The 118,370-nt window shown below is 42.4% G+C and overlaps 4 protein-coding genes and 1 long non-coding RNA gene across 8 annotated transcripts; 1 reads left to right on the forward strand and 4 right to left on the reverse strand.

Annotated features, from left to right (window-relative positions):
- Positions 1 to 7,806: 7,806 nt before the first annotated feature.
- On the reverse strand, positions 7,807 to 10,314 carry rps21 (ribosomal protein S21). 4 transcript variants are annotated; one of them, XM_035382876.1, is made up of 6 exons: positions 10,212 to 10,314; positions 9,649 to 9,729; positions 9,127 to 9,190; positions 8,812 to 8,883; positions 8,332 to 8,387; positions 7,807 to 7,889 (listed from the first exon to the last, which is right to left on the reverse strand). In XM_035382876.1, exons 2-6 carry the CDS (start codon positions 9,696 to 9,698, stop codon positions 7,880 to 7,882), a joined length of 252 nt encoding a protein of 83 aa, XP_035238767.1. In that variant the 5' UTR covers positions 9,699 to 9,729; positions 10,212 to 10,314; the 3' UTR covers positions 7,807 to 7,879. The 4 variants fall into 4 exon arrangements, with proteins under 4 accessions (XP_035238767.1, XP_035238766.1, XP_035238768.1 ...); XM_035382875.1 differs by having other exon boundaries at positions 10,158 to 10,279; XM_035382877.1 differs by lacking the exon at positions 10,212 to 10,314 and adding an exon at positions 10,104 to 10,127.
- A 492-nt stretch (positions 10,315 to 10,806) lies between these two features.
- On the reverse strand, positions 10,807 to 28,713 carry cables2b (Cdk5 and Abl enzyme substrate 2b). The gene is made up of 9 exons (XM_035382873.1): positions 27,645 to 28,713; positions 23,269 to 23,361; positions 20,947 to 21,024; positions 19,063 to 19,165; positions 18,330 to 18,480; positions 17,150 to 17,247; positions 15,705 to 15,811; positions 14,737 to 14,941; positions 10,807 to 14,107 (listed from the first exon to the last, which is right to left on the reverse strand). The coding sequence occupies exons 1-9, from the start codon at positions 28,217 to 28,219 to the stop codon at positions 13,967 to 13,969; spliced, it is 1,551 nt and encodes a 516-aa protein (XP_035238764.1). The 5' UTR covers positions 28,220 to 28,713; the 3' UTR covers positions 10,807 to 13,966.
- Positions 28,714 to 28,880: 167 nt separating this feature from the next.
- Positions 28,881 to 37,292, reverse strand: ccm2l (CCM2 like scaffold protein). Its single transcript, XM_035382872.1, has 10 exons — positions 37,199 to 37,292; positions 35,065 to 35,232; positions 34,785 to 34,868; positions 33,904 to 34,087; positions 32,840 to 33,471; positions 32,010 to 32,139; positions 31,739 to 31,802; positions 31,317 to 31,476; positions 30,827 to 30,965; positions 28,881 to 29,238 (listed from the first exon to the last, which is right to left on the reverse strand). The coding sequence occupies exons 1-10, from the start codon at positions 37,226 to 37,228 to the stop codon at positions 28,958 to 28,960; spliced, it is 1,872 nt and encodes a 623-aa protein (XP_035238763.1). The 5' UTR covers positions 37,229 to 37,292; the 3' UTR covers positions 28,881 to 28,957.
- Positions 37,293 to 43,582: 6,290 nt separating this feature from the next.
- Positions 43,583 to 101,002, reverse strand: xkr7 (XK, Kell blood group complex subunit-related family, member 7). Its single transcript, XM_035383467.1, has 3 exons — positions 100,418 to 101,002; positions 53,750 to 53,949; positions 43,583 to 46,845 (listed from the first exon to the last, which is right to left on the reverse strand). The coding sequence occupies exons 1-3, from the start codon at positions 100,966 to 100,968 to the stop codon at positions 45,893 to 45,895; spliced, it is 1,704 nt and encodes a 567-aa protein (XP_035239358.1). The 5' UTR covers positions 100,969 to 101,002; the 3' UTR covers positions 43,583 to 45,892.
- On the forward strand, positions 100,795 to 111,332 carry LOC118208619. The gene is made up of 2 exons (XR_004761598.1): positions 100,795 to 100,916; positions 110,610 to 111,332. It is a non-coding gene; the product is annotated as an uncharacterized LOC118208619 (long non-coding RNA).
- Positions 111,333 to 118,370: the final 7,038 nt, after the last annotated feature.

The following is a 118,370-nucleotide window of genomic DNA, read 5'->3' on the forward strand; positions in this document are numbered from 1 at the left end:
ACACAAGCTCGAACAAGTTGCACGGTGATGGCACAGTAAATTAAAAATTATCTTACGCATTCAGGAACTTTGGATTGGGTGTTGGACCCCACCTTCCTCTGTTGCTAAAATTATGTCTCCCTGAGCCCATATGTCACTGTCATTTGAAATAAAACAGTGGCAATGATTGTGGGCATTGTCCAAAGACAACAGGAGAACGCCTTATTCAATGCATTTTACTGCCTGATAAATAATGAGCAGGCTTTCTAACAAAAAGAATACTCGTGTTGCACATTACTTTTCACAGTGGCCAACTCTCAGTATGCATCTGTACAGGAGAAAAAGTTGTTATATTTCTTGTTCTGCTGATATGTCTAGGCTTGAAATTGCTAATTTTAATTAAATTTCATTAAAATTAAATGTACAAGCAACATATCTTCCCCCTAGCTAGGTTAAATCTTTGGCTGGGCTCAACAAAAGGGTCTTCATCACAAATCACTGGCCATTGTGAAAATATCTGTGTGAATTGTATTTGTGATATTTGAAAAGAAAAGCAATTAACTACTATTACTGTCGGTCACTGAAACCACATAATCTTCTATGCTGCTTTTTATTCCTCAGTGCTCACAGATTACTTGTATCTTTTGTTTTGATTTGCTTACACACCTAAAAGGGAAGATAGAACAAATGAGAGATGATTCCTCTTAGTGGTTGAATCTTAAATTACCCTAAATTTCGTTACTCACTGGAGCAGATAGCAGAACAAAAGATTATTCAGGATCTGCTATGTCCACTTCACTCTTTCACTGTGGAGTTTTACATTACTGCATTAAGCTAAAGATCAAAGATGTAAAAGTGCTACTCAGTGTTTTACTATACATAGCACTGGTCACTGCTGATCTGTCTTGTTGTGTCAGATAATGAGGAAAGTATAAACAAGTAAAATAAACAAGCAACTAGCAATTCTGAAAGCTTTATTGTAATTTGTATTTATTTTAATTGCTGCTGGGATGCAATCTTTATCAAATATGTCATCTGTATAAAGCACATCATTTTACATTATGAAAAGATTTTCTCACATTCAGATTTTATATTTACTTATTAACTTATTTTTGGGACGGTTCATATAAGGGCCCAATAAAACATTGATAATACATGAAATATACAAATACATACATGTGTTCTATTATTTAATTTTTCTTTTTTGAAAACTCAAAAGCAGGCCCCTGGGAAACTTGCTTCTTTGTTGGAGGAAAAGATTCTAAAGATTGTAAAATGGGTTAGGGACAAATATCCATGTATTTTCTTAATTCACTTTCTAGTCTTTTCACCATTTTGTGTGTTGCTTAGTGCTTCATCAGCTTTTCATTGCCAGAGCCCCGATGTCATCCAGGCAGCGATGCACATTCCCGGTACCATAGAGTGCCCAGATTATTTCTTGTCTGAAGCAGTTGAATTATAATTAAATGGCAGTACTCCTGAGAACAAAGTCAGAGGGCAGATGTTTCTCACAGAGTACCTGCCCACCTGGCTGCCCTCCAGGTGGTGGTTTTACCCAAGCCCTGCCCCCTTTCATCAATGCATACAGTGACCTGCCCTTTAGAAACTACTGCCCAGTACCATGCTTGCATACCACATTAACCACTTCTTCTCAAGAAATAATACATTTAATATGTAATTTCATATATCTGAGCGTAGGTTTTCTTTTTGGGGGGGAAGGAAGGTCTGGGTTTGATTCATGTCAGAGTAATACATTCGCATCCACAAGCTTTAAAAAATATATTATTACTTACACTGATGTTGTACAAAATGTGAGTGAGCATGTATTGCACAGAACAACAAAAATACATTTTAACCATGAAGAGGAAAGCTCAGTAGTTCAAATGACCCTGTTTATTATTCCGCACAGTAAAATACTCACTAATGCTTGGGAGCAAATTCACCGTGCCATTATTGGTCTCCCGTCTCCAGAACATCTTGTAATGGCTTTGTCTCATCAGGGTGGGCTCCAGATGTGGAACGGCTTTAGGGCGAGCGCCCCTCTGAGACTGAGACGGAGACCGAAATGAGACAGAAGGGAGAAAGCGGGCCGACGCAGGGGGCTCTCCTGATGCGCACAGCTGGCGTGACAGACGGCGGAGGGGCCGGGCGGGCTCAGCGCAGCGCCTGTGCCTGTCTACACCGCGTACGCCACAGCCCTGGTCATCCTCCATGTGCTGACCTCCGTGCCCTCGGAGGGCTTTCACAGCAAACTGCCATAGATCAGCCCACTGTTTAAACGAGGAAGTCTCGAGTCAACCTGTGAATGCAACAAAGCTCTCATTAACCGATAAACAACAAAAATTCCTGGGCCTCAAACATGCAGCGTTACAAGAGACCTGTGAACAGTCAAGAACAAAAGATCTAACACAGCACATGTGGACGAGGGAAGTGGTGTCGGCCTGTCACGATTCACTTAAACCTTTAAAAGTAGACTCAACAAAGAGAAGCAAAAGAGGAAATGTTCTTAAGACTGCCCCTGTCACTTAATTAATCTACTTTGCTGAGTTTCTGGCCAGAGCGGCTTCCTGGTCACCAAGGAGTTCTTTTTGAGAGGTGAAGAATAAGCAAGGCATTTCCATGGCAACAGCTCAAATGCACTCGAGTCATAGTGTGACTAAACCTCATTGTCCCACACTCAGGATGGGTGTAGTACACTCAGTTGTGCACACACACACTGTGTGTGGAGGCATAAAGTTGCTCAAATACAGAAGGGTGCGCACATAGAAAAAATAAAACCCAGACAATAACGTAGTTTGTCTGACATGTACAATCCATACTTGAGGCATACATAGTTATACTTCCTACTTTTCTCTCCTTACACCATATGCTTTACACTTCACAACAACTCTGCTACAAAGCCGTAGCACAGTATGTTGCTATATATACAAATGGACATTCGGAAATAGAGTTGGGGAGATCACTTGATAAGACCGATGGATTAAAACTGACCTTGCTATGTCTCAAACAGTGCTAAGCCAGGCATTGCAATGTAATGTATACTGTAAGAAGCTGCAGGCATAAAACAAGCACAGGCAGGTATCACAAGAGCATCACAGAATGAAATAATATTTGACAGGATCCCATCCACATGGTCAGAAATATAGGCTGTAATAAGAAATGAGAGTAGAGGGCTCGTTTGGGACATGCAGCCAGTTAATCTCAGTCAACACCTGCCGGATATGACTTTTTTCCCACTCTTAAATAAAGCCGTTGTGATGTCACCTTATTCATTTCTGTTTACATTGATGGCAGAATCCTCTTTGAGAGGTTGTCATCGCCTACAGTAGGAAAGCTCTATTAGGCATCCAGCAGGGATGCTCAGTGGGAGTTTGTTGTGATGAGTTTTTTCCTTCTCAAGTGGCATAGTTTGCTTCAATGTGCCCTGTATACATACACTGAACACATTTGTCATCACACAGAACTCACACACTGTTCTGTAATGCATTAATAGCTGACAATTTAACAATCAGGTAGTTGGTTTAGCTAATGTACGAAATAAAAAATCAAAAATGAACAAATTATTACAGTTGGGCTATCACTATCTGAAATTAACAGTTTGATGTCAAAATGCTACCAGCATACTGGATCACCTAAATAACTTTAGCTTTGAGTTGGCTAGACAGATTTTTTAAAGACAAAACTATAGAAAATTACCATCAAGATAAAAGTAAAATAAATACAGTTGTTCAGCCTCGTACGTCTAAAATGATACCCTCTTTTCCAGACAGAATACAGAATCCCGCATGACCAGTATCAGATTGAATGCAGGATACACACTGCATTCTGGGATATCTTGTCTGAGGCAAGGAGAATCTGTGTGACACCGCTTTGATGTTTGTCTGAGGTGGCAGGTACCTACATGTTGTTTCTGGTCTCTGTGTGGCTCTTTCAAGACCTGCACAAATATCCCTGGTGGCCCCCTTTCTTTCTTCTATTTTTTTTGACTTTTCTTTTGTCAACCTCACCTGCTTTGATGTATAGTGCTTCAAAACGGAGACAAAGGAAAAACCACTGATGCACAGTTCACAGAAAATAACACTTGAGATGAGTAACACAGACAAGAGGATACACACAGCGTGCAGGCACTAGGCCAGCAAAGCAAGAACTTTCTAGAATTTCTCTCCATTAGAGGACCATATTAAGCACACATAAGCCACATATTCTCTATTTCTATGCAAAGAGATTGACCATTACTACCTCCCCAACACACATACAGACGTGTGCGTGCACAGACACGCGTGCGCGCATGCACGCACACACACACACCCAAGCAGGCAGTACACTAATACCTACTTTTTCTAGGGTGTAATGTCCTGACAAATTATAGGATTTTAGGAATATTAAATAGTTACAGTAGTTACTCGTTACAGTTTTATAATCCACTGAAAATGCAAAAAAAAAGTGTGAGGTCATCATTGAAGCAATTTTAGTTGCTATAAGAGTAAAAAGAGACCTTTTGTGTGGAACACAAAGTCTTCTCCTTCCCACAAAGCCACCCTCCAAATCCTTTAGTCACGAGTCAAGACCTCACTTCCTGTTGATGATGACATGCGTCTGACAGGTCAATGTTGCCACAAATGTTCAAGCTTTCTCATCTTTCGGCTGTTGTCTCCAAATCTGTTTGTGAATGTATGTGAAACCTCTCTAGATTGCGTTAGATTATCAAGATGAAACCCTTCTGCTATCATGTCTGCTAAGTTCATGAGCACAGACATGATATCTTCAGTCTTTTCACAGTATATCCCTGAGCATACAGCGACAGCCCTGCTGGTCTCGCCCATTGGCTGACATTACTTTCATATGCTTCAGCCTCTTTCGAGGGTCTGAACAGAGGTCCTCTTCATCCCTGACAAAAGCAGGCATAGAAGCTGAGCACGCTTCAAGCTGACTTTACTCTCACGTCATTCTCAAAGTCAACAGGGGATTAGCAGCTGACAGCTGGGAGTCAGCTTGGTGTGGCATGGGGCCAGATGAAATCACTCCTCTCCTCTTCCATCGAGGGCCAGCAGGTGAGCCGCTGGCCTTCCCCACCTCTTCATCTACACCTTTGAGATCCCATTACCGTGCCCGCCAGGACCCACAGCGCCACTGTAGCACTGAGCCAGTCACATGCTATTAAATGTGCTTCAGGGCTGGTTTCCAGCAAACAGAACCATGACATCGCACCTTTCCACAGCAGTGTCTGTGCTGAGCATGTGAACCCATTAAGAGTTTGGTCTCAGGAGCTCAGGCTATTGCTGTAATCAGTGCTTCCAGTAATGAGGGGGTGAGAGTCTGGCTCCAGGGAAGCATTTTCTGAGAATCTCTTAAGTGTGTCATTTCACCTGTGACACAACGTGGGAGAGAAGACCCATCCTTTCAGTCAGCTGCTATTGCAAAGAAAAAAGGGAATAGTCCTTCCCAAAAAGGTCTAGGGCCTATTTGTTTTCAAAAACCAATATTGATAATTGCATATGCTCCAAAACAACCCTATTTTAAATATAATCAGTTTTTTTTTTTTTTTTTTGCCAAAACCTTATTCATGTAACTTTTTTTGTAAATCTTAATCAGCACCAAACATTGCAGTAATTATGTACACAATCAATTGAACCTTGAAATAAAAAAGTGATAGTTAATAATACTAATGATTTATCACATCTTATTGTTTTAAAGAACAGAGCAACTACTGTACAAGTATTCAACTGCATGCATCAGTTTCTGTTGTCTTGCAAATAATGTGACTTTTACTGCCATCTGCTGGTGAACACACCACAACCCAGACACGTTTTAAGCAGTGACAATGCTACCGACTTCTCTGCTTCCCTGACAACGCTGACCTCTGACATCTTTGCATTGCAACAAGTTCTCACTTCCTGAGCACAGAGTAGGCATCTGGGGTGGAGAGAGGACTAGGGAGCAAGACGGTGGTTTGTCAGACATACTGCAGCTGCTGTATGACTGAGGACCATTACTGGTAGCAACTGCTCTTAACTTCTATTGTTTGCCTCACCTTTGTAACACTTGTAAACTTACAATGAAGTAACTATGATGAAAGAAAGGACAAAGTCAGCACTGCTTGATTTCATATTTTTCTTTTATGAAGAGATCCACTGACCATTTGAAGTCCTGATTTCTTTCGAGCAGGGTTGGAGTACAAGTCAGGCTCAGTACTTTTTCAGTCATTTTGGGCATAAATTACCCAAAGCTGTCATACTTTATTTGGGAACAATGCTTTTTAAGTAGTCAGTGGACAAGTGACATTATTATCTGGTGACCTGTCCAGGGTGTATTCCTGTCTCTCGCCCAATGCATGTTGGGATAGATTCCGCCACCTTCCATGACTCTGACCAGGAATAAGTGGGTATAGATAATGGATGGGTGAATAATAATAATAATAATAATAATAGTTATACAGTGTTTGGATTGGCTCTCAATAACATCCCTTTTAGAACAAAATCATGTCGCAGGGGCTATTACCAGCCAAAAACAAACCTTCCATTACAGAAGACCAAAAGAATGTTCTGCTTAAAAAGAACAGTGTACATATAGGCTTTCAGCTTGTCATTAAAATAGAACCAGTAGTACCTACTACAAGGGCCAGTTCAGTCATCTAAAGCTGTACATTTTACATAGATTTTAGTCTATAATCTCAGAGGAAGTTAAAAAAGGCCTGTTCCCATTGATTAAAACCGACAATTAGTCAGAAAGGAATTTTAAATGGTAGCCTGTATTTATCTGCACTAAAATCAGAGGAATGGTTTTGAAAAATGGAGTATTCTTTGTCAACAGAAGCAGTCTGACGCTGAGACATCTAACCATGAAATATGACCAGGGAAAGTGTGACAATTTCAGATTCAGAATTAACCAGGAAAATATACATTCTGTAGAAGAGACCTGGAGAGGTCATATTGCATTTAGAGTCCTCACTTCCACATAGTAATTAAGATGGCCCCTAAATATAGGTTGGGTAATTGAAAATACTTGACTGTTCAGAAGTGGCTTCATATATTAGCCAGTTAAAGTTCCTGTAAGAGAAGTAACAGACATACTTCTGTGTTGGCACAATAAAAAATCAAATTAATTATTGGAAATTCTTTTAAAAAATGTGAATACAGCTGGGAAAGAAGATAAAGATCTGAGGTCTGCTGAGACTGTGATCAAAGAGGAATTTTCCATCTCTGAGTAATATGACCATTTATGGACTGTGTTCAAAAGTAGAGGGCAGTGACATCACCACTTCTCCCACAGACTTTTAAAGATTTTTAGGTTGAAAGGTTTTATTTTATCACCCCCAATTCACCCATTCATGCTTCAGACCTCCCACTGCTCATGAACTATAAGACCAACACATTTTTAAAGACTGGCACAATACGAACAGAGATGGAAAGTCCAGGGAATTTTGTTTGAGTTTGAGAGTAAATCACATTTAACAGTGATGCATGTCACCATATGAGGACCAATGTAGTTCTTAAGAGTCATGTTTCTAGCTTGATTCCACGGATCTCTTGTACACCCCAGAAATCTGTTAATCTATAGATTATTATGTGAATTATTCTCACAGTACATTATCCACAATCAGTGCTAAATTGAATATACATTTTATTGAAACCAATTACACAATCCAATCTTGTGGGACATTGCTGCCATAGTCTTGAGCAAAAGCTTAACCTAAACCTCTCAACTAAAAACAATGCAACTGTAAAAACAAGTTAAAGTACTAAATTGCTGTGGATAAGGATGAAGGCTCAGTCTGCTTGTGAAGAAACAAGTTGAAAAGAACATTAAACTGCAACTGACACCCACAAAGTACTTGCTGTGCAAAATTTTATTTATAATACACTTTATTTTACAAAAAATCTCCAGAATGGCATCCTCCAAATTAGAAATTCCTAAAAGAGAACAGGTGGAAAGGTTTAATGGGTTACCCAAATATCGGGCATTATTATCAAGTTATTACACATTGGCAGTAAATATTCCTACTGTAAATTGATTGCAAACTTAAAGAAAAAACCATCAAGACTGAGGACAGTAAAGCTTAGATATCCTGGTTAAATTCCCTGGTAAGGCACAGCCACAGTATGCTTGAGCAATGTACCTAACCTGAATTGCTTCAGTATACACCCAGCTGTACAAATGGACGCTTATACAAATGTAAATTGTAAAGTCACCCTGATGCCAGTAATACAGTGCAATGTGAGTACCCCCCCCCACCCACATTCCTCCCGATGGCCATTGACTCATTGCTATGTAAAAAAAAAAAAAAAAGTTGTGTAAGTCGCTCTGGATAAGAGCATCTGCTAAATGCCTGTAATGTAATGTAATGACTCTTACTTTGACACAATGTTGTCGTTCTTTGCCAGCCTCACGAGAGAGTCATCAGCTTCACCCTGTGGACAAAATAAAATACTGCTGCACACTTCACTCATTCCCAGCCCTGATCGGTCGCAGAATAATTGGTTTAAGCAACTTCGTATGTAAAATGAAGCAATGCGATCTTCCTAGATTCCTATTTGGGCCAATTTAATAAAACAACCCAGGTGCATGTGCTCACTCCACCAGCAGGCATGGAAGAAACTACTCCGACTCTCCAGCAGATTGGACACCACACACACTTTTTATTAAGGCTTCAGAGAATAAAGAGATCAAAACTGCAGCCACTCCATGTGAACAGCCTAAGTCTGCTAATAACTCCCCATTCACAGAAGAAACATCAATAGCCTGCTGATGCATTTATGGACACGTGTAACAGCTCTGTGGGCTAACAGGCAGACAACTGCAGACAATGTCTGTCAAGGGAAGAGCTGAACTTACCATTCTTCGGATGGGGCCACAGATTGCATACGTCTTGAACTGGCCATTGAACCGACCCGTTACCTTGTCAACCTAGCAATAGCCCAACAATTTGACTTTGACATAGGACTGCGAGTTACAATACAACACATAATACTGGAGATGTAGCCATCACACACTTATGGTCATTAAACTGCCAACATATAAATGAACATGGTTGATGACAACTACCACCATCAGTTATGCTGTCTACTGACATCTGTCCTGTTGACACGATCAAAACATTTGCTCCTTCTCTGATATCAACAAATAATAAGTAATAAAATGGCAACTCACTTCAGCTATGTTGATCTGGATGGATGCATGGTCTTTCGCATCAATAATTCTGTTGCTTGCGGAACTGAAACACAGATTATTGGCTATTAACATTTATTGAATAACAAAGATAATTTAAAACAATAATATGGGAGGCCACCTGTAATGCATCAACAATTCTTTAGACAGTCTGCTACGAACAATAGCAAGCATTGTTATAAAAAGCAGCGGGTATATTTCCACATTTACTGACAGAGAAAAGCTATTTCCAAAAAGATATTCCCTGCTGTCTGCCAGTTTGAACAGATAGGCCCGGATTGTACTTTCGCTGTCATAGCTTTTATAGTTGACTGCTAGGCCTACTGATATACACTAGCTCGCCATTCGGCACCGTGCATCAGCAGTGCAGCTGGCTAGCAAACAAATCGCCCAGTTTATACATGCGGCCTAACTCCACGGTTCAGTGGAACACCAAAAAAATATGGAGTACAAAATCAAACCAGAACCTCCTGGAAAGCTAGCTAAATAGAAATGTGCACTTACCATTTGCGAGGGACGTACAAGTCCACGAATTCACCCGCATCGTTATGCATTTTGATTTGTTGACGTAAACTTTCGGTGGCCCTAAACAAATAATGCAATAAAAAATACGTGCCACTTAATACCAATAAGCAATAAACCCATTTGGTTTAGTAATATAACCGAAGCGGAGAACCTTGTCAGTGCAGTTTTGGAATACTTCATTTACATCCCCATTTCCCCAATCACGCCAGTGTTAAAAACAAAGTTAGGAACAGCACATTGAATATGCTTATAGTTACATTTGTTACAAGATAAACCAACAACTAGAACCACAACACTAGTGGCACTAGATGCCTCGTTAAAATGTTTCTAGAACTGGCCATCAACGTTACAATGAATGTTTGATGTTTGAGTATCCCACATGTGCCTACAAAGCCGCTTCAGAAAGCCACCTACATCGGGCTGGAAATACGTACTTTACGCATTTCCCAAATAACAATGCATGAACTAGTTTGAAAAGAGTTACAAACCCAGACAATAACTTTATACTAAGGTCTTTTCCGTAAAATGTTGGTTGAGCTCACTTTTCCAATTTGGCTGACACGGACAAGAAAGCTGTTCTTCAACCAGGAAACGATATCAATTGGCTACAGATAAACTAGTTCCGGTGTAAATTGGGCAGTGTTTTCGCAGTCTGACCCAATGAACAGTTCAGTGGTCTGACGTAAGGAGCGATCATTAGAACTGGAAAGGGTAGGAGGGTCCAGGCAGTGAAGCCAAGGAAGTAACTGGAACCAGCTCTACTGCGCATGGCAAAAGCGCTAACTGCCCATTGAATTCAATGTAGAAACCCAAGGTAATTTAACTACCTAACAAAACCTCATCGGTCAATTTTTTTGTGATCATAAATTTCATTATGTTCAGCAGTTTGAGAAACAATGGTTGTTTTTGTCCAGAAGTCTAGGGAAAGCATTTATTAAAATGTGCATATTTAACGTGTGTGTGTGTAAGAGAGTGTTCACTAAAACAGCATTTGATACAGCACTCTTGTTGCTTATTATTATTATTTTTTGTGGAGTGTAAAATTTCCATGTGGTGTTTATGTTTTCTGTGACCACAAAACAAGTCACAAGACTAGTACAGTCAGAAGAAAAAATATATTTCAATGCTTCTCCTCGGTGATGGAAAAAAAAACTATTTAAAATGAGTTTATTCACACAAATACAATATAAGAAGTCATAATTATAAATACATTATGCACCATTCAGGACATAATTAATGGGACCCCTAAGATACATGAGGATAAGACACTCCTAAGTTGCACATAGGATAGTGAAATGGTGCTTGTGATAATACAATTGCAAATGAAATACATGGGAAACCCCTTTTTGAAATAACAGTATCAACTACTCTTCTTAAGCCTTCTTAATTTAAGAAAGACAATATATTTCTCACCTGTGCATTTTGTAGAAGAGCAGCATCGCTACACCACTTCAATACCTAACATTTGTCAGACTATACTGAAAGTAACCTAGCGCTGAGGCAGAACTGTCAATATAATACCGAGGGGGGGGGGGTATTGACAAGGATTTAAGCCATGCTGGGGTGTCACCTAGCAGGATCAATCATATTTACCCTCTATTTAATCACTGCCATAGGAAGCACAACAAGTGCTGGGGTGTCAAAGCTTTGGTCAAACGAAAGTTACATAACAATGCAAACAGTAAAATATTGTATTTCCTGCCAAATCAGTTCTCAACCAATACCATAAATAAAGCAACACAAATTACAGAGAATTGGCACTGCGACCTGATTCAATTGCTAATTCGGAACACACAAATCAGTGCTTCTTTTTCAGGCACTTTGTAAAAATCAATACGAAACATCTCTCAGTCTCCATTTTAGGGCATCATACAAAATTCCCTATCATGAGTTATGTCAGTATACTTTTCTTTCCTATTGCTTTCAAATGCTCTCATAATTCAAGGAGATCTAGTAAGGGCCTTCCCAGCATGCAATTCAATCCACAGCCAAGTCCACTGATACATGTTCTCAGCCTTTTAGACTCTGCAGTTGACAAGAAATCTAAGCAGTTAAGAAAGAAACCTAACCACCACTGACTGAGGAAGACTGAGAAAGGTTAAAACATGTAATGATTGTCCTGTTCAGACATCTTTAAGAAAAATTATGCATCTATGCAGATTTCAGTGAAAAGAAAGCATGCTACAAAACAAGCCCCCTCATTGATTGTGGAAGTTTCTATTAGGTAGTTATAGAACAATACGTCCTGTTTAGGGTTACAACACCACTCAAATTACAATTCCCAAAGAACAGTTTCACTATGAATAAACACAGATAATACATATTAAAATGAAAAAAGGGAAAAATATAGTGAAAATATAAATCTGTATTACTCGTAAATAGTTCCTGAGAAAACAAAATATATTTGACGACAAATACAAGATTTGTCCTATGAATGCATTTACATGGTTATTGCAATTCTAACCACAAGGTGGCATATGTATCAATAGTACAAAATATAATGCAATGCTTTTCAACATTACTTTTCAAACAGCAATGTAACAGGCAGGGATTGAATTAACACACAGGACACCAAGTTGTTTATCTTCCGTATATACATACACTGTGACACTATGATGTACCAGCCTCACTGTAAATAAAGTGCAAGTGACCGAACGTGATTCTAGATTATAAGATTAAAAGTATATTTGGAGGGGAAATGCACACAATGATCATACACACACACACACACACACACATGCACACATTCATACATACACACACAAAAATACAGATTCAGTGTCTAATCCCTTTTCTCCAAATTCTATGATATATATATATATATATATATATATATATATAAACAAATAACAATAAACCTCTCATCATTGTAAAGGTTCACTAGGCTGTGCTTATTTAAACATAATCCCAAGAGGAAATGCATAAAGATTTGCGTCAAAGGAGAAGACAGTGGCACACATTTACTGACAATACTATAAAAACTGCAGATGCGTGGAAATCATTACAACACCGTTAACATGCTTCATAATGAAGCACTGACAATACAATAAAAACCGGGGACAGGTGAAAATGATAATGCAACAGCACTATTAATGTGCTTCATAATGAAATCTCTAATATAGAGTATTATGTTTGCCAGGAAGAACATCTTAATGCTATAATACCTCCCAGCAAGATTTGGAAGAGCAAACATATCATATAAAATAACAGTTAAGCTTGCAATTGATGGACAAGAATACTTATCATTTTTTAACATCAGTGCACTTAAACTTACTTACTTACTGTTCTATAACTATAATTTATAACACATAACAGAGAAGTTTGAATATATGACCAAAAAATAAAATAAAAATAATATACAAAGGAAGCCAAAAACCCAAAAAACAAACAAAAAAAGACTGTCTATGAAATAATATTGCATGGATAGTGCAAAAAGGTGTTGGTTATTGTGCATCCCTTCTTTGTCTAAATAAACTAATTACAAATAACAAAAAAAAAAGTGAAATATTTTTGACGAAATGTGAATTAATACTCCACATTCATACACATTGGAATCTGGGACACTTCCCTCTTGAATCTTTTGTTATTACAGAACATGTAGAGAAGGAAGATCTTGGAGAACAATCGTAGGAGAGCTGAATCTTTGAATTCAGAAAGGGAGCCAGATCACAATAAAAAAGCTACTGATAATGTAAAACCACATTGCTACATGTTTTTGGAGGACAGGGAAGACCTAGAACCAGCACCAGACATGATGCCCATATGATAACCCGACTGGACTTTAGAGAGCATCATTGTGCTTTTACATTGGGAAAACCAGGCCATCCAGGGGTGGCCACAGGATCAGACTCTTTTGCATAAGCTATAGCCTAGCACGCGGTTATATAAGACTAAAACACACAGCTGCGTCTGCTCAGCATCCCGAAGGATATGCTTCGTCAGCTATAACTATGATTGTGATACATATTATCTTACTGCTTAAACACAGATTGGAAGGAGACACTCTGGTAACAGAACAACAAACAAAAATAATCATATTTCATTCTTAAAATAAAAGAATTCATATGGTGACATCTCACTTCACTATGTGCCAACCGCTGACCTCGTAGGGCCCAAGTGAGCTGCACTGGGATTTGTTCCCTCACTCCTCCTCCTCCTCCTCCTCGTCTTCATCCCCTCATCCTCTCACTGTGAAGAATCCCCCCTGCTTGGTTTGACTCGCTGCTGGCCGTGTTGGTTGCTTGTCGTGTGCTTATACGTGTTTTTGCCGATATTCAGGCCATGCTGAAGTCCACAGTCAGGGCTGCTGCACCAGCTGCCGGTAATGAGGCATGACTTTGCTCTCCGGGAGGTACAGCGCCATCTCCAGGGCGACCAGGATGGTGAACTCGAATGGGATCAGCTCCCTGCGGTTGACGCGGAAACGCTCCTCCAATTTCTGCACTCAGAGGGAGACGCAAGAAACAAAAGAAGAGAGACAGATAAAAATAACATGAGAAAAGAGTCATAAAAAGCGCAATACATTAGGGAAAAGAAAAAACAGTAAAAACCAAAAAGTGGCAAGTAAAAAAATGGAGAGTGATGGAAAACAAAGTCAGAACATTTTAAAATGATAAAAGCTTCATCCCCTTGAGAAATGGTGTTCTAGAGAAAGAGGGGATAGCTTCCACATACACAAGTAGCTCGATCACACATAGATAACTAATTCATTTTGCAAGGGTCAACTCCTTTCCGATATAGACAATGACCCCAATATATTTCCAACATCTGCTCTCCCTTCCATAGCACACTGTAAACCTGTAGTTATTTTATAGGAGGTTACAGGGCGTGAAAGTAACACTTGCACTAGCTTCTGGCTTCTTTGGCATTTCAATGAGGCAAAGGAAAAATAAACCATGGACATTAGATGTACTAATGTTCATATTTTTACTGTTACTACCGTACGTGCCACCACATGCAGAACAATAATAATAATTAGAGCCGGGTAAATAATACTAAGAAACATAAATAATGATAAATAAAAACACGAAGCCTATTCAGTTGTGACTGAAAGAAAGTGACACTCACGTCGATGAGCACTTTGACCTCCTGCTTCTTCATGTCACTGCTGATCTTGGCAGCCAGCAGCACACAGGCTGCTGACACCAGCTTTCGGTTTTGCTTGTTTAGCCGCCCCTGCAGCACCAGCTTCTCAAAGTACACAAAGGCCATCGCCACGGTGACCGGCTGCAGGCCACACTCCTCGCTGACCACACGTATCTCCCTCTTCAGGCTGAGTGACAGACACACAGTTTAAATGCTATATGCACACAGATAGACACACAGTTTAAATGCTATATGCACACAGACAGACACACAGTTTAAATGTTATATGCACACAGACAGACACACAGTTTAAATGCTACATGCACACAGACAGACACACAGTTTAAATGCTATATGCACACAGACATTCAGATGAAAAGACAGAGGGATGTGCAGTCCTATGACAGACAGACGTTACATACAAGTGGACAGAAAAAGACGGAGATGGAAAAAGATGCGTACATACAGACCAAAAGCCACACAGGGTGTGCATATGTACTTTCACACAAATAGAGGCATGCAGTGCTGAGACACAGACAGGCTGACTACCAGCACAAGACAGGCAGATTCCACACTGGCAAATCGGAACAGTGAGTGAGTGAGTGACAGAAGGAGACACTGAATTTGCATGAATACACACGCAACATGCCTGGATGGCAGGAAGAAAGATATTTTATTTGAAAATTAAGACTTAGACAGAGTTTACATAGAGGTGGACAGACAGAGAGAGCGGTTGAGAGAGGGAAGAGTGAAAGATTCAACCTTCAGATAGAGACAGACAGGTGAGGAAATTAGGATGATGAGAGTTTAGGCACACTGACAGCCAAATGAAGAAGTAGAGATGGACAGAAATACGAACAGACAGGCTGAAGGTTTTTACCTGCTCCTACACTGTGACAAACACAGCATGCTGGAAACTGCAATAACTGAGATCTGTGCATTTATTATACCTTCTGATCTTGCTCAGTGTCAGCTTGATGTGCGGGAACTTTTCCTTGAATGCCTCGTTCATGTCCTTCTTCAGGTCCGAAGGCTTCACATACTCAATCACAGTTGTCTGGAAAACAGAACCACAGTAAACGGGTTTCAAGGGCATATTGGGTTCTCCTCTGCTAAGTCAAAACCTGCTTAGAGAGAGAAAAAACTGAATCGCACTTTATTTGCGTTATTTAACTTGAAGTGCTGACCCATGTAGGGGCATATTGTAGCGAGTAATATGTAACATTTTAGTTATAAACATAAGCACGTCCGCAGCAACTACCGCAATTACTGGGGGACAAATTCAGAAAAACAAAAGAAAAAAACTGGGGGATGCTAACATAAAATTGTCTAAATAAGTACTGTTAATGAATCCATCTTTAAAAAAATGGATATGACATACCATCTTGGATTTTCTGTGCAGGACAAATTGCTCTGTGTAATCTACATTCGGGCAGAAGTGCACTGGAGAAAAGCTTCGATCCAAATTTAGAAAGAAAAGATGTCCATTGTGTTTGAGTGGTCAAAAAGACCCTGCATATAATAAGCACTTGCAATTAAGCATGGATTACACTAAGACCACAGGGTAAATGCCTTTCGCCAAAAACCAGTTCAGCAAATGGAGATAAGGAAACAATGTAAATAAATAGCTCTCCCATAGTATGGTGGCACCCTGTGCTCTGTAATGAAATGAGCTGGTCTGTAATCTGCACTGCTAGCCCGGTGCGGGAGCACTGGACGCATGTAGGTCGATGGGCTCTATGTTTATATTTAGTGTGAGTGAGGTGGCATTAGGGATGCTTTGTCACTGAGCCTCTTTTCCAGGCGGGCAGCGTCTCAATGACAGAGCACACCGAGGTCCTTTGAAGTATTCCGTGAGAAGAGAGGAGAGAAGAATAGAGCAGAGGAGAGGAGAGGATAGGAGAGGAGAGGAGAGGATAGGAGGAAAATAAATAGCCTGGCTTTTGATTCCATCAGCAGAGGGATAAGTCTGGGTGGTGGCTAAATGCGGCACTTATGATGTGACATAACTGCCTCAATGTCTGTAGGTTATTCAAGAACCTCTATTGTCATTTTGACATTGACTAACAAGTAGAAATTGGGACCTTTTGCATAACTTGTACTGTACATGCTGAATTTTGTGCTGGGAGAAAAACAATTGAAACAATCCACAGAGCAGGAAAACCAAAAAATGTTAAGTAAAAATCTTGAAAGTAATGGATATTTTGATCACATATGAAAACAGCTTCATCTGTTTTGCTAGCGTGACATATTTCAGTTTGGCAGGTTATTCTCCTATGCACCACCATGATGTGTAATTACACTTGGACAGTGATGATGATGGAGGACTATGGAGGGTTAAGCATGATCAGGGCATGATCAGCCCACGGGACAAGGCGTCTGGAATCTCCCTCACCATGTAGGAGGAAAAGATCAGGACCCTCTTGTGCTTGCCGCAGGGCCACTGGGGGTCACTCAGCAGATTGGGGTCGTAGTCTGGCAGGTCATCCATACCTGGAGGGTGGACAATTTCCCCGTCAGAAACACACACACACACACACACAAACACACACGCGCACACACACACATACATATACGGCTCATTGTGGAAGTCTTAATTTGAGAGGATGCTGAACAGGGACGAGGACAAGGACGTAGAGAATTAGCGGGGTGAAAGGTCGTGGCGACAGTGAACATCTGCAGTCAGGCGATTAGAACGGCTCTCCTCTGATCAATCATGCCAGCTGGTGGGGTTTCATTTCCTGTTTCTCACCATGCGCTCAGAGTACAGAAAACAAGCTCCCTGGCGCGGGAAACAGGGCGGAGCCACAGGGTCTGTGGGTTTCAGACTGACGTGAGCATGGCGTGTCATCGCCTGTCTGTGTCACTGCAATCTGGCTCAAGTCAGAGTGACCACAGATAACAGTGAAGCCTTGCTTTGGGGGGGGGGGGGGGGGCTGGGCACTGGCTATGTGCATCACAAACTGCATGGGACAGAATCACTGACTGTGAGGGCCAGAGTTAGAGCATGCTCTATGAACAAGCTTTGCACGAGCTTAAGTGGGTAAATCACCATGCTCTTCAATGTCTTTGTGTTCAGCTGTTCCTGCAGGTCTGAGTGTCCTTTCACACATCATTCACCACAAGCCCAGAATATCCTGCCTTAGGAGCAACCTTGAGCTCCCTCCCAGTCTGAATCCAGTGAGCCGTCTAATGGGACAAAGCAGGTTCTAGGCAGAATGACCTCCCCCAATAATATATTCACCTAAAACGACCTAAATTTGGAACGCCACAGGACAGCCAACCACATGAATAATAAAGTGAAGCCTCAAACTGTTTGTCATAGCGTTCACAGTGCCTCCACCCACTCAGGACTGTAAACTGCTGGTGCAGCTTTCACAGTGCCTCCATCCACTCAGGACTGTAAACTGCTGCTACAGCTTTCACTGTGCCTCCATCCACTCAGGACTGTAAACTGCTGCTACAGCTTTCACTGTGCCTCCATCCACTCAGGACTGCAAACTGCTGGTGCAGCTTTCCCAGTGCCTCCACCCACTCAGGACTGTAAACTGCAGGTACAGTTTGCGTGAGCTCACCCAGGTCGAGGCCTACGGTGCTGTTCAGCCTTGAAGGGGCGTAGCTCCTGGAGATGCTGCCACGAGAGAGGGGCACCTGAATGGCGATGTCCATGGGCTTCTGCCTCACCAGGGCGTTGGTGGGGTAGAGGAACCTGGCGTAGGACACCGTCTGAGAGATGCCAAACAGGTCGGGAAGTCAGATCTCATTCAGGACTTCACCTTTTGCCATTAGATTTGAATTAACAAATCAAAAATCAAGAACATCTAGTCGAAAATCAGTGGGACGTTTTTGAAACCTATTTTTGAGCCAACATAAACAAAACAGAGCTTAGGTCAAACCTCTGTCCCCCAAAATAGGGGAGCAGTATACAGTGAGCATGGAGGCCAGTCAGTTTTATGTGTACAAAGTACACTATAGAAGGGAGGGGCTAGAGTGACACGCCCACATCTCTCCTTCCTCCTACATGTCTGACAATTTGATTTGAGAAGTCCTTACTAACTACAAAAATCAGATACTCAAATAACCGGATATTGTACATCAGCTAGTTAGACTGCAGCACGGGTGCAATCCAAAGCTTCTATGTGCAATGGAAGCCATGCAAAATGCTGCGGAACTTTACCCAGGACCGTTACAATTATAATTATAATTTATATAAACTCCCAGATGATGGGGGCCATCCTGAAATGATTCATATTTTTCCTTTGCGTAAGCTGTGGCTGCCTTTCCGAGCGTCCAAACGGACCACCTCACCCTGCCATAAGCCCCCAGCTCCACATCCTCCAGCCCAGGCAGCATCTCCAGCGCAGTGGCCCCAGAGGAGCGCCTGTGTCTGTGAGTCTCCAGCTTTGGTTCACTAGAGCGAGAGAGAGAGACAGAAAGAGAGAGATGGGGGAGGGGAGATAGAAAGAAAGAGAGAGAGAGAGATAGGGGAGGGTAGAGAGAGAGAGAGAGATGGGGAGGGGAGATAGAAAGGGGGGGGAGAGAGAGATGGGGCAGGGAGGGAGAGAGATAGAGAGATGGGGGTAGGGGGGAGAGAGAGAGAGAGAGAGAGAGAGAGAGATCAAGCGAAAAAAAAAAAAGGGGGGGGGGGGAGGGTCAGGGAAAATAAAGAAAGATGTGTTAAAAAAATTTCACAAACATAATTGCCCTTCACCACTAGAGAGCCGGTAATGGAGGAAGATTAAGGACGTATCAGGGGAAATGCAGAAATAGGATGACTTATTCTCAGAGCACATCTCGCCTCATTTGCATGGTTTATTTACATCTGTATTTCCACTGCTGGACATTCACTGCACGTAACCTAGTCATGCACCTTGCTCAAGGGTTACAGCACAGCTGCTCTTGGTCAACAACAAGAGATGCAAACTCTCAACAGTCAGTTTACAAGACTCGCAAACATTACACAAATAGTGAAGTGTTGGCCACTTTCTAGAGTTCTTAAATATTATTTCAGTTTTAGTGTATGTTTTTAGTCTATGTTGCTTTCGATTTTCCAAGAAAGTTTTCCTGAAATAACGTTTTTCGCTTTGGAGCAAGCTTGTGTATTTTCTTGCTTTAAACTATGAACCTCAGAATGGCCCAGTACCCATGACTGTAACGCCTGCAGGTCATCAGAAATGTCTGTATGTGTCTAAAACATCTTTCAATGCAACTGACAGAAAGAGACTACCGCACTGAAATCTGAGCCTGCACCAAGGAGCTGACGCCAAGATATACGCTTATAGCTGAAATCCTAATTAAATGTCCACAAATACAGCACTGGACATTCAGATAGGGCTACACAGAGGTTTATAGCAGTTTGCTCATTAGTCCTTTCTTGGACCTCTGAATGACATCTGTCCTGTCACAATAACTGCAGGCAAAGAGGCTTTGTGGTGACAGATGGCTTTGGGATTGACCTGATTGGCTGCAGTGCCCTCCTCCGTACAGTCCCCTGCTCTCAGCGTGATTTAGTCCAGAACCAGGGAAATCTCCTTATTTCCTCCAGGGCTACTTGCATTAACGCGCAATGCAATTTCCTCTTTATATTGTTATTATTATTTTCTTGCGCAGACTGAAGGCTGTAGCAGTCGAGATGAGTCTGGTCAGTAGCCAGGGTCATAGGCGCTGTGCGACACAATAGCTGGAGCCACACGTGGGAAACTTTCAGCTTTCCTGCACCCCCCCACCCACCCACCCACCCCCCCATAAAGCCCCGCCCTACTGTGTAAACACCGGAACCCTTCTAAACTGCACGTACATGCTGCGTTTTGTAAGCGCGCCGTGCTTATTTTTATCTGAAGAAAACAAGTCCGGGGTAGGCTACTGTAATTAAGAGGATTGGGGGCAGGGGGGGCTGCTGTTTACTGTACATTTGGGTTTGGACAGAATCTGGGAATTGGGAATACCCAGGGGAAACAGCTGGAATGCAGCCCGAGAAATAACCAGGAAATGGGACGGGAAATATCTGACCTTTGCAATTACAACAACCGCCCCCCCCCCCCCCCCCCCCCCCCCCCGCCCCCCCCATGAGAAGCATAATATGGGAAAAAAAGAAAGAAAAGCATTTCTCTCGTTTTGTTAACTTAAGAGCAGGGGAGACGGTAAGATGATGTGAAGCTGCTCAGTGTGGAGCAGGTGTGAGCTGTTCTGTACCTGATGTAGAAGCCCTCCCCATACGGCAGCACTGAGAAAGCAGCACACAGAGATCCTTTGGCACATATCAGTACGATTCTGCAACACAGAACAGAGCAACACAAACAGCAGTCAGTCTGATGCCATACCAGTATAGCAGCGTTCTAGGAGTCAAGTGCAGGGATTACAAAAAACATAAGCTCATGTGCATACAGACACACACGCACACACATGCACACACAAACATAAACAGACACACACACACATACACACTCACACACACAAACATAAACAGACACACACACACACTCGCACACACACACACACTGACGCACACACACACACACACACACACACACCTGCACACACACACACACACACACACACACACACACACACACACTCACGCACACACACACACACACACACACACACCCGCACACACACACACACACACACACACACACTCACACACGCGCATACACTCACATACATAAACAAACACACACACACACAGTGAAGGCTGGTCTTGCAGTATCGGTCATCTCGCTCTATAGGCTAAAACCTGAACACGCAATGTATCAGAATAGTCATGACAAGGGAGCATTATGAAGAGATAAGAGTTTGATACTTTTAGCCTTCAGAATAGTCTATAGAATTGGAAGCAGGGAAAATAGACCAAAAACAGACTACATTCTGTGCCGATCATTTCCACAGGAACTGCATACAGGCCTGTCACCAGTCACCAGAACAAATCAATGCAACATTGACTTTCTGTTTCCGCTCCTCTCTCACAGTGTTTATTCCGTCTATTCAACAGCAATATGTGCAATTCCCAAAAGCATTAAGCTTCGGGGAAAAAAAAAACCTTGGGAAACTTGCAGGAAGAAAACAAAAACTATGGCTGATGAGAAAATGCTTGTGCGACAGCACATGGCCCCTTCCCAATTCACATCTCGCCCTCCTCCTCTCCCCCGCACCCGTTCTGCTGCGGGGTGGGGCCGTCCAGACGAAGTATCTGCGATTTGAAAAAACAGATGGGGGGGGGGGGAATGAAGCCAAGTCCGGCAGATGGGTGGACGCTGAAGCCGTTCGTGTGTAAAGAGCAGAGAGAGAGAGAGGTTGATATTTCATTCACGTCCTCCCCCTGTGAGAGGAATCTCATCTCACACTTTGATGTGAGGCAGGCTGGGTCTGAGCTGTGTGTCACAGGCTGATCGAATTCCCCGCGCCGTAACGCCAGCGCCCCACAGGAGCCGCACGAGCCGGTTAAACGGGCGACGCACGCTGGCAGCGCCCGACGCCGTGCCCGTCACTTCTCTGAGAGTCTGCCGCGCGCGCACGTGCGCCAGCTGGGCCGGCGTGCCCTTCGCAAATAACCCCCCTGGCACGGGCTCCCGCTCGCCATACCGTCCGTTACGACAGCCTGCCCGGGCTATTTCAGCGCCGCTTCCCGCGAAGCCGCTTCCGCGAAAGGGACGCCGCAAAATTTCCACCCGCGTCCAAAAGCGTCACGGGAACACGGGGTGAGAAGGGACACCTGCGGCACGCGTCATCTGTCGCCCGCTCCTTTCTGCCTCTTTGCCGATGAGTGTTAGCGACTTGACCGCCTCCCTAAGACCTTGGCGGCCGGTCCGTTAAATGCACAGCGCCGCAAACGGCTTCTTTAGAGAGGAGAACACGGGCTCAGCGACTGATTTTCAGCAGACAAACTGGATCATCGCACAGCAGAGTCCCATAGTGATTGTGTAGCATCTAGAACTGCCTATGAAGCTGAGCAGTGGAAATAAGCAGGGCTATAAAGAAATTAACTGCTGTGAATTCACGTTTGATTTAAAACAAAAATACACATCATAAATCAGATCAGGCTTTCCCAAATACAGACGCAGTGGATACTGACACTTCATCGGTCTGGTGTTAATGAAATAACCCTTACTGAGTGCTTCAGTACTTCAGGTGCTGTTTTTGTGGCCTGGATTGGGACACTGCACATACGAGCCCTCAGTCTGCTTGCTAAAGCACTTCACAGAACAGTGGCGCTAAACCTTTGGGTCAACCAGCAGCGAGAAAACTGTAACTGTTCTGGTTTTTGGTGAGATATATACAACCTTGCATGGACTGGTAACTGTGATTTTAGGGTCGTAACTTCAGAGGTGTCACTACAGTCCATGTGAAGCACAATGCAATGAAGAAGGGGCAAAGAACCTCCAAACAGATTCAGTGAGAGCTGTGTGGGGCAGTTCTCTTAAGTGGGTGGGAGCTTGGAGATGGCCAGGCTAAGGGCCGGGGTTAACTGGGGTTAAGTGTGGTTCATGGTGGCGATGGAGACAGAGTGGGCCTCACCTGCTGCCGCGGGTGTCATACTGCCTCATGTTCTTGATGAAGTGGACCTTCTTCACCGGCCGGGGCCTGGGGGAGCCCGATGAGTTGCGTGACCTGTCTCAGAACACAAACAGGGGTACGGGGCGATGAAAAACGAGGCGACGGGCAGACCGATCCTGCCTGTACACGGTGAGCTGCAGTACCACATGGGGCCAACCGACCAATGAGCGGAAGCCAAATATTTCAAGGTGACAGTTAGAACGACAAAAACAGCCCTGATACATTGCTCCATTTAGCAGTGCGTTTTACCTGTGTGCCATAAGCCAACTGTAACTGTCTCTAGAAAGATGTGCCATCTTGGTAGAGCTCTCCCACCCCCAAACAATAAATTCCTAACAACAAAGAGAATAATATTCCTTAGGGAGCTAACCGGACGGGTCTGTGTGTTGGCAAGTCATGGGCCGGGAATTAACTTGATCATTCATTCACTCACTCATTCAATGATGCGTTATATAAAAATGGCCACTCTAACGATTTCCACAGGGACACACTCTGGGATCCAATTTACAGCCCTGTCTGTCCTGTAACATGCAGCACATCAGTTGTAAGGAGAAATGAAGCTGCCTCCTCATCTCCATTTCCATCCTTTTGCAGCTCAGACTATGTGCAACATGAGTGCAGTTTGCTTAAGTAGCCCACAGCACTTTCGTTCTTAATACGCAGATTTCGTGAGGCTAGAACACACAAGAAAGGCGCGCATTCATAGAACAGGTCCCAGTAATGCAGCTTAGGCCAACGGCATTCAAGCTCCATGCTATGATGGTGCAGCCCGCATAATAATGGCTGATATAACTGCCTAAGCTGAGGGCCAAACGAGAATGAAAAGGAAAACAATGATTACTGTTAGTCTGCTTCAGATTCTGGCTGTGAGGCAGGTTTACACACCTCCACTTGCAGCACTCAAGATCTGATAAGATGACATTCAAAAACACCTATGCTTATCTACGACAGACCCAGCAGGGTCACACGGACAGTGCTGGCAGAACAGAGTCCAGAGGGCGGGGGTATGGTTACTGCTGACATGTACTGACTCATCACCGACAGTTCACAACAAATCAAGGGCAAGCACACCTGCGACGCAGGGCCATCTGAAGCATGATACATTATGTGTTTGGTTCATTTGACCGCATGCTTAGCGACCGTTTCCAGTTCATCTCTGGGGCTGAGCCCAGTTAAATTTAGAACTATCCTAATTGAAATAGTCAGGTAAAGGCATGGCTTCCTTTGGTGGCATTTTGAAAGGACAACTTTGTGAAGCATCGGGTCAGAGAGAACACCCATTCACTGTCAGTTGGACATCACACCAAGCTTGGCCTCTGTTGTGTAAGAGGCTGTGGTAACTGTCCCAATAAGATGGCCTCAGCACCATGTGCCTGGCAAATACCTACAGCTTGGAAGTGTGTGGGACACAAACCTGCTACACAAGTGTCCCCCCCCCCCACCCGCACACACACACACACACACACACTGAAATTTAGTGCAACGCAATAAAAGTACTGGGGTACTACAGTTTAGATTACTCTAGAGATGGGGTGGGGGGGGGGTCTTTTTATTCAGAACAGATTTTTATTTCCCTGGTCTGATAGAGAGGCCGTCAGATCTGCTTTGACATTTGCTGTAAATGAGAATTTCAAAAACAAGCTCACAGGGTGAGATCACAACTGTGGTGTTGGTGGTATAGCAACCTTTTTGTTGTGTTTTGCAGCTATTTTCTAGAGTACAATTCTCTACAATTAGAAACAGCAAGAGGGTGGAGCAGTTATTTTTAATGGTTCTCATTTGAAGCGAAGCAATGCATTTATTGACAATACACAAAACTCTCTCACTCTCACTGTTAGGCGATGTAAGAAAAGCTGTTTAACCTTAAAGAATTAGTCATAGGACCTTATAGCTCATAGAATGCGCTACAACCCCGGTAGAGCTCTCTGGGCTCCATCACATTCCAGAAAGCCTTCCTTGGAATTATGCATAACTGTCCCCTTCTAGAAATGTCCATTTTTGGACAAAGGGAGAAATGGGTTTTTTTTCAGTTCATGTTTATCATCATTTATCCAGAAAATGTGGGCAGACAGAATGATGGCTTCTTTCCTTCCTCAAAATAGCCTAATGGTCAGAACCTTGCTACACTTTAAATAGCCTGCTCATTTTTTCTATTTCTGAAAGCTTTCACTTTCTCTCCAGACACCTATATTTTACATCATTTTATATCTAAATATTTTTATTCCGTACATTCTGTGAATGCCAAGATGGAAAAAAAAAACAGAATAAAAAAACCACAATGAAGCACCAAATTCTGAATAACAAACATTAACATATGCAAATTTTCAGCAAAGTTTCTCACCGTGTAATTGGATGCAGAGTTTTTGCTCGCATTTTGCTTAAAAAAAGAACACCAATCTCCAAAAAACCAAGAGCTTGTTAAGTTCTATTTTTATTGCAGAGTGTTACATTGTCACAATGTAAATAGGGGTCAAGAAGACACTTGAATTTAAGTCAGCATTCAGGAATTCTGAACTTAACACAATGGATTGTCATAGATACTTTTGTTTGCAATATTTGTATTCAAATTTTTTTCTGGGGGCTGGAATTTGTGGTGGACCTGGAACTTAATAAATATGCTAAAACAAAGCAGTAGTCGGCCAACTTTTTAACTTTTTGCATGCTGATTCTTGCATTGCACTAGGAAAGATTTAGCTTAAGCAAAGCAGGGAGAGAGAGTGAGTATCAGAAAAGGGGCCAGTTTGTGAGTGGGAGACAGATAATGTACCTTTCCACAAGAGCTATGAAATTTTCCATCAATCAACACATGGGGACTAAACCCCCAAATATGTGCCCAAGAGATCTTTATGTGCCCAGGAGATTTTTATCTCAAAAGTTTTGCTGCTGGTGGGTTTAAAAGTAACTAGAAACACACTACTAACTGGAGCTGACTGACAAATAGCTGGTCTCATTGGCATACTGTGCCAGCATAAACAGGGATAGACTAGATTTATCAAGTGCCTCCAGAATATGGGGGTCTTCTCTGTGTCAAACTTTCCCCTTAAAGAAACTAGCCTAAAAGGCTTCACTAAAATGCCGTTGTTTAGATCTGCACTAGATGTTGTAAAAGAGTGCTTGCCTTCCAGTGAGGATTGGTGAAGACAGGCAACTATACTCTCGTGTACTGAGATGAGCTGCGTAAGATTAATAGCAGCAAAGGAGATTTGTCCTAGGGAAAACATGTTTAATTAACTTTTTGCTTAAGTTAACTAAAATACGAAAACATATAAAAGTACACTTATCTGCAGATAGATATTTGATTATTTTAAAACACCAAAAATTATGCAGAAAACCTAAGAGACAAAAAAAAATAGTGCTGATGCTGACAAATCCTTTAAGTGGATGACGAGGGAAAATGCATTTTTTATTGCTTTAATATTTAAAAAAAAATTTTTTTTAAATGAAACTCCTGAAATGAAAGTTTAAGTTAACTCTAGGCATATCGTAACACTTAATAAAAATACATCCCGGGTTTATATACTTAAGGAAGTACTCTCTTTCACACCATTCTTCTGTTTCATTCAGTGCAGACATGCAAACTCAAACTGACAAATGAGTGCAATTTAGTCCCCTTAACACAGGCTCTTACGGCTGTATTGACAAAAGGAGTGGGCGCACTGAAACTTGCAAAGGGTGTGAGTGTTCATCAATAATAAAACAAATAGATTTGCTCTGATAACTATTTCTCGTGTACTGTAAGTTACAGTAAGGCTTCCTTCCAGTTTTAAATGAAATTTCTAGCTAGATGATTGCAGATGTTCCTGTATTAAGGACAGGACCAAACGATATTTTAGTGTCGCTAAATATTATTTGAACACTGATTTAAGGATAGCTTTAAGTGTGCCTGTTCTACCAAACAGTTCAGTAGCCTGACATTAGCTAACTCTTAGTTATAGCAAATTCTCGGAAGTAACATTACACTTTGGTAAGCGTTGGCAAGCTAAAAGAGGCTAGCTAGCTGCACTATTACTATTACAACTAGAGAATAGAGGGACCGTGAGTTAGCTAGCAAACAAAGAGATAACTAGCTAGCTAACATCACAAAACGACAACTGACGTGCTGCTTCAACAAAATAGGGCAGGTCAAACCGCGTTATAGATCTGAATTGACAGCTCGATGACAGAAACAAACATCTGGCAAGCTAACGTTAACTAACTCACTGAATCATGCCAATGCGATGTTTACACAGTAAGATGGTCACTGGACTTGTCAACTAGCCACGTATTTGCTAGTATAGCAGGCAGCTATTTGCAAAACAACTTGAATGACTATAAATGTATTGCAGTGCGAGACTTGCCTGCTCTGTCGAGAATCCAAAGTCATCGAGTTGCAACTGTCTACTGACAGCAGTGTCGGCGATTTCCTTGCTCCAAATGGAGTCTGGTGTCCAGTGGGGGAAAGCAGGTTTCCCTGGGAACAGAAAGAACCGACCCTTCCCCTCTCCAAAAATGTGTCATTATTACCAACATCATTGAACCCTGAGTCTGTTGGTAGGACAAGAATAGGTGGGACGTTGATAACCCCGATCCTTGGGATAGGAGTGGTTATGCCCCCGCTCACAGAGGGTGACAGATGGGTGACCGTTCCATAGCTGCTAGCTGTGGACAGCCTGGCCGCTGTCTCACCGGCGTTGACGCCTTGAAACTCATCGTCTGCGTGGCTGTTGGTCCCATTGCTTAGTTGGAATATGGGCCGTCCGTCAAGGGAAATGTTATTGAGGAACAAGAGAGCTGCCTGTCTCCTGCGTGAGTCTTTACTTTTCCGCAAGTGCTCTTTATTCGGTTTGGCTGCATCAATGCCTAAAGTGTCGTGCGTACCGCACGCAGCAGTCGCCATTCTCAAATGAAGAAAACAAATACAAATTGAAAACATCAACCCGGCGTGAGGACCTATCCACGCCCACTAGAATTTAATTGGCTCCCACTGAATGATTATGTAAATGAAATGGCATTTGGATAGAGCTGATTCGTTGCTGGGTGTCATAAAAACAATACTACATCTGAGAAAACCATACATACCAAATACAGTTTCATGCAGAATTGAAGTTGCTTGATATTCAATGACAGAACTGCAGCCAGATGTGAATGTATGCAAATCAGGAGATGCAAATTCCAGCTAAACTCTGTTTGTCATGAATATTAATAGACTCAAGTAACGTTGTACTCAGTTATATGTTGTTCTTATACCATAGGGCCAAGAAGCAAGACGTGTTTTTTTTAAAATTTAGGCATATTTTATACAGTGGAAAAATATGAGGATTTATCATAAACTGAGCCAAACCCGTATTTCATATGCCAAATTTAGCTGATAACTCATCCCCTAAAATCTCCAGGAGCCGTTATTATTTAAAAAAAAAAAGCAATTTCGTAAGTTTACAGTATTTTGATCTGAGTAAACTAAGTAATGTTTACTTTGCTCTTTTGGTTTCAATCTTCTCTTGGAACCGGTGTAAACTCTTAAAAATCAAATCCATACTCAATCACAACACTAATCATGTAAAAAGACACAGTAGTAAGGATGTTGCACCACTGAATAAGTTTTAGTGCAATTTAATTAGTCCCTGAAAAGAAAACCATCCATCTTTCATTGTGTCCATTGGCTTGGCCTCTCTCAGAGGTAGTAGTCTTCCTCCTCAATGTCCCCATCTCCCTCCTCAAAGCCCAGTGCTTCAATATCATGTGTGATGTTGGTGATCATTCTGTTGAAGTCCTGGGACCCTGAGGGCAAGGACCAGCTGTCGTAGCCCCGCACTGCAGTGGCTGAGGTGCTGCTCATGCTGCGTTTGATGCGGCCAAAGCTGTCTGTCAGGATGCCACCCTCCCGGATGCCGATGCCCTCCAGGAAACTCTCGAAGACGCCTACGTCCTTGTCTGGGATGAATGGTCTCATGCCTAAACATAAACAAGGCAGATGGTGGGAATGGAAAAAATGCAAGACCCCTGTCAAGTGATAGTGCTTTTAATCTTGTGCCCCAGTGGAACAGCTTGGCACAGATTCACATATTCACCATTACATCCGCCCACTATTTATGTCTGTGTGTGTGTGTCTGTATGTGTGTGTGTGTGGGTGCGTGGGTGCGTGCTTGCATATGTGTATATATGTACAGTATGTATGTATGCATCTACATACTACATTCATCTATCTATCCAGCATGCCAGCAGACTGTATATTTGGAGATAATTAATAAGAGCTTGTTAGAACATCATGACATGACTAAAATTAACAAGCTTAAATTCTGGGCCTTTCTATCATATAAACTCACATCTCTGTAAAACTGACACATTAACTTTAAGAATCTTTTCCAGTATAAACAGTCATTAACCAGATTTGTCAGCAGTTCATTTTTTTCCCATGTGAACGTGAGTGGATGCCTGTCACGGTTGTGGAGGGTGGGACGCAATTGCGGACCGAGGGGATCTAAAAGTTAACCCTGAGGGATAACCACCAAATCGCTGAGCGATAGAAAGGGAAGGGGAAAAACCAAATAATAAAGAGCGAAGTAATCGCTCTCTCCACCCACTGAAACTTCTGTCAGCGGGCTCAGAAAACGAAAAGAAATTAAACACCGCCGCAGCGTAGCTGCCCAAAAAGAAAACCCCCACTAGAAAAACAGAGTGGGGTCACTTACAAAAGAAAAAGGATATTCGCAGCCCGGCGGGTAGAAAACAAAAAGAAAACTAAAGAGACGAGGGCAAAATGTCCTCCACAGCGCAGAGAGATAACCAACTCGAGAAGAAACTAAACGATGATCAAATCAGGCAGATAGGATCAACACGGTAACTTCTGCCGATTCTCACACCCCTACACACTAAGAGTCTGACAAACAATGAGTCTGCGCTGAACCCCAGAAATCAGGGGCTACATATAGGCCTCCTACACCTGACCCTCATCAGGGACAATTAGCTCAGACAAATACCTGTGAGGTGCTATCACCTCACCATAGTACTCATACACCTGCCCCTCGTCAGGGTCAATTAACTCGCAGAAATCAGAGAGAGAGGTGCCACCACCTCACAGATGCCAGTTTTTTCCCCACACTGTAGCTGGCAGCAGAACAGTAGAGGGCATTGCTCATAGCTGCCGGCTATACCCTCGGTCCACAAGATGCCCCAGGCTTTGATGAATGAATGAGTGGACATTGAGCATAAAGGGCGTGGCTGAAACATCCCATTTACTTGCAAGACTACATCACTGCTTTATATTGATTTTACTGAATGTTCTGTCCTTGCCCCAGAATGTTCTGGACAGGACGGGTAATCACGGACAGTGAAGACTTATTTGCTTGTTTGAATTGTGATTCTAATCAGTTTTGGTCATCACATACAGCCAGTTATTCTGTGATGTGCCCCAGACTGAATATTAATAAGCAGAGTGAAAAGCATAACCCTTGCCAGAGCTCTTTGACAGAGTAAGATTTTAAAATGATAGGAGGAAACAGTGTGCCAGCAAAACAGAACATCTTTGGTTTAGTGGCCTTACCCAAGAGCAGGAACTTTCTAGTATCCCCGTAGAGCTGGAGCAGGTCAGCGCAGAAGTCCTCAATGTGGGAGCCCAGCCGGTACTCCCTTAGCAGCAGGGCAAACTGCTGGATCTCCTGGGGACTCAGTTTGCTCCTCAGCTGTGCGTCAGATGGAAAATTTCAACCAGGAGCACCCAGAGAGACCTTCTGCTCTCAGCATTGGGGAGTTTTATTGTCTACGTGTTTGATACCTCACAGAAACAAGGTCATAAATTCACAATGATGATGGGTTACCATTATACCCCCCACCTGGGTGATGCATGACAGCAGTATTGCTGGAATGTTCATAAGCTGGAATACAGCTAAATATCAGTTTGTTTTAAGTGAGTGTTTTTGTAAATTTCCATCCCACAGTCCTTGCATGCCCCTGTGCTTATTAGTGAATATACGTGTGGGTCAGTTTCATGTGTGGGGAGATGGCCAGACCAATGCTAGACGCTCCCGCCTCACCGTGATCATGTACTCCTGCATGAGCTGCAGGCCCACTGTGCTGGGGTCGCTGTCGCTGTGCAGGGAGGCCAGGCTACGGTGCGAGTCCTGCGGGGACAAGGACGAGCCCTCGCTGTAGTTCTCACTGTAGTAGGGGTCAAAGGCCTCTTGGGAGCCGTCGCTGTGGGAACAACGACAACAGCGGCGCCCCATGGAAATGTTCTGTTTTTAAAACAGTTTTACATATTTGCCATGACAGGCACAGTAGTTCCCTACAAATGTTTTGAGAAAAAATCTTGAATATAACATAGTATAAATCATTTCTCTCCAGGAAAAAGAGTCAGAGGGTAGAGAACAGGTAATGAAATAAAAGCAAATTAAATCATGTAGAAAGTGACACCTTTACCATAGAAAGTCTCCTCAGAATTCACAAACGTACTTACTAAGAGCTACAGCAACTGAAGTCTGCTTCATAACCATATGTCATATCTGTCAGACAGCTGTCACCTGGGAAACAAGTGGAAAGAATCCATATAGCCTCACCAAAAGCATAGAAGGTCAAATGCCTACATACAGTATTATGTTATTCATCAGTAACTCTGAAAGGAGTCATTGTTCTCTTCCAGAGTACTGGAAATGTGTGCTGAGATTGACTGAAAGAGTTCCCTCTGTATATTTGTTTGTGTTTGACCGCTTGCAGATAAACTGACTCACTTCTCTGAAGCCAATAGCGGTCAGGGGTGGTGTAGTGGTAGCCTGCTCGATCCACACACTCGATGGTCTGGTGACCATATATGATCTGGAACATCTGACAAATCAGGGCACAGTATTCTTCAGCAGCATCCTACGGGCAAATCAGGAGAATGCAAAACTTGTCAGGACTCCCTCCCATATTCCCGTACTCCACCCACAGATCAGCCTTACTGATTCAGTCTCCCTCTAATGTCAGTAATGTGCCGCTCCATTTCAGCATGCAGCATGCAGTACTGACATTTGGCTTGCAGCAAGGAGGACCGTAACTAGTCCCACCACCCTTCCAAAAAAGCAAAAACAAAATCAACGTGCATCACAAGGATTGTGTACTGCATTCATAGTACAGAGAATCACCCCCCCATCTAAACAGCATGCATTAGTGTGATCATGGTCATGGCATAGAAAAAGCTTTTCCCCATTGAATGGCTTACACCACAGAGATCAGTCCCACAGCTCAGGGAAACCAACCCCCCATCTAAGCAATGTGCGTCACAGGGATCAGGCTTAGAGCACAGGCCTAAGCCCTCACAGCAGGGACTAACTGAAGGTGGCTCACATAGCTATGGGCCTTACAAGCCCACATTACATAAGCTGGTTCTTATGTCACAATGGGTTTCCAGTGTGACATAATACGCTGCAGCAGGCGGGACGGCACGATTGGATTTCACTATGGATATATTCCTCCCAGGGTGAGATAAGCGGTCATGCTTGCAGGGGTTGCACTGCCATCATTGCAAACCAAGAGCAATAGTCCTGAGCCAACCGACTGGGGACCTGCTGCACAGCCTTACTCTGCTTTCCACCGCCAAGATCACCAGGTTGCAGTAGGCGTCGGGACAGGGGGTGGGCTCCAGGGGGTTGTGGTTCCGCCTCTCCCAGCTGCCGTAGGACTTGCCCCTCTCCCAGCTGCCCGTGCAGGCCTGCCTGCGCTCCCAGCTCCCACCCTGGGTCTGCTTCCTCTCCCAGCTGCCCCCCGGCTTCCCTGCGTGCCTCTTCTCCCAGCTGCCCCCGACTCCGCCGGTGTTGCGCCTCTCCCAGCTGCCCCCCACAGGCCTCCGGTCCCAGCTCCCGCTCATGGGCCTCTTCTCCCAGCTCCCGCCCGCCTTCCGGGTCTGCCGTCGCTCCCAGCTCCCACTCACCCTCTTCCGCTCCAGACTGTCACCGTTGCCGGTCCCTGCCCCAGCCCCTGCCCCTGCCCCTCCCCCTCCCTGTGCTCCGGCCTGGACCCCGCCCGTGGCCCCGGCCTGTTTGGGCTCGTGTCGGGACGAGGGCTTCCAGTCCACCCCACAGATGGTGTGCCTGCGCTCCATAGTGCCCCCGGCTGGTCGTGGGTCAGTGTTGCTGACTGTTTGCCGCCTGCTCTCAATGCCCCCGGGCTTCCTCTCCAAACTGCCATCCGCCAGCACAGTGTCCACATTTAGACCTGGGGGGGAGCACACACACACACACACATGCAATCGCACGCACACGCACAAACACACCACACACACAGGATCAGTACTCTTGTATTTCACTATAATTCACTGGGTAACGCTTTCGGCTGTACGTGGGTCTGGAGTTTGAATTTGGTTGTCTCTATTGCGTTAATGACTAAATGTCAATGCTTGGTTTTGCCGAGCTATTTCCAAATTCCTGACAATCTAAAGACACACTGCTGAAATCAATTGACATCTTATATTACATGTTGTCTGGCTTAAGCATGATGAACCAGTGTCCCATTCAGGGTGTGTTTCCACCCTGGGCCCATCTATCTGAAAATGGATAGATGTCCATTTTGTGAAAGACCCCTTTCCTCAATGGCCGGAACTCCCCAGGAGATCTTGTGGTACAACACCTCCCTCTACTCCTGCAATACCTGTTTTGAGCACCAGAAGGTGCAGTGCGTCGTCTCGCAGGTAGGAGGCAGCAGCTATCTCGTGCGTGGGGATGCGCAGTAGCAGTTTCTCATTGTCCCTCCAGGTGAGCAGCAGGCAGCGGGCGGACAGGCTGAGGATGCAGTCCTGCTCCGGGCTCGTCTTTAAAGGCAGCACCTTCAGAGTCTGTGGGCCGGGCACAGGGCCTAGTCAGGAAGCAGGTGCATCACACAGCCCAGGTATGCAATAGTCCATTGTTACACTCCCTCCACAACTTACATTTTTGGCTGCGCAATCTATTGCGTTGATACTATTCATTACTTGATGGACACCTTTCTCTGAGGGATCTGGCCTAGTAACTTTTGTTTAGGGAGGTGAGGGTGGCGGTGAGCACTTTAATCTGGGAATGATGGCCAGCAGTTTGGGGGTATTAACTTTTGTTCAGGGGATGGGATGCCAACAGCAGTTCAAAGCACATGCCATTGTAACGGATGCATGATTCAATTTTAGTTGATTCGTTTCTGTATTATTACTCTTGAGAAGCCAAAGCAGCATTGGGGCTTCCTACTGCCCACACTATATTTTTGGGAACATTTATGAGTCTATGTCATAGCTCAGATTTTACATGTCATCCACTTGTATAGCTGGATATTTTCGGATAGATACTGTATCAGATTATACAGCATACAGCATACAACATTCACAGCATTGTCTTGTCTATGACTTGGGACATTTCCTCTCCTGTGACTTCAGTTCCAGAGCTATTTTGTTTAATCAAATGTTTGACTCATGCTGTCAACTCCACCCAGCCAAAGACTTGGAGGTGATCCCTGCTCACACACTCTCCCATACCCATCCCCCAGGGCTGCAGTGCTCCACTCACCCTGGCTGTGTCCAGAAGCTGCAGCAGCTCATCACGGCTGGAGGGGTTCAGTGAGCATGACACCCAGGTCAGGTGACCCAAAAGCTGAGGAGGGCGACAACAATCTCAAACAATGGACATAGCCAGGAAGAATGCTGACCCATTTCTTTTGTTTATTCTTACACAAAGGAAAGAGCTTCTCTTTGATGAATTGCCTGAACCTGGCATGGACCTTCATTAACAGGGCGCAAAGTGGTTTCTGATCCACAGGGGTGTCCACCATGTGACCAGGGTCACCTACCTTCACTTCCTTCTCCACATAATCATAGATCAGCCTCTCTGGATGTATGAGGTAGTCTGGCGGGTACAGAGGGACGGTGTGGAGGGGTCGCCGGTACAGGCTGCCCTTGTCCACCTGCCTGCGCCCCGATTTGGGGAAGACCAGACGCTTGATGGGGGACACAAAGCCCTGGAAAGAGGAGTCCACACTGTCACTCATTTTCTGTCACGCTGCTACACTTCAGCTGTCATGTTGTCAGACTGTTGTGCTGTCACAATATTGCCCTATCACTATGTCATAGTGTCACGTCACGCTGCTGCCATGGTGTCACACTCTCTCGTTGTCACTGTCAATCACATTGTGTTCGATGAAAAGATGCAGGTATAAAATCCAGTGTTATTGTTCTAATTGCATTTGCTGCCACTCACATTACTGCAGTCACAATGAGCTATATGAGCATAAGGCGCATACAAATGAGGCATCAATGCACACGTCCCACAATGCCCCTTCGGCCTCTTGGTTTCCTGCCACTTTTCACATTTATGTAACCAGGTACTGTAGGTCACCTGAGAACTTTGGGGAATTGGAGGAGGTGCAAGGGATATTGCAGCCAGTTAGTCATAATTCAATGGGCAGCTTTGTGATCTCGTTTTAACATCTTATTTGTGTTGTCTTTTTGTGTGCATTTGATGTTCTTATATGTACTGTATTGTATCTCTCCGTGACCTATGCACCAGCGAAAGACAAATTTCCATTATTGCTTGGACAATAAAGTTTTTGAATCTTGAATCTTGAATCCCTATCTACAGCACAGTGCCCTTTGCCTACTGGGGCATTCTATTTGGTCAAGCAGTATGAGTGCCCTCTACAGCCCCAGTATCACCTTCCAGCAGCAACTCAGTTTTTAAACTAGGCCTCCCATCCAAGTGCAAACCAAACTTATGTTTACACAGCTTCAGCAATTGCATATGAGAAATGTACAGGATGGTATGGCTACTGACTTACTTTTCAAAGATGTTCAAGTAAAATTCAGACACACACACACACACACACAAGAATACACAATCAATGTTGTATGAACAGATCAATGACATGTCACAGACAATAACTACAATTATTAAATTATCTCTAAGCGTGTAGAATTATCTAGACCCAGGCCTTATTGACACTTATGATGCACGTATCAGATTGCAATCTCTTTTGTGTTAAAGTCATTCTGCCTCCTAGTTCATGGCATGGATGATTATTGTATGAATATTATATGAATATTGCAGTTGCAACCAGAAAAGACAATGACAATAAGTGCCACCTATGAAATTGCAATATACTCACTGGAGGGTGGTATGTCCATATTGTCCTTCAGAAAAAGTATTTTAATACATATTTTCTTAATATATTTTTTCACACATTTCACTTAAAAAATGTAATGATGGCACTACACGTAAGTAAGATCAAAGAATTACTTAAAAAAACAGCTGCTAATATTACTTTCATATTTCACATTTTTACCTTTAAAAGTATTATGCAACACTCCAGGCAAAACAAATCATATTTAATGCAGAACTATATCTTACACACATCTTACTAATGATAATTGTTCTCAATTAAATTGAATTGCATCCAAAGGAGGCTTCATTTAATTCATTTGAACATTTAATTATCTTTAGGCAGAATATTCCTAGGAGTTTCCATTCTGTTTATTTTGGAGGGATTTTAAAAATGTTTGTTTTCAAAAAATAAGAATAGCATCTAAATTAGCCCACAGAAAATCACACACAGTAACAATCTGTTAACAAAAGGAAGTTAAACAGAGAAAATATAAGGTACGCATTTTTTTTCTAAAGTTGTTTATCAGCATTTCATGTTTCATAAATTGCAGAAAGATTTTGACAGTTTTGACAGCACACAAAGACACCAAAGCCCCTGCGTAAAGGAACAATAAACACAGTGAGGTACTCGCTGACACTTTTTTATTTCCATGAACCAAAGCCTTCCATCGTACCAAAAAGTCAATGACTAGTAACGTTAAAGAGCAGCAGCGATAGCAGGCCTGGTTTACAGCTCACAGATCTGTGTAATGGCGTAGGAACAGGAACAGTTAGGAGCAGATAAGCAGAGCGGAGGGTGGGACAGGTGGGGATAGGAAAGACCCTACCTTTTTGGCTTTCTTGGGCTCGTACTCCATCTCCCCACCAACGGTCAGCAGTGTGGCAGGGGTGTCCTGGCTAGCTGTGGCCTGGTGCGTTGTCCTGAGCAGTACTGAGGCCCGCAGATCCACAGAGGAACAAAGGAAATCCACTTTTCCTGTTTCAGAGGAAACTCCACCAGAAATCCTGATATAAACTCAGTATAGCGTCCATTTTCCTTGCACTGATAAGACACACACAGACACACACACACACACACACACACAGAGAAAAACACATACAAGGGTGCAAACACACACACACACACAGACAGACAGAGAGAAAAATACATACAAGGGTGCACACAAACACGCACACACACACACACATACACAAAAACACATACACGGTTGGCACACACACACACACACACACACACACAAAGGTACAAATGCACACACAAACTCACAAATACAGGAGCATTCACATATAATACACAACATGACAATCAATGACCCCTACCATGTCTGTGGCTTTTAACAGCAATTGCTTATGTTGTGATATACTGTTATTTACATCGTCCAGTACTCATTCAGGGTGTCAACATGCCCCGCAATGTATATACTGCATGTGAATCTGTGCAGAGCTTAGTATTGCGCATTGTCAAAAAGCACAACACTTGTAATAAAGAAACAGGTAATATAGTTTCCGCTTTCATATTAAAAATACTTTCCAAGTAATCTTTCTTGATGCCTTGTTTACTGCTGTTGGAAAGATAGGGTAATTGCTGCTTGAATTATTGCTTAGTGCTCTGACCTTGCGGCTGCACTGTTGAAGGCCCTGGGTTTGAATCCCAGCACAGCTTTTCTGTGTAGAGCTTGCATGTTCTCCCCGTGTCTGCGTGGGTTTTGTCTGGGTACTCTGGTTTCCTCTCAAAGTCCAAAAACATGCAGGCTAGGTTAAGTGGAGAGTCTAAATTACCACTAGACGTGAATGTGTGCAAATGGTATGTGTGCCCTGCAATGGATTGGTGATCTGTCCAGTGTGTATTCCTGACTCTCGCTCAATGCATTCTGGGATAGGCTCCCAAGACCCTGACCAGGAATAAGCAGGTTAGATAATGGATGGATGGATGGATGCACTGACATTCATACCATTGGGCTGATGTAAAACTAATCACCATACCAGTGGGCTTCAGTATGAGTTTTTTGTGGTTCACAAAGAATTGCCACACAGCAGTTTTCCCAATTCTGTTTATTGTTTGATTGATAGAAATAAAGTTTTGATGATGTTGGATATTAAAACAATGTACTTGTTTCTCTTTAAACATTTCTAGCAAGACACAATGTGTAAAATAAATACAGAAATACTGAAACTGCTGGCTATACAACATGGCTACGCTGCTTTTGACATGTTATATCACTTTCCTAACACTAAAATGAAGACAGGGTAAAAACCTATGCATAACATAATTGCTGAGGTAGATAAAATAAATTGCCATTTAATAATTAATTCAAAACTGTACAGTGAAGTACAAAAATTAAGTTGATCAAAAGTCCAAAATAACAAGAAATACACATGGCACATTTACAATCAATGCTGAAAAATGTTCTCTCTTCAAAATGGGTCTGGATGCATGTAAACCTGCAAGAACACGCACACATACACACATGCATGCACGCATGCACACACACACACACACACACACACAAACACACAATGAGTCCATCACAGAAATGGAGCCCTCAAACCCAAGACATGGTCAAACATTGTTGCAAAACAGAAAAAAAAAGAATGAACAGGAAGTTTCTCCAGTCTACTACAAAACCGGGGGAAAGCCTGTTTCAGTTCCTCCTCCTTTCCTATTGAGAGTTGTAACTGCAGTTTTCAGATCTAAACTGAAAGTTATTTACCGTAGACAAGACAAGTCTGTACCAGGGCACCTTTGCCAGCTTCAGAATGACCAACTATGGTTGTACTGTGAATGCAAATGTAATGCAATGTGTTACATTATTTTTTACCTGACGTTTTCAGAAAAAAGGTGAGGATGCTAACTCAATTTGAAAGACTGTCTTATTAATGAGAAAATTAGCCACAGGAAAAAAATAGAAAAGTTTTAAAAGAAAACTTAAAAGAAGCAGGAACTAACCCTTGAGGTTCACAATTGTCAGGCGCACTGGAGCAAGTCAGCTGCAGTTCCTGGATCTATTCACAAGAGGGCAGTGTCTGACTTAAACTTCAGTGGTAGAAGGGCGTAGCATGCCAGTGCTTGGGCGTGGAGAAGGGGAAGCAGAGAGATGAACACCAGCTCAACTAGTGCAGATATTTGTTTACAACACTGCCCTTAATATATTATTCACAGTCTTCAAAATGAAGATATGTCATTGCTTTGTGTCATTCCCATTTGTATTCTGTTAAATGGTACATGCAGTAGTGCTAGCTCTGGAAATGAATAACATGAAGGCTAAGACTATTGTTTTTCATTATACTGACTGCAACTGACCACACAACTCTGGGGAATGGGGTGAGGGAGGTGCATCTGCTCTTTCTGGCAGATTCTGTCTTGCTTCTGCAAACACATACACACACACACACACACACACACACATTGTCTGCGTGGAAAATGCATGCCTGATGAATTCAGCATCAACAGTGATTCAGAAAGGCTCCAAAATCAAATAGCACGCTGTACAAAAACACACTGGTCAACAGAGAGTTCAGTTAGCCATGTGGACACCTGTCCATCTACCAGCAGCCTGCTCTGTCATCGCAGGCATGTTCTGTTCAGAATTTACACCCTGTCAAGGTTTTGTTTACACAACAAGGGGAGTCCCCCCATAGTTCAAGGACAGAGAAATGCCCCTCTATGAACACCTCTTCTCACCACATGTGCTGCTGACACTATTTGCAGAAGTGCTGTTAACCCCAGGTTGGTACAGAGAGTCTCCGACAAGTGGAACAAATTGCAGGTCATGCCCCTGGAGAGGTGTGCCACTCTACAGGAACTGCTCAAACCAGACTTATAATTCTTTGGTTTCCAAGGCAACCAGCGACATTGAGACATTTGTGTCTTTCCTTTAGGAGGTGTTCATTATTCTTACTCTCAGCCTGGCTGGAAGTTTCAAGGGAAATGTAATGAAGAGGGTGAATCTCAGAGCGTCCATAATGCAGGCTGGAACAGAAAGTGCAGTACTCTCAGCACAACAACATTTGAAGAAGCGGCTCAACACGGCAGGCAGACGCACTAATTCTGCTATTTTCCACGCTAACCGTGAAGAGCGGTTCTGAAGGTCAGCATTTTGCATGTTTGCGCACACAATTGTCAGTTTGCCCCAGTATAATGCTTTCGACGCAAGTCACGTTGCAGAAATCTGGCACCGTTCAACAGATGTGCAGTCTTGTCCACATCTCTTGTCATGACTCCTCTCTCGCCCCCTCTGTTCTGGAGAGGCCATTAGCAAAAGCACCTCATCCTTTATTTACAATGGGTGGGTGATTGTCGAAGCAGCCACAGGGCCAGCACACTCTCACCGTGAAATACTGTGGTGGGAGGGTGGCACCTGTCCACTAATGCTGCTGTCTGGGATTTCCTTCTAGTGTCCAATGTGCTTGCGGAGAGATAAACGCAAAAGTGTATTGACTCAAAATCACACACAAAAGTAAGACCCTCGTTATGAAGATAAATAGACTGATAATGCATATATCAGCGGAAAGAGACAAAAATAGAGATCCAGGGAGATATGAAACGTTTTTCCCTAGAAAGTCTGGCATTGCAAATGCATTTCATTGAGCCTGCATTAAAATGGGTCAAATGCAGACATACAGCAACTGCAGCCAATTAGAGATATTAATAGATTTATCAGGCATATCCAATGCATAGAAGTATAATAGCACGTGCACAAGTTATTTCTGAGGCCATACTGTTAAGCACAGCCCTTTGGGCTGAGCATTGAGCCCCGCATGTGTTAGTTCTCAGGCAGTGCAAGAATATGGGTGGAGAGGGCGCACAGCGAGGCAAAACCTAATCAATTAATTTATCAACCCACCGATCGCTGATGACAGTGCCAGTGCTAACAGCCAGCTATGCCATTATGAACTGTGCCTGGCACGGATGCCAGTGAGCTTCAGAAGCCGCTGTAATTGGCTGCATTTATGGAGCCATATACCAGGGTCTAATGCCTGGATTGCTCCCTTACCACACCGTGGATTTTTTCATGGTTGTTGATGCATAGTGTGCTGAGTGTATGGCAAGCAGTTGGATGATTCTGGGTAGAGAATGCCCTAACAAAGGCCAGAAAAACTGCATCACTCCACGGACAACATCCTGCAGTTTCCACAGTCACCTTTCAATTAAAATCGATCTCCCCTTGCAATTGCAAGTGACAACAATACCCAGCTCAACAATGAGTTCAATTTAACAATTAAGCTAAAAAGCAGCAGACGCCATTGGCCCTCCAGGCCCAAAGTTGTCCACTGCTGCTCTTTCAAGAACATGAACAGCACAGGCCTGGGACACAATGCCAGACCTTCCACTGAAAATAGTGAGAAAAGTGTCAGAACCAATTATCCCCAGTGTCTTTGAGTGTTGCTTTTATTGACTTTTTTCAGACTCTCAAATATCAAAGGAAAGTCCTTAAAGGACCTCTGGCATTAACAAAGAGCAATCCTGTGCTTGGAAAGAAAAAAAGAAAAGAAAAAAAAACAGATAAAAGCTAGTGTTTTGGCTTTCTGTTTGAGAAAAGTATGGTGGCCCAGAGCAAACAACTGAGAGTTTCTGGTTTGAGTTAAAAACAAATAAATCCAGCCATTCCCTCAGTTTGGACTTTTTTATGAAGTGATGAAAAACCGCCCTCCCCCATTTCCCAACTCCTGTCCCCCAGAGAGGGCTGGGGAGGCTTTGAGCAGGACTGGAATCACCGCCAATCTAACTGAATGGAGAGCCAGAACAGACCCTCGCCCACCCTGTAAGATTTGTCTCTGTAAGGACAGTGTTGCGGCACAGTGGTGAAGCATTATGAGAACGCACTGATCATCTGCTCTGCTAGGAAAGAGTAGGGCTTGGGTGATTGAACCTTTAATTTAAAACTTCAGTAATATTTCACAATTTACATTCACTTTTCATCGTGGCTACAGCTGAAACACATCAAAAATGCGTGAAGTCATTTTACATTAAATGTCAGAGCAAAAAGTGGTGACTCATCCAGTGACATTGTGAAGTCTTCCAGGAAATTTTAGAGAATCAGATCAAAGTTCAGCACCAGGATTTTATACTTCACGTTCATATTATGTTTATGCCCGGACAAACAGACGCGCACACACAAAGACATGCATACTCACAGGGGCACAAGTTGAAGTTGTATCAGGGTGGATTCCTTTGAGGTGTGGAGGTGTGGATGAATCAAATAAACGTGTTAACTCTTTGAGGTGTTCAGTCACTCAACAAAGCACCATATCCTGTTAATCTGAGATCAAAAGGGAAAAGGGTAAGAGGTCTTTTCCCTCACTCACATTTCAGTATCAAGGTAAATTTTTTATTATAATGCTGAATATTGCTGGAATGATGAGTTATTGTTTTAATTATAAATATTATGATCAAATTGTGGAGAATGCGGATGTTTTCATACAGTCAACTCTATTTTAGAAATACCAGTGTCTATAATTTTTTCTTGTTCATTCTGTCTTACTGGCAGGTAGCATGCATCATAGATCAGGATCTACCTCTGAAAAATATTTCACTGTAGAGAAATCTCCACACGAGAACAGAGAAGTAGATTTCCAATACTGTACAGTGTCATTAGCCCACAAGCATTCGAGGATTTGAGCTGTCCCCCGTACAATGTTTCATCTTTAACACTGAACTCCAAAGTGAGTTCACCACTCATCTGAGAGCAGCGAGATATAAGCAGTCAGGAAACGAGAAGCCTCATGAAAAACAGTATGTTCAAATACGAACAACAATGCATTGCACTGGCCAAATACTAATCATGTTGAAATATACATAAATACAATTTTGATTTGTGCACCTTAAAGAATAAGGTAACAGAGTGGCAACATTTCATTTAAAAGTAAAAAATGGCTTATTTTGTCTAGGAAGAATTATAATGTAATGGATGGGCAGCACTGTTTGAAAACAAAATTCTATTTAAATGTTTATATTTCATAGATAGATAAGCATACAGAACTTTTCATAAGGGTGGATTATGACTGTGCCAATATTCTGTCTGACAGGGGACAAAAATGTATATAAATTATGGACATTGTGGTTGACCAATTTTACACAGATTCTGTGGTGATGAAGCAAAATAAGCTGTACAGTTATTTATGTTACAGCTGCTACCATGGCTGATATACACACTCTAATTCCATCCATGCCCCCCCATACCCCCCACCCCCGCCCCCCAAAAAAACTCTTCTGCATTCAGACTGTGGCATCTGTGTACTACTGTTGCCTGGGATTTCTTTCAAGTGTCCAATATAATTGCGAAGAGATAAATGCACAGACTGAAAATCACACACAAAAATAAGGCCCTCATTATAAAGATAAATCGACTGATACTGCATATATTAGTATAAAGAGACAAAAAAGGAGGCGATATTAAGCTCTTTTCCCTAGAAAGTCTGGCATAATAAATGAAATGGAATTTTAAAAAAAAAAGAAAAAAACTGAATTCAGAATTATGGGGACACGATCCAAACCACAGATAAACTCTTTTACTTTTAAATCAGTTCCCAGTCTTGGTCTTGAACATGCACAGTCCCCAGGATTATTGTCACCATCTCAGTAAATGCACCCAATCCTGGCCTTGTTTGTGCACAGTGTCATATAGACAAACATAAATATGCAATGCTTCGGAGGTGATATTGGATTTGCACTGAAGTGGTGTAATTCTTGGCATTGGTCTCAGAAGCCACACTGATACAAACTCCATGCCAGCATTCCAACCGATGGGTTTCGAACACTGGGACACACAAAGCTTGAGCACTATGGCGTATTGCCTTGAGTTCCATGTAAAGGGCTATTGAGAATTCGGCAGTATCAGGTCATTTTAACGGAGGGTACAAAACAGTAACGTATACCCCTGGATCACATGGTATACCAGCACAATACTGTTATAGTATAGACCTTTTTGCAGCAAACAGCAGCAGACTGCCTATGGCCAGGAATGCAGAAAATAAGGCTTTGCTTCATGTGCCTTAACTGAACTCGAGAGTTCACTTCCAGGGAACAGTACAATCCAGGATGGATCGATACAAACACACACACTGATATGAACCTTGACCCATTGTTAGCACCGACATCACACTCATTGATAACGAGTACCATGAAATCATCTGCAGAGCACGTGTTATAAAACCATTCATTCATTCACCGTAAGTAAACTCCAATCTTGCGACACAACATCAAAAACATTAATCTTACACAAGAAAATTCCTGCTGTACATTCCCCTCCTCCCATGCCCAGTTTCTCCACTCCTATCGCATCCCTCTAAAAAAAAAAACTCAAACTCTTCTGGTTATGTCTCATGGCTTTTACATGTTTGAACTATTACAGGTTAAAAAAAAAGAAACAGCTGCTTAAGTCACACACACTTAAGACAACAGCGACCTAACTGGCATGTTTACAGCAAAAGCATGCCTAGACACCCACATAGCCAGTCTACATGGTAAAAGCTCACACTACGTGAGAGTGCCGAGCAGGAGGACAGGAGACTCTGCTCATCTGAGACTCCGGTGCAGGTAGAGGAGAGGGATGCTCAAGTACTTATGAGATGCTTAAGAAGATGTACAGATTCATTGCTAATGAATGAGAGAAATCACTGTAATGACCGAGATCAAGATTAAAAAGAACTGCTCACAAGCTATATAGTTTTTAAGGCTGTTCACTCAGCCATTTTTACTACGGTATTTGTCCAACTACATTTTTGATCACAGCTTGAATATTTTTTGAATATACCTGTAACTGCATACTCTTGCTTTTTATCATCAAGTGATGTAAGAAGCAGGTTGTCCAATATTCTAACAAACAGAAAACACTCAACTGGTCTGTTACACCATTCTAGTATATACATATAATAAATTATCATATGTATACATAATTATACCATATTAAGAATCATATCAAAGACATGGCCACTGTGTAAAAACATAATAAAAAAGTTAAATAAATTATAAATACATAAATAAATAACAGATAATAAAGTTTGCTACACCTCACCATACAGAAGCAAGTCAACACTGTACTCTTCACGGATGTCACCACATTGTTACCAAGTCACCTACTAAGCCCCTCCCCCACACTGCTGTCACCAATCTTTAGCCATCGTTACAGTTATCCTTATTTCCGCAGGCAGTCTTGTCAGTACTTGGCTCACAGCACTCATAGCTCCTCCCTTCAGCAGTTCCTATGGGCTGAGCTCCTCTGAGGCTGACCCCGCCCCTCTGAAACCTTCTGTTTCAAACAGGCCCTGCAGTATCCGCATACACAGCCCAGTGACAACCGCACAATAAATCCATATGCATGCAACAGTTGCAGGGGGTGGAATGGAGTGGGGGTCCAGGCCAGGTGAGGTCAAGGCAAGAAACCTCAGCCACCACCACCCCGCTTCTCTTCTCTTCCTCTCTCAGTGCACAGAACTCCTCTGCCCTTTCGTTTTCCCTTCAGGAGGACCCTGAAGCTCCATGCGGCAGCAGGAGGTGTGCCCCTGTGTGGAAGGTATGACCATTATACTGTGGTCTCATACTCCATCAGTTCCTTAGGGGAGCCCAGGCTGCGGTACTGCAGGCGGGGCGTGACGGGGGAGGTGCTCTCCAGCACCAGGATAGTCTTGCGCAGCCGGCGGTCGATAAAGTGGGCATCCCAGGCTGGGTACCTCTTCCTGGGCAAGTCAATGCGGATGACCGGCCCTTCTGTCCGAGGGGTGCGGGGCACCGGGGTGGGGGGCACGCTGGGCCGGACCTGGAACACGGGCAGACAGCTGTCCCGGTCCCCGGGCACCGGCTCCCGGTCCGCACCCGTAGTCCTCTGCAGGGTCCTGGGGGGGCTGGTGACCACGTCCGGGGGCGGGCCCGGAGTCATGCACGGTTCGACCACCCCGTCCTCCACGCACCTCCACTGCCCCCCGAAGATGGGTCCGTTGGGGTGGAGCAGGCAGTAGTACACAAACATGAAGAACATTCCCAGGGCGAAGCTGCACACCACCACGCAGACCACGATCAAGGCGCAGAAGTCGGAGGTGTTCTGGCTGCGGTACAGGTACCAGAGCGCGGTCAGCGCCGCGTTCTCCGCCAGCGTGATGAAGTAGTAGATGAACATGCGGTAGCGGGTCTGGCCCTCCTTCACATTGAACCAGCAGAAGATGTAGATGATGCCCACCACCATGTTGTAGATGATCTCCTCCCACTTGGACATGCAGAAGTCCGTCTCCCCCTGGATAATCCAGAAGGTCATGATGCACCAGTGGGTGACGATGAAGATGCCGAAGTAGAGCTGAAACACAGAGGCGAAGAGCGCGAAGGCTATGGTTCGGGCCCCGATGGTGAAGAGGTGCCACAGCATTTGGACGATCACCGCCTTGTAGGACATGGACATCTTGTCATCGCGGGAATCCCGGAGCACCTTCTGGTAGGATGCGATCATCCAGGCCAGAGAAACCAGTGAGGCAGAAGCAGACAGACCTGGAGACAACGAAATTTTCAAAATGGAGGAAAGTGAGGGAAAAAAGGAGAGAGCAGTATAAGGAAAGATAGAGAAAAGTAGAGAAGAGAGAAAAATAGTTGCATATTAGAGGACTTTAGTGAAGTGTATCAGCCAAACTGACCAGGTACTCTATTTCACTCAAAGACTTGCTGTCCCAAAAAAAGGTTCTCTTAGTTTCTGTGGACGATATTTATTGATTCATTGTCCACAGCTATCTTGGTGGTACTTGACAGGGGCTATAAGGTTAACAGTATGTTACGCAGATACTTCTGGGCTTCTTCCATATGCTTATGGCTATCCAAAGTCTAACTTTATCGATTTTATTGGAAATTGTAAAATACAAGTGTAATTATAAAAATGTTGAGCCTAAAGTAATTATAAAATCTTGCATATACAATACAAAATTATATTTAAAATATATATCACCATATTTACTGGGTTTTGGCATTCAATTTTTTAGTACCTATGCTGTGATTAATGACTAATTGGACATTAGTTTGAATTATTAACATTTTAAAATGAATAATTGATGCTCTAAATTATGACTCTTGCCGCTTGTGGCCAGCCTGCTATGAGCTTATTAATATTTCCTTCACTTCAGCAGTATGATATGAAATAGAGTCAGTCTTCATCTCCAGCTCTCTGTGTAGCTTTATGAGAAAACGTTATTTGAATTTGAAGCATTATGTTTGAAATGAACAAAGGACAGGTGAATCAGGTTCAGACATACATTAAGCTGCTTTTTAAATTAATTACAGAACCTCCTCAATTGCTACCTACCTGTAGAACCTTGAGAGGGTGATACTGTCAAAATAATAATAATAATAATAATAATAATAATAATAATAACAACAACTACAACAATAATAATAATAACACATCTATGCATATTATTATTCCACAAACAGAAGAATAACTAATAAGGCTGTCATGGAAAAATAAATATTAGGCACATCAGAGTATCAGTTCATTGAACACAACTGCGAAATACACAGAAAATGCGTCTTACTGCTAATGGGAACACACTGTCCCATCTATTCCATAAATATATTTACATCTTATTAAAAAAGACAAATGAATAACATTCAAGACATAATGAATAATAAACAAAAAAAGAAAGATATTTAATAAGTGGATTCCTGTGTCCAGAGCAACTTACTTAAAAACACAACACAGCCAGAGAAAAGTCATTTTTACTGAACATTGGCGTAAAACTAAAACATCTCTGCGAAAACAATTGTTAACTTAAGGGGCACCTTAAGAAGTGACACAGAAATGTAAAAATAAAGTAAAATAAAATAAAAGCAGGGAGCTGAAAGCTCCGTCGCATAGCACACAATGAAGCTACCGCTACTGCCATGGAGTACCTTTCTTCTTCTGTCACACCACACTGAAGCACAGGGAGGCATCTAATATCACTGTCACACCGTTACAGCTAACTCAGTGAAACCGATCCCTCAGCTCTAAAACTGCAAGCACAAGTGGGACTGCAATTATGCCACGTGCAGAAATGTATGGCAGAACCACATTCAGCCAATGAGGAAAATTTATTTACTGCAATATGATACAGAGTGTTGTGTGCACAACCTTGCACACAGACGCACACGCACGCATATAAACGCGACGCACACATACACACATACACGCAAACGCGCACATACAACCTCAGTGGCTCAAAGAACTGCTGATATCAGAAGGATCAGCTCTTTAATATATTTCCAGATTGCCTTTGTTCATGTGTGTATCCCACAGCCCCTCCAGGACCCTTTAAGGATTTAGAACAATGAACAGACTGTGGGAAAAAAAAATCTGAAAGTAAAACTTTGAGAGAAGTCAAATTCAGCCCAAAACCATTCTAGACTTAAAGTTGTATTTCACAAAGGTGTTGGAATCCCTTGTTTTTTTTATCAGACAGTTATACCCACAAGAGTAATGATCATAAATATGACTCCATACTGCTGATATCCATACCCAAAAAAGATCATTCATTTCATATGTATTAAATGAAATCCTAATGCAATGACAGACTATATCGACTAAAAAATATCAGGTAGATGGTCCTTAAATAAGAATTGCCTTTCAGGTCACCTTTTCAGATAGGGTAGAGTGACAAAAATCACACCTAATTTTGCCATTTATGCTGTACCTGTACTGTAAACACCCCTTCCTCTGCCTCAGCTCTTGATAATGAATACATGCTCTTACCCAGTTTACAGCTTCATCCTGTAAAACTTGAGAAAGCCTACCGGTCAACAGCCCTGTGTTGTTATACAGAGCAAATCTAACCTTATTCATTCATTCATTCATTCAAAATTGCATGCTGATTCATTACTATAGTGCATTCTACACAGTTTTCAAACCAGCAAAAATAAAAGGGAACTTTATGTAAAAGTAACTCATTTTGGTAAAAAGTGCTGAGCGTTTCATAGATTCCGAAGCGCTCATAAATATTTGATTCATTTCCTCTCTCTGTCTTTGCCCTTCCATTTGGAGGAGATAGCAGATTAAGAAACATCTTAATTAGCGGCTCGACTGAGAGCATTAGTCAACACTTTAAAGTCCTTGTCTGCTTCTGCTATCCACTTGGACAGGGACACACCTGACAATCTAAATTGAATCTCACATAACAAAGAGCATATCTCACTCTTTCATGAAGAACTGAAGATTAGAGACAAAACCGCCCTATCCCTGCCAAAAAAACGGATGGGAATAAATGAAAGGGAACCATTACATTGCAAACCCTGCCTAGAGAACAGGAAACTCGGTTGTCAATGGATGACTTTTAATATTTCGATTTATTTTGTCTCTGATGAATGCAGTCTATTCATTCTTGTCTTTGTTCTTAGTTCTATTAATATTATGTATGTATTTCTGTATTTATTTTCCATTCTCCACTGACTCACTCATGTATACAGATATCATCCTCCTAATGGCTGAATATTTACCTGTTCAAGATACCCTCAAACCCTTATGGCTATGAATTAGGTTCTTTAACTATAATACTTAAGGCTTAATATACAGAGGGGAGGTTAGGCTATTTTACCAATGAATGAAACATCAATAGCACTTCAGGCAAAACGGACTGTTGGCTCCCCTCTTTATCACGTAGTTACTTAGTGTATTCTCCAATTTGAAATGGGTGATGCTGCAGGCAGTGAGCTGGATAAGGGCTTCAGGGCCAGCCCTCGTCAGTGGTGCGCGTGGGTGGGGGTGGGCAGAGTGGACCCAGAGGGGTGCGGTTCTGGCCCTGCTCTGGCGTTGTCAGTGCCTGTCGCTAGTGACAACGGCCACTGACCTGCGGCTATTCCCGGGTCGGCTCGTACCAGGCTTCGGCTGCTTCACTCAGATGTTTCATCACAGGGTGCATCAATGCAACACCCTATGATTCATTTTCCAAACCCTGCCATCTGGTACTTAAGAGACACGCAGAAATACTCATTCAGGGACAGCATGTGGTGGAGCAGTTTGAGGAGCGGACTTTGAACCTATGGATTCTGGGTTTGAATCCATTAAACTGAAGCCTGCTGATGCTCTCCTGAGCGAGTTCTCTCGCCTCAGTGACTCCAGTAATAATATCGCTGTAAAAATGAGTAACCAGAGGTTAAACCCTCAGAATGACTTGTACGTCTTACAAGATAAGGGTTTCTCAGAGGGAACACATTATTGATACTGCACTGTATTCACACAGACTATGCGGCATTTCTGACCTTCAACTAAAATTGCCATGTAATCAATTATTGTTATTCCTTTTGTTTCAACAATAAAATGACTCAGTAGAGACTCATAAATCTGAAATTGGGAATGCTAAAAAAACATTTATACTGCTAATTGTCCTGAATCTGTTTTGACTGGGTATTTACTTAATTGCATTCATATTCTCTGTCATCGCCATTTTAATTCTGCCATGTGGATTATGTTAAATTGGTTAAAAAAAAAAATTAAAAAAATATTTCAGGAATGTGGTAATTACAAAAATATATTAGCCTCCCCTGTTTCAGCTCACAAAATTCCACTGGTACAAGAATACATTTCAGAATGCAATGGCATTTTCTGACAGTGTCTGCTGGCCTTGAAAACAAAAAGCAAAAACAGAAACAGATGAAACACGGAATTGTTCCGACCTACAGAATCTATTACACAGTTGTTTAAAGATATTGTTTTAAGGCCTGCTTCTCATGGCCCAGCCCTCAGGTCTGATATTTCTGAACTGATCACAGATGGACAGCACAGCTTCTCAGGGCCAAAGGCTGACGCAGGCCTTTCATTTCAAGGAGATCATTTCACGCTCAGAGACAGTGGAGGGCAGGAATCAAAAAGGCTGGAAATTAAACAGGCTGATTTGATTTGTTTCTTTTTTTCTATTTTCTGCAGGACACCGTTGGTGGTTTGACTGCTGTGGGGCCTTACTAAAACTGTGCAATAAGAAAAGCTACTGCAGAACATACACTTCATGAAAATAATTTTAATCGGTGTTGCTCTTGTTACTTAAAAATAGACTCTTCCCACAGTTGTTATACGAAGCTGTGTAGCACGATGCTTTTTTCCTTATGGTCTGATGGAACAGACCCCAGAGACCCCTGCTTAAGCATACAGGCAGCATAAGCAACTACAACAGATCACTGTACTCTTCATTTAGAAACGCAGGTGATAAATATTCACACAGAATAGAGAACTTAAAACACAAAAATTGCACTTGTTTTGTTCTCAAAGATTATGACAGACATTTAAAACGCAAATATGAGGTCTGGCAATAATACTTCATTAAGATGCTTTTTTTAGAACCTACAGCAGGGTAGAATATGTTTCTCAGTTTAGACTGAAAAGGGTGGCAAGGGTGGCATGCCAGTCTCCCTTAGTTATGAGCGAGGAACAGAATATCTCCTCTGCATGCCAGTGACAGAAGCTATAATCTGTCAAACACAAAACAAAAGGATCGGAGGAGAAGCTTGTCTTTCCCCCAGCAGGACTGCTATGTCTTGCTGTAACGGCATCAATATTCTTCTTCTGCAGTCACAAGAAGTACCTAGAGATGATGATGACGGCTTGTGCAGTAAAGCTTTTATTTTATTCATCACAGACAAATGTGATCTACAGTAAAAGTATAGGGTGCCAAATGTGAAAAACACAACTTACCGCATTTTCTACATTAAAAGTAAAATATGTTTTGCGTATGAAATGTAAAATGTGCTTTTCATTTAGTGGACAAAATGTTAAATGTGTTTTGCATTGCAAGCACAAAATGTATTCTGTTGCCATGAACCGCATGGTTGTGACACTCGGTGAGAATTTTGTGCACAAAATGGACTTTTGTGGCCACAAAAAACATGCTATGTATTATGACTGGCTGGTGTAGCCATGTGATATGGAAGCTAAGGAACACAATACAGGAGAGGACCATTACTTTCTGAACCTGGATTTTCCAGCCCTGTGTGTGACCCATATACAGCACCAGCTGAGTTATTCAAATTTTTAAAAACATCAAAATCCCTCAAGTATTGTTTACTTTAGACATGATTTCATAGTGTTTGAAATGACATTATTTTTGCAAAACGAGGGCCAGATAAATTATGGCATGCTTACACACCCAGCATATATTGCACAAGTAGAGAGGGAACGAGAAGAAAAAGAAAACTTAAATTTACAGATCAGGAAATATAGGTAATGGTCAATGATGTAAAACTTCCCAACGCTGTATTACAGCACTGGAATGCAACACCAATTGACCAAAAATTAGAGTAAAAAATTGAAGTGACATCACATAATAACAAATATTCATAAGGTACAATAAAACGAACAGTAGAGGATGTAAATGAAAAGATGGCATGATGTTAGTACAAAAGAAAAATGGGCAGTGGTGGTCCAACCAGGGAAGAATATTAACACCGATGGAACAACAGCAAAAGGTGGAAAAATCCCTGCAAAATGAACAAGTTGTGGGGGAGGAAGGAATAAACATGGATGAACACGTGATGTGATAGGGGAAGGCCGCAGAACGCCTGTAGGTAAACTGTGTTCACAGTTATTTATATACCCTACTGAATGCATACGCATAACAACTGTTTAAAATGTTTACATTCAGAACAACTGTTAGCTCATGACTTCAAGAAGTCTTGCATCCTTTCAATAAAAAGTATAATTTCACATTATATCTGAAAATAAGTGAGAAGTGATTAGTAGAAACATGTGTGAAACATATTTTAAATCCTGTCTCCTTTCAAGAGTGTTATGCATCAGAGGATGCATTCATTCATCTCTACCCCACGCAGCCCACAAGGGAAATTGAATTAGCTGAGGACGTGCATCGCTAAACCCCAACAGCCTTCTCCAGCATCCTGTGTCTGAGCTATATAGCCTATAAAATGGCGCTGTGTAGGCACAGAAATATTACGGCTTGCTTTCAGGAGTTCTAAAATTTCTCATTTAAATAGGGTAGTCAAAATTAGTGTATGCTTTAGTAAATTAGATGGAATAGTTAATTGGCCTAATTTGCATGATCTCAGGTATACATATGCGTAAACACATTTAACTACGCATTAAAAGAACAGTTGCAAAGTGGTGTAATCCTGGCAAATTACATCCTAATAGCGATTTTGACCCATTGCGGTCGTTTAGTAAATCCAACATCAATATTGTGACCTTGTAACAATCCTTTAGTAAATCTGGCCCACTGTCTCATTGGCAGTTTAAAAAAAAATCTTCAATGACAAAATAAGATCATATTATATGAATACTACTATAAATAATGTTATATAACATTACTGCCATTTTCTATCCAAATTATCTTCTCTTGTATCTGTATTAATATTTGATACCATTGTTATTAGAGAGAGAGAGAGAAAGAGAGAGAGAGAGAGAGAGAGAGAGAGAGAGAGAGTCCCTCACCTTGCAGTGGCAGGATCTTGTTGCCATGGATCATGATGCTGAGCTGGAGGACTAGCTGGGGGGCGCTCTTCAGGAAGGTCTCCAGCAGGCGGAGCATGTTGATGTCAGCGCTCTCGAACATCATGCGCCAGTAGAAGTGGCGGCGCTCGTGCTCTCCCTGCCAGCGACTCTGCACACCCAGGTAAAGAGCGTGGACATACCTGCAGCAGCACAGCACAGCACAGGAGGTTCATTGCAGGGTTATAGATCTGCACTTAGGGATCCAGTTATGCTTGCATTGTAGTTCTAGTACGTCCACTCCTATGACGCGCATGCTTACAAACCAGTCACTCTTCTACACACTACAGGCCACAGACAGTACTTTGTGTACCCTCCCTTCACAAGTATACTACAGAATGGTTAGTGTTTTATGACTAGTAGATGTGAAATCCCAAACCCCAAAACACCAATCACCCACCACCATATTCCACCATAGGTATGGCGTTCTTTTCAACATAAGCTTCCTCCTTTCTTGGTTAGCATCAAACGAAGGATGCTTATGTCTGAGACAGCTTCCTCAGCCAGCTTCAGTAGCATAGTAGTAGCAGTAGCAAGTCCACCCCTGGAACAGCACCGTGTTTAAAGTCCCCTGCCCATCAACCCAGGCTTGAATGATGGACAGCCTTTCAACTAAAACCTTGAACAGCATGTGAAAACCCCCTTCTGCAGGAAACTTTCTCGGGGAAAAGTAACTAACACAACTATCTACAGCACAGGACCAACTCCCTCTCTTTCCCCTATCTCTCTCTCTCTGCTACTGGATGAGCCTTACATCCTTTTACACTCAAACTGCTTTGGGCAAACTCTATTATCTGAAAGGCACCAGTGGTTTTTGGTTTTGCTGTTTTGAAGAACATGGGGGCACAACACAGCACTCTGGCCAACTTGGCTTCAAAGGTTTAAAGGAGGCTTTTGCCAAGCAGTTCTGTTTAACTCAGAGGTAAAGGGGAACAATCCAGCGAGAGCTCCACTGGTGAAGTCTGAAAAATATCCACCATCCAGGAAGCAGAAGAAAAACAGCCCTTGATTCCCCTTAACAGGCCCAAAATGTTTATTTAATTTTTTGTGTTCATTAAACATTAAACCCTCTGCCATAAATAAATCCTGGCATGCTATACTGGGATCTTCGTGTCTCACTTAATTCTCAAATTGGTTCCAATGTGCAAGTGTTTTGTTTCTGTTTGTGCATATATGTTGTGCGGGATGAGATAAGTTAGTGGGTGGTTGAGTCCACAACAATCATCAACTGTGAAAATCCTACATGCCTGATGAATCAACCTCAAGTCAAGCCTGACTGTGTAAGCCCTTCTCCCTACTGAGCTATCCCCAACCCAACTGTGTAAATCCTGCTCCCTGATGAACCACATCCAACCTGACTGTGTAAACCTGCTCCCTAATGAACTATGCCCAGCCTGACTGTGTAAACTCTTCCCCTTAATGAGCCCCACCCAACTTGACTATGTGAGCCTTGCCTGGCTGAAGATGTTCACTGTGCATGACTGCAATATGCCTTTATGCCTGAGTCTGTGCCAGTGGATCTGCGGGGGGAATGACAGCTCATGGCAGAGAGGAATATTTACACAATATTGCATCTCTGTCATTTATTCTTCACAATAAGTAGCACTAACCATCCCCAAAGGTGCTGGTTGTGAAGCAATCTGCCTCCCTTGTTCATAATAAAAGGCAATCATTCTCTCACATGCACTCTCTCTGGCTCTCTCTCTCTCTGTCTCACTCCCCCTCTCTCTCAGTTTTGGGAGAGGAAATACTTAACACATTTAAATTTAAAGTTTGGTTGGATGGGAAGGGAAGGGGTGGGGGGGGTGGGGGTGCACAGAATGAGGAATGCCGAGTAACGCAAGGAAACGTGTCAACATTTCATCTATTCAGTACCATTTCCAAACAGTACTCTATCACTCTAGATTTTGTGCTAATATGCACAAAATATTTCTACACTACTATATATAAAAGGAAAAGGAAGCATAGAAAAACCATATCGGTTCAGCAGCTGTATGTGTAAAATCTGAAAGCAACACATACCAGGGCAGATCACTGCTGATGTATTTTTGGCTCAAGGCTTAATCTCAAATGGCGCACCTATGATGACTTTCCCATTCATTAACATTCATTATAGCTCTCTGCGACTATTATCTTTTGATTAAACTGGTACATTTCTCCACAGTAACCAAAAATTCTGAGTATAAGATATCCAAACCCTGACAGAAGGAGGTAGTTAAGCAGGGGGATATTGGGGAGGAAAGCAGGGAGAAAGCTGAAAAGACAGAATAATGTACTAACATGATTGAACTGTTAATGTGCTGAAAATTAATAGATTCCTTGATGGAACTTATGTCATCATGACATATTCTGAAATGTATAACAGTTCCATCCATCAAGAAACTAACAATGCCACTGCATGGGAAACTACCTGGTCATGTCACTGGTCACATGATCCAGACAATTTACTGTGTTTGCTATTAGACACCATTCACAAGGAGAGAATCAGATCCAGTTAACCTCTTTAATAACCTCCATAAAAGCTCTAAGCTATCTACAATATTGCAGGAATGAATTGAAGACAGTGGAGAGTGTACATAAATCTGTATCCAGCTGTCTTCATCACCATGCCATTTCATGGCAGGTTCCCAAACAGCTAAAAAATCTCCTGCCATAGATTTTTATACATTGTAATACAACATCCTCTACATTTTTGAACGGTTGAGTAATCACATACATGCCAAAATATCATGGGCTACCTAGGTGTCACGTTCTCACTTTGTTTGACTGCAGAAAGCTTCAGAAAAGACCTTGTTGCCTGCTTTGTTTCAACGCTTTGTAAACTGTAGTGTAACCTAGTATTACTTTTAATACTTTACATGGGCAGTGTCCACATTACTTGCAATGACCACATTATTCTTTACCCAGTGTTTCCTAACCATGTTTTGCTATTCATTATGTTGCTGGTGCCTGTTTTGCAAACTGCTTTAGTGGCAGAACACACTTTTCCATTTATTGCAATAGCCAACTGGTTTATGTAAACCAGTGAAAGTCTCTGGCGCCAACATAGAGAAGCTGGTTTTGAGCGCGCTGGTCAGACTCGGTTTGAACAACGCGGGCAGAGCTTCAGGCAACACGATTTTCCAGCATCTGTAATCCACGCACATTTCTGCACCCTCAGCACATTTTTGGCAATTTCTTCTGGTTCTGACTAATCCCATCACAAAAAAAGAGAGACATCTCAGCACAGATGCAACTTTTCACAGCAAGAGGCCATACATCCCTAAGCCTCTGCTCCTGCACATTTTCCAAATGTGGAAATCGTGTTATTCCCTGTCAGATATCACCTGCTTGGGAGCTGATAATGGAAGACATTTCTCCCCACTGACTTGTTCCATTTCCCTGCCATGTGTTGCTGGCCATAGTGTGTTGCTACGCCCACGGAAGAAATAACATGGTGAAATTAAATAAGAGCAAAAGCTTCTCTAATAATGAGCCAAGACTTTGGAAGACTACAACAAAGACAAATGAAAGCACTGTACAGACGTGGGGTCCCGCCGGATGGAACAGCGGGAACGTGGGATGGGTGGAGAGGTGGAACGGAGAAGGACAGCATAGCGGAGCTCACAGCAATGTTTCTCAGACATGGGAAAATGCAGGACTTTTGGACAAAAAAGACAACAAAAATCCAATCCCCCACAGTGCATTCTGTTTCTCCTTTCCTGGAGCCTATAAAGATGTGAGACTGGTGGTGTGGGTGGGGGATGGAATGCAATACAAAGCAATTTATAAATAGGCAACATGCTGTTCTCATCATGACTGATCAAAGAGATGTCTGGCCACAATAGTTTCTCCGACCCCCAATACCCACCCCAAACACCATCTTGTTTTTGGGATAAAAATTTGGCAAAACAACTTTCATTTTAAATATGCCTTCAAAATACAGCTTAATAATTCTCACTGACATGGATAAGTGAAGACACGCGATGCCAGCGTGTGTGTCTGTGTGCTGAGTGAGTTAGTGGGAGCCAGGGGGACTATTGGGAATGGAGAGATGTAGAGTTATTTGGATTATGCACTCTTCCAAATCATAAAACCATTATAAAACTACATAAGAAAAGTCTGGGCAAATCACCTGGAGGTTTACTGAGGCTGTGAGTGCAATTATTCAGTACCTTAGCCTTGCAAAACAACCAAATTAAATATGCCACATCTCCTTGAATATTGTTCCACGTGTCTGGAGCTTAACACATTTAACTGAAAATGAGTAAATCTAATCAACTGGTAGATTTATTTAGGCTGTAACCTTCCATTATCCAAACCTATTTGTTCTGTCAATCAAAGAAAGAATTAAAACTGTAAGCAGTGTGTGGCATTGGTTCCGGCAGTGATTGGTCTCGGCTGCGCGGGCTGGTGGAGAGAGCACACACAACTGGGTTGCGTTAACTAATCAGTCCAGGTGCTTAAAGGCGTGTTTCTCTTCACAGTTCGGGGCCGAGACCAGGAGTACACACCGAGGGAGCGAGCTTTGAGTTTTGTTACATTTAATTAAATTTCATTTCATTTGTCCGAGCACGGCAGGACCAACCCGCAGCTACAAATTTGGAGGAGCGGGTCCACTGAAAAGCAGGCCAGCTATGATTGGTGAGCCGAAGGGCTGCCGTTCAGTTTTGCTTTCTTTTGTATTTATTATTTTAGTTTGTTGTTTTATTTTATTGTTACCGCCCGGAACACGTGAGGGGGAAGGGTGAAGATGCTCATTTAATTGATTTTGTGTTTGTGTTGGGTGCGCTCTGTCTCTCTCCACATGGCAACCAACGGTGTTTCCTGGAACTGCCGTATCGCCCTCCCAGGGGTGTCACACTGGCGTGGTCAGAATTAGGACAGTATTGAAAAGCTTATCCGTCTGTACTTTGGCTGCCCATCAAAATATTCACTATTGCGGGAGGGAAGTAGCGACACATCCACAGTAATATAATATTGAAATGTAAATTGTATAAACTGTGAAAAATTTCAGTTTTCTTTGAATGCACTGCATCAGATCCACTCCTGGCTCGTACACAGCCATTTTAATAAGGGAGGCTTCACGGACAGTGGCGCGCTTGCCATTCACACACGGCTAATAACCATGCTGTGTAACCCTGCCTTGACAGGATGCTCTCCACTGACTGCCACAGAAAAAGTCCTGCTAACATTGACACCTGGCACTTGATTTTGCATACTGGGATACGGGCTCTGGCATCCTGTTCAGGAAATGACAGAGTACTGCCATCATACTGACACCTGCACGTTGACTGAAAATAGGATAAGCACCGCATATTTGATCAGGGCTTGAATATAGCTCCTGAATGCTTATTACAGCATTCATTCTGTTTGGCTGGAAATCCTTTTAGCCTAAAAAAAACCCCAGAATGTTTCCTCCTTTACAAAAAAAGGAGCATTTCCATATACAGAGTCTTAATGAATGCGCAATTAATAATTGAATAAATGAACAAACAACTATCATATCATAATAAGTAGACACTCAGCCTGCGCTATTCATCTTTAATAAGAGTCCCTTAAGCAAAGCCCATTGAACCACAGGGATTAATTTACATCTTAAAGCTTTTCCCAAAGTCTCTATTTTGTTATTCAGATAGAATTTCGAGCTATCAGGGAAGCAGGAAATCAGCATGACTGCTCATGAAAGGTAAAATCTAATCAAGACTCATTTTGTCAATTTATGTACAGCGCTGATTCCATCAATATGAAAATTCTGAGATTCTTAAAATGATGACATGTGAGATATTGAGCAAAGGCAGGTTCATATGAAACAAATGACTGATTCTGATGTCCTTGAAAACTACTCAGCAAAGTGTTCTTGCGGTTACCCAATATTGCATTGCCAGTGGCGGTTTATTGGACTCGGAGTTAGAGGGATTTTGCTTGAAAATGACCCCGAATCTGTTTTTGATCTGCATGATTTAAATAAAGCACACGTACACTTCATAATTTATATTTACTTGAGTGTTTCTTTAAAAGATAAAATATGTCTTCATGAATAAATTATAATGGAAAAAGAAAGCTGTTGGTTAAGATGTAAACTGACCTCTGACCTATTATGATCAACATTATTTAATGTAATCTGATCTCTGTTTATAATTAAATTTATTTGTTGGGCATTCTGCCATGCAGACACATAATTCTAACTTGTGAGAGACCATTAATATGCAGGCATAAAAGCTGATTAATCTTTATTAAAAGTGGCAGGCTTGTCAATCATGAAAAAACTGATTCAGGATCATTATCAGTAAGGATCATCATTATAGGTAAGCTGCTTTTCCAGTTGGAAGCGCAATAGCAGCCAATGACTTCTATTTCTCCCACATGCAAAATGGCACAGCTCTTACACAAGTGTCTCTAACTAGTGGAAGTAGGCTTCTCATATACCTCATAAGTATAATTTTAATGAAATTACTACGGTATTTTGGAAGGCATTACATTTGATGCATTTGCTTTTAGTCCACACACACTTAGCATATCAGAAACAATAAAAGTAAAAAACATAAAAAGGTATAAAAAACCTGAAGACAGCAGTGCGAGTAAAAGTCAGTAGAAAAAAATAAAGCGAGGATACAATTGATTTCATTCTCTTCTTCTCGATAGTTTTGTAATGACAGGATTGAAAATAATTTTGTGCTCTGCAGTTTTCATTAATTGGCCACCTTCGATTTGAGCCAGTGGCTCTATCTTGTAGGATGGAGCTGCCAGGAAATCAATGGCTGCCGATGTCAAGGCCACCTTCGATGTCCCTGAACATTGGCACCATAATGTGTGTTTGCAGAGCTGAGAGCTTTTGTACAAAAAACTTCATCCTGTGAAATCAAAATAACTTGAAAAGAATTCCACTGACCTTTCACTGGACATGAACCATAACCATTTTCACAATCAAAATCATCCCTGGTGCATTTCCCTGAACAGTACATAATGTTATAATCATCATTACCACACAGTATGTCAATTTAAATATTAATTTGAATCATGAGTTAAAACAGTACATTAATACGTGGTTTAAATTGGAGGAAATTTGATGTAAATAAGCTATGGATTATGTGATAAATCCATGTAAGTGGGTTCCTGAATAGATACACTAGGTTGTAAATTAAGTCTACCAGTGATTACTGTTAGGCACTGTTGTCAATAAGCCAACTGATATGGTACAGCGACACTCAAGTAATAGTTCTCTACTGTGCTATTTCATTGTTTTGAAATGTATTAACAGATAGAATAGCACCAGTGAGTACTGTGGTACATATAGTAAAGTAAAGCACATGCTCTTGAAAAAAGTGCTCAAATTGATTATCAGGTAAGAATGTATGCAATTAAAAATATAATTATCAGAACTGTAATAGAAACACAAACAGTATTTTTTTCTTCCGTTACATGAATTTGTGAGTATATACTATAGAGTTGTGGTAATGAATTTATGCATTTTACTGTGATATTTCATCACAATAATGCATGCCTACATCTGCCTACTGCTGTCTTGGTTTGCTGCTACATTTTGGTGTGTGACACATCCCCTCACAAAGAAAAAAGAAACAGCGCAGAGGTCACAGATCACTTCCTGCTTCCCCCACCTCGGATGATTCAAGCTCTCTCACTGGCTAATGAGTGCAAGTCTACAGCAGTGACTGGCAGTCTGAGAGAGAGAGAGAGAGAGAGAGAGAATAAGCAGCGCTTCAGAGGAAAAGGGAGCTGTGGGTGTACTGTACGCGTGCAGTCCCCTGCCTGACGGCCCACTCTGCCTGCTCTGGCAGGCCAGGCAGGAAGGGCGCAGCTGCCAGGCTCGTGCTGAACGGCTCTGACAGAGAGCCCAGGGCCTCCTCCGTGGCGCCTGTCGCCCCAAAACACTGAGGTGTGCGCTCGCGCTCATTCCCTAGCGCCGTCCCACGCGCGAGCTCTCGGAGGGAGCTGTTTCTGACGCTCCCAGACGGAATCCCTTCTGCCTGAGGGCTACGTGGTGCGCTGCATGTCTGTATGTGTGTCTGTAGGTTTGCGGGTGAACAAACTGGACATGAAACTGCGTGTGGTTGTGCAACTGTGTGCTTGGTTTATGTATATTCTGCCATTGGGTAATGCTCAGGCCCAACTGCAATTACCCCTTGGAATAAATAAAGTATATTGAATTGAGCTTGCTAGCTGCACAGTTAATTTTCTCCATTAACTCAAACTGGATTGAGTCTGCAGCATATACATAATCCAAGAAATACATAGGACTACCTTACTGGTATATAGCACTAATATTTTTCACAGCCTAATGCATTACTCTACACGCATATTGAACAAGCACACGCATTGTTCTCCGACTGCCCATGTCCCTGAGCATACTTTATTAATCTGAATAATGTTCAGAGAGCATATAGAAGCCCCTAAGGAAGCTCATCATCAATTGTACACTAGTGTTAGTATTCTTCTTTCATTTTCAGTTTTAACAATAGTCACAGCACAGTTTCTTTCCTACATGAGAGGGCTATTACAGCAGTGGTCCCAAGACTCAGTATGCACATAAAAGCCCTGAGAGGACAATATTTGTATGAACTGTAAAAACAACTGCCCGCTGAGCATGACAATGTTTCCTGCTATTACAGCTTTTTTATTTATGTATTGATTGATCATCATATGGGCTTATGATACTTCCTTTTTTTAAAAGGTCTGAATAATTGCCACTGACATACTGAATAAAAACAGAGCTGCACGGAGGGTTCCCAGCTGACTGTCTTAAGATGGGAGAGAGAGGCTTGAGGAAAGCTGTAATATGCTGGAGTGCTGCCATGGGCCGTCAGTGTCTGGCAGGTATGACTCAAAACACTTTGCTCTCCGCGGCGCGGTGCGATGATTGGCTCAAATCTTAGTGTGGCTGAAAGCGAGACGCTCACGCTCACTCACCCATCACTGGCAAACGCATTACACCTGCTCATCCACAGCCCCAGTCCTGCTCAAGTCGTTCAGATTCCGACGAAGTGATCATCCTAATGAGTGTGATGGGTATTTAATGGAGCTTCGCCAGGGTCCATTATACCACATTATGGGAGGACAAGAAAGAGGGGAATGGGCCTCATCTCGTTCTCCTTGAGCCCTGCCACCTGTACCAGTCACCCACACCCACGTACTCACATCTCCTGAGGACATACCTCACTCTTCCCTTGCCTTGCATCCCTCCAGAGTCTTTATTGTTTGGTCTGGTCTTTCCAAACCTTTTATCTAAATTCTGATCTATTTGACTGGTGTGAATATGCCATGTGGACTGTGGTGCAAGTGCGAAAGGTTTGCAAAAAATCTTCATTAGGGCCGTGCGGGTCATTACTGGTGTGAAAACAATTTATATAACGTCCAAAGCAAATTGAGGAAATGAGGACATGTGTGCAATGTATTGTAGGTTCACAGCAGGTAGTTTTGGTTGTTTTTAGCCAAATTACAGCAAGAGGAAAGTTTACAGCCTGCTAGCAACAAATGAGTCCTGTGTGTGTCACTGGAATATCAACCGGGATAGCAAATTAATGATGCTACATTAGAGGTTCTGCTGCCAGCTAGGTAAACATATATACTCCATATGGCATTGTAATCATTAATGCCTACCTGACTGGCTACCTGCTGTGATATTCTTCCAGTGTCAATATGCGATATGACATCACTAGCCTCCTTCTGGCCCTGAAGACAGCAGAATGCCTACGTAGAGTCCCAAGTATATGTGCCAGGTTTTTAAGTGCATGCAGTCTTATCACAAAATGTTCACAAAAATGTATTTTCTGCATAGTGCCGCAGAGTGTAACGCCAAAGGAAAACCATAAACAACACGTTAGCAATAAAAGGCTAATGTTGCTCCATGTTGCCTGCCTTGCTGATATTTATTTTTTTTTTTTTTACAAATTTTGTACTCCCGCCAAAATCTGTGCACAAGGTCTGCTTGATTTTTGGTTATGAGAAATGATCCAAATCAGTACAATGTAACAAGCTAGTGAACTGTGGTTTGTACTTTAGAAGAACTATTATATGTGATACAGGATAGTTCCAACATAGTGACTCTGAAGCAAGGCATTTTACTCCTGCGTGACCCTTAAAAATTGTATTACACAATTATGTATTATTGCAACTGTCCTATTTGCACTGCAATACGGCCAGGGGACATCAGGTAATTGCTAAATCGGCTTGAGATCAACCTATTGGTTACAATCCCACACTGCAGTTTCCATAGTAATTAGGGTATCAAATGGAAATGTGCCCAGAAAAGAGGTTTTCACAACCAAAGTTGCTTTCCACTGTAGAGCTGAAACCAGGCTGGCATTAGCTAGAGCCAAGATTGGCAGAATTGATATGGTCCATCTGATTTTCAATGAAGTTACACTGAATCAGAACTGGGCACATGATGTCATGCACGTTTGGGTCCTGGGCTGAGCTTCAAAAAAGTTAGTCAGTTTATACAACTGAGTTTTATATTTGTATTTTTTGACAGCAAAGGGAATGCAATGATCAGTGGTTGTGGGGTGGTCCCTTGGTTGTCTCCTCTGCTTTAGGGGCCGAATGCACGCACACCCCCCCCCCCACACACACGCATGCACACACAAACCCCCAAACACACACACAAACACACACAAACCCCCCCCCCCCCCCCCCCCACACATGCATGCATGCACTGGCACACACGCACACACTCACATGCACACGCAAGCGCGTGCACACACACACACATATCCCATTTCTCACACACAAACAGCACAAATACTGCATATGTAAATGAAGATGTGTTGGTGCTGGTGAGCTGGCGCTGGTGGTGTGTGGCTGTACTTTGGGACCTGCAATAACCGGCAGGAAGTTGGATGGGGCCAAGGCCCCAGCTGCTCAGCAGAGTGAGCTGCAGCACAGTGCTGTCACTATTGGCAGCATGCTTAAATGGGCCTATTTTTGGGCTTCGAGAGATGATCAGTACTTATCATCACAATTACCCTTCATTCTTCACCTTACCATGTAATTACATATCATTTTAAATATGCGATGAAGAGGTTAATTAAGCCCATGGAAAACATTGGCAGCCTCACTTAACCGCATGCCCTTCTCCAGAAAGCTCTTGTCTTAAACTATTATCAAAAATACTTCTCATTTTAAAATAAAAAAGAACTGTCATTTTTTTCCATTCTCACATAATTAGTAATTTATAATAATAATAATAGCATAGTATAATAGCATAATCAAAATGAAAACAAAAATGGTGACGGCATTATAAATTGCCTTTCAGGTGTCGCAAAAATATCTGGTAAGAGATTACAAGATGAAAATGCAATATTCTGTATATAGCATACATGCTTATGGAATACCAAATATGCTTTGAGTGGAGAATTGTGGAATTGACAAACTTGCATCAATATCAGAGTTGATTTAATTTAGAGGAGCATGAGAGAGAAATCACAGAAGTTAAAGTAGACAAAAAATAAAATGAAAATCTAGAGAGAAGTGCAACAGTAGCTAGATGTCAACTGTGACTGTGCATAGCAGTTAAGGACAATTATCACAGCAAGCCGACTCTGTGTGAAGCTAGATGAAGTCCACTGTGAAAGATAGCTATAATAGTTCCCATGGCAGTTTCCATGGAGAATTTTCAGAAGCACAATAGTGCTCTTTCTTTAATTCATTTAAAGGAAGAATCGCAAAATGACAACTCAGCAGCTTTATTTATTTATTTATTTATTTATTTATTTATTTCATTGAGTCACAACATAAAAGCCATGTTGCAATCTATGGGGACCATTGGCCACTGGAGTAGGTTGAAATGTGGTAATTTATATTTGATTTCATTTTTCAATGATACACCTATTTAATGTATATACATCTTTTGTTTGCAATTAGAAATTTTGTCATTTGGCACCCAAAAGTGCAACATAAACATGGTGCTCATATGTATATAAGGGTGAATAAATTAAGCAGCAGGTTAGTATGGGAGCATCTCCCATTGCCAATATTAACCATTCCATGCTTTTGGGTTCAAATGATCTGACCCACCATTACACAGCAAGAGGTGGTTGATCAATAAGAAATTATTTACTGAATGGCATTAGGTCGATGCAGCGCAATGGCATTGAGAGAATAGCATGCCTGCAAGACCATATCAACGCAGTGATGAAAAGTTCTTGGAAATAGACTGATGCATAAAATCATTTTAAAGGCCCACTAACAATGCCGACAATGACACCTGCACACAAAGACAGATTTAATGAGCTGTCCTTCACTGACCGCAGTGGCAAAAAGTTTGAGATGCTGATGGATTTTGCTACTAAGCTTGATTCAAAGACTTGATAAGAGAAGTTTTTGGTTTATCTAGAGGTCTTTTGTTTTCTAAAATGACAATAGCTTAAAGGTATAGTATGTAAGTTTGTTGTAGAATACTTTTATTCATATTTGCTTATATTTCCTTAAAATTCTGACAGATATCAATAAAGGTCTGAGAAAAAAAAAACTGACTGCCACAGGCTCTGAACTCAGTCACTCCAAATTTCACAGCGCCTGAATCTTAACAACCAATCAGTACAGCTGTCTGCCCTGAATCCTGTTGCATGTTCACAGTGCGGCCAGGGAAACAGGGTGGGCGGGGCTGGAGCAACACAGATAAGAGCAGAACAGAGGTAATGCAAAACTCTGGCACAACTTTGTATCTTATGTTTAAAACCTTTAAAATTATATATTTACTCTGAATTTTACATTATGGCACACAGATAATGAAAGCAAAGACATTTTTTTGAGTAAAATCAGATGAAACCCATCAGCTTGTAGTTGTGAAAGCAGCTGATGTGATGTGACTCAGTCCTCTCCAATACTGCTACACATTAAAAAGCAACAGATTCAGCTTCACACAACTAACTTCATTATAGATTAATTTTATATTAATTATGACCTGCTAGCTTTTTTCGCCGAAACAGTGCTGTGAGTACATTATCAGAGACCAATACAGAATTCAGTGACCAATAATAAAATCTTCACTTGCGGAAAGTATCATAAACCAAGCAAATGAGAGAGTGAGAGAAAGAGAGAGAAAGCAGAGAGGGAGAGAGAGAGAATGAAGAATCAATACGTCCTGTCAACATTTTTTAGTGATAAGATCTCATTGCGAGCTGCAGCATTTAATCAGGGGGAAAATGAGTCCAGTTGAAAGGCCTGATGGCACAGCTCTGTGGTGGAGGGCTTTTCTGTGGGTGTGAGCATGATGTTATCACTAACTGGCAGGTCTCTACTTTTTTTCTCTATCACATTACACCCCCCTGAGAAATAAGGAGTGCCTGTGGGCTTGTAGTTTTACTTGTCATTCAAAAGGAATGCTCCATTGTCAAGAGATAGAGGGAAGAAGGGGAAGGGAGTGGAAAGAGATGGAGGGAAGAAGAGAAGACCAGGGAAAGAGTCACTCACACTGTCTCCTAAATCAATTTCTCATTTGTGAATTTTTTTGAGTTGGTAATGCACCCAGCTGGGAACAACCATTCAATTTCAGCAATAGATAAACCATTTCAAAAATAATGAGAAAGGAACAATGGAGGAGGGTGGGCCATCAAGGAGGAGATGAGGCTATTCTGAAAAATCTGAACCATGCAGGGTGGATTGGCAACCTGACTTAACAGCTATCAGTCAAGCACTAGAGTGGTCCAAGGGACGAAGACAGAGCTTACCCTGAGGAGAATACAGTGAGGTAGGACAGGAATGGCTCATAGCTTAAGTATTTCCATATTTCCTAAACAAAACATAAAATATACTGGGCATCAACAGAGACCAATGAAGGCTCAATGTGTTTCTATGCTTGTGATGGAACTGTTCAGTGCATGACACGTTAAAAGAGACAGATAGTTTATTAACATACTTAAATCACGTAATGTGTACAAAAGTCAGTAAAAAAATATTTTAAAAACTATATCACTTACTTACTATTCGGGTAATAATTTAAAAAAAAATTATTACAACAATGGTAAACCTGCCTGGTAGAAGATGCAAGTGCATCTTTCCCCATGCACGATGAGGTACATGGTTTGATATTATTGGGTTGTTCTGCATTTACTTGTCCTGGGGTTATTTTTGGGTCAATTGAATCATAAACCACAGAAAGTACCCAAAATTATGGAATCCAATAGAATTATGATATAATAATATGTATGAAATGAAAATATCTACCTCTGTGGAAAAAATGTAAGAGCTCTGCAACAGTTCAGACAGTAAAGGTTACCATACAAAATCTGACAGAGCATTTGCACGTAAAAAGCCTTTCTACTAAGAAGAGGGCTTACTGCCAAGTTCTGTAGCTATCATAGACATGCTACAAATCACATTATGTCAGCCAGGCTCATCTTTGTGAAACATAGTGGTCATTATTGGTGAGGTAATAGGTTACTATTTTAAAGTAAGTGGTATGATCATTAAACGCACAATTTCCAGGTTCAGGCAAAGTACTGTAATTATATAGGCACAAACTTATATTTGCTTGTCTAATAGCATCATATTAGACATTGAACAGAATGATATCAAGAATGCATTTCTTTGTGCTATGTATGCCACTTTGACTGATGGCTTTAATAGACTGTACAGAGCATGAAACTTAGGATGTTTACAAAAAAAAAAAAAGACATTGTTCCAAAATAACCTGGAATATGCAATGTTATAAGAGTTCAGTTTTGGTTCTATGTATTTTCATACAATCTATACATAAGTTATAATACACAAAATTCACAATTAAATGTGGACAATGACATTATGCACTCGTAGAAAAAGTGCGAGATCCTAAATGAAAAACATGCTCTGTTGATTCTTTAAAAACCACAAAGAATGTATCACTTTTTTCTGGACAGATTAATGTCTCTCTCTCTCTCTCTTCTCTCTCTCTCTCTCTCTCTCTCTCTCTCTGTGCATGCAATATACAGGTCTTCTCATATATACTGCATTGTGAAGCTCTGCCCTAGGCCACATACACACAACATCATTGCACATGCTGTAGAGAGGCAGCTGTCTCTATCCAGCTAATTGCCTATTTGTGCATGGACACTGAGTGAGGGTCAACACTCAAGATAAAATGAATGAAGAGGAACGGCAGACCTTGAAAAAAGCTCTTTTACCTCTCCAGCCAAATGCAACAGCAGTGATGATATAAAACGACAGATACTCCCTTTGCTTCTTTGGGTTTCTCATCATATGAAATGATGGTAGCACTGTTCATCAAGCCATCTAGTTGATGTTCGAGCTATCTGTCTTTTTTTTCTTCTTTTTACAAAACCTGTGATTTATATAATTTCAGAATGAGAATATTGCAGATAACAGGCTTTGTGCTACTTTTCCCACAACACGTCTTTGCATTCCTGTATTTCCTGCGTCAAAATCGGCACATTGTCACATTTCCGCCAAGCTCTTCTCACCATTGAATTGAAGAGGAGCCGCACCCTGTTTCATGCACTCACAAACCCTCCCTGATGTTGCCGAGGCTCAGCCCGACCGTGTCACTCAGACCGACTAAAAACCTCCACATTTCAGAGCGGCCTGTTTCAACCCTGCTTAAAAACACTGTTCACCCTGAGGAACGCCTGCTGGGGAGCAGGAAACGGAGTAGTCACCCCACGGTGATGGAGCAGGACCCATCTCCCACTCGCTCTCTCCTGTTGTTCTGTGAGGATCTTCTGGCTCCAATCCTCCCCAGCTCACAGGGTGTAAGCTCACACAGACCCAACATTCTCTCTGTACTTTGCGTGCTCTTGTCTTGAGGGCATGCATGCGATTCTCCACCCAGCCGATGGCTCCCGCGAAAGGGATTAGTCAAACGGCGGGGCCCGTCTACATCCACGTGGTCTCGGCTGAAATTTGGAGCCGCTTTGTTCCTCCGGCTTTGTCTGGGTGGAAGCCTTCAGGAAATACCGCAGCAGTGTTTCTTTTTCCTTCTTCAGACATACAGCACTGTAGGACAACAGGGAGAAAGTCTCTCCCCTGTGCTAATTCATCTGAACAAACAGATGAAGTGCAAGCAGTGAACAAAGAAACCACAACAGTGTTTCAACAGTGAAGGTCCCAGTGGTTCTGTCATGGCAGAGGCCATGTTTTCCTGGCACGGGGCACTTATACCTTTAGAAGGCAAAGATGTCAGTGATTATTTACTGGCACCCAGTGCCTATGGTCTCCCCACGCTAAAGCATTTCTTTCCTGCAAAAATGCTCCCATCCACAGCAGGCTTGAGAAGCACGGCAATGATGTTTATCTCCCCCAGTCGAAGTCTGGAGGGGATCATGCGTTTGGTGGCGTGTGTTTGTGTATGTGTGTGTGTGTGTGTGTGTCTGTGTCTCTGTCCGCAGCTAATCTCACATACTACTGGGCCGATCAGCCTAATATTTGCTGTGCATGCTGACAGCAGGCGAGGGACCTGAATTCTCAAATATTTTGCAAATCGGTTGACGACAAGTATTTTATTTGAATTAATTTCCATCATTGTTGTCCATTGAAATATATTGAGTGACTGAGTGATCAACAACTGCTTCCGTTTGGAATGCCTGGTGGAGATCTGCACTCTACTGAGTGCACTCTTCTAGTTTATATTATGTCTGGCCTTCTCAGTCACCAGACCAGAACATTTATGGAACATTCTGGAACAACACGTAAAGACTATTGTACCTCTATCAACTGAGAAGGGGTTGACTGACATTGTGGAAGTGCTGTGTCATATTACTCCAGCAGGATTACAGATTCTACTCAACTCTATGCCAGCGCACATACAGGCTGCACATTTGGTGATCCAAAAGCCCATTCAGTGAGTTCATTTTAGCATTTCCATTTTTTTCTGTCTAAACCCTGTGTACTATTAAACTTAAAAAGCAGCATGGTTATATATTTTGTCATGGCTAGTTCTGCTTAGCTCCCCAGAAAAGTGCAGTTATACTGGATTTTTCTGTTTGTTTTGTGGTGCTTTTCGGAATTGGACTGAAAGGTCTGGACTGACTCGTGATAGTGACTGCCATTCAAATTATATTCCAGCATCTAATACTGTACCATCAAGGTCCTGTTTACACGGTTACTGTGACTGGGAAGTAGTATTGTATTTTAAATTGCCTTCATTTCTCCATATTATTTTTGAAATGACTCCCCCCTCCCCCCAAAAAAAGCCTGAAAAATAGTGAGAAGCCAGATAAAAACTCTTGATTTGCTTCCATTCTTTTTATGAACAACATATTCAGTTTCCTCTGAAACATGCAAACTATTTGGGCTGAAGACGATGTACTACAACTATAACGTCAGAATAGCTGCACCATTAAAATCAAGTCTGAATTAAACTGTGTGGAGTCAAACAGAGTATCTTCGAAACATCCTGAGCCTATCCTGAGCCAATCCTTCTTAAATGCATTTCAGTGTTCTAAGCACTGCATTCACATTTTACAATCCCATGTGCCAATTTAAACACTCTGTTCGCTTTGGTAGTGGTTTGTCACATTAGCTAATTAAATTCACCTACTATAAAGATCACTTTAAAAGTCTTTGGATTTTCATTATGTTCATTAATTTCATCTTATTTTCAAATGGCAAAGATTCAGGCAGCACTACTTTGGGTTTGCACTACTTATTTAATAAGCTCTGAGAGGGATGTGAGGAGAGGGAAAAAGAGAGGTCTTAATTAACATGATGGTTGTATTTATTTTCGTTGTTTATCCTTTGTTCAAAGGCTTTGTACCACATGGAGTGTGCTGATGATACAATAACATTCATTAGCTAAACGGGAGGAAATTGGTTTTGAATCATTAGCTGAGTTGCATTTTACAGAAACTGTACCACAATTAACATTGATTTTCAGGAAATTGTTGGCTCTGGACGTATGGAATTAGCCTGTGTAGATGTATTGCCATGGCGACTGAACAAAACAATGAGGATGATTGGTAGCTGCTGATTTAGCGTTCGCTCTTTACTTGACTCTGATGTTGGAGTCCATATTTATAATATATTAGAACTCCATCCCAATGAAAGGTTTTATTGAACTCAATATATAAATCACATCCATGATATGAGTGAATTGTTTTGTCCCTTCACTTAGATACTGTAGTATGCTATAATATAAATGGTAGTATGATACAACATAGACAACTCAGATTTTGTTGCATTTAAAGCACACAATCTTAAACAGAGATTACAGATCTTAAACAGAGGTACACAACATTGATAGTACTGAATTAGGATGTTATTCTGTGAATGAGTAACTAGTGTAGCCTATCAATATCTTTTCTTTGCTTTCATCAACATAAAATATGCCCTTTTGTTTACCTATGCGACCCCACAGAGTCAAACACACTAACTGCATACAACCGTGGAAAATGTCTGCTGTAGAGAGCTGTGTGGGGCTGTGGTCAAAGTCTGCTGGACTGATTTACAGGTAAGGCCTTGCTATTGTAGCCTCAATGAAGGTTCATAATCTCAGCTAGTTCAGTAAATATCTATCTGTATAAACTAATCATATATCAAAAAGTAAATACATTCACCTGGAAAAAACTGTCTGCTGTGCCAAAAGCGACGGTAATGAGTATCTGGCTGAGATGCATGGGGGAGGCTGGGATAAAGATTTTCAGACTTCAAAGCAACTTTCGGGCTTATGGTGAAGAGCCAAATTTTTATTCTGATTTGTCTGTGTTATAAACAGAAATAATATAAAGTAATTCACTTTCTACCTGTTGGTAATGTCGGGGCAGGGCAATGACAATCTGTCTGAGGGGGTGTGGCAAAATGCCGGCTCAGGCCGACCCAGTGGTTTCAGTGTGACACGGTGTTTGCTTTGCTTGCTTTCTGCCAGTGAAACAGACAAAGATGAGTCAAACTGTTTATTTTACTGGGGGAAAAGGTGCCTGGTACACAAGATCAGCCATCAGTGGCTGCTGCATGAGCAGTTCTATTCCACAGGGACCAAAGGAGTGTCTTCCATTACCCTCGTGGGACATGGAGCTGGAGGAGGAGGTTTTAATCATGAATTCGGATCTAGTGTTAAGCAGCTGCTGACTGAAAGGGTGCCTTCTGAAAAAAAACTGCCCTCATAACTGGCACAAGGCCAGGGGTCTCGCTGACAGGCTCAGGACGGGCAAACTCTGGACAACACTACCTTCCCTGCATCACCCCCGGCTTAGCGGAAGAAACGCCCAGGTCTGGCTGGCAAGAAGGGCAACTGACCACACCCAAAGTGAGAACAAAGGAGGACACAGAGCTTCAACAACCCCCCCCCCCCACCCCCACCACACACACACACATACATGCACACACACAGACACACACGCGTGTACACGTACACGTACACACACACACACATACATGCACACACACACACGCGTACACATACACACACACACATACATGCACACACACACACACACACACACCCTGAGCATCGGAAACAAGCAAGTAATCCTTTAGTGTGGAGTACAACGGCGTCTTCCTTAAGCCCAATCAACACATCAAAGAGAAATAGATCAAAAGACTTCCCAGCGTCCCAGCTGAGGGACGTGATGAAAACAATCTTCTGGGTCAATTGTACTCGTTGATACACTGATTAAGCATAGACCCTCACACTCTGCATCAACCCCAACATCCCCCACCCCTCTCCCCATGAAATGGAGGCCTCGGTATATTGTATTTTAATGGCCTGGCAAAGGATTTTCATTGACATACACAGAGAGAGAGGCGCGCGAAATGTGAATAGGACTAACAAGGAATTTCAGAAGGAATATTTAAAGACAAAAAATTGCTTATGCAGTTTGCAAATTGGACAGCTTTGTACAGTAATCCAGTTTTTATTCATTATCTATTTTCCAGGTATCAGCTCAGTCCTAGAACTTGTGGTATTTTTTATTCACAGCAGTCACATTTTTCTGTTGTATTTTAATATTCGTGTAAAAGACACCTGTGAAATTTCTGGTTGACTAGATTTTTTCACAGAGGATATTGAGGCACGCAGCTGAGAAAAACGATTTAGCTGTGCGTGGGGGACGTGGATCAGGGGCACACAGCACAGGGGCTGTGTGTAACCCAGCAGCACAGGGCCCTGCTGAATGACCATGTGTTCCGCAGCCCTGGGGGAAGAGAAAGAGTGACGCACACATCTCTACATGTGCTCCCTTTTCTTCCAGGCACCTCCTTCCCTGACTCCCCGCTCCCTTTTTTTCCCTCTTTGCCTCCCCCTCTCCTTTCTCTCACTCTGCCCTGAGGACAGCTACTGGAGAGCTCAGCTGGAGAGGTGTTTAGAACACTGTGTTGCTTAATTAAAAAAATAAAACCCACTAATGGAGCAAGTCAAATCATGTTTGCAAAACAGAAACCCGCCTTGTTTTGTCTCTTGCAGAACAAAACGGCCCAATGGGCCAGGGGGTATGGTACTGAAAGCAGTGAGTTGGGAAGGTATCTCTTTTTTCAGTGCCACTCATTCTGAATCAGCAGACTCTCCTTGCCCTGGCCCACATACCCATTCAACTGCGCTGTGTCTCCATCTACCCCCATATCCACTCGGCTGCAATGGACCCCCCCCCCCCCACACATGTTCACTCAAGTGCACTCACTGCAGTTGTGCTTCCCCCAAATTCGATGAACTGTGCTTGTTTGTTTAATTTGCCCTAAACATCCTTTCTGTGATTTACCATGGCATTTTCCCACCAATCACACACATGCACATGCAGACACCTGCACATGCACACACACACACACACACACACACGCACACACACCACACACACACACACACACACACACACACACACACACACAACCTCCAACCTTTCCCTGGGTTATGTTAGGCCTCGCCTGAGTGCACATTATCCACTACCACCCCCACCCCCATTCCATCGTTCTACCCTCCTTCACATCTCACATGGAGCAATCCAGGACTTTTGCTACAACCGTCATTTTATTTATTTATTTTTTCCATTTTTAACTTTACACATTTTGTCTTGAGTATGAACACCTACCACTACATTTCAAGAACATTGTGATAATGCCCCTTGAACGTTGGAGAATGTTCAAGTTACATTTTTATTTGGGATGGGGATGACATTATGATGAGAATGTTCCACAATCGTAGAATATTATTATTGTTTAAAAATATTTGTCCATGAATGTTACATACAATCCTATTGGAAACAGCTGTAAATGGATGTCAAAAAACGATAAAATAAGCTGGTCTTGTTTCCACATACGAATGGATAGAATGTTGTTTAAATTCTGATGGAATGATATTTTCAAATGTCAACCTGTTATGTGTTATTTTCAGCATTTTAGCCCAGCACCTGTTTTTGTTTTACCATCTTGTACCATATGAAATATTGAAATATTCACAAATAACATCACTACGATATTAATAGATCACTAATTTAATATAAAAAAATTAGGCATATATTCAATTTCACTTTAAATGCTATCGGGGAAAAATGCCAGTGGTAGAATTCTTCTGCAAGCTTTTACATTCTGAGTGATACAGGAAAAAGCAAATGCTGAAAAAAAATCCACAAAGGAATAATCTTCAAGATCCTTAAATCTCGACTGAAAAGCAGGCTTATCTGGAAAGAGCTCTCAGCCGTCCAACATGTGGGTGCCTCTGACTATAAATACACTATCCCATGGTCAGTGAGGGAAAGAACATTCATAATAGTGAGGTAATCAAGCCACCCACTCATTTTTCTCACACCCATGAACAGTAGTGAACTACTGGGCCCAGCCTGCTGTGTGTAGATCTCTGTGACAGATTGCAATGTTTGAGCCATGCAGCTCCAGGTTTGGAAAATCACCCTCTGTGTGAAAGTTTGTTTGTGGCCTAGTTGTAGCCTAGTTAGAGTCCAAAAAAATTGTGTTGAGCATGCCAAGCTTCCCACTCGAAGGCACAATCATGTAACAGGAATTGCCTTTTTGTGAATGAGGTTTGCTTAGTTATGCTCTTGCTGGCACTTTTTATGATATGTAACTACAGTGCTGTTCTCCATAACAATCCACAGCTGAGACTATTGCGGTTATTGCACCTCTTGAGATGGTGGCATGGAGAAGGGGCGGGTAGCAGGAGATTCAGTAGGAACCAATAGCACTGGGCGCGGAGGCGAGAGGGCATTCATTTCAGTAATGGTGATGAATACCTTCACTTCACATCTGTCAGTCAGTTTGGAAAGCAACTCTTGCTGAAATGAATCCGCCCCCCCCCCCCTTATTCCACAGTTAAAGACATTCTGGGAATGATGACAAGGGATCGGGTTGGTGGATTTGAAAAGAAGTCAGAGGGATGGACATTAACTGTCCTTCACTGGGACTGACAGTGTGATTTACATGCAGGATTAGCACACAGGTGTGTGCAGGGGGAAGGACTGCAGTGACAAGAAAAGAAACCACATTTTCTGAAGAGCATATAAAGTGACAATATAAAAAAAACATTTATTTTATATCTGCAGGATGACAAAGGGAAGCTTACTCCTAGAATAATGACTGTGCTGTTTGGCTGAGGAGTCTGGGACTGCAAATCGTCCCTATCTGATTTGGCAGCTTGAGAGCCACTACGCAATTAGCTTGTTTTATGTGGGCTACAGTGAATAGGGAATCACGCAGGTAACAAGACACCAGCAGGGAGGGTTTGAACAGGACTATACTGAGGGCCAGACACAAAACAACAGCTTCCCACTGGACCTGGTTATTTACTGAGGAATGAACATCCGCTCAGAAAGGTGGCTCAGGAGCATAGGGGAAGATGGATTTGTCACACAAACTGATAGACTCTCTCTCTCTCTCTCTCTCTCTCACACACACACACACACACAGACACACACACACGACAAAATATCATACCTCATGTGGAAAAAGTAGTTCATTAATATTAAATCAATTCACTATCCATGTGAATTCTGAACAAATAATGACAATGCTTTGTCCATGTTCTCTTGAAACATCTAACAACATATTTATGTTAATTGTGCTGCTTGTCTTGATGACATACTTGAATGTGTCATAAGAATGGAAACTTCAACTCAAATCCACATTCAATGAACCCCACTCTCTCTTGGGCTTCATCCTCAACATTTGGTAGCCAGGGAATCTAATGGAGTAGATCAGTATAACTACCCTATCCAGCCCCTTTTTGTTCCCTCCACTCAGTATATGAAACACATAATGACTCACTGCTGAGAGATCTACCTCCATGTTCCATACTTTCCAGAAGAAAGGAAAATTACTGATAGGAATGAAATAGTTATGCTCCACAGGCCTTCCATGTCCTTCTAAAAGGATATTGATCATCTCACAGGATAATTTTTCTTCACAGGAGTTTTATTCATCTTCCAACTTTCATTAACTTCTTTCAGCTGCAAAAACCAGTTTTCTTGATTCACTTGTTAAATAATCGAACAGTCTTCTCGTCACAAAAATCCAACACTGATAGCCATTATTGCCAAGCTAGTATGAGTCAAGGGCATGTTGTTTAGCTCTGTTACCTTATAGATCTGATGCTATTAGCAGATGCAAGCTTTGGTTCACTGATATCCTGTAATCCCTAATAATACAGAGAGTAATCCACCGCTTTAAAGCTCATGCCCTGCCACTGCTATGCATATGGGGCCTAAGCCTAATTGTGATTCACATATCTTTCTTTCAGTCACTGTGCACCTATCACAACCCAAGGTAATAAATATAGCTGCAAGCAGTAAGGTTGGGGGCCAAGCACCAAGGGTGAGCCACAGAGCATTAAGTGCCATTAGTATTTCTCAGAGAAATCTGAAAAAAAAAGTAAACCAACAGTTGCCTTCATACCACAGTTGTATTGCTGGGTTGCACAGCATGCTGAAATAGGAGACAAGCAAAGTGTGCAAGGTCCAGACTTTTGTACCTCCAGGACCGGCAAATGCACACATACGGTCCTAATGGTGCTGCAGCACCAGCCCATTTGCCCCTCTGGAGCAAAAGAACCCCTTTGAGTTGCAGATTATTTCCCCCATTGCATGCTGCTCTGCCCACCCTTGCCTTTCTGCCTGTCCTGCCCACAACTGCTGTCATGTAATGTGAAATGCAAGTAAAGAACGCTACTTTATATGAAAAATGTAAGGGTCCAACTGCAGTTTGTCATGCTGCACACACCACACAGTGCACACAGAGACAGTCACTAGTGTTGAATCCTGTATGCACTTAATTACAATCTCTGTGCATGCACTGTAGCGCTAGCTTACATTTAGTGCAATGGTGATCATTGAGAATAATTCCCTTCCCCAGGTTGGTTTAAGATAGAGAAGTGAAGTTGTGATCGTAATGCTATGAATAATTTATTTATTCAATAAAGCATGAACACATTTACAATCAGTACTGTAATATACCACTGCCCAACAGTGCTATCCTGAAGGGGGGTGTTCTGATGATATAGTCCTTAAGGATGGTACTGTGTCTCATTGCAGTTTTGAAGTGGTGCTGTAGCACCACCTTGGGTGGTAGATGCATGGAATGTGACAGGCATGATCTAAATGGGTCCCTTTTCAATTTGTATAGTTCCAAAATGTGAACAGTGGCTGGATTTAATCAAAGTGTGGTTATCTATCTTTTCCACAATTTTTGCATATTCATATTTAATTATCTTTTAAGAATCTTGGACTGAGGGGGACATATGTGGAATAAATTTGGTGCATGTATGTGAAATGGGATGGGCATAATAATATTTTTTCAATGTTACAGTTCTGCAGGTGGCACTGCAATGGCACCTAGAGTGTCAGTTGCATGGGTTCATGCATAATAAGTTGGCAGTCATACTGGACATGCCTGCCAAATTTCTCTAGTTTTTGAGCATTGGAAAGGGGTGAAGATGAATAAGAAAAAAACAATAGGGGTCCTATGCACCCTTCGTGCTTGGCCCCTTAAATACATACACATGTAGTACACAACTTATACTTTATGCAAACACAAACTGCACAGCACATACGCATACTCCAAGAAGTATATAGTGCTCTCTCTCTCTCTCTCTCTCTCTCACACACACACACATACACACACACTCACATGCACGTGCGTGCACACACACACATACGCACACGCGCACACAAACAGCATCTTGCACAAAAGTAATGCTTCTTTACTGACCAAGCAAAAACAGCGAAGTAGAATACTACCCTGAGTGCGGGGATCTGCCGCCTCTTGCCCTCATGGGAGATCCAGTTCAGCATGAGACATTACATTCCTGCCTAGTTTCCATGACTTCAGCAATACAAGCTACAAAAGCTCACCATTAATAAAAGTGAATGTGCGTTAAACTATCTTTCCAGAGGGGTTGTTTGAATGTTTTAAACCTCAAGGCATGCTTGTGTGCTTTATTTTCATTGCACTGCTTATTTGTTTAACAGTGCCTTATCTAGTGTGACTTGGGCACTCAGCTGGGTGCCATTAACTTCATGTAACTCCTGTTCTTAACAGAGTTTACAAGTGAGTTGAAAGGGCATCTCCCTAAGGTAGAGCTATAACACCATTGCTACTCCCAGATACTAGGGCTGATACTCCACTTTTTTTGTAAAAAAATAAATAAATAAAATAAAAAAAAATAAATAAATAAACACAAAAAAGGCAACATTTCTTAAACAAGCACACTGACTTGTTTGGCAATAGGGGAATTTATGTACCAATATGTCATTTGGCTTCTTTTCCACCCTGCGTTGCAGTAGGGTCAATAGCTCTTTTTTGTCCAGAATTTGCGATTACTTTCACTTGAAAGAGGGAGGCAGGAGAGAGGCAGTAAGCAATAAAAAGAGTGACGTAAATCCTGCAGGGAGAGAAGGCAGGCAGCTCAGGCTCCAGGCCTTAAATCAGCTGTGGAATGAGCCACATCAATAGAGCCCATTAGCTAGTGAGAGCCCATACAGGCAAGAAAAGTTTATGCCTGCACTTTCAAATCATTTATCAAGATGGCATATGTCACAGAGATTACCATCCCACCTTTCCTTGAATCGGGGAGCATGACTTTCTTCCCACAAAAGCGGACGTCCTCTACCCCCCCCCCCCCCCCGCCCCCATTTAAATCATTTTCTCTTTCTCCAGTGGTGCCTGGGTCCGTTTCTCCTCACTCCTCTCTAGACAAGCACTCCCTCTTAAATGGTCTTGTTCCTTCCATTCAGTTTCCTAGCAACAGCTTAGTACCCCACCCCAGCTTTTGTGGTAGCCCATGCTTGCACCTTTATCATCCTTAGCCCCTCCTAATCTTATATAACCCAACCCAGTCCTGCTCCTGTCGCGCCCTACCCTACTCTACATCACCCTCCCCCCACTACTTTCGACTTCCCTCCAGCGCTCCTGATCTTATCTTTAAAAGTCACTTTCTCACCGTGTTTTTCATTTGTCAATTTGAACTTTCTTACATTGTTATTTCTACCTGCGTCACAGACAAGAGCCGCTCTGCTGAATGCTGCTATCACAGAGGACTGGTCAAGGAGGGGTAGACGTCACCGTGGCTACTTCTGAAAGTCTTTATGTATCCACCTAAATTTAAGGCACCACCGTGAGATAAGATGTATGGGCATTGATTTGATGTAGGGACTGAATGTGAGACAGTCTTTTTCAAGATCTGGCTGCAAAAGGGTCAGTGTAATTCTTTTGTTGTGGCTGCTGTAGTCACAGGACTGATGGAAAGGCACACACCCTTTTTATCAACACAGATGTACCAACTATGCATGCAACTATGCCCTCCAGGAATAGAGCAACAGAATGAGGCGTCCGTTTGATTTACTGCGGCTACCTGGCCCATATGGAAGGTTGACGTAATTGGGATTGAACCCTGTAACAGCAGAGTACAGCCTTGTTATCTAATCTGAGGTGGTCATGCAGAGCCACCTCCTTGCATGTATTGTTCCAGGCACTCCTTCATAGCGGTATTAATAAATTAGCATGTCCAAACACACTCCGCCCCCCTCAGCCTGTGCTCCCCACCACCATGCCACCATTCTCTATCTCTCTCAGATGCCCTCAGGGTAATACAATATTTGTACAGGTCATTCACTGTTCAGCAAACGTTCAATTAGCACACAAGTTCAAGCAACAAGTGCACCCCTAGTAGACTGGTGGAACTGCTGTTGAGATTTATGATGAAATGCAATGTGGTCACTGTACTGTCAGCAAAAGGAATTGACTTAGACTGCTTTACATTTATTTGATTTATATGCATTCTGTCCACTGCAAACAAGACCCTTGGCCACTAAGTGTTGTGAATGTTCATGCCTGTGTAAAGACAGCAAATAGCTGGGTTACGTGTGAGGTTTGTTCTAGCATGGGGGTTACGATTACACAAAATGGGATTATAGGGTTAGGTTTAGGTGAAAGTGTTCTTTATTTAATTATGACTATTTTTATTCTATCACCACAGCACAATTAGCCATGCTGCATTTGCCTTGTGGATAATATCTGAAATTCCTGTAGCACCGCCCGTGAAGTAAATAAAACCCCACAGTAAACGGTACACAAATTATCTGTGCGGCTTGCATTCAACACCATGCTAACATTCTCTCAATAATGAAAATCTTATTTGCAAATGTGTTTTATATACTTGCGAGGGATCTGATTTCCACCACGGAGCAACTCTGCCAACATAAGCACAGGGGTCATACTTTGTAATTAGCAGGCGGACAAATGTTTTGTCTTAATCTGCGCCTGGGGGCTCGCTTCTAAGAGCAGGCCGATAAAAGCAGAGGGGCTAAACCTCAGAAAAGCCGCTCAATCTCAGCCCTGCACACACCCGCTCGCGCAGTCCCCTTGAACGGAACATCAGATAAGAGCCAGAGCAGCAGGAGCAGCACTGTGCAGAGGTCTGCATGATTAACCGTGCCGTGAATACTGCCCCTCTGGGCCGCCTGGGCTGCTCAGGCAAAATTAGAGCATTCCGAAGAACACGAAAAACAGCTAGGAAGAAGAAAATCTGTATTTAAAAAAAAAAAACATAAATCATGCTCATCTTGGCTAATGAGGTTTTGTGTGAGCATTCACATCCATAAAGCCACATGTTAAATGAGGCTTTGTGTTTTCTGGCAAGTCTCCCAGATAAATGAGGTGTAGTTATTAAGAATCCATAATCAAACGGAAACGCTCAGGAAAGAGGACCAAGACCTCATGTGCAAAAAGCCCTGATTAAACACATTATTCCACTGACAAATGTTGCTAAATTACATTCTGTTGTGAGTCAAAGAAGACACTGCGCCTTTACATGTGTCAGATTCTCTTTTTTCAATTGCCACCAACTCTCTCTGTTCCCTGTCTTATAGCCTCTACAAAAATCTCCTCATCAAAGCAAAAAGGCACAAAGAAGCCAAATGGCCCAAAAGACATTTCAAAATGGCAATCAGGAAACTCACAGCGCGCTTAACTAAAGAGATGCCAAAAGGAGCTGAGACAGACATTACCCGCACCCAGCTTCAGTCTCGATGCATGTTAAATGCCTGGCTCTTGTTGAATAATTTCACCGACATTTCTAAGCCTGTACATGAGTAATGTAGCTATACAGTATTTTAAAGTGCTGAAGTGCTTGTGTTTGTGCAGGCAGAGGCTCCCTGTGTCCCTTGTTGCACATCATACATATACATGCAGACAATGTGAGGAATGCATATGAATATTCATGAGATGCTACTGCATTCAAAGAGAGATAGAGTATAGAGGGGCCCTGGTCCTGGTTCATGCAGCAGATGCATGGGTTAATCGGCCAGTGTCCAAGAAGGCATCTGCCTTGCTCTGCCTGGTCTGCTGGGGTCACACAACCACTTGTTCATGGGCACTTTGCTTATGTTTTCCACTGCACAGACTAAGGCACGGATCTGCAGGTTTACAGCCACGTCTAACACTCCGTGTCATCAAAAATTCAAATATTTATTAGATGACTAATCAGTCTGGTTCACAGCCCATTTGAACGTTGGCAGTCTAGTCAGGGTGCTTAATTCAAGGATGCAGGCTCTGCCTCTCCTGTACAGTTTAAACCTTGATTAAACCTTGCCTCTCTTTTTTTTTAGATACAGTAAAGACAGGAAGTTGTGGTTGGCCACTCGCAACTACGCCAGCGGTTGTTCCAAGATCAGCTTTCCCAACCCAAGCTCACAATGACTTTGAGGAGCATCTGTGTTCAGGGCCCAACATAGCACTATGCACTAACGTGATGGCATTATCGTTACCGAATAGATAAAATTCCTAACATTCAACATATTGTAGTTTCAGTGATGTGACAGCGACATATGCAAAAAAGAATACATTCTGTATTACGCATTAGGCAAATCTGCTATTGATATAACAAAACAACAAATACCCCGCAGTTTAGCTGAAGAATAACAAGAATACAACAGCAATGAGAGGAATACTAAAGAATCTGTCTGTTGGTTTTTACTGTCTTTAGAATTTCTGCACCACCTCTTCATGCACAGTTCATTTTCATGTCTCCCACTGGCCCCCAGACACCCTCCCTCCACTCACCAGACAAATGAAAACCCAAGGCCTTTTTCCCTCCCTCTAAGACCGGAAAGATGAGCCAGATTTTGGGCTGTGTTTTGTCTGGTTTCAATTTTATAAGGTCTGAAATCTATTTATTCTATGTCCTTATGTCCTTAATTCCTTATATTCTTTCTCTGAAATGCGTTGTTTTTCTCATTCGGTTTTTAGTCCCAAAGCTGCATGCACGACCCCAGACTGAGTTCCAGGCAGTTGCCCTGCACTAACCCGTATGAAGGCAAGAGAAGACAGAGACCACCCCTGAGCTGCCTGTGGCTGGACTGTTCCCTCCCTCTTCGTCCTTTACTCTGCTTCTCTACATTTAGTTTACCCAGTAAGCTCCCAGTTTAAGAAGGGCTAAAATGGAAATGAAATTAATTGAGAGATAGATAGATCTTCTATCTTGTTGTCAAAACCTGCCACTGCATCATCCTGATGCTGTTGGATACCGCTAACAAATGAGAATACATGAGAATGCATGCATCTTATCAGGAAAAGTCTTTAGTCATCTACAAGGAGTTGAATGTCAGACTGACAAAGAGTAGGCTACATCCATCCTTTCTCATGTCATGTATTGTGTAATGATGGAACGCAGGCTAACTGAAGAACTTTCAATACATCATAGTGGTCTAATACTCTTTTCATCTGAAGAGCAGGCTTTTTTGAAATACAACATCTCCCCTATATTTCATCTTGATGAACCAGAGCTGCGGTTATAATGACAGTTTCGTACACCTTTGCACATTCTCTCATTTGGACTGACAGTCCAAATAGGAACTAGATCCATGAAACTCTACACAGGCATTTTTGCAGATTCTGATCCACAATTTTCTCTGCTTGCATAGCCCCGCACAGCACAGCATGGCATCCACCACAGAACCCTCTCTTACTGCATTACAAGGGAAGAAAGGGAAGTATTCCTTACAGCCGGGCATAGTAGGCTTCTCACACAGCCTTGGGAATCCATTCACTGTATCCCATTGTTCTCCAAAATAAACCAGACCTGCGACTGTAATTGAATTCTCCCAGGCTGCCTTGACAAGGCAAAAATAAACAGGAAAGCAACAGTCATCCCAGCTTAACCACATGCAGTCTTGGCTGCTGAGTACTGTACCTCAGTCTCAGCAGAGACCTTGCAGCTGGAGGCTATGATCCCTCCGTCAACATTAACTGTGCAAAAGAACAGACCAGGATACCAGCATGGGGTTGAGTTATCCTCTGCCATAAGGTTAACCTTAATTAGCAGACGGGATGAAATGGAACAAAGCAAAGACCCTGACATTTGTACACACTTAAAAATTTGAAGAATTGTTCTGAAACTAAATTTTATTGTAACTTTTCTTTTTTTTGTCTGCTTTCAGTATTCAGTTGTGCTATTTTCATTGTGAAAAAGGCTGAATTCTCTTGTATTTTCTGATTGTTTTTTTTAATGTTATTCGCTGGCTAGCCAAAGATGGAGCTGACTGCAATTCTTTCTGATCTTTATTATTCCACATTAGCTTTTTGGGACTTAACAGCCATACCAATTACAGATACACATACCAATTTCTTTTTTTAATTAGTGCCACAATTCTAAAACATATGTTGTTTTGCAGTTGTAATAAATATTTTTGAATCCAAATTAGTGAAAAAATCATGGTCCGTTTTTTAAATATTTTTTTAAAATTGAAATACTGGTCCAAATAATAAAGTGCCAAATTTCAAAATATATCGCCTCTTACAGGTTTTAAGCTACTTACCATTACTTTTATCATTAGCACATTAGCAAGTATACTTTTAACATTAGCTCTGGCGAGGTCTCAATTTTAAAAAAATTGTCATCGAGTTACCTAATTATATTTCTTCAGTTTGGAATGGTGAATTACATTTATTTGTGACAGAATTCAAGGATTACACAATCAAATGTTTAATTAACAGTAAGGAATAAGTATATGTACATATATGAATGGCCATTGGCCACTAATGGATTTGTTTGGGATTTCACATCCTTCTATGCATTTCACCTACATTAAAAGAGGAATCAAAAAATGAAGACAGGAATAGCAATATCAATCTCAGATTTTAAAAATATGGCAGTCAATTCCTTTTAACAATGTTTTCCAAGTTGTACAATGAGAACTTGACAGTTTATTAGAAAAAAGGCAGTGTTAATAATTCAGAGTGTATCATGAGTGTGGCAGAATTATTATTTCAAGGGAAGCAAACCAAGGGGCAGGATCACAACCCCTAAAATAAAACAGAGCAAATTGTGCATGTAAATTCTATCCATTCATCCGCAAAAGACTTGACATCTGACCAACATGAAATTAATGCAGTGTTAAGATTTTCCTCTCAAGACATACCAGACATCCTTACACTTTGTATCAGGGAAATGTGCCAACTTCTTATTCAATAGGTGCTTGATCTCCCTTCAGTAAACGAAGAAGAATCAGCTGATTTAGGACACCCTATTTCTCTAGAGGAACTGGAATCAGAAAGGTAAAAAAAAGGTCAATCACAGGGCCCAGATGGTATTCTGCCAGAATTATTACTACATTTCTGGGACGTCCTAGGCCCAGTTCTATTAGTAGCACTGAAATATTCAACCGGGACTGGCTGTTTTCATGAACATAGTAATATGCTGTTATATTCTCTTTAATCAAAGAAAGGAAAAGACCACATTGCAAATTGTCATCCAACGTTTCATCAAATGGCTAACACTAGCACTAGTCCCCATTCATAGCGCAATACGCGAAGGTTGTGTACATGTGCCCACCTTGTTCATCTCTCTCTGCAGCCATTACCCCAATACCCGAAGCAAAATGTAATTCTAGACTAAATCAGCCATGTTGATCATAGCCTCATCTGTAACTTAGCTTGTTATAGCTTTTTTCAGGTTGACACAACCATTTTACAGTTTGTACTTTTTCCATTAAAATGCAGAGCTTTCAAAAGTAACCTGAGGCAAGTCAACTAAAGTTTGCCCTTCAAACTTCTTCTAGTTTCATATATGACTGATAAAAACCATAACGAGTGACTTTATTTGGTTCTTTTCAGGTGGGTGTTAGATCTAAGCTTTACAATTCTGTCTTGAAGTGTTTCTCCTTGTTTCATTAAGCCCTGACATCTCTCTTTCTGAGAAATTGGCAGAATAAGACTGAGGCTATGTGATTCCATTCTTTTGTGGAAAAAACCTCATCCCCTTCATCCCCCCCCCACCCTCTCCCTCACTGTCTCTGTGTCTGTGTTCAAATTACAACGTTTAGCTCTGATGCACCAATCTGAGTTGTGAGTCCTCTCCCAGACTCTGTGCTGCTGTCAAACGTCACTCAGCTGTCAGGTTCAGTTCTGCTTCTTTGCCTGTGAAATATCACTGTGCACTCATGGTCACTATACCTACCCCTGCGCCTTTCCTCTCTCCGCATTCAGCCTTCAAGAGCACCTGGAAGTACTAACAGTGTATTACCTTACTATTTCCATCAGCTAACACACAACTTATGAGCACAAACATATGAGAATAAATATGAATTAATGTATATTAATGTATTAATGTAATTTAACAATGAAGACAAAATTGTTGCGGTTGTGAATGATTTGACAGATTTTCAGATAGCAGTTTGGAAAATGCCAGCGCAACCCATCTCAAACTGTTATCTCTCTCCATTTGATCAGACTGACCCAAAGAGGCTCACAGAGACAACCGGTGACTGCAGGGATGCTCCTCACCATGGTGATGCAAGCATATGCATGATCGCGAGAGGACTTTTGGGTTCCTGTCCACATTCTGCATTCGATTCTGCTGTAGTTATGACACACACACACACGCCCCAACACCCCAACACGCACTCACACACTCACACATACACAGAGACACAGCGTAAGGAAGCCAACCTTGAGCAGATTTCCTCGTTTAGTCCAAATTAAAGGCAGCGTCAGAGCCCTCGACAGTCTCCCAGGAGGCAGCGAATTATCACTTTCGTGTGCCATCTGTAATATCCCCACTGCCCGCTGCCCCTCCTTTAATACATCCTCAGATTAATTATGTATGCCTTGGTTTTGCCTGGTGTCCATCTGCGCACTGCCATACCACCCTTAATGCATGGCAGCAAAGGGACAACACGATGCCCATACAATACACACGTGCATCCTGTACGCACACATGAACATAGTCGCACACCCAATTCCATCCTTTCACCATCACATACAATTTCAACAAGTTTCACGTTTTGCAGACTCTTAAACAATTATAAAACAAAACCTAAAGCCAATCTAAAAATTCTATATTTCTAACTCAAATTGAGGGACAAAGTTAATTGTAGTAAAAGAATATACCGGTGGATCACGCAAGCAGTAATAACAGCAATGAAGCTACTCACAAAACACACGCACAGACACATACACACATACACACGCAGGCATGCACACACACACACACACACACACACACACACATTGTTTTAACACTCTTTCACCACTGTCTCAGTTTCAGGCTTTCTAGTTTGCTCAGTGTCATTGTGGGGGAGACCCTTTGGATTTCCATGGGGGATAAAAAAAGTCTATGGAAATCAAGGGCATGGGAGACAAGGGCTACTGTATGACCATAAATACACAAAATGGATATAAAACTAGAGCAGGTACAATGGGTGGCACTCAGGCATGGTCCCAATGGTGTCGGTCTAGTCCAGGGCTGCCCTGCTAATTAATAGAATCAGGTATGCCCAATTAGGGTTGGAGTGAAAACCTACAGGACTTATAGCTATAGATAGCTGAAACTTATCTGACCAGTGTTCTGTAGATGTTCCAATGACCTTCGGTATGCACTTATTGAACATTGCTTAAAAGTGTAAAACTGTCTGCCTAATAATAATAATAATAATAATAATAATAATAATAATAATAATCTCCAAGAACAGGGTTGGGTAGCCCTGGTATAGACTGTGCACCCACTGCAGAAGGGTATGAATTCACCCAAATACCATTCAAGAAGCACAATGTGGCCAGAGCTCAGTATTAAACTCCAGCAGAACAATCCATAAAGCAAAACAAAAGAGCAACACATTCTGCAACACTTTTTTTAACAAGCCAGTTTAATGTGCGCAAACAATTCTGCCACAGTGGTTTATTTTAACACAGCTACACTGTATGCTTTGACTTGAGCTGTTCTGGGTTAACTCTGTTCTCATCCCAGAGGACAAGCACCCTCCGTTTTCAACATTCTAAAAACCGTGGTTCACACGCAACTGATGGGAAATGGCATTTAGTGACTGAAGCTAATTATGTGACACAGTCCTTATTACTGCAATTATAGCGTTAACGTTTAAGAACTGTACAAGCATTGTACACACTGGTTCGCCTACTAATGGGGAAACATCATTATAGCAGGAGCGTCTCATGCTCAATCTGAATCTGTCAGTCTGCGAGGGATATTTCCAAGGCTGCTTTCTTCAGTCACAGCCAAAAATCAGATACTCAACAAAGCTGATATATTGCCATGCTTGAGACTGCATAGTTCCCCCTCTGACTCCTTCCCAATTTCCGCTATCTGAAGGAGCAGAGCAACCCAAACAATATCTGACTGCTGATATCATGAGAATAGCTTGTATACTGCAGTAAAAAGTGTTCACTCTCTGTCTCTCATCATGCACACCACAACACACACACACACACACAAGGGGATCCTTCCTCTTGATTCTTCGTCAGCGCTTAGGGACACCACGCCCTAATAATTATGGAATGCCTCCCTCCTCTCAGAGGAGAGGTCAGTGCATTACCACTGTACATTACCCCTGAGCAACTCCCACCCTGTCTAATTAGCCCTCTCTCCCCAGGCATGGAGCAAGACAAGAGGAGATGGCTCTTATTCGGCATGCAAAGCTAACCGGCTTTCTAACAGGGAAGCACAGTCCAACACAACCCCAAGTCCTTGGGGAGAGGAGCGACCATATCAATCAGCATTTTGGTAATGCAAAAGAGCCCATATCCAAGTAGTTGCACAACAGATTATAAAGAATATCTTTCACGGTTTATTACATTTAAAATGGTCATGTTGAATTTTTATTTGTGTCCCAGTACCCTGACATGACAAAAAAATAACCTCAGTAATTTTGGATTGGCAGGAGAACCCTGACACTTAGTGAAAGTGGTGTGGTGTTGAGGGCTAGGTGGTGCTTAGAGTTGTTGGTGGTCCCCATTTTTACTGAATCCTGTGAAAGAAATAAGGGCAGTGTGTCCACTTTTGCTGAAGGTTTGGAGCTGGTTCGACTGCATGGTCAGCCCTGCTACATTCTACTATTGAAACATCTGTAAGATATTGTGTTAATGCTGTTACGTAGCTCTGTCACAGCTACACTTTTGGAAGGTGCAATGGCAGCTGTGCTCCTCTCCCTCTGCATGCTTACCTAATCACCTCACCAGCCATCTCAGTGCACACTTACATTGATGGCAGCTGATATTTCATCACGCTCTCATCCGCTTCGGTGCGTCGAGCGCTGGGGTGGCCTGGATTTGCATGCACGCTGCATTCCGCTTAACAAAAACGCGGGCGCCCGTCCCGCTGTTTGTTGGTCTGACTTCTTTATTGCCTTCTCCCGCAGTGCAGGGGACCCCGTGCTGTTTCAGTTTTGACAAGATGAGTTTCTGCAAGAGTGCACCGGGCTATTTAAAACCGAGGTTCAATAAACCATTGTATCGTACATCTTCAAGTGACACAAAATGAGTAAATGTGGCTCCTCTTCTGCTGTAATAAAGCTTTAGAGATACAAACGATGTCATGTACTTCCCCGCCGATGAAAGAATTGGCATGTGCTGTCCTCGCAAAAAAAAACGGCAGGGGACATATTATCATTATTTTACGCTAACAACTTCTTTAAAAGATTTTTTTTTTTTTTTAGCTGGAAATAGTCCAATGTCAATCTGGGCTACGCCTAGAAGATGGAGAATGATTCACGGTGCTATTGTGCTGCAGGAATCTTTGCATTTTGGTCCAGGGAATGGAATGCAGGTGAGACTTCCTGACAGGGCAGTGTATGAAATGTAAGTGCAATTATGAGAAGCCTCAGGCTTACACCTTACAGGGCACTCTGATGGACTGAACTGATGGAGTTTAATAGTCTGCTCCTTTTCTCCTTTATAATGAGTTTTTATGCCTACTGAATAGTAAATTGACTGGATGAACATTCCACAGTACATTTAGCTCCAAATCCCCTTCCCTATAATGAATATTTTAACTATATGTTAGCAGTTACCCAGTAACTGCTAGAAGAAGTGGTACCAACATCATACCTAGTTGACATAGGATGATGCTTTGAGGATGTTTTCAAGGTTGTTTTTTTTCGAATGGTTCTGTAGAAACCTCATACATGACCTTTCACACCTACGGTAGAGTAGGCAAGGTGATCTAATGTTCGAGTTCTGCAAGGTTCAAGAACAAACATGCTGAGTGACACACAGAACATCATTCAGACACCCAATGCCACTGGCTCTGACTCAATTTGAAAACTGAAATAAAATTAAAAAAAACAATTGGCAGAAGAAAAACTCAATCATTGTTGCCAAGAACGCACACTAGTTGTTTATCAGTTGTGTACATGTATTACACTTCTTGAATGGAGTGGTGTGTCTCACCAGTGAGTACCATCAATGAGCACTGTATCTCGCAGTGTCTAATAGCAACACAGTTGCAGAGGCACTATATGCGAGAGGCTCAGGAAACCTATGAGGATGTTGAGTGCTTGTGGTCAGTTGAGAGAGGACACTAATTGGCCTGGTTGCTGCTCTCTCCAGAGCTGTTTCCACTCCTAAAAAAAAGTGGCAATCATGGGCGCACTCAAATCAATGCAGCTCCTCCCGTTCCAGAGGCCTCTCTGTGACTCTCCTGTGGGCTCCACGTCCTTTGATTGTTCCGCTCTAACCTTTTTTTTCTGTTGTGATTGAAAGGAGGACACCCTTGATAATGAAGTTGAATTACCTGTATAACCTAGACATGGGACAAAGTGGAGAGGGTTGCTAAAGCTATAGCAGCATGACGAGGGATCTTTCAAAGGGTGACTGGTGACTGCAAGCTCCACACAACAAAAACTAGATCTTCTGTGGTACAAAAGCAATGTCGAAAGGGAAATGTGGGAGGGACTGAGAGACAGCACTGATGTGTGACTAACTGGCTGCGTGAGTTAGGGCTGTCTCGCCAGCTCATCCTCAGTCACCCAAATTCAACTATGATGCCAGCAAGTCAAATCTTTGACATCCTGAAGGCAACCAGGTCAGCGACATCACTAACTGAACAAGACAACTGTTCTCAAACTGACAGACTGCCCAGTAACCATGCTCCCATATATGTGACTACATGGAGTGTGGATGCCTTCCTTGTCCTGACAACCCATGGGTGACTCAAACTCCCTTCCTTTCTGGTGACTGCCCTTGAACTGTTTCCATTCTCCCTCATGGTGGCACAGTGAAGGGTAGCCATTTCTAACAATGCAGCCCCGGGCATCCAACTCACTGTGTCTCCAGACCCACTGAGACATGGAACATGCGTGCTACTCTGATGTGAATTAATGATGAGACGCGGAATATGATCCACCCTATAACAATACGATCCCAAACCATTCTCATAAATCTTTGTGTTGAGCATGTCCTGCGTTGTGTTCGGTTGTGAATTTTTTTTCAGTCCTTGTTCCATCTCTCATTAACCTTTACTGGCAATAAGCAATGATCATTCTCGTCCCCTCAGAACCATCATTATTTAAAAAGGCGTGATGCATTGTTTCCCCTACATGAAAGGCTATTCAACGTTGCCATGATGGAAATATTCCCTGACATTCACAATATATGTAAGAGCCCAATTATTCTATTTGGCATTTTAAAATAATTAATTTTCCCCCAGCATGCAGCCCACACTTACAGAAGAAATATACTGTAGGCAATTATTTTCACACTAAAACTCTGGGAGGAAAATATGGCCCCACCAAGAGGAGAGTGTTTCTCGGTGCGCAGTTCCTCACACGCACCAGTAATTATGACTTGATGCCGAGGAGCGTAAATGGCATTTAGAGAGAGTTTTATTTATTTCTCATCCTCCCGTGTGCATCTAAAATGAGCTCCAAGGTAGGGCATTTGGCAATTGACAGTGGGGCATGGGGCTTGGAGCGAGTACAGCAAGAAGCAACGTGTAGAGACAATATGTCCTCCTGCGCACCAGGGGGCATTCAAGAGGAATCACAGTGATGACACAGAAGCACCAAAGATTCATTGTTCTCTTCAAATACCGCTTTTCTGCACACCCCTGCTGCCCCTACAGCTTCACCATTGGCTGCCTCAGCTATCTACCACACGTACAGTAGAGACACACACACAGTGTGCACAAATCGGCTTTACAGTCGTCAGGGACAGACCTAAGAGGGAAGATCGGCTGCATGGGAAGCTTAACACTGACAACACTCTTAAACACAGCTGCACAGACAATGTGCAGGTAAGCCCTTAACCAGCTTGTAAGAGCCTTGTCTAGCCAAGCCCCTAATAGCATTAGAGTAATTCCGATGCTAACTTAATGCCACGCCCTGACTTAATGCCAACTCACTTTTCCTCTGAGTCGTAGCTTCAAAAAGAAAAAAGTTCATGTCATCAAAAGGCAATGGGGAATAAATCTGTCAATCAGGCCAAGTCAAAAAGATCTTTTTTAGTCTTTTTTACTTGCAGTTTTGAGGTTTCAAGAATGAGTGACAGAGAGTCTCTTAAGTCTAACCTAAGCATGCAGCACACAGTCTGACTGGCATCACAGTGACACAGTATGAAAGGCGAAAGCTTCAGTGTGCACTTTGTTGCGTTTGTTTTTCTTGAGAAAAGTGCCTCCACAGCAGATACTACAGTGCTTAGAAAACTGCTGGGAATATGGATGATGCTCCACAACATCCAGAGTGACAACACATATTCTGTATGCAAACACACACACACACACACACACATGCATGCACACACGCACACACACACACACACACACACACATGAACGCGTGCAAATATCAAATATATCGTAGGTGATGTACTCAAGAAAGTGTTATGCTCCTTATCCTTAAACAAACAATAAGCGCACAAAAATGCTATCACAACATTTCCAACACCATACAGAAGTCTAAATGAAAAAGAGATGGTAATAACTTAAGCCTCTCCTTTTTGTGAAAATATTATGAGGAATAAATGAAGCTAATCCATTCTCTTTCTCTTCCTCTCTCTCTCTCTCTCTCTCTCTCTCTCTCTCTGTGTCTCATGTTATTAGCCTACTTACAAGGCACAATTAAACCACTGATTTCCACATCATGGCTTCTTCTCTTTATCCAGGGACACATAGGACACACCGAGAGAGCCGACACGCCAGTAACTGTAACATGAGACCGAGTGACTCCGTAACCATACGCCTTCTGGGGTCCTTTCACAGCCCCTGCAGAATGGAATATCTGAATCAATACTCCATTGAGGAAGTCGTTTTTTTTCAGGCCCGAGTCTCGCTATGATCCCACGGTCTGGCTGTCAGCGCGCCTCAGCCAGGCTTTAACTTACGCGTTCGCCATTTCCCGCGATCAGACCCCCTCCCTGAAAAAGCGCTTTCGGGTTTCTGCCCTCAGCTTTAAAAAAAAATCATATTCAGCAGAGCAAAAAGAGAATGGGCCATTATAATAAATTACAATAATAAGAAAACTGCCGGGCAACACTCAGTTCCAGTGGAGGTAATAATAGGCTGTCTTTAACACTGAAGCATTTCGGGGCTTCACTGTTGCACCCCCGTAAATTATCTGTTTCCAGCTAATTAAGCCTCAGTGGCAGTGTTCACAAATAAATAGAATGGTTTTTCGTTGTTTGTTTTCCTTACTGTATGCTTGATAGGGAAAAGAAGAGCAAAAAGAGGCAGCTTCAGCATATCAGCAGTGCATTTTCAATTAAATCTATCTAATCAGCATCATGCAGTTTAGTAAGGGAAGCTCCTTTATTCAATGGGTAGCCAAAATCCTTTAGGGTATAATGCATCAGGATGTTAGCCCCACCCTCTTATCTGTGTAGAAATACAGCAACGCTGAAAAAATGCCCCACAGAGAGTTGAGGACAGAGACCATAGCCAGTACCTCTTCCTGTACAGGCAAATATGTCAGTTGGGAGCCAGGTTGGTTTGTGGACGAATCTGAAAGTATGTAATATGCTGCCTGGGATTCCTGCTTCGACAGCCACTCCACTAAATCAAATGACTTTGGATGGATAATCTGCCTTTTGTTTCAGACTGCAAGCGGCTCTCCCATTTCCCTGTGTTTAGGAGAAGGGGAAGAGAGGGATGGATGGCAGAAGAGCAGAGAAAGAGATTATGCACTGGTTCATGTGCTTATGGTACTTTGGATTCACAGTGTCCTGCTGGCTGAATTGTGTGTGTGTGTATACATGTGTGTTACACAGTATTGTATTGATGCTGTGCAATAGAATGGCCCAATACTTGACAAGCCTTTAGAAATGTGTTTTATAAATAAGATGGCAAAATGACAGTGAACGTGTTCACTGGGGATGGAATTTAGTCCAAGATCATACTAAAAGCTCCATCCCAAAATGCCCTTTGCATCTCCTGTGAAGAGCACTAAAGGAGAGGCAGATACACAAAACAGGAGAGGGGTGGAGCAGACGGAAATAATAAAAGGAAAGGAGATAAGAGGTAAGAGGAGTGGAGATGGAGAGAGAGGAGGGAGAAGCAGATATGTGAGTAAAAGAGGAGTGAAAAGGTGGTGGTGGGGGGGGGGTTTGGGTGGGGGGGGGGTCTCTATCTTGGCTGCGAGTGGCCGGCGAGGGCCGCTGTCAGAGCGATGCGGGGATGGAGACGGAAGGCCGTCCGCGCTGACGGAGCGCGTGAGCGTTTGTGACAGCGCCGCCCCGCTCCAGGGCCTGCAGGAGCTGGGCTTCCACTGCCAGCACCAGATGGGATCGGCTCACTGTCCTGTGTGTGGATAACATGGGGAGTGGATGGATTTCAGCATGATAGCCTGAGAGCGGGCAGCCGTCAGGGCAGCAGGGATACTCCACACGGTGGAGTCACAGCAACTCTTCAATACTTCAACCAAGCCATTAGCTGGGCATGATGGGACCTTTCTTTTAGCAGGGCGGGAGTTTCTGTTTCTTATTCCACTATGAAGGTTTTTATATGAATGTTGATGGTGGAAACACAATCCCTCTGTTGACACGTGTCAAACATAGCAAACTGGAAGGGCATCCCAATCTCGCATGAATCTGTTTCCCACCTCTGTCAGTACACAGTATATGTAATAAACATCTCATCTTAAAAGATGGATCTACTGAGTGTGTATTTTAAAAGGGTTAACATGTTATTAAGTATATCACAGCAAAAGTTTAACTTTAAAAAAAAGAAAACATTGCGGTACTCCAACGGTATGCATTGCTAATAAATAAACAAATAAATAAATAAATAAATACATGTGGGATTAAAAGAACCTGAATTAAATTTGAAGGTTAATGGAACTAGGTTGCACGTGAGATCAGATGACTTTTTTTGGTATCCTGTTAGGAAAAAGAAAACGCATCCTCCACGCGGGGAATCACTTATTCAACAGTAAACATATTCTTTGATAATACTTTCTGACACATCCTCCTACTTTCAATACTGAACTGCCGTCTTGAGCTGAAGGCACGGTGTTTATTCCCATTGTCTTCACAACAAAGATGACAACTGCCATGTACCATCAAAAGAAAGAGTTGCCCTACTTATCAAAAAGAAAAAAGGGAGTAAAATAAGAATAGACATACTTTTCAGGTCTGCCGTAACACAGGCAGAAAACATAATCATCCTCTATCTCAGTTTTTTACAGCTAGGCCAAGCCAAAAAGAAAATAAATAAATAAATAAATAAAATGATACAAATAACAATGTTTGTGGCCTGTTAACTAATTGCTTGCATTACACACACACACACACACACACACACACACACACATACACACAGTCTCTCTCTCTTTTTCCTCTTCTGTTGTCATATAGGCTTTCCCCAGGCTGTACCACCACAGCAGCAGAACATCTGCATGCCTCCTACGGGAGTTAAAAAGACTTTACCCTCAGCTACAGGTAGGGAGACAGCATTGAGGGAGGAATTGAGCGTAATTCATGCTATGGTTCAGTAGCATCAGAAGAGCACATAAAAAGCACATCATTCGCCCGGTGTCTGATAGTGAAACCCCACGCGCTATTTCGCATCACAGTAATCACAAATAGGCTTAAATCTACAATGAATCTATTCCACATTAACACAGCTGAGTCACAGAAGAATGGGATGAGCGATGAAACACCTTTCCTAAACGTGACTTTAGGAAAGAACTTTTTCTAAACATTAAAAATGTCAAATCAAACGGTCACATTCAGGGTTCAGCGCTGTCCCCACTGCTGCCTTTATCTGCGTATGTTTGAGTTAAGCGGAGGTCCACGGTAACTGCTACAAAGCTGTACCTCCATAATTTAATTCTACAAAATCTCTTTTGAAAGAAAGCTTCACAACAAGAGAATTGGAATGCAAATATGCTTTACAAAATCCCCTTACCAACTGTCCACCCATTAACAATTCCTGAAACTCTGATTTGTCAACTGGCAGGCATTGAGACTGTGGGATCTATCAACCAATAAATAGGCATATTAATGATTTGGACCCTTGCGTGAAAGAAATGAAAACCTTAGGCAGTTCCATGAGCCACTTCCAGAGAGAGAGAGAGAGAGAGCGAGAGAGAGGGAGAGAGAGAAAAAGAGAGAGGGACAGAGAGCGAGCTTTTATTATAATGACTATTATTGTTATCAACACCTAGGTAATATGTATTTTAAAATATGTCATTCCAATAAAGTATTATGGCAGTTAATTTGATTTGAGAGGTGATTTGAGAGGTGTTTGAGAGGAACAGCTGTTTTTTAAATGACAGGAAATATTTGAAATTAAAAACAGGGTTAGAAGGCATTGTGCAGTTACCTACGCCAGAATCTCTAGAATTTCACATGGCGCTCCAGATTATAATTCCTAGCCTCTGTCACGCCCAGAGAAGCCCTACTGAATCATTGTATTTACACCATTTCAGCACCGTGCCACAGCCCTCAAGAGAGACTCACAAGGCTAACATTCTACAACTGCCAGGTGAAAACGGTAGTGCACGGTTCATTTTGGATAGTAAAAAAATGGAAAAGGGAAACTGGGTCAGAGGTGGGGAATCAGAAAAATAAAGAAGACTGCTTTTTAAAGCTGCGTTAATGGTGTCCATGACTGCCCTAGACAGCACAGGGGTAACCACAATGGTAAAGATAAAGCAATGATGCCATATCGACGATGTGTTGCACGGACAAGCTTGATAAGGTTTTCACATCTCACAGGCTGTCCTGATCAGAGGCCACTGTGGGCTTTGATCATTTTGATTACAGTGCAAAAGCTGGATTTCTTGGAGTCAAGTGTGTGCCTGTCACACTGTAAGTGGCAGTTCTGTGTTGTGAATGTAGCCTGTGTCGTGAAGCTTAGTTGTCTGCTGGACAACAGAAGGGCTTGGTCTTGCACAGACGGCGCTAGGCTAGTCTCAGCACTGATCCTGCAGAAAAGCTCAGGCGGTCGCTCTAACTTCAATAGCACATCCTATGGAGTGCGAAAAACCACTCCTGAGAATATCGCTTTATATATATATTAGCGATCCACATTGACAAAACTGAAAAATGCTGTCAAAGTAATTTACTTACTGCTGTGCTAACTCTCCAAGGCTGCAAATGGAACTGGCCACGCTCACAGCATTAGCTCGCGGGCACGGAGCAGAAATGCACCTGCCGCCTCCTTTGCTTGGCCACAGTGACACTAACTGTGTTGCACCAGCCACAAAGACACGCTGCCAGACATGTAGAAATAGTTCCAGTACGGCAGAAGTAGAGTAAAATAATACATTTCAGGTTTCTCGCTGTGGGAGAGTGACTTGGTCCGCTACTCTGTCATCTGTGTGCCTCCTGACAGAGGCTCAGAAGTTGCTGAGCCTTCAGAAATCACTCATCTGTCTGCGTGCAGTTTTACCAAGTGTTGTGGCATGCCTCCACATCCCCCTGGGGGATTAAGTATTAACATAAATCCAAGATGTGAGATCAAAAGGAAAGATGGATCATAAAAATCTATGGAAAGTGGTGCAGGCTGTTTGTCTGAAGGTCTGCTGTCCTGTGTGCTTTCGAGTTAAGCCATAGAGCTTGAAAGCACATCATTCTTCATACTGGTCCCATTCAGTATTCATTTTTTGATTTATTTTTCTGTTTGCAGAATATAACAGACAAAGTTCTTAGTGGAGAAAAATAATTAGCAACCACAGTATTTTCACAGAGATAAAATTTTGTGTATTTACCTGTTATTTGTGTGTGTGTGTGTGTGTGTGTGTGTGAGCGTGTGTGTGTGTACACGCGTGTGTGTGTGCACGTGTGTGTGCATGTGTGTGTGTGTGAGAGTGTGTGTGAGAGAGAGAGAGAGAGAGAGAGAGAGAGAGCATGCTCACTAAGCTTATAAAGTCACTCCCCTATTTGCTTTTCTGGGCAAAATCCTGATACTCATAATGGGACCTGGCAGGCTGTTCTGCTCATTGTGAATGCACATATCCTGCTGTGACTGTAATCTGTCTGGTGTCTTAAATTCCAAATGTGGATTTTTAGCCTACTTAAGCACTGGGAATGGAGAGTGGGGCTGTTTAACCGAATGAAACTGGGAATACTTCTGTAGAATCATGCTCTCCATTGTTTTGATTAGAATTGCAAATATTCCCAAACCCAACCTAACTTTGTCCTGCATCTCATCACTGTTAAAATACACCTGATCAGGTTTTCTTGGAATATTATATTAAACAAAATATCACAACTATCACACAAAAATATGCATGCGCATTCACACACACACACACACACACTCACGCCATAGGTTTGATCATTTTAAATACCACCCAACTATAAAAAAGGAAAGGGGGACGCCATCACTGCTGATTCTCCTGAGAATTTCTGCATACACTGAGGAGATGAGCGACTGAGACGCATTAAATGACATGTTGGCAGGAAACACCTTATCCCCTCACATAAACGCTGAGAGGCAGATTCTCGCAAGGCCTCACTGTAAATAATTGAAAAGGCAACAAGGACTAAAACACATAAATACATAAAAACCCCACATTTGTTCAATATGTCAGAGAACCGATGGTCATACCAAAGCAGAGACAGATGATGTGATACTAATACGCCAAAAAAGATGCCTTTCAAACTCAGAAATTTCCAAATGTATGTATCCTTAAACCAGAAGCACAGTGTGAACAATGTAAACCCCAGAATAGAAACATTTCAGGTTAAGAGTGTCCACCTTCAGACCTGTTCTAGCTTGTAACACACTCTTCCCATTCCCTGTATAGCACAAACCTGGTTATTTGCTTGACTGGGTCAAACAGGAATTTGTATTCCACTAGACTGCTGAACACCCCATAAGCTGAACTTGATCCTTCCAGTTGATCTAGTTCCACTTTAGAATTTTTGTCAGTTTTATATCACAACATATGATATACAATGGGGTAAGGGAAAGATCCTCAATTATACACTTACAGGTTTTGTCACAGTCCCCATTTGCCATTTTGACTTTAACCAGGCATGTTAATGAAGACCCAGTTCTCATTTTCTCAACAGTAGAACATAAACTAAATGAAATGAATGTGCTATAGAATGCACATAGCACACAACCACAGAGCATGTGTTCATCCATAATATCACCATACAATATGCAGCCATTTGTTAGGCTATGGGGACAAAACCAATGCAATGACGACTTTTTCGGAACAGTTTCGAGTACAGTATCTGTAAATGATCACACACATTTATTCACTAATCTGGCTACGTGCTGTGGCCTTTCTTGCATATTTCTGTCACCGTCATCATAAAACATTTTGCATAAAAATTGTATAGTTTGAAAATAAACCTCTTGTAGCATCTTAAGAAGTAAAGCAGAGCCACCACTGAAATATTTCAACCTCTTAATAAAATACAAGTACCACATAAGTTTGGCTATGCTGACATGACTTGACTTTAAAAATATAGGTTTTATAGCACTATGTCGTCGTATTGTCTCATATATCTCGCTGCTTGCACGTGTTTTATTTATGTGTAGCATATGTAGCACAAACTATAGTAGATATCTTACCGCCAGACCTGTCCAAGCTGCAGTATGTGAATGACGGACTGGAAAAGCCACATGCAGATTCTGCAGCACCTCCGGGTACCGCTCCTAGTGCCCGTCGCAGGCACCATTCTGGCCCCAGCAGTGCTGCCAGCGCCCCGCTGTTCGCTGCCCTTGGTGCTGAAATTGCAATCTCCCCCCGACGCCGCTGCAGCCGCCGCAGCCGCGCTGACGGCGGCAGCTCCGCTACTGCTGCCGTTGATATCCGAGTAATCGTAGACAAACCACCTGAAACTCAACACCTGAACCACAACAGAGGGAACCACTACGAAGACCAGCGTCAGCCCGAACCACCAGTACTCCCGCCTCAGGTAGTAGTCCGCGGCCAGCCACAGGTCGGTGGCCCCGTCTGAGAAGAAGACCAAGAGGGCGCAGAGCACCCAGCAGCAGTCCAGGAGAGAATAGCGCTTTCCGGCATGGCGATTTTGAAGTGGGCGCTGTTCGAGGTTCGCCAGACTACGAGGTGGGTTTTCATCCTGCTCAGACACGGCTGCTCCATCCGATTTAGCGGCCATGTTTGTTGTAGAAAAGAGAGTAGGAAAGGGAAAGCGAGGGAGTGTAGGGGGAGGGGGTGGTGTGCGCGCGCGCGAGACGGAGAGAGAGAGAGAGAGAGAGAGAGAGACGAAGTGAGTACGAAACCAGGTCTTCGGGGCAAAATGGGGTTAATATTTAGATGGTTCGATTTTTCGGTTGCATTTACAAAATAATTAGCCAACCGTGTTGCTTTTTTATTTATATACAATATTTTTTTGAGAAAATATTCACGTTTGGTAAAATAACTCGCGGCTGTGGAAAGAGTTCCATTCCTTCCATTGCATGTTGGTGGAGCTTTGAATCTTTGCTGACTCGCTGTTCTGGCCTGGTTCTCATGGAGAGGGGCGGAGGTCCACAGGAATACAACGAGGGAAGAAAATTTATTAGAAACAAGTTAAGTCAATTTTAAGATGTACAGTGAGCTCTAATTATTCTCATGTTATTGAGGGAGACTTTTATGTCTGTTCTTAAATCAACCCCTTATTCTGCCACTTATAATGATTGATTTATTCTATCTGCCGAAGTTCTTTTTTTAAACTACGATTGTAGCGTGCAGACAATACGGAATGCAAACAAATCTCATATGATAAATGCATTTTTGATAAGTGAACAGTATCTTCTTATTTCCATTCTTCTGTGGACCATACAGATTAACATACGGTACACTGCCTTAAATACGGCATTGAAGACTGTTGATTCTGCTCCGTACAAATGTAACGAAATGTTCCATTTGTATGCGCCATCTGTGCAGTTAGGCTCCTCCTTTTGTAGGCGAGGAGAAACAGTATCCCGTGGTTAATGGTAAAAATCATGATTTCATAATATACCGTATATTTACAGTTCTAGGGTGTTGATTAAAGACAGATGCGACTCATTTCGACCATAATGTCCTTTATAATCTCTACGCGAAGATTCTGTTCAAATGCTTCATTGTCATGTTACCGATTGTTTGCTGTGCGTTTAAGTTTCCTGTAGTTAGGCCTATATATGTCAGCTAAATGTGATAAAAAGGAACAGTAGTGTATCAGTTAAAGAAGAGTTTGCAGCACGTGCTTACAAATACAAAGCATTTTTCAGTGAAGCATATATTTTATTCAAAAGAAATCATTTGCTTGACCCTCTCGATTGTACCAGACATGCATATGCTTAAAAGCAGTAATGTTTACTGGATCTGCAGTTTCAACAAAAGATAATAAATTAAATTAAATAAAGACCCAAACAATCGCCTTCACTTGCCTAAAGTCAATTTAATGATTTCTTAAACAGCAACTTAATGCTTAAGCTCTTTAACTACTGTAGCACAATGCATCTTAAAGCTGCTTAGACTGTATTCATAGTAAAACCTGGAAAGTGCCACTTTTCAGCTGACGATTTCCCCCTGGTATTGTAAAAGGGGGCACCCCTGGCCTTCACTTCCTGTCTGCAGTTTCTGGCTGCGATAACATTTAATATTATTTAGTCTGAGATTAGAATTGTGCTAGAATTAAAACGCAGTTTAGATCCACTTACACTGGAAGAAAATACCCAGCTGGCACATATTTTAGAAGCTCCCCAACTTCTTGAAGGACTGATTTTGCTGATCAATCATTTATTCTGTGCTGTAAATGAGCTGAGCTGGCTTGAGGCTGTACAGATGCCCGTTGAAGCACTATTGTAAGAGAACCTTACCTAATGCTCCATAACAAATGTAAATGGAAAATAAAAATAAATTACCCTAAGTCTGATCCTGGACCCTCTTTCATTTTCATATATTTGATCTTAGTGAAATTAAAATCAAACGTGTATGTAATGAAGCAGCTTTGATGTGGCCCCCTGGGGTGAGGGATGAGATGGGACAGGGATGTGGAGCCAGTCTTCTCAAGGCAGGGGAACTGAAACTCATGGGGATGGAACGGGAGCCACAGCTGAGAAACTGGTGTGTTTTAAGTCTTGAGCACTAAAAAAAGGAAAGTGAGGCTTTGGCTGGCATAGGTAGACCAAACGGAGTGGGTGCAAATGAGCTATGGGATTACATCACTTTCTTCCTGTTCAGCAGACTTACAGTATAATGACAGGTCTTCACATCCCCTTCTCAAGCAGCCTCAGAGCTTTACTGGTGCAACTGAGGTGAATTACCTCTCTTAAGAATGTGGCAGTAAGTAGACCTACTCAAACCCACAAGCCTCAGGTCTGGAGTCCGGCGCTCTAGACCCTGCAACACATACCGCCCAGCATAGCCAGAAGATTGGTGTGTGGTTGCCAGGACAGGCATTTTTAATTGGTGATGGAGTAAAGCAAGATCAGAGAGGACCAGATGAGCAATCATTTACTCTGCAACTAACTCTCTTGTAAATAGCAAGTTGGCTTGTCTGCCTGCTGGTTGCACGGCTGGATCAGTTTGGTCCAGAGCTTTTGGAGCGGCTCTTCCGAAGGAGTGGCGTGTCACGTGGAGGAGACTTCTCTGTGGGTTTGCTTATGTGTCTCCGTGGTGTTGCTGGTTCAGCTTGTCGTTGTTCAGCTCTGACCCCTTGCCCCATCAGCTCGACCGCACAGCCATGGGTTCATCCCAATTCAGCTTAGCGTACCTCTTTTCAGATGCTCTGGAGCATAAGGTTCTTGGCTGCAATGACTAAATTGAGCCCTGCTCTGACAATGCAGTTTCCTGATTTCATGAGTCAGGAACACAGACTCATCACTCTTCCATTTTAACTGGAAAACTTTAACATTTTTAATTACATTCAGTGAGTCAGATGTGTAGAGTATGGAACTGGGTTTTTGGATCTCAATACCCTTGAATAATCACTCCTGATTACATTACTGGCATTTAGTAGATCCAGAGCGACTTACGCAACTTTTGCATTTTTATATAGTATCCATTTATACAGCTGGATATATACTGAAGCAATTCAGATTAAGTACCTTGCTCAAGGGTATAACAGCCATATCCTAACAACCTTTTGGTTACAAGCCCAGTTCCGTAACCATTACACTATATCGCTGCCATGTCTGCATTGGAAATAAATAATAAAACAATGTAAGACTGTGCAAGATGTCAGTGTACACACAGTTATAGTTCTAACATATTCTCAAACTGAATTTACTGTTTTTTCTGGGTCAGAGCAGGCCTAACCCGTTGCTTCCAAGATAAGGGTAGCTGGTCATATTGAATGCCATTCAGTGCAATAGACTGTTGGATTATCTTTTCTTCCATACAGTACAATTCTTTGGTTTAAAAGTACATCACTAGAGGGCTGTCATCTCCACTTTGGTGATAATGGAGGGCTGTCTGACATGTCAAGATTGATTGTTACTCAAGCAGAATTTAAGCTGCACTTTATCAAGTTCACTTCAACCAGTGATTTATGACTCACCATGAATAGAATGACAAAAGATTCTAGATGGCACAAAAGCAATTTTTGTAATTGTAATCTTGAGCCTCTTGTTTATCACAGCTAGAATTGTGTAATATGTGTGAACGATAAGGGTTTTTTTGGGGGGGGTGGGGGGATGGGGGGGCGGGGGGTTGGAGGGACTCTCTTATCTGTACTGTTTGCTACCAATAAATATGTATATGTAACTTAAAACTCTTTTGTCCCAAGGTTAAATTCTCTTAGTATTGATAATAGAGGCACCTGTAACATCTGGCCAACATAGCTGAGATGAATATTATAGTCCAGTAAGCTGATTTAGGACTGGATCTTTAGGATGTACAGCTGCTTTGAAGAACCACATGTCTTCAGGGGGAGAAAAACACTTCTGTTTGGCCTACCAACTGCAAAAATTGGGTTGTCATAAGGTAATACATTTATCACACAGGATGAAATTAAATACAATATAATTGCAGTACTGTATAATAAAATTCCTCTTGTATTAAAACTTCATATATAACCCAGAAAATAAAAGAAACCCATGTCTGTGGGTCCTCAGAGTACACAAGCCTGTGTATGTTCTCTTTGCATGTTGCAAGCAGGTAAATAATTCAAAATAAGGCACTCATTGCATTTCAATTTCTCTTTATTAAAATGGTGATGCACCACTCATCATGTTATTATGTTCCTTTGGAATGTGGGCAGCAGAGTGAAATACAGGGGGAGAGGGGGGGAGAGAGAGAGAGAGAGAGGGGGGGGAGATAAAACACGGAATTGGGGAGAGTAAGAAAGAGTGTATGTAATGCAGTGTGCTGAGAAATGAATTAAGTAGGGGAGAGAACTCTTTATCAGGAGACGAAGATTAATTCCAGGAAATCCTTGGAGTCCCAGTCAGCACTTTGAATGCGTTTAAGGGAGATCTTAATGAAAATTGTCTCCAGGCTTCATCTGCCAAACAGTAGTTATAGGATCTGACCATACATTTCATTGAACTGATTTGGCTCCATTAATTTATTGAAGTTTTTTATTCTATAGTTTAATTACTTAATGCACACAGTGGGGATAAGGTTCTGTGCTGCTTCATCAAAAGTGTCATCTGTACCGCTGTGTAATCACAACACTTTAAGGAAACCCTTATGTGTGTAAGAGAGTAAATCACTTCCTTTGCTAAATTTATTGGCTTCTTACCTTAATTAAGTACAATCTTGCAAAGATTTCAGAGGAGTAGGACCTGCCCAAGATCTGTAAGGATCAATTGTATCTACTTCTTTACAGAGCACTTTGCAATGGACTTCTCATAATGTGCCGGTCAATGGCATTCACCAAAATAGTTGGGTGAAGCTGAATGGAAAAACAAGGGATTCATGGAGAAATCATAAGGTGTGGTGAAGGAGTCACACCATACAAAACAGCGCTATGGATTAGACAGCTGTGGCACCCAACTTCTCCCATTCACTCACCTGGGGCAATAACGGGTTCAGTGAATCTCTGGTTCTTTACTGCTCTGAATAGGCATGTGTGTGACTGTCAGAACCAAGGGGATTACAGGTGACAATACAAGCGGTGGGGCTCCAGTCAAGTCTCAGCTCCGAACACCTACACATCTGTGTCACATCTCAAACTCAGGATCCAGAAGCAAAAGTTGTTCACAGGAAATGAAGCAACAGGCCCACGTGCACCAGGAGGGTGTTGGGCGTATGGAAAGCTGGTTATGGCTCAGGAGGTTATTACAAGGGTCAGAACTGTTTCTACTGCGAGGGTTTTTAAGACATACCTTTAAATGTGTGTGAAGTTCCATGTGCAACTACCAAAGGTAAGAATAAGAGATCAGTGAGCAGGTCAGATAGTGGGACCCTCACCCCAGGATGAATCATACAGTTTCCCTCTTTGGGCTGGGAGGTTGGGGGGTGGGCATTGAGGGTAGCAAGCGTGAAGAAGTGTGCTGTCAATCTGCGACTAAGACACAGGGACATGCACTGTAACCCTAAACCATGCATTATTGATGCGGGGAGCCCGTCGGTATGTTTTATTAATAACCTCTCAGACACACGCGGGCTCAGTCCCCTCTGTTTGGGCTGAAGGTGGGGAGCCGGGTGAGTAAAACAGATTTGACAGGTGGAGATTGCTGGGGCACTGAGGTCCGAAATGAAAGGATTGATGGTAATTACTCATGCGTCCCAGCTTGACAGTCCCTGGGCAGCCCAGGTGGAGATGGTGCTGTAATGGCAGGCGAGCCCCACGCAAATCAACTAAACTGACATTTTTGGAGATATAGAATTCAGCTTGGCGAAAACAGACTCCATTTTAAGAAGATTGTGTGAAGTCTGACAAAAATGCTTTTCAACGACAAAAAAGGGGGAAAGAGGTAAATTTTAAAGAATTTGCTGTAGAATGAGAAAATCGTACAGCGCACTGCTAATTCTGCTTAGGTGATTCAAAAATATTGCAATAATTAATTCATTAATTTATTTTAGTTGTAGTTCAGGATAAAGCAAATGCAGTTTCTTGTTCATAATGTTTTTCGCATGTCTCTGTTCCAGAAAAATGTAATAATGCATGTACATGGTATTTATATTTAAAAAACCAAGTGCAATAAGATGCATATGCATGAACCCAGTACAAGCTTCTGAAAATTGGCATTTTCACTCCATTTTCTATTCACAATGGAAAACCCAAGGATATTTAACTGACCTATCAAACTCAGGGTAGTAACAGATGAACGGCACTGTTCAGCCGGTATATTAAACATTCCTTATTTTCAATTGACCTTACCCCTTCATGTAATTTGTTTTTCATAGCTGTTTGGTATTCAGCAATAAAATGAAATTTAATAGAAGGAATATGAACAATGAAAGGAAACAATCAGCCAATGGTCTACATCTCCCATCTTTGCTCACAGAGAAAGTATATTAAAAAAATAAAATAAAATAATTCTCCACTCTTTTCCCTAACCACAGCGGCGTCTGCTGCATCGCCATCCACACAAAATCTCATCAGTGCACTGGAGTGGAAGACAATTGTCATTTAAACATGGCCCTGGGGAGAGAGAGAAGGGGAACGGGAAGAGAAAGTTACAGAACAGCAACAAAGAGGGCAACGAGAGAAGAGAGAACACGGATTACAGAAATAAGAGACAGAAAGACAGCGAGGAAGATGGAGAAAAAAAGGAGAGAGAGAAAGAGAGAGAGAGAGAGATGCAGTTTGAGGTTTAAATCAGCATAAGGAGAGAGGGACACAGAGAATGGACTATAAAGAGTGAGAAAAATTGAGGAGAGGAATGGGGTAGAAGACAATGGGAGAGAGAATGATTATTAGTGGGACAGGTGGAGTGGACTGAGAGAGGATTGTGGAGATTGGTGGAGATACATTTTTTTGACCAAAGTGCTGCACATGAATTTGTCTTTGACCCAGATTAGGAGTTCACCAGCAGCAGTTCTCTGGTGAGCATGTAGGGGCTTCACCGTAGGGGAGACAGATGTTTAAGATGGCTGGGAGACTGAGATTGTATAATACCAGAAAGATTCCTTGCAGGAGAATACTGCACTTATTGTACCAACCCAGAAATGATTGTATTATACGCAGAAATCTATCAACAGAAGAACAAATGAAATGCGGGAAATGTGAACTCCTCCCGTGGGATAGGAAAGACACATCTTTTCCTCAACACCAAATTCATTGCACTTCCAGAATTGCTAAAAAGCAATCTATTCAGAATTATTTTAACCAATGATTTTTTGTTATGATTGCGCTATAATGACCACTTTTCTGTCTCTATTAATTGCAAGACAGTTTATGAAGTAATGCCCATTAAGGGCTTTTTTCTAGATCCAAACGTGTAATTTCTGAGGGGCTCACAGGGCGGGGGTGGGGGGTGGTGGGTGGGGGGGGGGGGTGGGGGAGGGTTCGAGTCTCGCTGCGCTTAGCAAAGTGCTCTGCTGTGGATCAGTGGAGAGAGAGAGCGAGGCCGGCTCCTGACCCTCATCATCTCTCGTCTGGCTCCGGGTTCGCTGGTGGCCTCACGATCTCATTTTAATGGCGTCTGGGGCAGGAACTGGCTGATGCCGCGGCAACGTGCGACTAGTGAGAATTGTGAAATGGAGTCAGATTACGTCACCGTGGGAACACCTGAGGTAATGTCTAGCCATGCACATATGTATATATCAGGCGGGGTATGACAAAGGCTTTTCTCCCTCCCAGTCACAGATAAAATCGTGGGCCTTTAACTACGAAAAGAGAGAGACCAAGTCTCTTAGGGGAACACACTGAAGCAATAGTATTATTTACATGTAAACAGGTGTGAATATCTACAGTGCAGAACTTTGTGGTGTAATAAACAATGATAGGTGATGCTGATCATTTAAATTATTTATAAAATCGGTATTTTATTGCATGTATATAAATTATTTAGTGAAAAACATGAATGTTTTAAGTTTATAATTTTTAACACACATGTAGTTAACAAACTTCATCTGAAACAGAATGTTGTCCAGTGCACAGATCACTATCTCCTGTGATTATTGAACGTTGACCCTATAATCATTATCCTCTATATTATTATCCTCCTATATTCTTTTAGGACAGCATTAGATGCAGGGAAACAAACTGCTTAAGTCAGGAAATTGGGTCCTGAGAGCATTTCATTTTAATTTGACTCCAGTCATTACTACACTATTGCAGATAGGAGCTTGAAAGTTCAGAAACCCAGCTGTATGTATCTGTGAGATGTGTATGTTCCTGCACTGTGAATGAGTTTTCTCCCAGCAATAAAACATCAGACGCAACATAAGGAGTTTGAGTGGGAGCACAGCATCATCTGCTGAAATCAGGCTCGCCGTCTAATCACGCCGTTGGATGGGGAAGAGCGCCGATCTGTGTGTGTCAAACAGGCAGCTGTACTGATGTTCCTAGTGCCCTTTTTAAAAAGCCCACAGAGGCAGGGGCTCCTTTGCTCGCTGTGTGTGTAGCACTGAGCCATCAGCAGAGCCAGTGCAGAGGCATTGCTGGATGCTTCCTTAGGGCTGCCTCATTAAGCTCAAAGGCTCGGTAACACAGGCGCTCAGAATGTGACCGTGGCTACATTCCCAATCCTTCAGCGCTCAACCTTGCTACTGCCATCGGGGTGCTGCACTGCTGCCACCTACTGGTGTTTATTTGAACTCACATGACGCACAGTCCACTTCAGTCTAACTCTCTATGTCAAATGGTATTCTGTCCCACTTTCAGCTGTACTATACCATCTGTAGGTTTAGATGTAGCAAGGAAGTCAATGCTGGATGGCTACAGCATAACAGTTTTTCAGTTGACTTTTATGATGCAAAGGTACAACGCAGAGTTTCCTTATTCTGTCTACCAAATGAAATGCAATTTGCACATGGACAGTTTTAATTTCAATAGCTGCCAAAGATCAAGGGTGATAGAGGATGGGAAATGTACTGTGGTAGGATATAGGAAAGTGTGATGTCAGCATCCTTGTGCTTTTGACTAGCACTGTACACAATGTCTCTGGGAGCATGCGCCACATGTTATAAAATGTATGTTACTTTAATTACAGGATCTATTTAGTTAAATAAATCAAATACCTGGTTAAAATTTTGCCATCTTACTTCTACATGATTTATGCAGCTTAATGTAGTTTTAATCATATAATTTCCCTGCTAAGCATTTGTTATAAAAGCAAATGTGAACAGTAAACTGTGAAACAGCCATGATACAATTTCAATATATCACATATAGGCAAATATATGTAGCAAGTCAAATATTAGTAACAGCTCATAGTCATTTTTAGTATCATGGATTACATTATGGTGCAGTAACAAATTTACTATCAAGCTGGCTAATTAGCTGCAGTACTCATTTGTTCTCCATCCTATTGTATGTCTGTCTGACAACAGAATCCTGTACACTTTCAGATTTGCTGACATTACCAGACATGACAAACAAATCACAAATTGTAAAATGTGGCCGTAAAATAAATCACCACGTTTGATAGCATTGAAATCTATTCCAAAGCATTCCAAAAACAAACAGCAGATGACATTTTGATTCACAAGTTTTACTGTTGAGCTCATTACGAGGAAAACATATGAATAGCCCCAATGCTCCCTTCTCACCATATATCTCTCCCCTCTCTTTCTCTCACTCTTTATAGTCTATACTCTCTCTGTGTCCTCCCTATGCTGACCTAACCCTGTCTCTCTCTCTCTCTCTCTCTCTTTCTCTCTCTCTCTCTCTCTCTCTCTCTCTCTCTCTCGCTCCTTGTGTAATGGTGGAAGAAGGAAGTTCTATGATTAGCTCCCGACAGGAACGTGTCCATCTGCCAAGGTCAGCCCCAGACGATTGCTCTTATCAGCTCCGCAGCAGCTGTCCGGGCTCGCTGCCTCGTGTAAACAGACGGAGGTTTGGCCCACCGCTTCTGTCTCAGCCGATAAGCCACAACAAAAGGACCTTCGAAGGAACCAGAGTGAACAGTCACAGCTCCCCGCGGGCAGACTTATAAATCCAGTCTAGTGGCTCGACTGGATCAGTCCCCTTCACTGCTCATTGATGCCTCTTACTGTTTGTAAAAGCAAAGAGCCAAACAGATAATAAGACCTGAGGCAATTTGTCAGAGTTCAGAGGGATCGTCAGATTGCGGTGCAGTATGTAACAAACAACAAACAACAAACATGGCGTAATAACATAAAAGTAACATATGTTCAGTGAGTAAACATCAACCTCATTTTTACCATAATATTTCAGAATGTAATATTTCAGTAATACAGGACAGTATGAAGAAACACTTAGTGTATGGACACACACAGCAACAAGCCCCCACCCCATGAATATCGTTTATGAGAGAATGAGGTATCATTACCCACAGACAATTTCTATAGGTATGCTTTCTTCTCAGTTTATAGTCCATTCAGATAAGACTGTCTAGACATGTAAAATGTAGATAACTGGCATTGTGGAAATGAAAAGAAAAGCCATTGTGAAATAAACAGAATGCTTTTACCAGGTGTTGCTCTGCAGTGCATTATGTATCGTGTGAACAATGTACAAGAGAAATTAGGGAGTAAATGAAATAGAGGGGAATAAAGAATCCGTTTAAAAAGATGGGGGGTCTTAGTGGACATTGTTTACAACTCAACATGTTTTTCCATAGTTTTGGTTCTCAGGCTGGGTTTCTGGGAGTGCATCCTGTCAAAAATGCCCCCCTCCCACATGAATGAGGATTCAGGAAAAACCTGTTTGGGGGGGAGGGGGGGTCTGAGATGGAGGGATTCGAACACCTGGCGGAGGACGATATTTCCCCCTTCTGTAGGAAACAACATGACATGAACGAAAACATGACGTCAGCACCAGTTCTCTCACTGCCCCTCTGCCGCTCGAATCCACCAGTGTCGAACCCTGGTTCCATCTGCCGCCTCAATTATGTGTGACGCCAGACCGGCCCTTTGCATCTCAGACGCCCGTGTGCTGACCTCTGACCTGCATTACTGTGGCACAGTGAGGGGCAGATGTGCAGGCACCAGTCCACTACACTGTCTGGTGAAGCACTCAAGGACTGCTCTCAGGGTTTGTGGTGCGGTATCTGTCCGTCCCTGAGCCATGCTGTCATTGTTATTTTCATTTCTTCAAGGCCACCCGCGACTGCCTTCTGAAATGAAGCCAGGGGAGAAGGTGTGGTCACATATACCGAGTATCTCAAAGGTTCAGAGGTTGCGACATGCCATGCTATGTAAATAACCCGTATCAATCCATTCGTTCCATGAATGCAAGAAAATAGTGGAAATGAAGGAATGTGGCATTGTTTCACCAAGCACCATCTGCATCGCCATGTATAGTCTTCAGGAAGCATTCACCCCCCTGAAGACCATATACATTCGATTAACTACAGGTGAGCACCCTAATTATGTCATTTTTAGTAAAAGAAAATCGAAAAGACTTTATTTCATTTGGACATTATAAAGTGCTGCTTAAAGAGGAGTACAAAAAATCCCATCAAATATATTTATTTAAATATTTTACTTTAAACTTTTTTAATTCAGCAATGCCAGAAATTATCAACAGGGCATGAAAACATTCTAAAGGCGCTGTATATTTAATGTATTTACTGATTGGATGCCCAACATAGATTTACAGTATCCATTTACACAGCTTGCTATTCATTAACCCATCTAAGTAAAAGTACACAAAGAAAAACAGCAGTGTCTCAACCAGGAAGTACACTATAGTTTCACACTGGTGTCTTTTATTTACACTCAGGAATTTAGTATAGTCACACTGACACTCACATACACACACACACACACACACACACATACACACAAAGACACTGGGTAAGTGGGCCACAGGCTGCTTGGTTTAGGAGGCTGATGGAGGATTAGGTCTTGGTTGCATTTGGTGGTTATGGCATTCCTGCCCCTGTAATTGACAGGTTCTCTGCTGCTGCAGCCAGCTGCTGCTATGGAGAAGGCTGCATCCTGGACGGCTCCACTGCTGCCTGCCACAGTCATCTCCTTCTGCATCAGTCAATATTGCTGTCTGTATTGAGTACATGTACGCACACACGTGTGCAGAGCATGCATGCACGTGTTTGTATGTGTAATGAGCATTGCTGTTTGCATTGAGTATACGCACAGACACGTGCACGTACACACACACACACCCACACACACATACAAGCATGCCTTTGAAGTTCTACTCACAGACTAAAGTTATGAGATCCGTGCAGTTTCTCAAGCAGCCAGATTTCCGCATATCCTGTCAGTGGCCTTGTGTGTTCCACCATCAGGCCCCTCTACCACCACACCCCACCCCTACTTCCACCTCTTACCTTGTCCCACTCTTCTTTTCACTGTATATTCTTCATAGTGGTTATTTCATTGTGTAAACAGATACACATATGCATGGGTGCATACTGTACATACCGTACACAGGGGAATTCTGAAGTGGGGGTCGGGGGGGGGGGGGGGACTGGCAGAAGCGGAGGAGCCCACTGCCCCTTCTTCTCTAGTGTTGAATGGGGGAATGTAAAAGGTGTAGTGCAGAATTTTGATTCAAACACTGAACTTGTGCTGCTCTTGTTTTCGTTTCCCTTTTGGTCAGTGTCCATCTCGAGAGGAGCCAGACTGTCGTTCGGCTGCAGGACTCTGCTCCAAGTGGAAAGCCTCAGTCTGACTGCCTCATGTATTTATATTTCTCCTGACATGAACTACATGAAATCGCAAAAAGTTCAGGAACCGGGTGCTGGCCAGAGATGAGAAACAAAATCTGCTTGTGACCTGATAAAGCACCAATGCACTCATGCAGCTTTTATTAATTCACAGAAAATCTGGAGATGTATTCTTATCTTGTCATTATGCTTCACGTTTGTCTTGATATTGTCTTGTGGTCCTGTGAACCTGTCTTAGTGGTCAAGCAGACAAAACCACATCCTACAGAGATGTAGATCCTGTCTCAAATATGAATATTCTTGTTCATGCACACACACACACACACACACGGGTGTCCTAAGTTTTACTCACACATGTTCTCAAGTTGCCTGGTTTCAGAATATCCTGTCGGCGTCCTTGTGCACCCCCCCCCTCCACCCCACCCCGCACAGCCCTCCTGAAAGCAGAGCTCTTCTCAGTGACTCCGTCAACATCACATTCTGCGTATTTTCCTGTTTTCCTCGCTGCTTTCAGCAGTCTCCGAGGACGCTGCGATGTCTTTATTTTCCATTCGTAAGGATCGGGTTGAAAAATGATAGCATGAAGGACAGCAGGGTATTCAGGCTCCAGCCACGCCTGCCATGACAGAAGCTCTGAGAAGCAGGCCAAGAAGAGGGGCTGCTACATGATGCTCAGGGAGGCCATGATTCCATTTCATCCTAGTTCTCTGAGAGGTCCATCCAGGAAACCAACCAATATGTCCCCCAGGCCACCACCGTCTACAACAATCATAACAAAATACTCACTCCAAATGGGATTCCACTCTAGAACAAACAAAAATCTCATTGCTTAATGATGAAATCCACACATACAGCTCTGGAAAAGACAGCAACGTTGAATATGCCAGCGGATGACAATTCACAGAAATTCTCCTGGAATCCTGGAGTTCAGATGCCATTGTTTGGAGTATGACAAATCCATTTTGGAATGCGGGTACTGGCGAGGCAGAATATTACAGTTATGATAACGATGGCAATAACACTAACTAAATATTACGCAAGTTCGGCCTCGACATGTCCGCTTGCCAAAATTCCATGATTTGTCTTCCATAGTCATTTCCGTTCCGCACTTTTTTACGGTAAGTTTTGCGGTGGGGGGCAGGAAACGGAGCAGCAACTGGAATAACAGGAGAGGGGAAACAGGACTGACAGTGGTGGATTAAACACGGGTGAGCGCTTGGCACCGCAGTCGGGCGGAGAGCACGGTGCAGCCAGACGGCAGAAGGAGCTCAGGGGAGCGCAGCGTGGCCGGCCCACAGTGCGCACGGAAAATGTCAAGCTCACCCCCCCAAAGAACCCTCCATCCTCTCGCCTTAAAATGACACCGAATGAAAAAATTAATGCGGAACATGACAAAAAATAGTCCAGTCCGAGATTCTCACTCTCGAGTGAGCAAGGTTGGCCGGTGGACTGATTAAAGTGCTAATTGGTAAATGCAATCGCAATCTATGTCAGTTCAGTCCTACTACACCTACGTACAGTGCCATGCTAATCATATGAGTGCAACGTCTTTCTGCAGACGTTTCCATTGAGTTAAGGTTCCTAAATGAAGTCTCCAAATGAACATTCAGCAGAAACCAATCCAACTCTGTAGTAAATATTTGTCTGGACTGTAATATTAGATGACATAAGACCTCCTCTGGATTTTATTTTACCCTATTTAACCTCTTGGGAAAATATCATCCCTGTTCAGAAGAATAATACTGTATACAGTATATCATATGTATTCTGGAGAATATTCATTTTGAGTTTCAATAATTAGATAAATATATCAGATAATCAAGTGAAAGAGATTGTTTGAAATGAATTCTGAAATGAATACGACTTACTAATTATTGCTATCGCGCAATGTTATAAACAAACGCCTTGTATCTCACCAGGGTAAAAACATCAATCTCCATTGTTCCACTGAATTGTGAATGATCCCATTTCCCCACACTGATTATTTAAAAATCATGTTAATTAACTTTGAGTTAAAAAAATAAACAATAACAGCAGTCACTAAGTCACAAAATGATATGAGACCAACGAACGGACGATTCATAACATCACAAAACAGCCAACTAATCTGAACAGCTGCCAACTCAGTTAATTATGTCTGGGTAATTATTACAATTAGAAAATCACACAGAATGCGAGAGTAAAACAAATGAAAGTGTCCAGATGCAGGTCACTCACAATTACTGTTAAAGGCCTGTCAGAGGCTACAGCCAACTGCAATGCAAAATAGCGGTTCTGGAGGATACTGTGATTTTAAAAGTTCATTCAAAGAGAACGATGCTGGGAGAGGAAAAAGGGAAATGTTTGGCTTTCAGTAAGAAACTCTCATTCTGTTTGATGTGTCTCTGAGCCTCCTGTGGGTGGATAGCCGATGAGCTTACAGCCTCTGGGAAGCCGGGTTGGAAGGAACTTTCCACAACTGCTTTTATTTCTTCTGTTTTGATACGGGATTAAGAAAAAAAGAAAAAAAGAATACAAGCTGAGAGACTAAATGGCAACCCAAATGAATGAACAGATAAACAGGGTAATTAAGTAAATCAACTGCAGCACCAACTGAGTCATGCTCCTCTGACATTGTTGATGCCCACTGGCCTATAGTAGCTCAGCCCTGGTCAATGCCTGGCTGTGATTGGCTTGGGGAGGCATATAGCAGCAAATTGTGGGAATGGAGAGGAATGAACGCCACTTTTACTGCAGTCTCTTCCCACTGGCCCCGTGGGACACAGCTCTATAAAGAAATATATCCTCTCTCATTTTCTCTCCCTGTCTCTCTGTCATTTTCACTATCCCTGCACCCACTCTCTCTATATCTCTCTCCCTCCCATTTCACTTTTGCTCTGTCTCTCTCTCTCTCTCTCTCTCTCTCTCTCTCTCTCTCCCCCTCTCTCCCTCTCTCTCTCTCCCACACACACACATACACACACACAGAGCTTCTCCTGGCAACCCTCCACTCACCACACTCTTGTGGTCGCAATATTTTTTTCACAGCAGAAACCACTCAACGCAAACAACAACAGAAAAAAAATGTTTTCAATTTTTAAAAGCTCCTTCATATCACAGCAGAGACAGCCATTTACCATCACAATAATAAATCACGAGCTAAATAGTACAGATGATATAGATAATCTGACACAATAATATTAAAGTGGGGTGAAATTATACAGATGGCAAAAATGCAATACAACAACAAAACACAAAAAGATCGTGTTTTCCATACAGTCTGTGAGTAAGGAAATTTGATCAATGTCATTTGTGGGAACAGCACTGCACATTTTAATTATGCCACTTTATGGATGAAAGCTTGGGTTGCTGAGTGCATGGAGTAAAGATTGTCCCCCTGCTGTGACCACGTTTTCCACTCCTGGTCCGTGGAGTCACTGGGCTCCTGGTGGTGTGCGTGGGAGAGACTGGAGTGGATCAGGCCTATTTGGTGCAAACAGAATGATATGTTGGGAATAAGAAAGTGGTAACCAGAGAAGGGTACTGGTTTCTGTTGTTACATGGTGGGAATGGAAAAACCCTACAATGGTAAAGAGAAGAAGAAAAAAAAACAGGACAGAGTATTTGTCTGTTGCTGTGTGCTGGCCTCTGTGCTTGATGTTCCCTAAAGCAATGCACAACACCACTAGTGAGGTTCACAGAATCTGGCCCATAATTTCTGAGGCCATCTGGACATAGATTATTTGAGGGCCAGTACAGTGAAGATTTCACAGGGATCAGCATCTCAATGAAATGCCGACAAATTAAGTTAGTTACTTCCTTTTATGCTAATATCTGTTTCTGGTATCATTTGACATTTTACGGTTTTAACATGAACTCTTATGCCTAGGTCACGAGCAGGAAGAAAGCTGTGTGTTGTAAATGCACTCCGTGTGTTCTCAATGGCTTGGTTGGTAAAGACTAATCACAAGTGCAGACTGCACCCTATAGCCTAGACTATTAGCTGCCTTTGACACAGCTGGCTTCATCCTGCCAAGGGTAGGGTAGGATTGAGTCAGCCAAGACTCTTTGGATTACTGCTGCATTAGCTCCTAAGCTTTCATCTGGTGTGCACAGGAAACCAGTTGTCATCAGTAATATCATCGCCTCTGCCCCAATCCGAGCACCGCCCCATACAACTGTATGGCCTGTGGTATGGAAAATATTCACTAAGTCACAGTGAGTGCACGGGGTGGAAGCATTTGATTTAATTGGTAAAATTGAAATACTTTCAATGTACGTAACCTGACAGCAAACTTCTGGAGAACTGTTAGAGAAAGTGACAAATAGCTTAAGAGGTGGCAGACGTCAACATGGATGTGACCCTGATAGCAGAGCAATGAAAGAAGCGGTAGTGCTTGTGTTCGGTGCTCGTAGCCATTGAGCTGGTCAGCTTCTGTGAAGCAGCGTCTGACCCAGAGTGCCATAAAAGGACGGCATTTCCTCTTGAAAACCCCTTGGCCCCGCTCACACAGGATGGCTAGCTAGGACCACGTCCTGCTTTTAGGGGAACAGAGGGTATGGAAGGGGCCACACATCCTGGCTCTTTCATGTGATGACATCATGATGTCCGCTTCACTCCGCCACGCACAGAAACCAGAGCCCATGGAAAAGCTGAGGGTGAGGGCTTGACTAACTACAGCAATAACACCTCCTCTCTCATGTGTTTCTAACACAGAGCTCCGTGCTGACAAATATGACAAATATTTCTGATCTGGACATGCAGTAGCCATTAATATTTAATAATGTAATAATAATATATAAAACTATTGTTGTGTGTTCAGTATATTTAGTAGTCATCACAGTAATTATTTTACTTTAAAGTAAAAATGTACCTCTTTGTCAGCTAATCGGGATGAAA

This window comes from Anguilla anguilla, chromosome 11 (genome assembly GCF_013347855.1).
Source record: "Anguilla anguilla isolate fAngAng1 chromosome 11, fAngAng1.pri, whole genome shotgun sequence".
Taxonomy (NCBI): domain Eukaryota; kingdom Metazoa; phylum Chordata; class Actinopteri; order Anguilliformes; family Anguillidae; genus Anguilla; species Anguilla anguilla.

Excerpts from the sequence above, each read along its gene's own strand:
- rps21 (XM_035382876.1), bottom strand. The coding sequence starts at position 9,698 with ATGCATAACGATGCGGGTGAATTCGTGGACTTGTACGTCCCTCGCAAA. Across the intron at positions 8,884-9,126 it reads TCCAGATCAACATAGCTGAA|GTTGACAAGGTAACGGGTCG; the intron begins GTGAGTTGCCAT and ends GGCTATTGCTAG. Across the intron at positions 8,388-8,811 it reads GTGGCCCCATCCGAAGAATG|GGTGAAGCTGATGACTCTCT; the intron begins GTAAGTTCAGCT and ends TTTTGTCCACAG.
- cables2b (XM_035382873.1), bottom strand. The coding sequence starts at position 28,219 with ATGTTTTCAATTTGTATTTGTTTTCTTCATTTGAGAATGGCGACTGCT. Across the intron at positions 17,248-18,329 it reads CACCGTAGGCCTCGACCTGG|GTATGGATGACCTGCCAGAC; the intron begins GTGAGCTCACGC and ends TCCACCCTCCAG. Across the intron at positions 14,942-15,704 it reads ACACTGAGCAAGATCAGAAG|CCTGAAGAGGGAGATACGTG; the intron begins GTATAATAAATG and ends TCTGTCACTCAG.
- ccm2l (XM_035382872.1), bottom strand. The coding sequence starts at position 37,228 with ATGGAGTACGAGCCCAAGAAAGCCAAAAAG. Across the intron at positions 35,233-37,198 it reads AGCCCAAGAAAGCCAAAAAG|GGCTTTGTGTCCCCCATCAA; the intron begins GTAGGGTCTTTC and ends TCCTCTTTCCAG. Across the intron at positions 31,803-32,009 it reads CCGCTATTGGCTTCAGAGAA|GTGACAGCTGTCTGACAGAT; the intron begins GTGAGTCAGTTT and ends CTTGTTTCCCAG.
- xkr7 (XM_035383467.1), bottom strand. The coding sequence starts at position 100,968 with ATGGCCGCTAAATCGGATGGAGCAGCCGTGTCTGAGCAGGATGAAAAC. Across the intron at positions 53,950-100,417 it reads CAGCTTGGACAGGTCTGGCG|GTATGTCCACGCTCTTTACC; the intron begins GTAAGATATCTA and ends GTGCTGCTGCAG. Across the intron at positions 46,846-53,749 it reads CAAGATCCTGCCACTGCAAG|GTCTGTCTGCTTCTGCCTCA; the intron begins GTGAGGGACTCT and ends CGTTGTCTCCAG.